Source organism: Pezoporus wallicus, unplaced genomic scaffold, assembly GCF_028554395.1.
Source record: "Pezoporus wallicus isolate ANWC-B61680 ecotype Strahan unplaced genomic scaffold, APGP_CSIRO_Pwel_v1 contig_3820, whole genome shotgun sequence".
NCBI lineage: Eukaryota > Metazoa > Chordata > Aves > Psittaciformes > Psittacidae > Pezoporus > Pezoporus wallicus.
The window spans coordinates 1,114,335-1,258,513 of NW_026643060.1; the positions used below are offsets into that span (position 1 = coordinate 1,114,335).

General features: G+C 36.8%; 1 protein-coding gene across 4 annotated transcripts; it reads left to right on the plus strand.

Annotated features, from left to right (window-relative positions):
- The first annotated feature begins 6,258 nt into the window (after positions 1–6,258).
- CDH11 (cadherin 11) lies at positions 6,259–87,577 on the plus strand. Of its 4 annotated transcripts, XM_057396592.1 has the most exons (14): positions 6,265–6,880; positions 19,154–19,245; positions 45,739–45,869; positions 62,818–63,213; positions 64,423–64,717; positions 65,497–65,616; positions 69,315–69,482; positions 72,445–72,632; positions 74,140–74,393; positions 75,375–75,511; positions 75,692–75,831; positions 76,645–76,762; positions 83,446–83,697; positions 84,671–87,577. In XM_057396592.1, the coding sequence occupies exons 4-14, from the start codon at positions 62,986–62,988 to the stop codon at positions 85,165–85,167; spliced, it is 2,397 nt and encodes a 798-aa protein (XP_057252575.1). In that variant the 5' UTR covers positions 6,265–6,880; positions 19,154–19,245; positions 45,739–45,869; positions 62,818–62,985; the 3' UTR covers positions 85,168–87,577. The 4 variants fall into 4 exon arrangements, with proteins under 4 accessions (XP_057252573.1, XP_057252575.1, XP_057252576.1 ...); XM_057396590.1 differs by lacking the exon at positions 19,154–19,245 and having other exon boundaries at positions 6,259–6,880; XM_057396594.1 differs by lacking the exon at positions 19,154–19,245 and having other exon boundaries at positions 6,266–6,880; positions 75,710–75,831.
- Positions 87,578–144,179: the final 56,602 nt, after the last annotated feature.

Below are 144,179 nucleotides of genomic sequence, written 5' to 3' on the forward strand. Positions count from 1 at the left end.
TTAGCTATGCTATGTCTTACTGTCAATGATGTGCGTATAAGCTATGCATGCTCTCTAGTAAGAGGCAGTCATTTTTTTCAAACTTGTTTTCTTAAAAAATAAATTATATAAGCTAGAAGTTCAGTACATTAGAGGAATATATTTGGAGCCCTCATCCTGCTTGATAGCCTATGTAGGCAATGACATACACACAAATGTGTGTGCTTGCACACATATGTATAAATGCGTTTCTTTTTCTTTTTTATGTACAGTGTCAGAAATAAATGTTTCATTTTTCCTAACTAAATAATACCTTGTCTAAATGAGAAATTTAATTTTTTTATCTGTATTTCTAAAAACCCATTAGCAAAAGACATTGATACATTACAAACCTCAAGATCTGACTCACCATTGAGGTCTTTTTTCCCTTTGAGTTCTTTTGCGCTTTAATGTTTGGATACTTGGTTGGAACTATAAATAGAGTTTATACATTGGTTAGCAGATCCTCTGCATACAGCATTTTTCAGTTGATGTCCTTCTGAATACTATTCTCTGACAATCTACTTCGGTACTGTGAAAACCACCCAGACAGGGCTTCACACTTGATTGGGTCAAGCCTGTAACCCAAGGCAATCAAAAGGCTGTTTCAGTGCCTCTAAAGGTTTCCCAGCCTTGAGAGAACCCTTCAGAACATAAAAACTGACTGGTCCAGTCCTGCCTGGTCTTCGGTACATCACAGTAGAGCTGAGGAAATGGGATGGTGGCCAGTATGCCGCTGCATCCTTGCTTATCACAACACTTTTTAAAACTGAATAAAATAGTCCCAAAAGATTCTGAGAACTGTAAGATGGTCTCAAAACTCAGTGAAAGAAATGCCTAATTGTCTATACTCAGTACATACCAAACCATCTCCTCAGATTTGTAAAACAATGTAGCACCTCTTATCAAAGTCTTAATGAAAACAGACCTAGCTTTAAAAGATCTCTGAAACCTAGAGAAAAATAGTCTTCTCTTCTACTGCTGCCTAAATGAAATTGGACTCGGTTCTGTTGTCTATTGTGGGTAGGCAGGTGCTTATACTGTGTTCTGAGTCTGGCCACTTGGGTTTGGCTGAAGATGAGGATTTTCATTTTCATCATGAAAACAAGTTAAAATGTGAAATGTCATCAAGGCCAGACTCCATCTGCAGATGAATGAGAAGAGATTTGTCTCAGTCTGCTGTGGGAATGAGACCTTTTTTTGTATTGAACAGGGAAAAGAAAACAAGACCAAAATACCAGTTCCTTCTTGATATACAAGGCATTTCAGTCCTGTATTTGAAAGTGCCACCTTGGGCACCACTTGGAATAGGTGATTCATACTGATGATTTATCGGTGTAGGTAGTGCACTCATAAGAAGCTCCATGTGCATATCTGAAATTTAAAAAAATGCCACTACCTCCAAACCTTGCATAGCATGGTTTATAGAATTGTATTTCTGTAGTTCAGTTTGTTTTTTACTGTATTCTTCTTCCCATTTCAAAATTTCCTTTTGTCTCTGGGTTTCAATGTTTCGAGTATAATGCAGTTGAGAAAAATAAAGCCAAAGAAAGATTTTTGCATTGCTAACTTTGTGGAAATAATTTCTGTATCAGTTGCTTTGTGTAGAATTTTTTTAACCTCAGTGGTTTTGCCTTTTTTTAACCTTTCTCTCAGATAAGCACTTGCTGTTATATTTCTACAGGTAAGACATTTGTTATTGGAAAAACAGCTTTAGATTGTAGCTGCTTTGAGCTGTCCATTCTTCATTGTGTAAAACAAGATACATGCTTCTGTTAAGCTATACTCTTCTTACACACTTGTCTTCTCACTGTGCTGGTATGGTGGCTTAATTAGTTTTCCCTTTTTTTAGAGTAATTAAGAACAATTTTTTTTTTGTCTCCTTCAATCCTGCTTCAATCCTGCTCACCCTCACATTTTCACATAGGAATCAAACTTTATTTCACTAGCAAAATAACACTGAAACTGAAGGGCATTTTGGACAAAAGCCTTGTTCAGACTATGTGGAATACTCTTTATAATAAACCTCTTCTCTTTCACTGTCTCTCTTGCTTCTTACTGAACTCCCAGCTCCTGCAGATAGCACTATGCTGTTCATGAGCCTTTTAAGTCCCTAATACTTTCCAGGTGAGAAGAAAAGTGAAGGAAATTGCAGGTCTGTTAAAGGTAGCAGAGAAGGAGGAGAGTCTGCTGGAAGCCATGTGTCTTTAGGGCCTGGAGAAAACAGGGTCAAAAGATGGAAATAAGTTTATTCTTTCATACTTATGCGTAGATATGTCCAAGCTATTGAGTAAATGAAACATTGATAAATTCTTTTAAATTGTGAAAGGCTTTTTGGAGTTCAGTTTCTGAAATGCACAGTTCAAGTTTTTTCATCCACTCTAATACAAATGTCTGGCTTAAACTTATACCTGATGATGCTTATTTCATGAACTCAGTTGCAATGTTTGCTAGAACAATGATTCAATTAGAAGTGCATGTACCCCTTCAAATGCTTAGAAAACAAATAAGCCAGCTTATTTGCAAATGATAAATGGGTTAACTTACCAAGCAATGAGCAGAATTTTAACAAACTTCAGATTCTGTAAGCCCACAGTAGATAAAGAAGCCTTTTCTTAGGTTCTTCAGATTTGTTATCACAGATGTTCTTAACCTAAATATATGGATATGCAAAACCAAATAATGTTTAAAATACGTATAAACTTCCTTTGTTTATGTCTGACACTGATTTCATTCTGACACCAGGTTTTAAACAGCTGTAAATGCTAACTCTAGACCTTGAGGTACTCCCCTGCTGTTCTGCCATGACTTCCATGCCAGCAGGATAGCTAAGGCCTGCTTTTTTGGTTTGCATCTAACATTTTGTGAAGAGATGTGGCAACTATATTTAGAAAGATTTCCCACTAGTTAATCTGATACTGTCCACATTGAATTTACATTGGTTTCAACATGCCATTCATCTAGCCTAAGGTTTCATAGATGAAGAATCACCAACCAGTAAAAAGTCTGCAAAGCAGAAATTTGCAGTAGGTTATCCTCTTTTCCTTGCTGGGACACAATGCTCCTGAGCTTGGAGCAGGTGATCCTTGAATATCAACCTGTATTCTTGGCCTCCCTATCCTCTAAGTCTTTATTCCACAGAACCTTACTAAGCAGGTTCCTGAAGAGGCCGAAGTCTGCTTTCTTGAAGTCCAGGGCAGTGAGCATGCTGCACGCTCTTCTCACTGCCTTTAGGACCTCGACCTCGACCATCTTATGATCACTGCACCCAAGGCTGCCCTGGAGCACCACATTCCCCACCAGCCTCTCTCTGTTGGTGAGCACGAGGTCAAGCATAGCACCTCTCCTTGTCAGCTGCTCTATTACTTGCCAGAGGAAGTTGTCTTCCACACAATAGAGGAACCTCCTGGATTGCTTGTGCGGGGCCGTACATACTCCATTTTAAATGGCTTAAGGTAGGTGAAATTAATTTCCCAGTGGTTATTCATGTAATCAGACTTGGGAGTTAGCCAGAGGTGCAAACACATAGGTTTCAGCAGGAGATTTGCTGTAATTTTGTTTGCAGATAAGGACTATTTGTCTATAGAACCTATAGGAAGATGAACAAATGAGAGAAAATTAATAGCAGAATCTGATTTGTTTACACCAAGATTTCAATACAGAAAGAAGGGATGAAACGAGCCACTCACCAGATCAGACGTTACTACACTCATTTGTTAATGTGCCTCCTTGAATGGAACTAATGAAACCTTTCATTATAGATCAATACTCTCTTTGACTAGAGAATATTATGGGTACTTATTGTATATGCTTAATTAGATTGAAATTGCTTTTGCATTTCCTTTATATTCAAAAAAATCTGATCTCAGCAGTTTAAAAAGGGAATTAAAAAAGTCATCCCCTCCATTGTGCTGCTAAAGCCAGCAAGAGAAGGGAAAATGGAAAAAAAATCCTCAGCCAGCTGCCCAGCCCTGGCCCTTCAGCTTGGTGGCAATTTTGGCAGAGATGCACTAAGCAGTACTCACTGCAGTGTATCCATAAAGAAAACAAATGGTAATTCTCATGCTATCATCACAGGAGATTGATGGTGTCCATTAAAGACAATAGGCTTGGACTGGGACTCTATGGAACTATTTTGAGATATATTTCCCTTCCTCTCACGTTTTCTGTCCAAACCCAATTTCTTGACAAAACTGTTCCAAATTAATGTACATCACCTTCCTTCCTCAGCTACGTCTTCCCCTAAACATTCTGGAGTGATCTTTTACATGTTTTATTTCTCAATGGCAATTTATTACTCCTTGAATTTTCTATAAAAAAAAGAATCCTAAAACTAGTTTTCTTAGCACCACATCCTTACTCCTATCAAAGTGAAGCACTTCGTATTTCAAAACCAATTAATTAGTGGTCTTGTTACCTCATGCTTTTAGCTCAGCCCAGCATGTTTCTGAGTTTGCTTATTGTTTTCCCATGTCTGTTCCAAACTCTAAGTCCACGCCAGGGCTGCTCTGCTGGTTACTTGCCTGTCTTATGCTCAGCTCACTGGGTCCTGGTGAGGAACTGGGTGCTGCTCAGTGTTCTGGGTTACTTTGCCCTGCATTCACCTTGAAGCCCTTCCACCCTGAGCCCTTTCACTTCATGGTACATGCACACCATTCCCTGCTACATCTGTGAGTCAAATTGTGAGCCCTCAACTGCTTTCTGAAGCGTATTTTAGCCTTAAATTCTTCAAGGTCCCCAGCTCTGCAGCTAGAACACTCCTGCTTTTTCCCTAGGGCTGACATCAGACAGGACTGGGGTGGTTTAGCTGGAGAAAAGGAAGCCCAGGGGAGACCTTATTGTGCTCTACAACTGCCTGAAAGGAGATTGTAGCAAGCTGGGAGTGGGTCACTTTTCTCACATAACAAATGATAGGACAAGAGGAAATGGCCTCAAGTTGTGCCAGGGGAGGTTTAGGCTGGATGTTAGGAAAAATTTCTTCACCTAAAGGGGTGCCAAGTACTGGAACCACTGCCCAGGGAAGTGGTTGAGTCACCATCCCTGGAGGTGTTTAAAAGATGTGTAGTATTTAGGGACATGGTTTAGTGGTAGATGTGGCAGTGCTATGTTAATGGTTGGACTTGATGCGCTTGAAGGTATTTTCCAACCTGAACTATTCTATGATTCTATGACTTGCTACCATGCTATGCTAAGTTCAGTGTCCCTTGGCCTGCAAGAATGCACTGTTTATCGGTTTTCCTCCTCCTAGATTCTTTGTTTGTACAGTGGCAGCTTTTGTGCCAATTATTTTTTTTCTTTGCCTGGAGTTATTGGCAGAGCTAATTAACCACAGAATATAAAAGCCTTGTTCTTTGGGGCTGAGTTATGTGGTCACAGAGCAGTGTGAGTGCTGCCTTGTGGAGTGGGACATGAGCAGTCAGGTGGGTTGCCTGAGGATGGGCAGATTATCTCTACAAAGGGTTACCTAGTTATTTCCAACAGCAAATGCAATCCATATTTTTGAGGGGCTGCACACTGCCTCCTTCTTTTCTCTCTCCGCAGTGCTCCACAGCTCGGCAGATGGCACTGACTATGCAGACAGCCACCTTAGAGCATGCAGGTCTTGGCCACTGTGGGGAAAGCTGGTGGGTGAGAGGGGACTTAGCAAGCTCAGGTGTGCCTGTGTGGGCATGACATGAGGGCACTGCATGGTACTTCTTGGTTTGGATAGGTACATTGACTCAGGGCACTTCTCCCTGGGCTCATAGAGATGAACCCTGCGTGAGAATTAATTTTTGCTGGAGGTTTCACTTTAGGTAATGAAAACACAGAGAGTGAGAATGGCAGCCCCTAGCCCATGTGTGTTTTGGAAAGAAAAGCATCACCCCGTCCACCCAAGTGGTAGGGCAACCTGCGGAGGCAGAAGACTGGCCTCTGTGCTGCACCCGACCAGGATTTTCCACATCCAGAAATGCCTGGGGAACTTATTCTGTTTTCTTTTCTTTTCTTTTCTTTTCTTTTTCCTTTTTTTTTTTTTTTTTTCCCCTCTGTACAAATGTCTGCTTATGACAGGACACAGGAGCGGATTCGGTATAAAACGCTCCTGCTGTTTGCGCAGCTCAGACGGTTTCCCTGGCGGTGCTCCGCGGTGGGGGTAGCCCCGCGCAGGAGCCCTCCTGCAGCGGCGGTGGTACGGCTGCCCGTGCCCGGGGCTTTCGTCGGGGTTCCAGCCTCTCCCCTCGCCGCCGCCGTCGTGGGGTGGTCCTGAGCTGCCCGCAGAGAAGCGGCGCCAGGGAAGGGACTGGGCATTGCTGCCGGCAGCCCGCGGGCAGCAGGACGCGTTTCCCCGTGTCCCCGCAGACGTGTGTGTGGGTGCCCGGGAGCGGTGGTGCAGGACCGGCTCGTGGGGCGGGGACGCCGAACGCTTCTCATCGCCGGGACTTGGGGGTGCAGAGAGAGCCCCGGGCTCCTCAACCCCTCGGTTTGTCCTCCCAAACGCAGCTTCTTCCCCGCAGGCATCAGAGGTCACTCGGGACTCTGGCCCCTGCGGGAGGGCAGGCTCTGGGGTCTGCTTTCCTTTGGGGTGGGGGGAAGGGAGAAGAAAATAGAGAAGCAACAGCCTCCAGCTTTTCCCTTCCTCTAATCTTGCTTCACTCCCCCTTGCTCCCTCTCCCTCCCTCTCTCCTTTCCTTTCCCCTTTCCCCTCCCTCCCTCTTTCTAATTCCTGCCACTAGCTCAGAGCCTCATTCAGCAGCCGCTGCCCGTGGAGTGTAATAGGCTGAAGATGCTGCCGTGTCTGCTCAGTGTCTAGTTCTGAATGGGACTTGCCTCCTCTCCTCCGGAGGTGGCTAAGGGAAGCAGCCAGCCCCCTCTGGACCGGCAGGTAAGCAGCAGCAGCAGCCGGCAGCCTCGGGGAGCAGCGGGATACGGTGGCCCCAGACTCATTTGGGGGGAGCGGGGCGCGCTGCTGCCGGGCGAGGCAGCAGCGAAGGGAAAGACAAGGAGCAGGAGCGGGGCTGCTGGGGAATGGTCCTTCGCTGCAGCTCAGAGCAAGAGGACCGAGCGGAGAATACGTGTGTGCACAGCCGAAACTTGACAGCAGCCGCGGGGCTGGGGCTGGGTAAGGGGTGCCGACCCGGGGGTGCGGGCTCGGCTGTGTCTGGGAGCAGAGCAGCGAGGTGGTCTCCGCACAGGCTGAAAGGGAACACTGTGGAAAACGGTAGCATTGTTTTTAAAAATTCCGTTCGTGCTCGGGGAAGGGGGCGGACCAGCATTTGTCCGTTTTAAAATGTTCCTCCGGATAAAGCAGATACTGAAACCCCCCAGCTGAAAATCTTTTACTCGCACTGTAGCTCCCAGGCATGAAATGGATATTGAGAAATTATGAGTGCGTGAAATGAAGGATGCTCTATCCGGAATAAAAAAGGGGAAAGACTTTGATTTATATGTTATGGAGGTTTTTCGTGTTGTTTTTTTTGTTTGTTTGTGTTTTTTTTTTTTTTTTTTTGGGGGGGTGTGGTGTGGTGTGTGTGTTTTTTGTTGTTGTTGTTGTTTGTTTTTGTTTGTTTGTTTTTTTCTTTAATTTTATTTTGCTTGCTGTCTTTCAAGTGCATTACTATTCACAAGGTACCAAAATGGTATCTGTCTCTAATATGGGCTAGTCCAAAAAACATTAGACTCTTGGGTGATACATGCATAAGCACATCTCCAAGAAAGGTAAAATAGATCAGGCTGCAGGTCTCCATAAATACCATTAACTTTTAGAATAAAAGTGCTTCCTGTGCAGTCCTTCGGGAGCACATATAGCAGTCTGACATCATGATACAAATGCCTGTACCTTTTACAGAAGTCCCCCTTGATTGTCTACTCTTTTAAATATTCATTTAGTGAGGAGAGAACCAGTGTATGCTAGGAGATCTTTGTACCATTGCTACAAAGGACAGTGTGGCTGTGTAACACAGTATTTACCTACCGAGATATCTGTGACAAAGGAACCTCTTTAGCAAATGAGGTCACTAATTCAGAAACTGGCTCTTTATGAGGAGAATGCTCATTTCTTTTTCACATTCCAGTGACTAGTAACTCACTGGGAAAGACTTTCTTCCTGTTGATTTGTGATGGTGATACAAAAAGAATTTCACAGACTCCGCACCCCTCTATTAAGATATTAAATATTATTAATTATTTAATAATGAAACTATTGAATGAGAAAATCAGTAACAGATTCAGAAGCAGGGAAGCACACACTCAGACATTACTGAATGTCCATCTCTTTTCCCCTCATTGCTTTTATGCTTGCTTCAGTGTTTCCAAAGTCTCTGTGATTCTCCAGGTACTTTGTTCTTTTTCTGTAGTTGCTGGTGTATGCCAATAAATAAATTTGCTTTCAGTGTAGGAATTCTGTAATAATTAATTTGACATCTGCCTCAGTCAGGTCTGTCCACTGAGATTTAGAACACAAATCGATGACTGTACTTAGCCCTTTGGATGATTTTATATGGAGAGATATATAGAAGTATATGGAAATGGAATTGCAGATGTTGCTTATGAACAGCATTTTCATAGCTGAGTGGTGCAATTCGTGTTGTTGGGTGAGAGCAGTAAGGACTGTAAAGAGACTGAGAGCAGAAGGTCTGATTTGAGCTTCATACCTTAGCATGCAAAACATTCTTCTAGCATATTTCTTAGTCCACTACACTCTAGAAAACAGAAGTTTCTGGGTGTCTCTCCTCTTGGAGAAGAATTAAGAACAACATCTTCAATAAAAGAATTGGAAATTCTTCAGGAAAATTGCCTACAAAGCATCTTTCTTCTGTAGGCTTTGTTCTTAGGCCCTGGAATAAGATACGGTTTTGGGTTCTTTTTTTCACCTCAGCCTTGCACTGGAGCATCAGAGAGTGAGCATGGACAGAGAATGCTATTTATAGACTTCTCTACATCAGCTTTAGTTTTGCTAAAATTTTAAGTGTTGCCTGTCCAAAAAAAATCACTAGGGAGTAGATTACTTCGAAATTCTGCTACAATAGGGTATGTCAAGAGATGGGACAAGTCATTGCGATTTTATCATCAGCAGTTTCAGAAGGAAATATGTGTGAAAATGTTTGATTGAGAGACTGGACAACTAAATGCATTTTTCTTTTGCATAACAGTGAGGGGAAACTACAAAGATTAGGATGACTTGTGTAATTTATTTGATCAAATGCTTTAAAATACATAATGTGATTTCAGCTTCAATTAATATGCTATTCTGACACCATTATTTGATGTATTTAATGTAATGTAATAAACATGTAAAGTTTGGAGTTCCCGTAGACTAACAATTGTTTTCTGCAGATGCTGTAACTGAACAAAGCTTAACTTGAGAAACAAATATTTTATTGCTATGATTTCCACAGTAGAAGTTATTTCTAGCTCAGATATTATAGAAATTAAAAGTGAATTCCAACTTGAGACTAGTGTCTCCCCTTTTTGGTGATCATCCTTAATCGTTTCTGAATCCATTTTGTGAGCTGCATGCTTAGCGAAATATCTTCAGTGTGTGAGAAGCAGAGGTCTCATCTGGAATCAATTAATTTGAAGCAGTTTAGCAACATACTTTCTAGACTTGTTTGCCTGAGTTTTCCTATGAACATTTTAAGCTAAAAATCTGTGTATAATTTCCTATGCTATACTTCTCTTTTTGTCTAATAACACTTCAGTTGTCCCTTTGTTGGGACCAAGCCAAAGCTTTGGGAAAACAGTTGAAAAATGGCCACAAATTTAAACGTAGTTTGGATGAAGCACTTTGTCCATGTGAATTAAGAGGTTTTACTTTACACTTACGTATTATCTTTTCATGTTATATCCTTATATTTTACTTTATCTCTTACCAGAAAAGGAGCAATGTGGTCATGTACTCTACAACTCTTTTACAGTATTTCAGGGGAAAATATAGTCCTGTTTTTGGGTTCTGATGCTGAAGACTCTGATACTCCTAGGTTGGGAAATTATTGACTCATTTAAGTGCAAGCCTGCCTATGCCAGATTAGTAAACCCATTCATTCTCTTTTCCTGTGTAAGGATGGACTTTCGAATCATTTAAATACCACCGAAAGGTGGCAAATTTGCTCACGACGCTCCCAGAGGAGAGGTTTTTACTCAGGAGTCGGGATTGGTGAAAGCCGTTCTGCCGGTGTTGAGTTTACTGCTATGGCTCCGCTTTGCCCAATGGGTCTGTTGAAGGCGGCCTGAGGAATGGCCGGCAGCGGAGCGGCCGCGGACTGGAGGGGTGCTCTGCGGCGCTCGGCGAGGTGGCGGCCGGTCGGTCACTAGAGGGCACTGACGCTCTTCGCCGCCGGCCCCGCCACTTCGGTCCCTGTGAAAAACCGTTTTGTTACCACCAGCGTCGCAGGCCCTCTCAGGGGAGACAGGATTCAATCTCTCTGTGGTGCGGGCTAATGCTCGGGCAGTTTGTCAGGATTAGCATCGTTCTAGTCGGTGGATCGCGCTACCTTCGGCGTCGTGTTACCGCCTTGTGGAGTTTTGGAATCCTGTAACTTCAGGTTAGCTGAAGAGTGCCACAGCCATAGTCTAGCTGTAAACTAAACACCACTCAGTCCTCTCAGTGGCAGGGGTTTGTATGGAGTTTACTATCTCTTTCTTCCTTTTTCAAAGGCAGTGTCAGCTCCTGCTATGCTAAGAGAAAGAATTTAAAGACAGAAACAGTATGTCAAAGCAAAAAATACGTCTTCCAAAATATTGTCATGCTTGATAGGTGTTATAAAGACATCCTTGAAAGAAAAAGATCCCAAACATATTAAGCCAAATTGGTCTAATTTTGCCCATACACTGACATCTAGGTCAATGGAACTTAGAACTGAAGAACTGAGAAAAGTAGACTGGTCCAAATCATTTCTGTATATCCTGTAGCACTTTGGAATAGAAAAGATGTTGTTACAACCTATCCTTGGAAATGCTGACCAAAAAGGACGTACGTGACACTTATAAATGTTAAATGGTTGCAGGCTTGGAAGGAGTCTCATTTCCACCTGCCCTCTTCTGATGTTCTTCCCTAGACATCTGTTTTGGGGTACTGCTAATGGCAGGATGCTGGACTGCACAGGTTTTTGATTTAACTCATAGACTAGTTGAATTCCTGTGTATAAGAAATATATACTATAAATAACAGAGTGCAGATTGTTATAATATTGTCCTGTATCTCTGGCAGATACGCAGCCAGAGAAACTAATGCGTCTAATAGACATTGTTGTCAATGGCAGTGCCCCAAAGATGGGCAACACAGTGCTGTAATAGCTGTATAAGTTTCTGTCAATCACAGGATTTAGGATAGTAATTAAGAACTATCATAAAGTAACAGCTCTTGCTGAGAAATCAACTACTGAAGTGGAAAATGAGTGCTGCTATGCTGCGGAGCACTGTGTTGCAAAGAGCAGTCCAAGACCCCTTAACTGCATCCTCTGTGCTCCAGGGCAGGGAAAAATCCCTTAAACTGTTAGATGTGCCCAAGGTGGATGCAGAAGTTGGAGCTGGCAGTCATGTTCAAGGTCCCCCAGAGAACATTACACATGGCTGGGACATTAGCAGTGCCTTGCAAACCAGCAGGAATTCAGAGGCAAATATCTGGAGCAGCCAGGCCTGCTGCTGAGCAGTGTCCGTGGGGAAGGTGACATTATGGTTAATTTTGCCTGACAAAGACATGAGGCTTTCTTCCATAACTGCTTGGGTGGTGCAGTGGTTTTCTGGCATCCCAGTCCTGCTGAGTTCTGTGCACATCATGAGCCATAATTTATCTCTGAAATTTTAAAGTGCTGGCTTAAGCAAATTCTAAGGGGCTTTGTGTGTTCTCTCCAAAGTTTGGCAATGAATAGAAACCCTTCCCCTTCTGAATCAGCAAGAGCTCATCAGAACTCCTAATTGTAACGCAATGGCAGGCAGAGTTGGAGTAGTAGAAATCAATATAAACGGATTATAAGAAAAAGACCAAGGAACAGAATATAAATGAGTAGCCAGGATTTTCCAGAGTGATTGGTGAACAATGAAGCAATAGGTTCAAATGGTCATTTAATTGTTCATCTACAGACTGTAGCCACATTGTAGATAAATTAACATAAAATGCAGTTGTGGATCATCAAGTATTATAAAGTGGGCAAGATTGAACAGAACTTTGATACATGAATGTATGATGTAGGGAGTACCCATCTACTCAGTAATTACACTTAATCTTTCCTTTAATTTTGTTAGCATGGTTTGACACTGTTCCAGAGTTCCCAAAGATGGTGTGGACACACTGGCCCACACAAGCAAAGACTGGAGTCATAAGTAGAAGAACTTCTATTCAGTAACCCTTTAAAACACAATTCACAGAATTTCCATGTTTCTGAGCTTCATAGCACCACATTTAGGTCCTTTATGTTTGAATCGTGCAACAGGTTTTCCTGCCCTACCAGCACACATCAGCAGTACTTCATAGCTTGAAAACAGCCTGGCTTACATGGCTGTGTGCAGGGTTATTCTTTTCACATAAGCTCCTAATCACACAGGGTTTGTGCTAGCTTGATATACCAAAAAGTTCCTTAACTTGATGTCAGTCCCATTGCAGAGCTGCTTCTTCTACACTGCATTTCAGCACTCTTTCTTTTATGAAGTGCAATCATCAGATATTCCATATGGAAACATTACGTTTAAGAATAAGCCAGTGCTGTATAAACCCTGGTTCTACATAATTTTATCCCAGTGAGGCTTCTGATATATATATTTAAGTAAAATAAAACTTCAGAAACATATTAATTGGTCTCAGTGGTTAAGTTAAATAGTTAAATACATGCATACATATCATTCTGCCAAGGATAAGTCATTAGTTCAGTATAAACCAGAAATGATAGCTCTATTTGAATCAGGAGACTAAACCCTATTTCCATTAATGCTAACTGTTTCATTAATATATGCATGTGTCGGCATTAAGTCACAAATTTAAATGGTCTGTCCCTTCTTGATTTAAAGTAATTACCTCAAAGATCTTGGCTGCTGAATGAATAACTGAATTAATGCTTTCATCTTTTACCAAATTCTGTCTTCTTTTTATGTACGGAGACATTGTAAGGCAAACAAAAGAAATACAGTTTGTGCAAAGTTAGATGGCATTTGATCCAAAAATAAATGTATTTTAATTACCAGAGCAGAACACCTGTAAGTACACCAGCCCAAGACAAGGATTCTCAGTTAAGAGTTATATAACATTACGGATCTGCCTGTACCTTATGTGCACTTCATGCACATTTATCTATATTTTCATTTATATAGCTAAAATTAATTTTTGTGTGTTAGTGGAAATTTTTAATTGAAGCCACAGGTTAAAAAAATGCAAATTCGAATTCTTTGACAAAATTGACATTCAAAAGGTTTGTACCTAAGTCTTGGAAATAATTTTATCTGCAAGAAATCCTGAGGTAAATACAAGACTTTGAATAGTATTTTCAAAATAAAAACCTAGTCTTGTTAGCACTAGGAAACATACATGAAATTTTTGGATTAAATCTTATCCTTTCAGAACAGGTCTTCTGACAGGCAGACATCCCTTTCAGCTGACTTGACCACATATTGATATAGTTAGGTGTTTTGAAGTATCATTCAGTTCATTTTAGATCACTGTTCAAGGCAAGGTTTTAATGCATTTCTTCATCACAGGGTACGTTCTGGTCAATGCAGAAATGATTGTAAGCTTTCTCAGAGGAATGACCAGTATTAAAGCCATTGAATGCTGCCAGGTTAATTCAGAGTGTACAGCACAGTGATCAAAACCTCAGGTCTCATACTGCATGAACCACAGAGATTACCAAACTGATGTAACTGAGGAAATACTCAAACATTTATCCAGTGCACAAAGTGAACAGAAATTCTTAAAGATAACATCTTCTTCCCATTCTCTTTCAGCATATTTTTCTTGCAATTAAAATTCCAGTGAAAATCTTCAATATTTCACATTAGTGAAAGCTACTGCTCATTCACAGTTTCAAACCTAATTTCTCCAGACACAAGAGGTTTCAAAATTTTGAAAAGCCATTGAATAATTTTATTTGGGGTTCTGATTCAAATAGAAAAAATAGTCCACCACTGATTGTTTCCGTTTTATTTGTTACATATTTAGTTATAGCTGGTATAGCTGAGAGGATATGTCTGATTAGTATGCATTTCAATTCTTTTTAGCACAGTAGCAATTTCCATAGCTTTTTTTTTTTTCTTTTTCTAAAGCAAGAAGAAAACATAGCAGGCATTGACATTTACATACAAACAATTTATCATTTACATACAAAAAGGCTGATTATGTAGCAATACCAAGTGACTGTAGGTCAGATTTAGGATGGGCGTTATAGTTCTTTCTGTCCTTAAAATTGTGAAATTTGCAATATTTATGTGGAAAAAAAATGTGTTCATAAAGTATGAATATGTAGTCATGGTTCAAGTACTAAATTTAACAATCCTCTTAGAGATCTCTAGTATGTGGTTTTCTGTGGTCTTTGGCTATACCCCTGTAGTGAAGCTAGTTTAAGACTATCCCTTCCCCAGTGATGCCCAGCCCTGTGCTGCAGTTCACAGTCCACTGATCTATACAAAGTGGATTTGGAGACTTCAGAGCTAATTGGGATACCTCCATGATCAAAAACATGTACAGTAGTCAAGGTTACTGTCTATATGACCTTGGTAACATAGAGCCTGTGCTCCTAGGCATAGTTCTTGGCTTCTTAGGTTTCTGCATCATCATCCTGAGGTCACTGAAACTGCTTATGCTTAGACGATATTTCTTGTGCCTTACTTTATTAGCATCTGCTCTCCTCTACCATGAAAATCTAATATTAAGCGAACTTTTCACCTTCACAGTTTCCCGCTTTTCAAGGCAGACTTTGCTCTGCCCTCCATAACCTCCATTTTATCAGTTATAGTGGACTTTTCTAGCCTTTCTTTTTATTTTCATAATTTTTTTCTTTACTCAGCCATTGCTACTTATCCTCAAATGTGGAGACATTCTTCAATGACTGGGTGAGCCTAACACAGCACATGGCTTTTCCTTTAACAATTACTTCTACCTGAATTAAACAAGGACTTCTCATTCCTAGGCTGCAGTGTAATCACTGCAATCTTGTAATGTCCAGTTACCCTCTGTGAATGTTACTTAGTTTTTTGGATCCATAAGCAGAAGTCTTACTTTCTTTGTATTTGGCTAGGTATGCTAAACTACTGGGATATGATAAAAACTTATTCTTGGTATGTTCAATGACTTCCTATATATTCTAAACAAAGAAAACTCCACATTTAAATAAGGTGACATTAGTGTGATGTGAGAAACACTCAAGCAATATCATGAAAAAAGAAATGGAAACTAGCCTTACTGCCTCTCTAGACCATTCATATACAATATGCAGATGTCACATGTAACTAGGACACGATGAACCCCATTGAAAAAGGTAATGAAATGCAAAGATTTACTCCATGCTGCAGTGCTGAAGTGCTGTGACTCTATAGCATCACAAATTAGTAAGTGGCTGCTGGCCTTGGGTTTTAAAGAAGCAGTCAAAAAACATTATGAAAATCAAAAGTCACATTATAAAAGTCTATTTTCTTTCGAGTGGCACTGAGTTGACATTGAATCGTAGAATCACAGAATTATTAGGGTCGAAAGGGACCTCAAAGGTCATCTACTTCAAACTCACCTCCCATGGGCAGGGACACCTTCCACTAGACCAGGTTGCTCAAGGCCCCATCCATCTTATTGCAACCTTCAGTGTGTATTTGTAGATTTCAGAGGCTAGCTAAATGTCACCTTATTTAATATGCTCAGAATTTTGTTATTGTTGTTAGCAGACTTTTTACAATGACTTCTGTGAGCTGAGAAATTTAAACTATTTAACTGTTGTTTTCACTTTACTGTTCAAAATTCTGTCTAGTCAGTCTGATACAAACCAGAGGAACTGGAGTCCGTGGGGTTACTAATAGACATTGGTGTTGCTAAACAATATCCTTGATATGTAAATTTAAAGTATTTTTGGTAATTATATTAACTCATGTTTTTAAACAGAGTTTACATGGAGGTGCGCACTTCAGGGCTAAGCCAGCTTTTAGTCCTACTAGCATTAAGAACGCTCTCAATCCACCACCATATGTAGGAAATTGCACTAATATTTGTTTAATTATCCAATCAGATTGAACAAGAAATGAGTTTGGCTGAAATAATCAAGTCTATGGAGAAAGTGCCAGCTCTGATACTTACCAAGATTTGACAGTTGCTCGTTGTCATGACCTTGGCTTTTTTTATGATGAGTTAGAGGTCAGAAAGTGTGCTAGCTGTAATTACTGCCTTCATGAGATTCTGTAGTCTATCCTCTGCAGCAGACTTGAACCAGATTGTCTACATGTATCTCATTACTGATGGGACTGAGTGAAAATCTGTATTTTGTTCTTACAGCTGTTAAATCCTGTTTCTATCACCATATACAGCCTGTGGAACAGCTTAGCCCTTATATTTTCCTCAAAAATGAATGACTAGCAAGTTATTTTTTGAAAGCTGTACATAATGTGAGAAACACCAAAAACTGAACTTTTGCTTATTTTTTTTTGCAAAAAAATTAAAGGAGGTCATTGATATTTTATCAAGAAAAGAAAGTGATGTAAATGAAATTAATAATAGGTACAAAAGACTTTTCCATTGGTGTTAAATCAGTTTGCCTACTGGAGGATAGAAGAATTTTTCTGCCCAGAGGTATACCCCATCTGGAAACTAAATCCATTTTTAGTTGAAAAGAAATAATTCAAAATAAACTGCACAAATGCTTGTGTTTTAACTGTTTCCATGTGCTTAAATGTAGACTTTATTTAACCCATAAATGCTTTGAGCATTTTATTACTTTCAGTTAACAAATGCTAATTGCTTCTTGAATTTAAGATCAGCAGCTCCTCCTTTCAGGCTCTTCAATGTCACAAGGAGTGTTTTGAGTCAGATATGACAGTTTCCTGTTTCCCGTGTTAGTTATATATGCAGCTCCTGTAACTTAATGGAAAAAACATTCAATTATATACATATTAACTTCCTTTTTCGTTCTTACCAATTGATTATACGCTTTTCCCCTTTGGGCTTTATAAAAAGCCCCAGGATTTATTTTCCAACAAGTTAGAAGCATACCAACTTTTTAATAACATATCAAGTGTTTTAAACGTAAAGTCATGATTTCTGTCTACATCCTTACGCACTAAAATAATTTGTCTGTTATCTAAAGAAAGCCAGGCATATTCATTATGCTTTCCTAAGCTTGTATCCTTTGAATTGAGATGTCAGTCTGAACAACATGAATCCCTTTCCACAGCTGTGCCTTGAAAGACAGATGCCTTTCTACCATGAATGATGCCAGAAGATGTCCTGTTGTGAAACTGTTTTTCCCACTTCTCAGTAGTCTGGTGAGGTCATTTCCATAATCCATGGAACTGTTGCTAAAATTAGGGGTGTATATATATATATATATATATATATATATATGGCAATGTTGTTGAAGCTGTATAGGGAACTGAGTAAACGATCCCTATACATTAATTATGCCTTCTAATTATGCTGCTTGTTTTAGTAACCTCCTCACTTACTGAAAGGATCCTAGAATGAATGAAGAAGAGCCTAATTCTTCATTTATGGAAAGGAATTCTTTCAGTAGTCATATTCAAAATTACAGATCAGCTGAGAGGACAGCACCTGTACTGACTTCTGGTTTCTGTTGGCTTGGACTTTGACTTCTTAATGACTTCATCCAGGTGCTTGCATTTGAAGAGGGAGAAGAATGAAAGACTTAAATCTATCAGTTTGTTTTCCCTATTTTAAAAGTGTCCTTTCACCTGACTAGAAGAGTGTGTGCCCACTCTGGTTTCTTTTAGGGGAAATAGTTGGAAAGTATGGAACATGATGAAAACTTGTATTGCAAAGGCAAACCTCCTTGCTCCTCAGAAATATTTTTATGTGCCTCAGTGACATGCCATCTAAAGAGCAGCTTCCAAAGCATAATATTAATTCAAGTTAACTTGACTGAAAAATAAGTTCAGCTTGTTTAGGGAGAGAGTTTTAATCTTTCAATGAACTTTGCATCTAGCCTGTGGTTTTAGGATTCTATTGGACCTAGTATACCTATTGTACTCCTATTGGAGCAGCATCCCCAAATGACATTGAGGTGCTCACTTTGAAATGCCAGAATGTTGCATAAAATCTGCTGCTAGTGGCAAAGGATTAAAAACCACATGGGCTAGTTATCTGTTTGGAGCTTCAAACAGCCACATTCTACATCAAAAAGGGCTGCAGCAACTCGTTGATCAAAGCTCAGGTAATTTAATTATTTGCCTTCATGAATCAAGGGGTCCTTGAACAAGCTCAGGATGTCTGGATATTAGAATATAGGAAATTTATTGTTTCACTCCTTCTAATATTCCAACATCAAAGAGAGCTTTTCCCTATAAACAAAGCTGTCTGAAGTCAAAGAATTCAAGCAAAAGCTAGCATGGAGAGATTCAGTTTTCTAGGATCTTTGTGAGCTGGAAATTAAGCTGATTCCTGTAAGGTGAGATATTTACCACTGTGATTCTTTGTGTTTATTTTCTATAACCAAATCTTGCAAACTGAAATGCTTCGCTCCTACTCCTGTAAATTCACTTGCTGACATCGGTTTTCCTGTTTCTCAGTTTTACCTGAGTTTTTGTGCTCTGTTTTGCAAATATCTGTTTGCCAGACTCTGTCTATTTGACCATGTCATGCTTTGAGATTCAAATTAGCAGTGTGATGTGGACTGTGCACCCTAATTTGGAGGAGAGCTTTCATAGCAAATTCTTCCAGCAACCCCAGCCAGAAGTCAGTGTAAATTCAGGGTGGTGAGGAAAGCCTATGGTCTGAAAGAACAGTACTCAGTCCCAAGGGCTCTCTGTGCTTCTCACCATTGGTGGCAGTTGCATTAGTTGAGGATTAATGAAGTAAAAATTGGTTGGCAAATTTAAAACCCTAAGCATAGCAGAGATGTGCATGCTGATACAAGAATGGATTCTCAGCCTGCAAAACTAAATGACACTTTATTTCAGAGAAAGATTAATTCTTTTGTATCTTTCCCTTTTATTTTTATATTTTCTTCATTCGGTCTGCCAGACTTCTGTTCACAGCTGGGACCTGACTCCTCTTTTTAACATGTTCATGGAACAAACATAAACTAAACATAACATGTACTAAAATTTCTTATGGTAAGTGCCACACTCTGTGTGTTGTATGTTTATCCGTTATGTCATTTCCATGTAAAAGCTCTTAACATTGCCTGTGTTATCCTGGTTTTGTATCTGTTATGACCTGCAACAATACTGTATGTCAAAAAGCTATTGAAGCCAGGGGGCTGTCTTTGTGTAGACTGCTTCCTTACATATTAGCAGGAACAGAAATAAATTAGTAGGAGACAGTCAGAAGAGACAGGAAACAAATGCAGTCACTACATGTGGTGACAAATGTTTCTGAGAATAATATGGAAGTTACATACATAGAAAGAAATTAAAAGAGGTTGGCTCTTCCCACCTTCTCCTATTTACCTGTGAAATGATAAGTGCCACAAATTTCTAATACTGAAAATCCTTTTGCAAATGACAAATTTTCTTTAAAAATGACATGGAAATTTTATAGAAAAAAAGGACTGCAAAATTGTGATTAATACAATTAATTATTTCATATAACACAATAAATAATTAAGACAAGATTAAGAATGCATAATTCAGTATCATACTGGTGAGGAGCTCTACAGAGTATTTTGTTTTAAATGGTGACATGATACGTGGTGAGACATGCTCCTCTGCTTTGTGTGGAGAAGGTACAGCCCATTTCACATGTCAGCTACCTGCAAAACTGTTCTATTAGCTGCGTGCACTGCAGTTCCTTACAAGAAGGTTACAGAATGAAATCAACTATACCTATTTTTGTAAAGACATTGCAAATTTCTATCATAATTCCTAGGTAACTCTGTTGTTGGAAGAAAACATTGTTTTTGTCAAACTTTTGAAACCACTGAGTGTGATTTTTCAGTTTCTTCAATACGGACAGAAAACTGTGTTTTAAGCTTGATAGACCTAGCTTTTAATTTCAATTAACATGTTCAGATGTGATAATCTCATTCCATATTTTCCACGAGATCAGACAGCAGAAGGGTGATTATTTCATTCCAGGTGAAGTTATTTGACTGGTATCACACCAAATGTACAGTAGCATTCATGACTCCAGTATTATACTTGGCCAGGCAGTATTGCCAAAAAGGTGGTTTTATTTGTGTGTGTGTTTATGTACACATACATGCACACACAACATTATGTGTGTGTATATATACGCACATATGAGAACACTCACCTTACTCAACGTCTACCACAGTTCTACTGTGAAATTGCTGGTGACAAACAGGATCATATATATGAGTTTATAGAAGTATTAATTTCTGCCATATAAACTATGTGGTGATGTGAGTGGCTACATTTGCCGTGAATGATGTAGTGACTGTGCACATGCCTGTGCCATTACCAGAGGAGGAGGAATTGATTAGCAATAACACACTTCATTAACACTGCACTTTCTCAATCATTGTAATTGTGGCTCTTCCCCTGAAACATCAAGTGGAACAGGTTTCATTTCAACCAAATCAATCCAATGTGTTAAAATTTACATAATTTTCTCTCATTGCATTTATAGAGCAGCAGGAATTTTAATTTGCATTGTCTGCATAGTCTATAATCAAAGTGTTAAGAGCACAAGGTTTATTTATTATGTATGGCATATGGTGACAAATTTACACAATAGGCGGCATCTTGCTGAAATATCCCTTCTCTCCCCACACCCACCTCTGCAATTTTGGTTATAACTTATTTTCTATAAACCTGTTAAACCAATTGCACAAGCCTTTGAGTTCCAGAAGACATTTATTAGAGAGAGAGATCCTTAGAAAAATAAGTTAATAAAATGTCATACAGAAAGATGAGAGGTTCTAAGCTAAGGGAAAGCATTGGAAACTGGACTGTTTCCTGATTTTGGGAGAAGGCTGTTAAAAAAACCACTGTGGTATGGATTATCATTGTATACCAAAGACAGACATTTACAGATTGAATAGAAAGGTACCTTTTTTTCTTGTTCAGTGGCAATTACTGTAGGGAATCTATTCTATGATTTTTTTCCACCTGTTAAGGACTAAAAAGTAGCTAGGAAGTTAAATGCTCTAAATGTAAATTCCAACACTGCTATGGGCAACCTTTGCTTTATGAAAAAAAATGCTTAACGAGATATTTTTGATATAACATTGTTTTAGTAAACAGATAAACAGAGGATTTTGATAACATTTGTAGAATTTCAAAATACTTTCTAAATAAGGAACGCAAGTCATCCAGTAATTTATATATATAGGTCTTCTATGGAGTGTCACAGAACTACCATAGTGTGAGATTTATCATTTAGATCTTTGAATGACTGAGTTTTATGAGACATGCATCAGGTAGTACCTGTCTTCTTTTACTGCCCAAAGAAGGATATTAGGACTAAAACGTAGGAGTATACTTTTATTTTTATTATATCGTACTGTCTCGTAGTGCAACAGGATAAATAAATATCTTCCATGCACTAGCACGTACAGAAATTCAGGTCATACAAGATTTATCTATCTTTGATCAAAGAAAAAGTGTGTAGAACCTCTTAACAGTACTGCAGAATGTAGCTAGATGTTGAGAATCATGTATTTAGAAAGAGGTTACATGGGCACATGTTTGTCCTCTATCAAAACCTTCATACACATAATTTTATTAATACATAATTAAATCACTGATCTGATGGTAAGAGTTTAAAGCTGTCAGTGTATTGTATTTGAACTATATTTTAGTCCATGCTAAGAAAAGGACATGTGGGTGTATTACATGCCTGATGACTTGTATTTTCATGTTATATAAGTATTGAAGCAGACACAAATCTGACATTTGTGAATTTTTCGATCTTTGTATGAAGTTGGAATGAAACTTCAGTTTATACAGCAACTGTTAACATCCAGCATTTGCCAAAATGCTTCTAAACAGAGTTATGTCAGTGTAGCTGCAACAACTGCATACATAGACGCGACAATGAACACTATAAATTCACTTTACTGAAGTTCTAAGATTAATACATAGACAGTAAGGTAATGCTTAGTAGGTTTATAGAGGTGCAAAAGAGAAATGTAAAGCCAGTTAAACTTTGAGGGAGAGATTCAGGGTAAGAGGAGACTAATTCTGTAGCTGAGCTCACCAATAAAAAGGCCTGTTAAAGTGATTATGAAGCTGTAAGACTGTCCACTTTTTGGTTTGGTTTGGTTTGGTTTTGGTTTTCTTTGTTCTTTTTTTCATCTTTTCACAGAAGTTACTGTATGGGCTGCAGAGTCCTTGAGTGCCATCTCATTCTGCCATCAAAGCTCCTCTGAGAAGGGATTCTTTTGCCACCTTCCATCTTTTTACTTTCTTCCCTGTTTTCCCATGATTTCTCCACATCTATTGAGTATTGTTTAAAATCTGCAACTGAGCTGTCAAGAGGAGAAGGTTTACAGATAGATGGATGTAGCAAAGGCAAGTAAAGTAATAATTGTTACCTGTTTGCCCAGTTGTATTCTCGGAGATAAATGATGCTGATGCTCAGTATTCATATTGTTCTAGTGGAACCTTTCTGTATGACTGTAGAATAGGGGGTGAGGGAATGTGCTACAGCTTTTAAATGACTTCCTTTCAGCGAACAGTGTGTGACAATTGTACGAAACCCAAACTGACTCTGTGAGCTTTGCAGAGTATTCTTGTCAAATTGAAATCTTGCTTGACCCACACCTGGTTTTGGACTCTGATGTTTCCAAGCATCAGCACGTCTTGCTGTTGATTAAGCATCAGCTGAAAAAAATGCCAGTTGGAAATGTTACCAAAGCTGTTCTTTGTTAGAGCTCCTCCTGGCCACCTGAGGGGAGCCTGCCAGCCTGTTACGGGTGAGAACATATGCTCCTGAAAGAAGAAAAGGTGGAAGGTGGAAATAGTTAAAGAGCTAGATGCAATGCCAGTTCATGCTTCTCTGGGGAGTTGCACAGGGAGGTTAATTGAACCAAGTGAAGTTCTATGTTTCCATCTAACGCAGATTAAATAAACTCCTGAGTTCAATTGGGGAAATTTTACTTTATTCAGTAGCACCTCAGAGTTGGCTCAGTCCTGCTGCTTTGGGCTTTCTAGGAGAGTAAGACCTGCTGAAGTCTAAACAGAAGTACAGTCAATCTGCTGTTGCCATGAGAGTAAAATACAGTAGTCAAAGCCATATATCTTAACCAGCTCTGCTGATGTGATGGTTAGCAATGCACCTATTACTGAGGTACTATTGTTTATATCCTGCTTCATTCAATTTGATAGTTTTTCTTGTCTGTGGCTTCAGCAGCTGTCATGTAGATCAGACTTCAGCTGAAATCTGTGTTTGTGCCACACTTAATGAATAAGAAAAATGTGGTTTACAGCTCAGTATGAGAGATGAAAGAGAAATCAGATAAAGTTAAAATGATTTAGAAGTTTAGGAAGCTGTGTCTTCATCGGGCTAGAATAGAATAAAAAAAATAATAATCATTGCTCAGTTGAAATATCAGATAAAGATATTTATTATAAATATTATGGTACTACAAATAAACAGGAACACTATTTTTCTGCAAACCAAAATGCAGTTTCGCTATCAACTCAATAACTTAGCTTTGTTTGAAAAGGCTATAGCTAATCTGATTAGAGAAATGTGTTAAATTACAGTAACTAAAACACCAGCGGTGCTTCCTTTCTTATTCCATGAGGGATAGTTTGGCATCCAGGCAGGAGAAGGGAATGGTTCACCTTTCTCTTAGATTTTGTGGTTTAGGCAGGACTTAGGGAGGTTCAGATCAGACTCCCTCTGATTCTTTTTTGATTTGTACTTTTTTTTCTTCTGTAACATGGCATAAGTTTCGGAGGTTTTTTTATAGTATGATCTGGGGCTTTTATATAACAAACATGCTCTCCTTCCAGGACCTATGACAGTGGTGAAACCTTTCGATTTCTCAAGCTCTGCTATTACGTCGCATTATACTTTCAGGTTTTTGATCTTGTATTGTGTGTCTTCGGTTTACTATAGCATGTGCTGAAACCTGTATGCTGCAATACATGATCATGCTTGTAAGTGGATGCACCTTTCGAAAGTGCTTCTGCTTTGCCCACCTGAGGTGGCTGGAGTCAGAGACTAAAAATATCTGGTGCTCCTCTCTTTTTTTTTATGTGTGTATAGAAGCAATTTCTTTGCTTATTTGCATGATAATACAGGAGTGAGAGCAGACATCCCTTGTTTTAAGTGCTAATATTTACACCGTTCTTTAGACAAAAGTAAAAATATTAATTTTCACAGCTTTCAAAGGAAATAGATCAGCTTCAAATAGACAAAATATTTCACTAATTTAGTGTTTCTTTACCTCCTTGATCCTGTTTCAATTCAGGGGCTATACAAAACTTCAGTATTTAATAGGTTTTCGGAAACTTAGTTTTAAATCAGGGAAAAATCAGCAATATGACATTGCCAGCTCTAGAGGAAAAATGAAATGTCATGTAACTGAAATAAGCCCTATAACTCTTTGTGAGGCAATTTCATTTTTTTTTTTTTTCCCCTGGCTGATTAGATTTTATAAATATCCTGCTGTGTACAGGTATGTTCTCATCTCCACATCTACCAGTACAGGCTGATGTGTTGTCCTCCACTCTCAGATGACAAACAGCCAGCAGAAGTTAATGACAGCACTGGAATTTTTGGCATCGTTTTTACACTGCACTGACTCCATGCTCACAGGATAATTATCTCTCAGTTTTTCTTTATGTCACTGAATACAGGACATGCATTGGTGCTTCTTCAAGAAATTTCCAAAGAATTTTTCCATGAAACATCTGATATCTTGCTTGTGAGGAAATGGACCCTTGACTTCAAATATAGCTAACTCAGGGGTATCACCGACATCAGTTTATTGATTCCTCTTTTCTGAAGTGAATTTTGGGCAGGGTATAGCATTGTGATAAGGGATGAAAAACAACTATATATATTCCTGGTTATCTAAGTAATCTCAGCACATATTTGTATGGAAGTTGTCCGTGGTTTTGAGGATGGATTAACATCCTCAATTATAGACAAAGGAAAAGATCATGGAAGTGTTGTACTTAACATTTCTGTTTCATGTTAAGTTTTATTCTGCAGTGTGCTACGTTCATGTGCTCCATTGTGAGAGCTGAGATAAAAAATAGACTAAGCAGTGCCAGAGCCAGGAAGAACGTGGATCTTCTTTGCTCCATATGCACTCCATCAAATGAAATTTCTTTTTATTCCTCTTGCATTAAAGAAGACAGAGATAAAATTAATTCTTATTCTTGACTTTCCCCCCTATATTGCTTAGGTTTTCATCTTAAAAATGCCTGGATCCTTCTTTTAATGCATGTCTATTGCCCATTCTTAAACTTATTAATATCATAGATTCTCTTTCCCTATTCTCATACTTCTTGCAATGAGATTTTACTGCTTACCTTCAATGGGTCAGATAAGTGACCCGCTGTGTTCAGTTCAAATTTTCTAGCATACAGGGATTCTCCTTATTTCATTTTCTTTTCTTTTTTTTTTTTTTTTTAACTGTAATTTTAATTATTTCAAGCACAGTTATGTACTTCAAAATTCTGGAAGTACTAAATGATATGCAAAACGCTAAAACAGGGAGGTCCTATGCATCTTATCCTTAGAAGCAAACAGTATTAGAAATCTCTTGAAGAAGCCATAGATTGCTGCAAGGAAGTTGAGTGAAGAGTATTGTATTACTTATGCCAGAATATTCACATGGCACTGAGCCTAAATGGTTGTCAGAAGAGTCTCTCCTGTTCAGTGATCAAGACAAAGCTGCTACAGTCCTTCCAACTCATTCAGCTGTACAAGCTTTAATTACCTAAACCTGGCCTAAACCCACTAAATCAGTCTGGCTCTTCTTAACTGCAGTCATTAAATAATTTATCCCTAGTAACACCCTGTTGTGAGTTGTTGCTTCTAAGTCAGTTGGAAGAAACACTATTGGAAAAGGCATCTTTGAGCAAAAGAACACCAACACTTTTCTCAAAATTATATGATAACAAGAAAATTAAGGATGAATTTGTTACAGTTATCCTTTTCTGATTTATTTGACATCTTTCAGCTTGGAGAAGATAACCTTTATTTTTCAGTGTGTTTTCCTGTATGAAATAGCTCTTGTGTTATTTCAAATCAAATATTATATATTTGTTATATTCTTAGAGCCTGAGAAAACCATGGGGCATATATTTGAATAATAGGCCTATGTTGAAATCCAGTCTTGTCCTTACCATTGAAAAATAGGTTTTGTGAATATTCGTGGTGGTGTACGAGATCATAGGATGCTCCCTGTATTTCCTTTATTTTTTGCAAGTTGTTTTTTTTGTTGTTGTTTTTTGCTTTTTTTTCCCAAGAAGTTCAATACTACTAATTCAGTTCTGACTCTTTCTTTAGATTTAAGATAGAGGAAATGTAAATATTTTATTTCTTCAGTAAACTGTTCTTCAGGGAGGTGTGAGGGTAACACAGAATAAGAAATAAGAAAAAATTCAGGTAAATCTTAACTGTGATAGTCTCCCATGGAACTGTTATGGTTTCCAAAAGAGAGAGCATTAAATCAATAAGGCTAATAATTTCTTTCAAGTATTTTTCCAGATACTATTCTATAGAATTTCAGTACATTTTTTCTGCATTCTTGAACTGTTATTATTTTCTCTATTTTTTTTCTTACAAGTAATGTTGCCAAGTATCCATTTCACTCATAGACCAAATAGTTGCAGTTCTCAGATGTTAAACCAGGAAAAATTATAAAGTGACAGACTTGCTGTGATTTTAGATAATATTTTCCTGGGGGGGGAAATAAAAAATTTAATTGAGAGGAAAACGAAAACTATCCCCTACTGTTCTTACCAAATGACTCATGTAAGAGTTTTCAAGATAATTAACAAATCCTTCTTTTGATAATATGGAAGATTGAACTTAAGAGGAATTGCTAGCTCCCACATCATGTGAGTTGGATTTAGCTGAATCTAGTTTCCAATTTTTTGTCTTTGTCAGCCTCTTGTTTCTGTATAAGACAGAATATATGAATATATTGGAAGCCATGTGAATGCATTGAAATGTATGTATAGTTAATGGGAGAGCCTTCTGTTTTGTGTACTCTCATTACTAGCTGTTTCTGTTCAGCATGATGAAAATAGGAAAAATCCACTAGATTAAACTTCTGGAGCTACCAAATCTAGAGGTGGCCTTTACAGGCAAAATATCTGAAATTACCTTTTTTTTTTAATTATTTTTTTATTAGTGTTTGTAATTAGTTTTAGGTAGAAAAAAGCATGAATTGCTTCAAAAGTAGAAGATGGTACCTTTTAAGGGAATTATCTCTCTCCAGATCTTCTGCTCTACATTTAAAGTATTTTTTTGTTCAAGATTTAAAAAAAAAAAAAATCTAGTAGAAATTATTTTGGTCTTCTTCTGCACTAGAAAGTGTTTGCTGATATAGTTGTGCCAGGATATCCATATCAATAACAGTCCTTATTGTCGCCACAGTGTGTGTTGGCAAAGGAATGCTTTCATCCATTCATAGATAAAATTCATATAGCAGAAATGGTTCATTTTCACCAGCTGAAATATTTCTATTCTCAGGTTTTTGTCTTACATGGTTATCAGTGAGAAGAGACTGAAACTGCATCTCTGGCTGATGTAGGCTGCACTCATATTTTCAGGATGCCAGAGAAAGTAAAACATTGCTAATTTAGACATCTCTAAAATTTCTGCTATTTAAAAAAATGTATTTCTGGAGTAATGGAAAAAGGTGTCAGTGAAAAGGGATTTTTGGTCCTGTAAAAACTGACAAAACAGATTTGTAGATAGAGTATATGTGTTAACGTCACATTTGCTAATCTAGAGGGATCTTAGTTAAAGATGTGGATAGTTCTCCTACCATTGTGGATTCCTTATATGGCATGTTTTATGGCATTTATCCTGGTCATTTGTCTCTTTACACTTTACAAGATGTCTGTGCCTACCTCTTATGATACATTTGCACATGGTTTTAGAAATCAAGAGCCTTTAGGGAAATATGCCCTACTGTCAAACCAGGAATAATTTCCATTCTAAGTAATCTAAATGCCTGAAGAGTTTTCTTGCATAAAAGCCTTGTGCAGGAGAGTAAAAACACATGGATATGAGTAGCAGTCTAACTACAACCGAGTATGGCCAACAGTGACCTTCAATTCAGAACCTGCAGAAAGACTTATAGTTAACTATATGCATCAACATAAAGTTAGTAAAATAGATGGCTTCTTATCTTGAAAATGTCACTAGTAGATTGCTAGTGGAACATATACATCATTCATACACAGTGCGATACAATCTGTAGTGCTTACAGTTGAGCACCATGCTCCATACTTGTGAGTATAGACTGTTAAGTGCAAAACATATTTAGTCCAAACTTGGGGTGTTTTTCACTGTGTCTGAAGGTATGATTCTTTAAGGAAAGGTAGGAAAAAAACATAAGTAAAAAAAGACATTTGTTACAGATCAGTCTATAGTTGTGTCAATAGCAGTTGCATGAGGACAAAAGTGCTAAATTGGTACAGCTCTTTTGCTGCTTGCCCACTAAGAAAGCTAATGTTACTGCATCACACATGGCTTTTTAGCATTTTTCTGTTGTGCAAAATGCACCTTATTGTTGCTGATAACTGAGAAATTGTCAATGCCAAGTTCTTGTTCTTCCAAAATCAGAGAGCTGATTCTTTAGGTCAGAGCCATCATGGGTTACCTTTCTCTTAGGTTAAGATATGCTAGAGCTGTTAAGCAGAAGTCAGACACTAAGGAAGATGTGCAAGTAGAGAAAATATGCAAGTGATGAGCTACAAACATGAAGAGCATACCTTCCTATGGAGTTGTTTGTGGGTTTATTTCCTCATCACTGTTATTGGTTTATATAATGTATCTGTGAATGTATAATATGGAGATTCAGCACAAATCAAAATAAATACAGAGTGAGAATTGGCTGACACTAGATCTTTGCTGTTAGGTTGAGAAAAGTGCTTGACAAATATATCCTTTTCGGTAGCATTGTCCTTTAGCATGAATTCCTGGTTGTGGGATTTTTTTGTTCTTCTTTCTCAAAAAAATTAGATTTACTGAAAATGGGGTACAGATTTGGTTTCTTCTTTGTGTATGAGAGTGAGTTCTGACTGAATTTTGTATGTTACATATATTTGTTTCTGCTCTATATTTGAAAGAATGCTTTGAATTTTATTATTTTTGTCACCTTTTTACACAGAAAAATAACATGAATTAAGAAAAACATATCCTTTGCTTTGGGGATTTAGGAATAAGAAAGATGAGGTAAGCCTAAACTGGAAAAGGATGACCAATGCAGATGCTATAAAGATACCTAAGGTTGTGAAAATGATAAATTAAAAAAAACATATATTTTAAAGCACATAAAACTATCTTAGCTTGGGATGAAAGAAGGGTGCCATATTGGCATAATGGCTGTGCTGAAGAGAGCCTAGCAATGACATTTTGGACATCTAGAAAAAGTTGTGGTCTTCTTAGAGATACAGTCAAATTCATCTTGCCTTCCAGCCGAAGCTGGTTAATCCTTAGCTCTTCTTAAACAGATAGCAATTGCAAGATGCTTTATCTCCAGCTGAAAACTACCAGAGAAAAATGTGAACAGAAATTATTACTGAAAACATGCTAGTGTTTAATCTAAGACAGTAAAAATATTAATATCAATTTACTAAATTGGAGTTTTTCCTTCCCAAGAGCAGAAAGAATTTACTCGTGAAGCATATGCAGTTTATTTGGGATTGTACTAAATGGTAATGAAGGAGGATGAAGTGCTTACTAGATATCGCAGAGGTGCTCCAAATCAAACTGAGCTTCTGCTAGTATCTTGCCAGGATCACAGAGTAGTACTGGTGGTACATCAGAATGGCTTGATCTCTCAAAAACTCCAGTGGTGAGTTGAACTTGTGCTTGGCTTGCTTACTTTTTCCTAATTTTGGGGGCCTAAATTTTGAATATAAATTAAATGTCTGAATAGCTGTTATTATATTTGTTGTTTCAGTACAGCAAAGCCATTTATATTGGATAATAAAAATAATTGTTGCTTGAGCTGATATATTTTATTAGGCTTTGTTTCAATTAAAATTACCTTGACCAAATCTGCATTTCAGCCCAAGTGATGGGAATTTCAGAACCTCACTTGTGATGTTTTTCATTGAGGCCACCAAGTTTTCTAACTGTAGCTAATTGTTGCTAAAAATTGGACTGCAGTTTGTTCAGGTTTGACAGCAGAAATGTTGGGCATTCGACTGGACATAGATAATGAGAAATTCTAACTGTGATTATTACAGTTTATCCTACCAGATGCTCCTAACTTGCTATAAAATCATGGTTATGTATTCTCCTTTTATCAGAATTTATAAATTAAACAAATGGACGAAACACATAACGTCACATGGAACCGAGCTTTATGTTTTTTTTTATTATGATGTATCTAAATATCTATATATTGCTACAGTTCCTGGCTCACAACGCGTATCAGCCATGGTATGAGAAGTTCAAACAGAAGTTAGCACATATTGTGCCACCCAGGGTCTGTCTTAAAAAAATCTTGAGATATTTATTACAAATCGTTGAAATGAACACAGACAGGTAAAGAAGCTTTGCAACTATCTAATATTAATTAGGCCTTTTGATGTTACATAACCCTTCATATAAATGAAAGAGGTAGCTAGATACAGTAGAAATCTTTCTGAGGTTTTGGATTTGTCATGGTTGTATTGCTGATGGTGATGCATGGAAGCATGTTTATATGGATGCGTTGTATTAAGAAAACTAAGCAATAACAGCAAACACTGCCTCAGAGGTAGCTTTGTTGGATGAAAGTCTCTACAGATAACTGTATCCTCACATCAAGCAGGCAAAGGAATACAAATATTGACCAAAGAATAATGTAGGAGTGTAGCAGTTGAAAATGTGTTGTAATTATGAACTTGGTAGTCAATATTTTTTGTTTACATGTTTGTATGTACTGCAGAAGACAGTATACATTTGGAGACTTTCAAAAACATTTGCAGTTTTTTAAAAATGAAATAAAAAAATCATTAATAAATATTGATTTCATGAAAAGAATGGCTAATATGTTAAGGCACAAAAAAGTAGCTGACAAGGGCGTTTGTTTAACTGGCTTGCATTGATTTCATCTGGAGGTACTTTAGGTCTACAAAGAACAATATTAAACCACACTGGCTTAATTTTCAGTTGTGCATTCCAGAATTGTATCTTTTAATAAAGCATTATGAATCCATTAATATAGCAACATTTTGCATATATACATATATAGTTGAGATTAAGTATTTTTTATAGGAGGGTAGTTAATTTGTAACAAATTAACTCATTAATTGATGGTAATCTTGCTTTACCATTGGCAATATGTTAATGCAATAGTTACTAATATATTATTTGAAAATTAATTTCAGCAAAATATTAAGCAAACAGTTGCGTGTCATCAGCTTTTGTCACCTCAGTAGACCAATTGCACAATCACTAATGTGTTGTTAAGATAATCATATTTTATTTTGGTCATTTTTGCTAGGCATTTGATGCATTTTGAGTTGTGTTGATGGTATGTACAAGTAATGTGATACCCTTCAGTTTCCTAAATGGATGTGTATTTCTTTGAGTTAGGTTTCTGACATTAATATTAGCAATTACAGTTGAAAGTCTGTGTGAATGGTTAAGTAAAATATGCTGTTTCAGCAAACATGCTTGATAATCTGAATTCAGGGAAATATTTGCAGAAAAGGAATCTGAAAGTGTGTGAATCTGATGAAAGCAAGTAATATTATATTTATATTTATAGATGCAATGGCAATGTTTGCATAACTTTTATAATTGCTTATGGCTGTATCAGAATATCTTCGATCATGTAAAAGAGGAAGGAACTAAATAAGGGTAAGTAGCTAAATATGAAACAAACTCTTCTCTGCTTTCAGATAATTTGAATTAGGTTCTCCTCAATAAAACTGACAGCTAAACTGGTTCCAAGGGTCCAAAGCACGGCTGCTCATCTGTGTAAGACAAAGACTTGTAATAGTGAACCCCATGATAAATCACGCTAGTTCTGCAGCACAGCACAAGACAAACTGTTGTGCCTAGGCAGAACAGTTTAACTGGCTCCCTGTAGCAGCCTGCCTGGACATTGCCCCTTGTCCTGCACGCTGTTCTGAACTTAAGTGTTTGGGAAAATCTTTAGCATGTCAACAGCAACCTACAGAAAACTGGCACTCCTGTAGGATGTCCCCACTCAATACTGCCTTGCAGCTATTCCAAGCTGCATACTTTATTTTTGCATTTGTTTATATTCTGTCCAGACTGAAAACTGGATCCATCTTGCCCCTCTTTGAAAAATTTTGTCAATTTGTAGGCTCAAGAATTTAAGACACCTTTTTTCCTCACACAGAAGTACTTAAAATATTGTCACTGTTTGCGTTACTCAAAGGTAAAAATGGACTTGTGTGTCTTGCCTTCTGTCATATTAGCAAGAATGTGAATCTCACATCAAGTGCTTGTATAAATATTTCATTATAAAAATTTCTTTAAAATTTACAGCTTTAACTGCTTTACAGCCTTGGTTTGAAAGCAATGAAAAGTTTGCAGTTAAGACTTCCTGCAACTCTTTGGATACATAAAACTTATTTTTAACCTTTTACTTACAACCTAATGGCTTCAGCTCTCTGATGGCATTTTCTTACTGATGTTGGAGTGAGTCAGGCAGTCTCTTTTATTCATTGTTTTGTTCTCTTTCCCATGCTGCTGATCTTTTGATCTGTCTGGCTCACGTACCCTTAGTTCAGCAGCAAGGTTGGGCATTACTGTGTTAGTTTGTTTTCAACTACTAGTTTTTATTTAGTGCATCAAATGTGCATTTGACTAAAATCTTTGCAGCCAGTTTCCATCAAGGACACTAGTTTCTTCATACGATGAAATGTGTTTTCCATGCAGTTAGGACCTTTGGCCTTCAGCTTTTGAGCACAAATCATTCCATCCCTAGGTCACCATATTTTGTGGTGACTAACAATAATTGTTTGATTTACCATTTTCTCTGAAATTACTGATTCTTATTCATAACAATCTTTGTTTTTCCGGTTGTGATCACTGCTGGTTACTGGATTCTGAAACTCATTTTTTACCTTCCCTTAGTATCAGAATACCTCATGCAGTTTTATTACTGAAAGGTTTAGAATGAAAGGTAATTTTGGATAAAGGTTAAATGTCAGTAACAACTTTCAGGAAATGTCAAATTAATTTTAGCAAGATTAGAAAAACTTTTCTTTTTTTTTCCAAAGCTTTATGAAATGTAATATGCTTTGTTGTTTAAGAACAGCAAAGTCCACAGGAGTTTGGATCGCTATATCTCTAAGCAAATTTTGTTATAGTTTTGTTATGAGTATGAAAGTTAGGTGAAAGTAACTTGACATTGAATTTTTAATGACATAATTTATACATCCACAAAATTTTTGACTCATTTCAAATTCCAGAAGATTTAGTTTTCTAGTCCATAATTGGGTTAAAATAACACATATAAGCAACTTTCATTTGTCTGGTTAACAATGCAGATAGTGCACCTAGCCCTGCCTGCTGCCAGCTATGGGCTCCTGTGGAAGCCCATACATATACTACATGTATCTTTTAAACTTCCTCTTCCATATGTTTTATTTATCTGTGCACTATACTTGTTAAAATTAGACAGCCTTGCTTTTCGCTTATAATGTCTATAAAATTTCTTTACCCATCTCAGTAATTTATAAATTAATTTCTTACGCTTTTTTTCATCAAAATAATGTTAGGTTCCTTTTTAGGCTTCAAAAAGTTGTCCAAAACCAGAGGGAGCATTGTTTTAAAATTCTGCAGCATGCCTGCTTGCACAGAAATCCTACCAAAACCCATGGTCTCTCAGTCTTTATGTTAGCTTTTCCTGAGGTATGTGCTGGGGCAAACACTTGAAAACCCCAGCCAGCCCACCCTGCCGTCCAGTCCCTTCTTGGTGCAGGGCATGACTCTGCCTCTGCCCAGCAGGAAAGGATGGGTGTAAGGATGCACACAAGTACTCCTAACACCTGTGGATGCTTCCAAGTACTCGTAGCTTGTTTGACAATCTCTGATTCATGTTAGTCAATATGTTATATTAGATACTAGCTAACAGAACAGTTTAGGAAAAGCATAATTTCTGGATTAGAGCTGCCTTTTAAAAATTATGTCTGCTGTATAGTTTGGGAAAAAATAAAAATGTTTTTTAACAGAGAATGGCCCTTGCATCTCTGTTTTCCATGCATGACCTTTCAGTTCAGCTGCTTAAATGACTAATTTTAAATACTGTGCCATAAAATTAACAAACAAGATTGTGGCTTATTTAATAGCATGCAGGTGAAAAGGGTGGTGAAGACTCATTCCTTAGTGTGCTGTAATATCGAAGGAAATAAACATTGAACCAAAAACAGTCTGCACAGGGCTGTTACCTTTACTTGTGATGTAGGTTACTATGATCCACACCTGACGCTGCAGCCCAGTTGGTATACATGTGTCAGGTGTGCTCCCTTTGTGGTTTTGAGTAAGTTTAACATCCTGCTGCCCTTTACTCATTGCTTCAGACAAACCTCAGCTCTGATGACTCTGCAGAATGTAATTTTTTTTAACAGCAAGGTATAAAGAATGCCAGCAAGTGAGCTATTGTACTTTTGTTAGCAACTGACTTGGAACAGTGTTATCTGAGTACAAGATAAAGCTTTAGAAATCCTATTTTTCTGTTTTGCAAATATATACATAGGCCTCCTGAAACGTGTTGAGAATCCAATTCAAATAATCTTGTGGTTCAAAATGGCAAAGGTTCTGTGTCCTTTGACAAGGTTGAGAAGTAGCTTTTATTTCAGTAGTCAATCTAAATCTAAATGTGCATCAAATCCATTTGATCTGGAACCCCAGATCAAGATATTATTTGTGTGGAGGACAGTAGAAAATATTGTGAAATATTTCATAATAGTAGCTCCACTGATAAGCTCCTGTTGCTTTAAAAAGTATAATGTGAAAATATAATGAGATAAGTTTGGACTTTGGCAAAAAGAAAAATAACATTAAAACCTTTATGGTAGATGAAACTGTTTTGGAGCTAAATGCTGCTTTTCTCTGAAACAACCCATTCCCTCATGCAACTAAATACTGCCATATGTTTAAATTCTTGCAGCCCTCCTAAGGCTGACCCAGAAGAAATGTCAACAAATGTTTGTGAGTCCTTGTGGCCTTGCAACGTTTTCTTTAAAATGTGAAGAATGGAACAGCAGGAGCTCTAGCACTCCCACTGAACAGACATATGAAGGCATATGGCTAACATAGGAGCCTGCCGGCTTTTCAGAGCTTTCTGGCTTAATTTTTAAGTCTTTCTTTTGTTTCTCCTTTTTCCCCAAGACAGCTAAACTTTTCTATTTCACAAGTGCTCTGTTCTACTCAGAGCTGAGTTTGGCAAGTCTAGGTTCCTCTACAGCCCCTGACCTGCCATGGGAGAGCGGGTACATCTGTTACCAGAGGTATGGTGCAATGTGCTGTTTCTTGACTGGGTCCCTAAGGTAATTATTCAGTCATTCAACCCTGTATATATGAGATCTCAGACAGCAATCTCCTCCCTACCTGTGTAAGTGTACAGTTTAAAGTATAAATATTCTGCTGGCTCTGATTTTGGAAATTAAAATAAATGACTTTTTTTTTTGAAAAGTAGTGGAAAGTTCCACTTAAGTTTTATTGCACATGTGGGTTTATTACACTTTCAGTTCACCATTTTGGGGGAAGATGCATAGGATCACAAGTTTTTTTCAAAGTCTGTGTGATTTAATCATGTAAGAGCTTAAGACTTCCAAAAGAACTTATGCTCCCAAAGCTCTTTGATGCTTTGGATTATTTTTTTCTTCCCTGTAAGTATCCTTTCCTGCAATTACTATTTTTAATTAATTTAAATATTTCTCTGCTGGAATGAGGTAACTTTATTACTGGAAACTATAGGGAAAAAGTACAGCTCAACAGCTCCACTTCGAACTGCCTGTCTTTCTTATTTCTGATAATATGCAATCTTACTTCATGTTTCTAAGGTGATTATTAACATCTGCGTAGCATAAAGTACAGCTTTGCAGGTTTATGTGTTTCCAGAGGCCATGCCTGCACCATGCAAGCATGGGTAAATGGGTGGATTATTGTATGCAACAGGAGAGCAGTGCGTGACTGTGTCTTGCCTTAGTTACACAGTGCTCCAGTACAAGCATGTGTGTGGGAATCTTACAGTGCATTTTGAAAGGTTTTTTTGCTCTGATGATATACAGATGTATGGGCTTCCCTGTTGTCATCTAAATTTATCTGCAGCACAGGATTTTGCCATGAAACGTGAAACTTTTGGTCATTTTTGTTTGTCTATTGTACCATATTTATGGATGTGAGATGTTTTAAATCATAAAATCTTGACCTTTTGAGTTACAACACTGTGTATTTCTCAATACCACAAGATATTTCTTCACAAAGTATTTTAGAAGATAATTTATGTATCCACTCATAAAATTATGCTGTCTTGACGTGGGAGATTGTTGAGGTTTATTTTCTCAAAAGTAGTTGGGAAAATTCTTGTGCCCTGAAGAATAAAATGCAAAATATAAAAGGAAAAATTTTACAATTCAACATTTAATGGAGTTTCTGTGGTTTATTTCTCATCCTCTGTCTTTGTGCACTACAGTTACAGTAATAAGTAAATAGTAATGTAAAAAAATGAACATTTTGTGTGAGATTGACAGTATGAATAATTAGATTTCTTTTTTAAAAACGGAGTATGGAAGCATATTATTGTCATTTGAAACTTCTCAAGTGAATTTTCTGAAGTGTTCAACCATAATTTACCATGTAGAATGCTGTCTGTTAAAAAGGACTACATTATAATTTACAATTGCTGTGAGTACTGACTGGAGAATGAGCAAGGTATTGAAGCAAAGTTGTCCACACTCTTAGGTAAAATTATTAGGTGACTTGTTTCCATATAACTCACTTAGGTCAATACTTTCTGAAAATAAGAGGTATGTTTAGATGAGTTGTCAAAACTCATAAGTCTTATGAACCTGAAGATAATACCAAAGATGCGAACATCTATTTATATTATGCAAATGGAGAGCTCACCAAATTGATTATAAAGTATGCACAGAACCTTATTTTGGCTCAGTTCCACAGCATAAATACGCAAAAAGGTTTACTCCCTTAAGTAGTAATTATACAGCTATATGAGTCTAGTTTTAGAACATCTTAACATTCATTGTTAGACTAAATTAACTTACCTTCACAATATCATTTTCAGATACAGGTGTTAATTATTATCTCCATTTTAGTGATGGAGCTGAGGAGCAGAGGGCATGTCAGCAAAGTCTATTGTTGGCAGATGGAATCTCAGCCCACCAGAGCTACGCAAACATGTTTATCACAGTGCCAAATCTGAATTAACAGGTCTGATCACAAGCTCATATGCCTTGGCTCACAGTAGGATTTGGTGGGTTGGGCACAGTGTGCTGTGCTAACCACATTTATTCAGCTTCAACTCAGCTTGGAACTTGGGAAGGAAAAGCTCACATCTGCCAGCAATATACTGTGTAGATACTCCCAGCAAATCTGCCCAAAGGCACCAAGGAGTCTTAAGTTATGGCCTGGAATATTCCGTCCCTGTCCAGTTCAGATGAAAAAGAAGAGAGTTACTGCCGTATAAAAATGATTACATTTAAGTAGGTTTAGATAAGCTTTAAGCAAATAGACCTTTCCATTCATTTGCCAGAAAGTCACGTGTCTGCACAGATGGCAAAGAGACTTCTTTCATTATTATGAAGTTATCTTTGATTTTTATTAGGCATTAGGCTATTTCCATATGCAGTCGTCCTTTTTGTCTATATATGTTAACATTGGGCACTCCTGGCTGAGACCCAAAAGAAAGTAACTGAAACTTAGAGAGTAGCTGCATTTCTGAAATAATTTACAATCGTGCATAAAGGTCCTCAAGTTTCAACCAACAGGGGGAGGGTTGTTTGTTTATTTGTTGTTGTTGGTTTGGTTTTTTTTTAGCACTCTGGAGCTCATTTATTATTGTTTAAATAAATGACTTAATTACACCTAGGACTATCTACATGAGGCAAAACTCCCATTGATGTCAGTAGGAATTCTTTCCTAATTATGCAATTTCTCCTGAATATGCAGAGCACTTGCTCTGTTATTATTTGGTTATGCATATTTCTATTTCACAATCATTGTTTTGAAGAAACTTCATAATGCACTTGCTCGTGGCTTACACTAATTACACTACAGAAAATTAACGTCTCGTTGGTATTTGGGAGGCATAATGAATAGCAGACAAATGTTAAATATTAAAAACTGTCATATATTCTGTTTAATTTTGGCTGTGAACTTCACTGTTACAAGCACTTCATTATGTGATGCAGCTGAAATACAGATCTGTGTTTATGTTTCAGCTCTCAAGAAAAGATAGGTGGGCATGTTACCAAATAGCAAAATAACTCCATAAAAAGTACAAGTATATTATAATTTCTGGAGTGGAATACCCTAAAGTTATAGGTGGTGGGAAATTATATCATCCTTGCTATAAACATTGCTGAAATTTTGGAAAGTTGTCTTAGTTATGAGTAGAAACCGCACACCAGGCACCATGAAATACTCTTAGTTCTTGCACATCTTCCAAGTTCTATCACAACTTCCAAGTTCTATCAGCCACTGACATTTTTCTGTATCTTTAATTACCATTTCTTAAAAATTATATAGTTGAGGATAGTTTCAGAACACCAGTTAGTCAGTATTGTTGAGTCCTCAAAACCAAAATATATCTTTGAAAGAGGCTTAGATTTGGAATCAGTAATGTTTAGTTTGTCTGCCTTCAATTTTTAAGCTTCCTTCTGTCAACACTTGAAGACTGTTTAATGGACAAACAAATGTGTGTGACATTGCCTTGTCCTTGATTGAGAAGCCAACTGTGTAATGTTGTTTGAGAAAACACAAAAGGAAATAAGGAAAAGACAGAGACTGAATCCTTTTTCGTTGATATAATATGAGCTTACTACCTATTTTCCCTTCCTTTCACCCTCCCTAAATCTTGACAAGCTAGGACCTATGGGAGTTTGGGAGGAGGATGGGGTGAAATAGAGATAAAGGTATAGTCAGTCTAGAAATAAGACTGAATTAAACTTTTTAAAAAAACTTTAAAAATGTTTGAAGGTACTTTGCTGGGTTTGCAATAGGTTTCCCAGAATGAATCATGTATCTTTCCCAGCCTGACAGAGATATTCAGTGCGTTGTATGAGGCACACAGAAATTCAGAAATGTCAGATCTCTGTGGTGACTCTTAACACATCCTCTTTTCTTTATTTATTAATAAAAGGGAGAAGGTGTAGGAAAAAAATGTCTGGAAGACCAAAGAACTCTGTCTCCCTTGAGTCTCTTGGACGAATTCTATGCTATTCTCCTTAATGGTATCTCTGATGTCGCAGAATTATTCTTTCTTGGGTGTATCCAGTGGACCTGAAACCAGCAGGATGATTTTGTAGAACATTATATAAAGACTTTTTTGAAAGGCTAGCTGATTTTTTTTTTTTTCACTTCTGTGTGTCCCCTACAGCTTGACTAATGGGGGCATTCAGCATATACTTCAGTGGCTCTCAATTTTTAGTTTTTTTTTTCAGGTCACTGGAAGAGATTGATAAAAGAGAGCAGAAGAAAGCCAGAGGAAAGAAATAGAGAGCAACCTACTGAAATTGGCAGAAGAGAAAAATAAGATAGATAAAGCTCCAAATGCTAGTGAAGACAGTCTTTGTTATAGTTTTCCTCCAGAGGAAGGATCTGTCCATTTGTGTTTAATGGAAGAAAATCAGGCAAGAATATAAATATGAAAATGGCAAGGGGAGGAAACAAGCAGGAAAAAAAAATCTTCTAGATCCCACTCTAGTAGTCTCTGTCATCTGCTGCCAGTGGAAATTGAGTCACAGGATGACTTAGATGGCTTTGAAGTAATTCTGTGTGCCTCTTGCAATGGCAGTTGATTTTAAATGCTTTGTATGTATACGTTTTCCCAAGAGAGAATATATACGCACATTTTGCTGGTGGTGGCTCAAGAACATAAGTTTATGTGTTAAACATCAAATATAAAAAGTCAAGTTTTTAGAGGACGAATGAAGACATTTTCCAGATGCAGGGAATTCAAATTATGTGCAGTGAAGTACACAGGAATATTTTCTTTTTAAAGCATGAAAAAGTTATATAAAGTGTTTAAAATTTATTTACATGCATATGTATGTAGAAAAAGTATGTGTCTACTTGCTGTGGATCCTCTTCTTCCAAATTTACTTTTTAGAAGAAACTCAAGGAAGTTGGAAACATTGGAAGGCTTGATTTATGATATTTAAAATGACAGAACATACCTGCCTTCAGGCCACCCAATCCACTTGTATTCTAAGTACCTGGGTAGGATGGGACTGAAGCAGCATGAAGCTAATTAATACAGACTTTATCCTCAAGGGTCTATCATTTACCTCCAGGCACTTGTGACCCAAAAGCAAAAAAAAAACCTGATAAAGTCATATTATATTGAGTGTGTGCAGAGCCTGGGCGCTCATGTGATCTGTAAATAGCTTTTTTAAGTGGAGCTAATTTGATCCTTGTGAATTCACATGAACCTTTTCTCTTACTGCTATTTAATTTGGCCTTGAACAGATGAGATTTGGTCATCAGTCTGCAGTCTTTTAATATTCTGAGAAGCCTTAAAATGTATTTCTGTCCCTTGTGATAACATACAGCTAATCTGGTTTTCAGTTTGTTGATTTTTGCCATCATTCATGTCTTCCCATGTCCAGCAGCTTAGTACTCAGGACAGTCAACTACTTTTCGATACAAAGGATTTATAAGAAGTCAGTCTCACCAATTCCCTGCTTGTGCCATTTGCAACCTGCTGAATGTTAGTCAGCACTCAACAGCATTGTGAAGGTATGGGAATACCAAGAGAAAATATTTTTGTAGAAAGTATAATGTAAAATCAGAATAGTTCATAAGAAAGAGAAAGAGGCTGTTTACCTGCTTTGAAAAGAACCTTATTTGTGTGAAACTTCTGCAGCTCTTAGGTGTTATCCTAGTGTGTTCTGACTTTCTTACATGTCCTGCCTTCCACAAGCCACTCCCCTGTGTGGCAAGGTCCTTCTTTCCTTCTGCAGGAAGGTACAGGATGGTACAACTGCGTGGTTCAAAATTTGGTTTCAAGCTTCATTTTATGAAGGCCTTATGCAAACCATAGGTTGAAAACTTAGCTCCTCCAGGACTGAACTCTGCTGTAGGACACTATTTAACACTTTCCTACCTCAGAACCAGGAGATAATAAAAACAAGCTAAACTATCATGGTGGTGGAAGCCAGTAACAGAGAAAATGTGTGCTCCATCACTGCTGCTCAAATAAAGGTGCACCTTAAGTATGCTGAAGGTGTTCTAGGTGCTCAGGAGCACAGACAGAGCTTTTCAAATGTCTTCTGACTCAGAAATCTGGTCAGGTATCAAAGTATCACAGTATCACAGTATCACAGTATGCAAGTCACTGGCCCTGACCTGCCAACAGTCCCTGTAATTCACACATATGTATTTATAAGGCAGGTATAATTGCATTCTTTCTAATGCAATTCTTACTCTTTGTTTTGTTGTATTTCTTTTCATATGAACATCTTTCACCGTAGGATGGTAAGCCCTTGAAGTGTTCATGTCTACACAGTGACCTTTGTCATGCTGTTAATTTCAGCTATTAACATTAATGAAGTGACGGCCTTAATAACCTAAAGTAACTTATATTGGTGCTGCTTTAGGTGGTGAAGTTGGACCAGATGTCCTCCAGAGGTCCCTTCCCACCTGCATTATTCTAGGATGGATACTGGTTACTGCATGTATGGATTTGTGTTACTTGACTTGAACAGTTAATTATTCACCAAGGAGAGATGGTGAGAGAAAAAATGTTGAAGCTTTGCATCCAAACAGTAGAGATACTCAGCTGGCCTGTGAGAGGTTGAATTGAGCTCTCTCTCCTCTGATTTTTATACTGGCTAGTACTTTTTTCGTAGGTGAAATGTTTTATAGTGTGCTTTTTTTCTTTTAGAAATGGTTCCAAGGTTAAGTGGTGTGTGGCAGGGTCAAACTACAAATTCATGGTAGAAACCATGGAAAGCTCACATATTCCTATATCTCGGATTCTGTCTTGTGATTATAAGCTCAAACCTCGTTATGTTATTTTTATTTTAAATGCTGTTAGACTCTTTTTGTTTTTTACATTTTAACAGTATTCTTATTGGTTATTATGTACATTCTGAATATTTAATTTTCCCACTTGAATATCTGTTCAATATGCAGGTTAGAAATACCTCTATGTTTTATAGGCTTGTAGTGATTAAACACAGGGAAAAAAGAGATTCAGCCACTCAGCCTATTTGCCAGGGCCGTGTAAAAACATTGTTTCCATATTGGATTTGAGTAATTAATGATCAATAATTCAGTCAAGCAGTTTCAACTACTTCAGATTTTAATTCAGCCATACATATTACTCTGGCACTTTGAATATGGTCAGTACAGTTTGTTTGAGCCATACTTTAGATTAATAACGTTTGTCCTTAGTAATTGTGCATGGTGTAAATTGTCTTTCCATAAGCACTTTTCTAATAAATTGTAAGCAAATAGCTGTTTATGTGGAAACCTTATGAAATGGAATTCTGGCTATGTTAGAAATGCTTTTTGAAGTTGCATATATATATATTTGGAATATTTTGGTCTCTTTCATTTTTGTGATAGCTGCTAGAATTTTTATTGGGATTGAAAAAGTTGCAATAATCTGGCAGCAACTCAGAAACTGATCCCTAATGCCTCTCACTAACAGGGAGCTAAATGTGTAGCTATAAATCCACAGTTTAAATCCTTTTATGAGTGTAAGTATTCTGTCTCTATTTCATTAAACTCTCAGATATGTTCCCAAGTTTATTTCTGTAATTGCTCTTCTGGAAATACTTAACTTTAAAAAGACACTGGGTACAATTTTGCTCAGATATGAGATCTTTGAAGTTTTCTAATACTTTGAATCTTTTTTTAGTGATGCAATGTACCTTCGTCTTTTTTATAGACACAAATGTGTATTCAGTGTAATTCCATGCAATAAGGAAGGGGAAATATAGAGAGGAAAAGAAAAGAGCGGTTTGGGGTTATTTTGGGTGTCCTTGATTTATATCTCATATTTTACATGCTTCTTGATTATATTTGTTCATTCATTTTGCCAAATGGACCACAAAGCTGTGAATATTTATTTAGTGCTGTTCCTAATAGTTTTTCTAATAGGGAATTATTTTGGTACAATGAAAGACATTTGTAAATGAAGCAGATAAACCCTTTGGCAGACAAGGAGTGTTTTGTTCAACACAAGAATTCTATTGTCCACTGCTTTAGTTGTCAAGTGCTTGGGGAGCCCAGGATTTATGATGATGTTACAATGGCTCTTTCAGAACGAAGTCTAAGAAGCTGTGAGATTCCGTTCCTCTGCTTTTCAGACTTTCAAATCTTTTTATCATGCAAGGACAATGCAGGATTCAGCTGCTTCTTAGGCCACAGGACTGCCCATTTAACATCAGGCATTGTGAAATAATTACCATAGTGACAATAGGTTTGCGTTGTGTTTTTTTTCCCCTCTAACTAGCAACATTTCAAAATTGTTCTAGTTGTCACTTTGTATAAACTGGCTCTGAAGCCACAGCTTATTTAAAAATAAAAATCTTGCTAGGAGATTTGATGTAAAATGCCACTGTGTCAAATCTATTTGGAACATTGGAAAACTGTTTAATGTATTTTATTTTGTTGTATTTTATTTTATTTAGTTTTCTTGTGATTATAATTGGACTTTGAAACAGCCCTCTGTAAATGCAGCAGATGTCTTTCTTTTGGCTTTTCTGCTTTTTGTAAAGGCTATAGAGTAAATAAATCCTTACTATTGAAGCCATGTTTAGCTGCAGCAGAAAATAAGAAAATAAAAAAGGTAATATGTGTAAAACTAATGTCTGATACCCCCAAATCAATTCATCATCTGAACTATTTCTTGTGCTACAATGATGGAAATCATTCAGCAGTTTTGGATTATGTTTTTCTTGAAAATTTATATCTGGAGGAGTTTCTCCTTGCTTCATGTTAATATGATTTATTTGTTTCAAATAGTGATTAGTGCTGAAAAAAATATTGATTTGTAATCTCTGATGTCTGTTTAAATGCAGTGTAACCGGAAAACGGAGCCTTGACAGTTAAATTTTTATGTGCATGGGCACTTCACTGCTAGTAGGTATATGCACAGGAAAAAGCTTAAAAGTGACGCAGGTTAGATTGAGGAATGGTAGTATCAGTTAACTATTCGCTGCTCTTAAAAGCAAAAAAGATCTCAAAAAAAATAGGCAACAAGGATATGTAGGAGGAGATTTTGAGAAATATTTAAGCAACTTCAAATGTCTTGGGCAGAAATTAATCATCTACAAAGTCATCTGTAAAGACGTTATCTCCAAAGATACTGAACAAATTGTCAAAATGAGAAAGTTTATTTAGTTTTAGTCTTTCTTTTCATTCATTCATATTAATTATGAATTAGCTCAAAAGAGTCCTCTGGGACAGAAGACTGTATGGAAAATGAGAATATTTTAAAAAGCCATATGTATTTCATAGCACATTGCATAAATACATTGAATGTATAGAGTATTTTTATAAAACAAATGCTTTATATGTTACTGACTGGGTCATCACACAAAAAGTACCTCGAGAGAGCTCACCTTAGCAAAATTTGCTTTCTATGAATGTGGTTTTTATTGAACATTTATCACAGATTTTTAAAAAACCATATATTTGCAGTCACAACTGGCAATAGAAGCCATGTGACATTATTTCTTCCTTTGATGGAGTGTGAAATATATTTGTGTAATACTGCAATATTGGATATGTAATATTCAGTGAATGTCTATTAATTTCTCCTCAATGCTTTTGCTAGCAACTTTGAAATTTGGGCTGTGCTGCTGAAATATTTTTTTGCAATTTGGTTGCTCTAATGGAGGTGAAAAGTGAGTATAAAATGGAGGATTGGTATAAATGAAATAGTTTTAACAATTAAATACTAAAAAAAAAACTTATTTGCATGTATCAACCTAAATTACAGAAGCTATTTTGCAATAATTATTTCTGTAAATTCTCAATTAAAAAAAAAAAAGTAAAGTACTGGGTAATCTAGCCTGATTTCATTGGCTAGAATGAATCCTAGTCCTAAAATTCATTTAGTACCCATTTAAGACTTTATCAATGTATCAAATTAACATCAGAAATATAGTGTCTACATCAGTACATAATAATAGATCACACTGAGTATTTGTTTTGCTAGTCTTCAAATGTTTTTTAGGCTACTGTGATAGTTTATAGGCTAGACTTTAGTTTTCTTTTGTTCTGGTACCAATGTTGTGCTGGATTTCAATGCGCTTTTTCATTTATTGTAGCCAGAACTGAACTACTGGATGAGTGGCAGCAGAAAACTTACATCTGCATTGTCATCACAGTCTCATTAAGTGGCATTTCAAATGTGCGGAATATGCTACATAAATTGGCAACAAGTTTCCAGTGGGTGAAGGTAAGTAGTACATCAAAGTGTGTGATCTTCTGAGTGATGTCAGATATGCACAGCTAGGCTTTTGTTTCTAAGGTGTCTACAATATTTGTACAATATATGGAATATTTCTTCATTGACTAATCATTCACCTGTTGAGTGCTGTCTGCCGCTTTTTCTCATGCAAGGTAGAGTTTATCCATTGGTCTTGATTGTCACTCAGAACTGATGCTGGAGGTCACTGACCATCCTGCTATGTTCGTAAAGCACAGTTTGACACAGTACATATTTTTGGATCACATTTGTTTAATTTCTTGCTTAAAACATCATAGGACCTCTTGAAAACTACAGCAGTATAGTACTGAGGAAGAGAAATTTAAGGAATTTCCTAATATTTAGTTTTCCAACTTAGTTTTAGCAAGTCAAATGGATTCATACTTTCCTTATTCTAGGCCTACATGAATAAGTGATTAATTCCATATTTGGTTTATTTCTCTGGTATTTTGTACGATACCACCAAGCTTAATCTAACTACTCAGATTTGGGTTAGAAAAATAAGTTAGTGGTGACCCTTATGCTTTAGAGAAGGTGGCTGCGGAAAGTTTGGAAAAAGAAAAGTATAGGAGACTCTAGACCTAAAAATAGTTGTATCTGCTGCTATGATGACTTTAATTTTTCATATCATCTGTAGCTTGCAGTTGTGCTATCACTGAAACCAGTGATTCCACAGAGGTAAGAATTGTACACTTAAAGGTGTTTCCATGCTTTAAAAAAAAAAAATAATAGAGAAACAGATTAAATGTAATAGATAATAAATATGTAAATACTATCATTTTTACAGACTCAAAGGCATGATCCCACCTGAATTATCTGGATAAAGAGTACAAAGCCAGGATATTAAAACTCTTTATCTAGCTGACTCATCAACAATTTTTTCATTCAGTGCAGTCAAGTTCTGTTTGGCAGATGCTTCATTTCTTTGTAAATGTCCTTGAATGATGATGATCTTATTTCTGGCAACCAAATGGCCTGTATACTTTAAACATCCTTGTGAGCAGCTATATAGGATATATGTTTATGGTATTCACTGACTTGTTAAGGTAGACTGCAGCTATTAGTACTCAAGCTGAAACAGAGTGTATTTGACAGTGACACAAATAGCATTCAATTTAACTTAGGTGGAAATGCGCAAGTTCCTTTCCTTCTGAGGAATAGCTGTAGCTCAGCATGTGAGATTCTTATCCTGTCAAAAAACAAGCGCCAAATTTTGCAAACAATGCTCAATTCTTGCTCAGATACAGCTTTTCAAGTGAATGAAATTAGAGTTTGATCTGACCGAAGACTTCCTGACTAGGTTTCAAATTCATATATGGGTCTCAGGAAGACATAGCAAAAACATCTTAAATTAGTTACACATTCAGTTTCTCTGAGTCTCCACTCCATGTACTGGTATGTGAATTTTCTCACCGCAGTTTCAGTTTGCCTCTTCTGGCATTTTCTTATATCTCACTTCAAGGTTTAGTTCAGGCCTCTTTCTAGTCATCTTATTCTTGGCTTCAAAGCTGCACTTCAGAGTAGATTTAAGTTTTACAAATTAAAGAACTGTGAAGAATAATATTAAAGGAAAACTTAAAGGTCCATTGCTCTCACTAGTATATAAGATAAGTGAATTTACAAACTGGGTCCCTGTTGAAGTTTTCTTCATGTCTTATCTGAGAAACTGTTGTGTCTATTTTCAGAGACTTTTTTACATTTCCGAGTTCAAGCAAATAATTTCTGAAAGAAAGCTTCCTGCAGAGTGACTGTGAGAGACTGCTTGGCTTGTGAAGTACCTCCCTGTAAAAGAGGAGGAACAAGAACCACTGTTCTCAATTACCATGTAAACCTGGGCATCCTGCTTCTATATGCTTTACATGTGCTTCTTAAATTATCTTCTCTTCTTTTGAAGGATTTTTTCTTAAATTGCTCTTAGCTGCGCCTGTGCAGGAATGCAAATTTTGTGTTATAATATCTAGATTATTAAACAGTTGAGAAGGTAAAATACTCATGTTTAACTATTGTTAATGGAACAAAGAACAGGGCAGACAGAAAGGTACTACTGAGCTCATCTGGAGCTGTAACATGGGTTTGGCTACCCAGTCACTGGAGAATGGCCAGTAGATTCAGTGGTTATATTTTACAGTCCTAGCACATTTAATGAGGCCTACATATCTAAATAGAAAAGTGTTACAACTTCAATGTCCTGCTTTATCCTGTGTTACACTTCTCACTTTGCTTCTATGCAAGCATATGTTTATACAGGTTTTAAGACCAGAATTAGAAATAATTTTATGTTAAAACATAATCCATTGTGTGTTTTGAACATATATATTGTATATAAAAAGATTATGATGAACTCAGCCATTCAAGGTTTCATATGCAACAAAAGTTCAGAAGCTTGTTTGCCATCTCATACATTTTCTATGTTATAAAATAAAGAAAAATTTAGTGTATTTAGTACTTTAAAGGTATTTAACCAAACCAATTATATAATTGAAAATTACCTTTGAAGAAAAACTTCTCAAAAATGTCTTCAGTATCTTTCAGGAATACTTGCTAATACAAGCATGCTAACATATGCAATTTATGTGGCTTTACTAATCTTTATAAACAGCAATAAAGTCACACAAGGTACGACTGGTAAAATCTAATGTAATGCAAAGGATATTCCCATTTTATTCCTGACAAGCTGCATTTGCAACCATTTAGTTACTTTATTTTAAAATGGTTTTTCAATTACATTCTAGTGCTGCAGGGAAAAGCCTTTTGACAAAGGCATGACATAAACCATTTATATTGTAGCTCCATCATAGTTCCCATAGCTAAACTAGGCTGGACAGTTCATTAAAAAGAAAAATTAATAATACAAGGTTGCAGGGAAACAATAACAGATTATGACTGGACTATGGCAGCCCACTGAATTCATGTAGTGGAATAAAAATGATTCCCTTGTCTTGTAAATGAAGGTTTGTTCCAAGCTTTTAGGCAAAGTCTGTACTTCTATTCCTTTACAGGAAAAAGCTTTACAGTTTCTAGCTGTAAAAGCAATACTTTATAATTCCTGCAGAAGATTAATATGTACTCTTTTGGATGGAAATCACATATTTAATAATCTTTGAATGCATAATAACAAGCCAAATATAAAAGAATAGTATGGCACACAGTGAACCACTACATCAGAGCAAAAAAATAACCTTCTCTGAGCTGGGCAGAGGCATGGAGTGCCAAAGAGAGGGCAGAGTCAGGACTCAACTCCATCTTTTCTTATCTAAGGTAGTAACTACTCTAGACCAGTGTAAAATCACTATATTTCAGTGTGCAAAAAAATAGAACATTTGCGATTCAGTGTCATTTATTTTAGGTCCATTGCTGCTACCTGTCTGACATCATATGCGATTTCTCTACTGCTTAAGGTTGTTCTTAAAGGTACAAGCAAGTCCTAATGGCCTCTTGCTAGATGTTACTGCATATTTTCCCAGTTTCCTCAGGGTTTCATGGTTCAAATTTTCTGTATAATTCTGGTATGTATGGCAAGTACACAGACTTTAATGTTGAAATCTGAGTTTTATTATAGCAACAGTATAAATTCCTGTCTCAGAAGATATTTCAAAGAATATGTGCTCTGGGATGCATTAACCATTATTTTTGGCTGATGGCCACAACCTTCTAATGAATACAAGGGGATAACAGGAGAGGCCAGAAAAGGGGAAGTCTGAGCCAATATGATGTTTGGAATCAAATACAGGACTGACCCTCTAGGGTATTCTCTGGTTCTGTTTATGAATACAACCTTCTTTTAGAAACACCAGCCTAAAATACTGAAAAGTCATGTTTCTGTACTTTTACAGATTTATGCCTACTTTTATGAGAAGCTTGGATACTTGGCCTCTCATTCTCTCTTCTCTCCCCCCAAAATAGAAAAACAGATTATGTAACCTCAAAAGTCTGGTCTCAGAGAGGCCTCCTGGATATCTTGGCTTAGTTTCATGCTATGAGCTATATTTTGTGAATCTAGGCTGCACTGAAGCAAAAAATAACCAACCAGCCAAAAGACTCTCTCGACCTTCTGAGCTGTTTTCATGTTTTCACTGCAGGCAACATGTATGAGTTGCAGTATGTTGGAGAGAGGAAAATTTCTTTTAATTTTTAAAGGAAATGTGTTTGCACAAACCTTTAGCGCTCACTAATGAGCTGTTCATTTCAACACTGGGTACTAACTGCAGACTTCATTGCTCTGTTCTATTTACATGTCCTAAGGCACTTCCATCTTCTCTCCTTCTCTGCCCTGTGTCAGACACAAGAGAGAACAGCCCTCTCACAGGGAACAGTTTCAGTGAATCACAATGACTTACTGCAAGGAAAGCTCAGCAAAGACTATGTTGTGCTGTTTCACAATAAAGCTAGTGACCCAGTGGCTTCTACTACTGTGCTGCTTGCAGGATAAACAGAATAATACAGTAGTTGTGTATTCAAGAAACCTCATAATCAAATGGAATGACCTTTTTTCTTGTAGGTCTGTAGTGATTTGATTTGCTCCCCACATGCTGTTACCTCCTTTAAGCTGAAACTATGAGCTCACACGTGGTTGACAACATTGTCTTCTATTTGAACAGTCGCTTTGCCTGTGACTGGATAGAGGTGTGTTGCATCCAGGTTTCAACTTAGGTTGCTTGAAGTCTCCATCAGTTTATTATGCTACAGCTTGTGGAACTGATTTAGGCAAAAAGAACAAGTCAAAAATGTAGTTAATGTAAAGTCTTAACGCTCTGACCAAAAATCATTTGTTCGCCTGTGCTGAGCTCTCATACAAGCTGGGCTCTTATCCAAGTTATGTACAGTTAAACATGAGCTTTCTAGTATCTACCCTTTCCCTGGTGCTACACTCACCATCAGCTGCCCCTTAGGCAGATATCTCTTGCAGGGATGGGAATGGAGGGTGCTTGCACCCATAGCTATAGACAGATGGTTCCTTCTTCCTTCTTCCTCTACAATCCACCTAGAATAATTTTTGACTACGTTTCACATCTCCACACCTTGCACATTCTTCATTGGTCTGTAGTTCCACATTACATCCAGTTTTACTGTGAATGGTGTCTTCTACGTATATTCAATATTGTCCTTTGTTCTCTGTTACCTCTAAAACTGGTTTTATGCAGCTTCCAAGGTTGCATTTGTTCAGTGGCTGGTAGCTCACTCTGGTGAGCAGTTTACAGCCCTGGGGTCTACAATATCATCTTGTACCTGGACTTTCAAATTGTTTCATATTGTCTCCTGCCTGTCTCTATGCTGTATTTTGTTTGGAGTCATAGATAGTTTGTTCTATATGGTATAGCGAGTTGTTGTTATCCATTACAAATGTATGCATAAACATAACGTATTACAACACACAGTCATCCAAAGCTAAGCAAAAAGCCAGAATGAATTAGGCAGTAGTCGCCTGGTCTGTAGATAACCTGTTACAGCCAAAAAAGCTAACCAAAACCAAACCTCAGGCAGGCCAGAACAAGTCCTGATGAACCCTAACATAGGCACTTAGTAAATGTTCATAGTAGCAATCTTATTCTCATATAATCGTTTGTGTCATATTATAGTTGGGTTTAGATACATTTGGGTTTACAAATAACATAATAGCATAAGTGGCTGCTTATGACCTTCATAATGAGTTCTTTGTGCTTATGTTTATCATTCTTTGAGTCTGATTCTAAGCTCCCTTACTGAAGTTTAAACCAGAAAGGGTCCACAGATTTGTACAGATTAAAAAAAAAAAAAAGTTTTTTTTAAGGCAATGTTTACTCTGACAGCCATTACATTTGAACAAGTAGTATGTCTGTCTGTTCAGAAAGATGTTCCCAGTCTTGGATGAATCCCCAGATCCAGTTTCTCCAGCTGGTGCCTGTCTGGTGCTTTATTCTCTCTGTCCACTGGATTTCGAGGAAGCTATTTTTGATTGTAGGTATAGTACAAGTGGTACCAAGTAATTTATTTTTCTTTTGCTAACTCTTCTGAGTTTTTGAGTTGGAAACACTTGCTTTTGGCCTTCAAAGTGGCCATAAAACAACGTCCTTGGGTGTGATATTGTAAAAACATCATCATAAAGTTCAAATACTAATCCATGTGGGTTAGTCTTATGCAATTTTATATTATTTACCAAAGAGATTTAGAGGAAAAAGGAAGATGGGACTGTTCAGCATTATACACAAAGAAAAACATACTCACTGGAGTTTTGCATAGACTTTTAAATTAAAAGTTCCAGGTTCTTTGTAATGTGAGCAAACCAAACAAACATCAGTATTGAATTAAAATCTGTGAAGTCTCAGATACCAAACTAGACTAGAGAACAATATAGAGGGTTATGTCAGCCTGTTCTGATGGTTACATCAGTGGATGATGCATGTTGCTTAGCAGCTATATGATAAATTTCCACAAATAATAGGGGAATCATTAGAAAAGTTGGAACTTAATCTGAGAAAAAACATAAACAAAACTCATGATACACTTAAACCACTGCAACTGACAATTTTAGCCTAACTTGTAAGCAAGAGGAGAAGTACAGGTGAAACACATATTTCTCTCTATCAAGGATAGTAAAATTCATGGAGATGAGAGGTATTTGATCTGATGAATTGCCATACACAGAACCTTCTTAATTGAACTGTAGTAACCTGGTCTCCAAAGCCTCATGCTCTTGCAGACATGATGTATTTGTGCCTGCATGGGAGATGCCATTTGATACAATACACTTGCTCATTAGTCTTGGGCTTTTAGTCACCTTCATCTTGTTCACCAGCTACTTGCTTCTAACATGGTAACTTGGGCTTCTAGTTCACACTAGCTCTCTTGGGCTTGACACATATGGTCTCTAAAAGCTTTCTATTGACACAACTTCCATTTTTTCTCTCTGTGCTCTCACAGAACTGTCAGTAGTCATTTTAGTTTGTTTCTTGCTTCAGCTATGAAGTCAACATTTCTTTCAGAAAACCAAAAAAGGTCCAAAGTTTCTAAGTATTCCATCCTTCTTCCTATAAATGTAACATGTACCAGCGTATTTAGAAAGATTATATTTGGTGACAGACTCTCTCATCGCTCTTAACTCTAATAGTTCCTTTTCCAGAAAAAAAAACATAATTACTCCAAGAGCAATTTATTTAATTATCATTATGGGAGACTTCAAAGGAAATTGATTGGATTGAAATAGTGATAACACCCAGGTAACTTTTTGGAAAGAACATTTTGATAGAAAATGTGCTGTATGTAAGGGTATATTTAAGGGTTTGTTTTTTTCTTTATGTGTGTGTATATATATATATATATATATACACACATGTTAATTCTTTTTATTGATTTTATCAGACTTTATTTTTCTTCTATGAATATAAATACTTCCTCCTGTACTTGTCTCATGTTAAAGTCATTTTATTGAAATATTTTACTGTTCTCAGTCCAGCAGTTCTATCAGCTTGTTTTCCTCTTTCACAAGCTCATTTTCAAGTTACACTTCACTGGTCTTCATTAGGGACAAAATGGTTGTTACTGATTTGGAAGATAAAGCTTTACATGACTGGACACACCTTCATTCGCACTCAAGTACTTTTACTGTCCTGTTGGTTAAAAAGCACATTGGTGATCTAGGATGCAGATATATGCTACAAGCCCTGATATTGCACCTTTAAGGTCAAGACTTGCCCTTAGCTTCAGAGAAATGGTGGCAAATGGAATTTCTGTCTCCAAAACATATAATGCACTTCTAGAATACATCTAATTTTATCTGATGTACATGCTTCAGCTATGAATAACACTAATCTAATTAAACAAATGCCCGTATTTGCCCATTTCCCATGACCAGCTTTCATGTGGAACATCAGTTTCTTATAGTACAGCTTTTATGCAAGAGCAGCCAAAGGTTCAAGTTATTTAAATTTTGCCTCATGTGCATGATATCATGGTTTCAACTACAGCAAGGAACTGCCGTAAAACTACTGTTGTTAATGACTTCTGTGAGAAGAATAGAAATGTTTTGTCGCAATCGTCTATAATTAAAGGTCAGAATTAGTGCCGATCCATAATATCTGGGATGTATTAGTGTTTCATATGATCAGTTAGAGATACGTAATGAACAGGTTTAACTCAAAATGAATGATGCTCATGCAAAATATACTGAATCGTTTGCCTTTTTTTGCAAATGTATCATTTACATGAAAACCAAATTTTAATTGCAAGTTTTCAAGCCTGTCCTTTATGTGCTATTTATATGCTTAGCATCTGATTGAATCACCTTTGCACTTCTTGTTGCATTTTTGATTTTGGATCATAATGTTGGGCATTATATCTTAACCTTATAGCTTTGGAACACTGAAAATACAGATAGGTCCTCTGATTTGTGCTCAGAGTGGGACACGCTGCACAGGAAGATAAAGGGAAGGTTGTATATAATGAAGGTGGTGTTTTCTTTGTGAGTGTTTGCATGGTTTTTAAGGTAAATGGAAATATTTTATGGTGACTATTTACCACAATACATCTCATAAGATACTTATGCAAATATTGTTTGAATTATAATCTTTTGATTTAATAGATTGTAAATAATAATTTAAATTTGAAGTCTCAGTCCTTTCAGCTGTAACTTGCCATTAGGTACTTAAATAGCAATGATCTCCTTTATTAGAGCTTTTGATGCTGTATTAGAAATGTGTTTGAATATTCTGATGTTATTTCATTATATTGAGCCAAAATAGGTCTCTTCACAGACAGTCTCTGCCTATGCAAAAATTAATTATTGATTCAGTTTTTCACTCAGAATATCTCAAAATGGCTTTTCTGCTCTTTATGGAAGAAATTTGCACTACGCTGGAACAGTTAAGCAAACTATCAAAAAGACCCTTACATGTGCATGCATGGCTGAAAGATATGAACTCTTCCCTGTGCAGCTTCAAGAAAACAGAAAAGGAGAAGGTTCTTTGATTAGAAATTTACCTCTCACTTTTCTTTCTCTAGCAAATGTATTTGAAAAAGATGCTCTTAGTAATTCTCTAACTTGTCAAGTTTCATAAAGATAAGTGTTACAGAGGACCTAATTATGTGAACCTCTCTAAATGAGAGTCACAATGGCCTCCAGACTTAAACAAACTGCTGTCAGGGTGCATTGCATGGGCTTCTGAAGTGGCAATGTTTTATCAGAAAATTTCCTACTCGGGGGAGACCAAATTGAAGGGGCCAGGGAATCGAGCAGTCTAGTAGAATTATATTCAAAGTGGAAAAATGCTCTGTAGAGAAGCATATTGGTTCTATAAAGACCACACATGATGCTGTAATAGTTGGCATTTTAGCAGCACTGCTGAAGAGGCCTCTAGAAATGAAGTTGTAAGTACAATACCACAGACTGAGTTTAGATTTCTGATTGCATAGAGGCTGTCAGCCCTTCAGCAAGAGATTATAGATCAGAACAGAAATGGATTGCTCACTGGAATTCTTTCTGGTTTGGTTTGGTAGCAGAATAGACTTGCCTGTAGTCATTAGTTTTTAACAGGTTTTCAGTACCACTCTATAATCCTGTATTTCTGATTCATTTTTGGCATAAACTAAGAAGACCATCAGTAACAACTCAAGTGTTATTTAGCCATTCATAAATATAAGTTCTTAGAGGAAAAAAAATATTCAGGGTTGGCTTAGCATGTAAGTACAGCATTAGTAGTTGGATGTAAGCTGACTTCAGCTGTCATTTGTATCCTCCTTGGGATATCATTTATGGACACTTACATAAGAGCAAACTATTTTGAAACTAGCATGGACATAGGCTGCAGCTATATTTGCTCTTGAGTATATAGGAAATTATGAGAATCCCAGTTTGCCTGAGATGCACAAGAACACAATTGCTATTTCAAATAAACTCTATCAAGAGCCTAGTCATTACTTCAATTGACTCTATCAATCACCATGTTCTTTAATAAGACTACCTTTCTTATGCTAGTTGTTTTCCTGTAGAGTTTATACTTAAAAACAGACATCCTCTGTCACATTTATCTTAAGTGGATCTCCCCAGGGCAGCAAGTAAATGTAAAACTGTTTACAGCCATTTTTCACTTCCCAAGCCTTTTAATATCCCTCTCTCAGGCTTATTTCTGTCATTCACTTCATAATGTACTAAGTTTTCTTCCTACTTTCTATTGCTTTGCATGTGGTACACCAAGTGGCAATTTCATTCTTCTTGGATGAGTACAAATTAAATCAAAGACTGATGAAAATACTTTCTTTCCATGATGATTTCAAAGTTGGATACTGAAGGATATGTTACATCATATTAGTCAGGAGGTTATTTCTCCTCCTCTTTTGTGAAGAAGACTTCTATTTTCAAAAAGCTGTCATTTCATGGTCTCGTGTATGGTTTCCTAATGCTGAGTCTCAAAGCTGCTATAGCAAAATATGGCTTCATTTCAAGAAATATTCTTTAGAGCAGCTGGGGATTATTGGCTTTAAACCTCTCAGTAATCCAATACAGTGCTATAAAACATAATTTTAAAAGGCAAAAGATTAAGACTTCCTTTCATAGGATTTCTACAGAACTCAGAATAGGATTCTACAAAACTTAGCATTTTTAAGGAAACTGTTGCTAAAGATGAAAATTGCCAGTTCTGTAATGACTTTATGTATGTATTTAGTACATACAAATCTTGCCATGACCTAGAATGCCTCTGTAGTAGAATACCCCTAGAATCTTGGCTGTTTGCACACCATATACAAAGTTATATAGCTTAGCTCTGCAGAACTGCAACCTCAGATTCTAACCTTTGTAATTGCATTGTGCTCCCATGCAAAACAGCAGAATATGAACTGGGGGAGTGTTAGGTTCTCAATATTTAGTGGAGTAACTGTGAGACTTTTTTTCCCCAAGTATCTTTAAATATGAAAAACTTCCTTTTCTGGACTAAATAGTTTGTCTTATAAGAGCAATTATGTTTTGTGAATGACACAAAAGTCTTTGTATCAATTTGCATTCAGATTCAGATGAGGGTTATTTGCCATTCATTCCAGTGAGAACTGAAATATGCTTCACTGAGAGATTCAGTGTTTCAGAAGGGCTCACAGGGAGTTAATTGCTGGCGGTCTGCTTTAGAATTGGGAAAAATGAGATTTAGCAGTTACATATGCATAGTGAAAATGTTTTCCTGTATCAGAGATCAGAGCTCTTGTCATTGAAACAAAATGGTTTACATTAGACTACTGCTTATTGGCCTTTAATGCTTGGTTCCCAGTAGATATATATGACTAGTCTCATAGGGCTAGTCATATTCATAAAATCAGTTTGCTGGGTATGGAGTTCTTAATTTTTGAATTTTGCTATTTTGTATGTAATGAGTAAGGGCCATGGACCTGGCAATTTGACAGCAAACTCTGCTGATGTGTGAATAGAGCTTTATGTCCTAATGCTGCCCTTGGAAAAGGGGTTCATTTGAGGGAGCAAAACTCCATCTCCTAATGGGGTGATTTCCTACTGGAAAGACATGCATAAAGCCCTTGACTGCTGAGGTGCAGCTGAAAGTTAAAAAAGCTGGTGTCTCATTCTCCAGTTCAGTTTGTTCCTTTTAAAGTACATCTTGCAAATGATGATGCACCAATGTTGATTCTTTCTTAGTTCTTCATATCATATAAGTATCTCTAGCAAGGAAAAATAAGGCATACTCTAGTTTCAGTGAAAAAAAAAACACAATCCTAATTATAGTCTTGTCCAGACTTAGGGTACCTCAAATCTCACAGAAAGTTTGTCATTCCTCAAGACTGAAGGATTTATTTTAAGAATTAGCTTTGCTATATGTGTCATGTACACTGGATATGCTGTATAGCAGATCTTGATGCATTGCATAATATTATTTCTTGTAAACAAAATGAGATGTATTCTTTTTCACAAGTGGGTTGTACAGTGAGTCTAAGATAAAATTTATTCAAAGATTGGTCTGATAATACAGAATATCTTAAAATCAGCAAGTAATTGGGAAAATTTATATGTGGAAGCTACTGATTCTTGGTATTGCATCTTTTTTTCATAAACAAAAGGGACCAGACTATTCATTTACTTTCATGTACCATTTCCTTGAAATGGGTCAAGGAAGAGAACAAAGTTTTCTTAAACAAGGAAAAAATAAAAATTAAAAACCCCAACTAATTTAAATTTTTAATTGCAAACTAAACCCAAATGTTAAGTTACCCAAATGTTAAGTTATGAAGATGTGTGAAACTTACTGGCTAGGGCTGAATAGCTTTCTGCAGCAAGAGCTAGTATCTTCCAAAATATTTTCATATTAATTTATAGAAATTTCTTGAAAATACTTAGGCATCAGATATTTGAATACAGCAGTCTACAAGGGGATAAAAATACATGCCAGACTGAACTTAGGCAATCTCACTACTATGCATACATTCATACATACTCAATGCACATGAGTAATGAAACATGGAACTATTCCACATTCCTCAATTCATGTATTTTATTAAAAACTCCTAAAGTAGTTAAATTCATGATATGCCTTAAAGATTAACCAGTGTGGGCTCAGTAGGATTCGACTGATTATTTGATCTGGAAATCTTTTTCCTACCTTCTTTCCATGTGAACTACTCATTTTTCATGACCCTGATTATAGTATCCTAGGAAGAGAGTGTTAGCTATCCACTGAAGTTAAACCATGGAGTCTGAACCCTGAGGCTGCTCAGAACAGCCCTTCCCAAAAGCAGAAAACGCCCGAGTTCTTGTTAGCTTTACTGTGCTGGATCACACAGAGGAGAAGCCTCTGCAAAGCTGGGTGTATTACCTAGCCACAGTAGGTCCCTCCCTGCCTCCCTGGGGATCAGCCATCTGTACCCACCATTCCATCCTTATGCCTGAAATTCAGACATCTTTAACTTCAGAACTAATATGATCCAATATTTATTCTGTTGTTAAAAAACTATTCATGTCCTTGTCTGACAATAAAATTATTGTCAAATAAATCATTCATCTTTTCAGCTAATTCTAATTACAGCTAAAGTCTCAATTGGAATGGGAGTTTGCTGTATTTACTTGATACTTTTGCAAAATATTTCAGAACATAATTATCCATTATTATATTTCTACAATGTGTTCTTGACTGCTCTCTGCCAAGTGTATTCCTCAGAACAATTGCTATTTCAATGTATCATCCAGAAGTTATGGCCTACACAAATCAGCAAAATTGTTTAGTCTATTACAATTTGGCATATGGTCATTTAATAGCCCACAGGAAGTCATCATGAATGTCTGGGATTATCTTTTCTATAAATATAATGAAAGAAATTTAAAATTGGCTAGACTTCACTTCCGCAACTGATCTTGTCATTAAAATAATCTTTTCTGGCTCTTTGTTTTTGTCTATTAGTCATATACGAACAGTCATTCAAAATTGTGTGTGAAGTTTTGTGGAGCAGACTGACTTTAGAATAGCCCATTAGAGCTGGGATAACTCCACAATGCCACCTCTCCCCTGTGCTATGCTGCGGGTTGGGTTTCTGTGTTCGGCCATCTCAGTGCAAGATTGCACAAAGAGGATGGAGCTGATGCGCTGTGGAGCAGTCAAGACCCTGATTTTACTCTGTGGCGAGCACCTTGACTGATCAACTTACACAGGCAGTATTGGGAATCTCATTGCATTCGTGTGCCACTCTGATGTGATTTGCTCTTGTGTGGTGGCTGCTTAACTCTAATTTTCCCTTTACCCCGATAGAGCTATTATTTAGTCCCAAAATTCGCCAATATTTTTTTTATTCAGTTCAAATATGTTAATGAAATTCTTCCTTTTGAGAAGTCCATCTTAGTTCATGCACTATGTTTAAGGAAGTGGGAAAAGTAGGAAGCAGATTTTTTTACAGATTTCTTGGGAAAACTTAGGATTTCAAAATTACATGTTGTGCAATTCTAAATGACAATGGAAAAAAACCAGGATGTTGCAGTTTGGTCAACTTCCCACTGAGATCGGTTTTGCTGTAGTTGAGGATTATAATCTATGTGCAGAAATCACAATAATATTGTGGGTATATCCAGGGTCATGATTTTTTAAATAAACTAGAAACATTCACAGCAAATGATTCTGGCAATTTGCTATCTGCGTAGTGTTGTGCAATGCCTGAATAAAAATGCTGCACTCAAAGAACCAGAGCACCAGTCGAGTCAGTTGTGGCAATTGCCATTGTCAGGTCTGTTTTCCATGCTTACAGGATTAAGAAGTATTTTTCCAAGAGAAAAGGAACTACTTTATAAATTATTTACCCGCTTTTCCATATTTCCTGCTTCAAGAAGTAGGAAACTGTAGAATTTCAGCAGCTGAGTTGAGGTTGAAATGTTCAAAAGGTTTTAAGTAGATTGTTTTGGGAAAAAAAAAAAAAAAAGGATAGAAAAAGGTGTCTTCTTTCTTGTTAATAAATACTGCTTTGTTTTTTAATGAAGTCTATTTTAGCTTTAACTTAAGAGCCTCTTGTGTACCTTGCCTTTAAGGACGAAACTGGTTTATGAAAAGCCAAACTGTAGCTGTTTTGAATGTAAGTAATTTCACAAACTTCAGTGGAACCCTGTTGGTTTATTCCATTAGCTTTTCTTACACCAGTAGGAATTGGAGGGCTTACTCCTGTGGCAGCCACTATGTAACTGAACAGTGTATGAACCTTAGGAAGAGAGAACATGAGAGAGGCATGAGAGGCCAGAGGGACCGTACTGGCTGCAGCTCTAGCTTTAATTTCAGCCTATCTACAAGTAAGTCAGTTATTAAAGAGCCAACTTGGCATTACTGGTGAGGAATCCTTTCACATTATAACTCAAACCAGAAGCAATTACCATAAAGAATCTTAGTGATTTTTTTTTATCCCAAGTAGTGGATAAGAGATAACATTAAAGCTCTCTTTATCTTGAAGACATGTGGTCTTATTGCTTCCTCTCTATACATGTGTATGCAGAAGATAAAAAAAAGGGTTAGCAAACAATTATTGCTTTAAATTCTTATTAGTAAATTAAGCATGGATATGTGATTAATATTTCATTTCCAGCTCTTCACACTAGAATAGCTGATAATAAGCAGCATATGTATCATCCTAGTTCTTCCATTATTGTTAAGCATCTTTATAAAATGTTTACTGATTCACATAACAGTATTGGGAAGTTTGGGAATAATGTTCATATTTGTTTACTTATTATCATTATTGAGATAATTATGTGGTATGATAAATAATTATCAGTGAGTTTAATTTTCAAACACTTCCAAAATCTGTTAATCTAAGTAGTTTACTTACTTTTTTTTTTTTCACAGCAGGTTTGAAAATGCGCAGCTGTCTAGGCGTTACCTTCCCATTACATTCTGTTTGGAATATGTAGGCTTCATTTAATAACATTCCAAGCTCCAAATGCAACAGGAGTAACATGCTGTAGATCCCTATAGCAGGAATACTTGCCCAGCATAATTAACTATGCTGGGCATGGCATTGAAGACTGTTGAGCTCAAAGGACACTCCATAGCAAACTACATCTGAAACAGCAGTATCATTGATTAACTGCATGCAATTATGAAGCAGATTGAACTGGCCTTAATATGTATGTGAATTTCTGTAGACAGAAGTAACCTCAGAGCCTGCTTGTTGTGGAAATAATTCTACACCTGCCACAGGGCTGTAAATCTAGGAGTGTTTACTAAGCAGGACAGAATAAATCATTTTACATCTGTAGGATGAGTAGAAAATATAGCGAATTGTCTTTAAAAAGAATTATTATGGTTTAATAAAGTTAAATGATAGGGAATCTTCATAAGTACTGCATATTATGGGCTTCTTTTTTTTTTTTTCTGTGCAAAACTGGGGGGAAAAGAAGTGTCCTTTCCTTTTAGAATTAACTATTATTTTTCACATGCCTGTATGAATACAACATTGAGGTTTCATTAGTACCTTGCAGAAGTATGAAGTGAATTACACTGAAAGCTGAAACAGTGTAGAGACCTTGTAGAAATTGGCTTTTCTTTAAAGACTGAAGGAGCATATATTGGAAACCCCAGGGATAAGTCAAAGTGGCCTTTATGATGGATTGCTAGCTACTGGAGGTATAGAGCTCTATTCAGATTTCACTGTATTATGCAATTTCTGCTTCAAAAATTAATTCTGACCTTTAATAATTATTAGAAAGTAAGAAATCTGTATAATTCTGGTTATTAAAATCACAGGAAAAGTAAGAATAAATACCCAAATCAAATGTTATATCATCAAAAGTATCTGAATATGTTTTTATTGGTTTGTGGCATTTACTGTCATCAGCCCAAAGATGGCAGATTTGGCAATCAGCGCTGCTTCTCTGTGTTGATGACTTGAACCTCAGAGGGAGGTCGAAGAGCTACTTCAAAAGTCTAAATCCAAAATGTAGGTACTCTGAGTTCTGTCAGCCACTGCTCTTGCCTAGTAAAACACCAGTAGTTATTTTCAGCATGAAAATCTGTTGGTCATCAAAAAACATTTCTCCAGGCATGTGTAGGAGTTTTCCATTATTGATGAGCAAATATCTTGCTATCTATCTTATATCTAAACCTATGGCTTAACAGCTTATATCTAAGCCTTGTATCTAAGCTCCAAAGAGGGCTTAGATATAGAGTAGGTATTTCTACACTTAACTTGCATCTTGGGCTAAATCCGTTTGGAAGGATCATAGGAGAATATGGTTCTCTATCTTTCAAATGAGTCAGGAGCAGCAAGTCAGTAGATTTTACAAGGTGGCAGTTACACGTAACATGTACATGTAACAAAACTACAAATATGTTCATTATTCAGTATAATTATTAATATATTTTACTCTTCTTATTATCTCAATATTTCCTAAAGTAGTTCTAGTTTTATTTTGCTTAATGAAAAAATTACTGCACTTCAAAGACATAAAAGAACTGACAATCTTCTCTATTTTACTTTCTTTCAGGAATTAAGTTGGGAAGCTTCAGAGCATTAAAGTGATGCGCTTAATGTGTGGTGGCATCCTATGTGCACAACATTTTATCTGAAACTTTTCAGTAGCCCCAGACTTTTTGACTTCAAAGGTGGAAGGGGTAGATTCTTGGATACTCCCGTGCCTACAAAATAACCAAAAATGAAGGAGGACAATTGTTTACACGCTGCTCTTATCTGCTTGGGCATGTTGTATTACAGCCATGCCATAACTACAGAAAAACTAAACCACACAAGGCCATCACTTCATGGTCACCACGAGAAAGGAAAAGAAGGACAAGTTCTGCATCGGTCTAAAAGAGGCTGGGTGTGGAATCAGTTCTTTGTTATAGAAGAGTATACAGGACCAGATCCTGTACTAGTAGGAAGGGTAAGAATGGATTTCTTTTTTCATTCATCAGTTAATATTCTTAATTTATATTATTTTGTGAGTTGCTTTTTTTCTTGCTGTTCCTTTCTGTTGTATTAGTTGCTTCTTCAGCAGCTACTTATTCACCTAGAATTCAGGTGATAAACAAAATACTACTGAAGCAAATACAAATTTTTTTCCATTGACCTCAGCAGTCTTCAAATGAAGGTGTACAAGCTCTTATTTAACAGAACAGCAAGAGCCACAGCAACCACTAGAGCAACAATATGTCTCAAGAATACATGGTATCACTTTTTGTTCTTTAAAAATAGTAATGTCTAACCCAGCATCTCTGTGAAAGTGTACTCAACAGGTATCTCGTCATCTTTTCATTTTCAAGTTATCAGTAAAATTAAATATATAAGGAGTAGATATAGAGGGAGGTATATCTGTGTGCACACATCCTGGAGTGATTTTTTTATTCTGTTACTGTCTAACACCAACAGAATATAAATACATGAATAAAAGAGTGTGTTTGCTAGTTTATAAATAGTCAGCATAACTGTGTTAACCCCAGCACAAAAGGAGTGAAGAACAGGATCAGTGGCAGAAAATACTATTCTGGGTATTCTGGTTTAAAAGATTATTAGTGTTGTGCAATTGGTAGATGTCAATATAAAATCAATAAGTGTATAATTTGACCCAATGTTTCCCCAGTTCATCAAACTGAATTGTGCATTGGTTGTGAAACTAAGAATATTTAGTAAGTATGTATTACTTTTTTTATATTAAAGAGGTGGTTATTAAAAACTTGTTGGTAATCACTGATTGGATCATTCTTTACGTCCCATTTGTCACTTAAAACCTTTTACTTGCAACCTAGTAGAATACGACTAGTACAAAGTGTAAAAATTACTCTTCCTTCCAACACCGTTTGAATAAATAACCTTTTATAACTATCTTCTTATGTATTCTCTTCCTGAAATCTTCAAGCTTGGGTCTCAGTAGCACCCTAAGTGTGATAGCAGCATGCAGGTCTCTGCAGGCAGCTTCTCTGAATGCAAGGCGGATGTGTTCACAACATGTGCCCGAATATGGATTATTGCTTGATGGAAGGGAAGATTTTTGAAAGATGTGAAATTACAGTAATATCATAAACTCTTTTTTTCATGAACAGGTACACAAAATGTATACCATCCTGTTAAGGTATATCTGTTTCTCATTTTGTAGCTGCATTCAGATATTGATTCTGGGGATGGAAATATTAAATACATTCTCTCAGGTGAAGGAGCGGGAATCATTTTCGTTATTGATGACAAATCAGGGAACATCCACGCAACAAAGACACTGGACCGGGAGGAGAGAGCTCAGTACACTCTCACGGCACAGGCTGTAGACAGGAACACTAACAGACCTTTAGAACCACCTTCTGAATTCATTGTTAAAGTTCAAGATATAAATGACAACCCGCCTGAGTTTCTTCATGAAAATTACCATGCAAATGTGCCAGAGAGATCAAATGTAGGTAAGTACTCCTAAATGCACTTCAATTCCTGGCCTTATGGAAAATGTTACATTGTCAGTATGTATTGACTTTAATTCTTGTCTAGAATTTGGAGAAGTAAAATTCACTTCATGCTCCCCCAGTGACTCAGTCAATTTATCTTGTTTGCTGACCAAATCAAGCCCTGCCCAGCACTAACCTTCATGGCTGAGGTGTCTCAAGGTGGTTCCTAGTATAGGACTTTTTCTTCCTAGGAAGGACCACTAGGATCCCATGGAATTTATGGAGTATGAATCCTCTGTGGGGTAAACATCATCATTATTCCTTTGGGAGAGATGTGTAATGAAAAAAGGGAGTTACTGCCACACTGTCTAATGCATCTTCATCTCCTGTTTGAGTTTGAGTCTATATCAGAGATTTCTACAGGAATTGTTTCTCTGAAACTTACTGAGGAAAATATAAAAAGAAATCTCCATTGTTTGGCTGTCTAATGACAAAAGCAATATAATGCTTAAACAACTGAGGAAGAAACATAATGGTGCAGAGTGACTGCTGACTTTTATATCTACCTCACTGCTTAGAACACTAATCCACATCACAGCTAGTGACAAATCTTGTTGGGTCATATAAGTTTATTTTGTCATATATAAATTGCCAAGTGGATTTTTTCCATTTACCAAACCTGGAAATAAAAGTGTTAAGAAATAGTTATGCTGTATTACTGAAAGCATCTCTGCATGGTTCTTACAGACATGTTTGATTTTGACTGTATTGCATCTGTGTTTGCTCTCCATTTTCAGGTACATCAGTTATTCAGGTAACAGCTTCAGATGCTGATGATCCTACCTATGGGAACAGTGCCAAATTGGTTTACAGTATTCTTGAAGGTCAGCCGTACTTCTCGGTGGAAGCTCAAACAGGTATTATTGAGCAGTTTATTTGTGTAGGACCTCATAAATGGAATACATTAAATGTAGAAATAAATGTATTCATTGAGGCAGTACAGTTGGATATATCTACTGATGTGTTTGAGCAAAACTTTCTTCATTCTCTTCTGATTCTAGCTAAGCGCTTTCACAGGTTGGTTCCCTGCATTTGGTAGAGCTCCTGGGTACACTACCAGTACCCATGACCTGCGTCATGAAGTGACCTCCTTGGGACCAACGACCAAGTTCATGATACCCTTGTACTGAATTAAGGTGAAAAGACACCAACCAGCCAGTTTTATGATTTATTAATACAAAATATAAGGCATGTGGTTAGATATAATAGCTCAACAATGATTGCTTTAACTGGATAAATAAGTCCCATGCCATGCGTTTTTACTTAGATCTAGTCACTAATCAGTAAAAAAGAGAGGAGAGGAGAAATCAGAGAGAAAAAAAAGGGAAAGAAAGAGATAGAAAAGTATCACCACCCATGGATACAGTGATGTCTCATTGGTCCTCTTTATCCATGGTGTCTTTGGTGGTGCGAGCTCTCCCTCTGACCTGAGCCTGGCACTTTTATGCTCATATTCTTTTGGGGTGTTGTCCATAATTTGCATGTGAAGCATAGAGATTCATTACTATGATAATGTTGGGTACAATTTAGTGGGCACTTGTGAAGTTCCGAAGCTGGGGTTCCCTTAAGAGTTCTCCATGTGGTCGTTGTCTCTCATGTCTTGGTGTCTGCTTTGCAAATCCATCCTCTGAGTGATCCTTGAGTCATCCTTTCACATTCCTGTGGAAGCTTAGCAGCTTTGAAGAAAAGGGTCAGAACAATCCTATCTAAGCAGTATTGATAGCCGTTGATAACATCCTTGTTATTTGCTTTGTTTAGGCTCAAAGCTTCCCATGGTCAAATGCAAATGGTGCCTGAGACAAACTCAATATCCAGGTTCTCAGAATAGACTGTGGCTCAATCACTGCTGGGCTCGGTATCCGGTGTCTTCATTCACAGTGGTTATAGGCACATAAGATCAGAAGGAAATATAGAAGTGACAATACGTGTAATCATACATCGCAGGATAGCTGTGCCAGTCATGAACAATATCTTCATTTAACAATAACATGTCTAAAGGTAACTGTTTCTACAAAACCAGAAAGGGTCCCAGTGCAAGTTTGAGAATTATGGCTCTGGGAGATCAGAGGATGGTGATTATCCAGAATGGCAATCACAAGGCAAAAACCCACATATCAAGATCATATTGTCTCCAGTTAGAGCAATTTTACATTTTGGCAAGACCACAATGATGACTTGTTTGATACTGAGGCAAAAGTGAATCCTGGTTTGAATGGTGTGAAACCCTGACTGTCTAATTCAAACCAGGCGCTATTATTATTGGGTGGTTATTATGGGGGGGGGGGGGGGGAAGCCAGGGAGGGTGTTAGCTTTTCTTGTTGGACAATCTGTCCTCTGTATGCACTAGGTTGTGTTTATTGGTTGATTAGACTATAGTATGCTAGTTTCCCATCCCCAGAGTTGTAAATATATTGTTCCTCATAAAATCTGATCACAGATAGAAGTTATGTTTAAACCTTCTTCATAATATGTGCAGGTTGTGCTACTGATCCTGGAAAAATTGAATGTCTGATTAATTTGTACAGAAACTTGCTTTCTATCTGAGGAGTAAGAATTGGCTACTTCAAAGATACCCCGGGTATTCCACAGTCATAGCAAACTTCTAGATATATCTATGGGAAGAATACCCATGGAAAGAGAGTCTTCTACAGATTTAGGCAGAGGCAAGCAAGCAGTAATACTAGATTCATTGAGGGCAGTTGCAAACCCCTTTATCAATGTTAGGACTAAGTTGTCCTCCAAACCATGGAAATATGAGTGGATAAAGTATTTTTATGTTGGTTATGTTCCTGATTCTGGCAGTAGATTTGCCAAAACACATATAAATACATTATCCAAGACATATCTTTCTAGCACAGGTTAAAAATGCTATTTGACTTGACTTCAAACTGGTTAAATTGGTGGGGCAATAAAACTGCAGTTAGCTTACTTAGGGGACAAGCATAGATGAAAAACAATTCTCTGATGCTTGTCACACTAGTTATGCAACTTGATTACTGTTGGGTCTGTCACCCAGATGTGGTGGGTAAAAGTGCAAAAAATACCCTATAAAACACTTAGAAATTCCCCAAACCATTGGAGGTATCTGGTAGAGAAAAGTTAATGGAGATGGACCCAGTAGGGGAGCATCAGCAAGTGGACACATGGATCTTCACCTGATTTGCTTTTTGGCCAGTCACTCCTGCAAAGGACATTGTTTGGACTTCATAGTCCAACCACACTTGTACATACCTGATCTAAAAGGAAGGGATGATCCACCTGGTATGGATTTGATGATCTTTACCATGGGCATCAGTAGCTACCCAGGTATACAGATTTTTTTGAGCTTTCAGTACTAGAGGTACTTGTCCCACAGTGCGTAAAGCCACTAGAACTGGTTGTCCTGGGTAGGACATTGGATTCCTTGGATTCCTATTCTCTGTGGTTCTGGGTAAGAGGGATGGAGGATTACAGCAAAAAGCTGTGAGTCTGGGGCAACCATATACTCCCCATCATCCACTGACTTTAGTTACTGCATCAGATATTTGTCCTGCCTGTCCAGGGTCGTGTGGTCTCAGGTTCATGTTAGGAGTCCATTAGTTCGTTTTACAGTACCATTTGCCTGGAGATAATATGGGGTATGGAAAAACCCACTGTATCCCTTCATCTCATGCCCATTCTTGAACCACACTAGCAGTAAAGTGGGTACCATTATCTGATTAGGTAAGTCTGGGTTTAGAAAAAAACTAAACCATGACTTCAGACTGTCCACTATATATTTCCCTGTTGCTCACAGGGCAGCTTCATCTTGAGTTAGTCCAGAAATTACGTCGACCGCTACCAACCCGCATCTTTTTCCTTCTGAGAGACAAAAAGGACTGATGTAATCTATTTGCCAAATATCCCACAACCCCTTGTTGTCCCTTAAGTGTAGGGTTTGGTCCTTGAGAGGGTTACATTCCTGTAGTCCTGTACAGTATAGGCCATTTGCTGAGATATTGGTGTTACATCACAGACCATCCCCTATTGACTGCCTCTTTATAAAGGTCTTTACTTCCAGAATGACCTCATTTAACATTCTAACAGCTGTCCCCATATTTCTCTCTCCACTTCCACTGCTAATGTGGCTGGATGGGTTAGTGGATCTACTTGATTGTTCAAAAGGTGAGCAGGGTGATCTCCTGTTTGCTGTGCAGCTCCTCATCCTACTAGGAAGGATTTCTGTTTAGCAGTGCAGGGGATTTCTTCCCATTTTTCTCGCTGCCACACCACTACTTGATTAATTTCCCATTGCTTTTGTTCCCAAAATGGGAGCCATTCAGTACATCCCTAAAATGCAGCATATGAATTAGTGTAAATGAACACTGGTTCTTTGCTTTCTGCTTCTTGTTCTATCACATTCCAAACTGCTATCAACTCTCCTACCTGAGCACATGCACAGCGAAGGGAAAACAGAATCTGCACCATCACTGCTAGTATTGCTCTATTTTAATGCAAGATATAAATGCAGTAACCATTTTTTTGTGATGTGAGCTTGTAAAAATTTTTATGCACTGTATTTTCTTTGTATTCATAGGAATTATACGAACTGCCCTTCCGAATATGGACAGAGAAGCTAAGGAAGAGTATCACGTTGTAATACAGGCAAAAGATATGGGAGGACACATGGGAGGCCTCTCAGGGACAACCAAAGTGACAATTACACTTACAGATGTCAATGACAACCCACCAAAGTTCCCACAGAGTAAGTAACAACAAAACCCTTTATCACATTTACTATTGGCATCTATATATGTATAGTTACAGACATACTCTAAACGTAAAAAAGCAGTAAGTGTTGGATTTTCACAGTCTGTATGTGAATAGATGAGTATTATGTACACATTTTTGCTTGCAACATACACAGCTTTAATACCTGAATTATTTGCTTTCTATTGCAAAGTAAGACTTTTTTAAGATTAAGATTACATTGTAAAGATTTCTAACCCTACACTTCATTTTTGAAACTACTGGACCATGTCATATTAGAAATACACCTATGATATGATCAGGGACACATAGTTTGGTCTTCTCTGTTAACAGAGAAAGAAGCCACATTTCTTGAGATCTGTTTTGTGTGTTAAATCAAACCAGTAAAAAATACTGGAAACCGTGCCTGCAGCAGTGCTGGGATAAGCTGGTTTACTTCATTTCCTGTTTTCCTAATTATACTGTGGTTGTAAGAGATACCTTAAAAAAGCAAGCAGCATTTACTACTCTGCACGGGCCACAAGAACTTTAAGAAATCATTGCAGGGAAATTGGAGGAGTTTAAAACAAAAATTCATACACGTATTGTGAAGGAACAGATTCTTCTGTGTTGGGAGAGTTGCAGTGTGCACACATAGCATGTATGCATCAGTAAGCTTGCCAGTTAGACTTACAGTGTTTGAAAGAATTTCCCAAGTAGTCTCATCACGCTTTTCAGTACTCCCAAGTTCATAGCTATTTGCCAGTATAGTTATGATAGTAATTTTCAATGAAAAAAATCCACTTTGTTTTTTGATGAAGATGGACAAAGGAAAGGAGATCTACTTTATGTTCTTACAGATGCATTTCTCAGGTTTGAAGTCTCTTACTTTTCTTGGCCCTTGATGGAAGTGTTACACAATACATTATCAGCTCCTGATTATGCCCTTTCAGGTCTTTGACAGACCTTCAAGTGAGTGAGCATCATTTTTTATTTGAGATAGCCTTCCCTGTTAAATGTTGGTGCTTCATCCTTCACTCCTATAAACACTTCAAGTGAGTGATAAATGTCCATAAAGATAAAGATTAAGACTGGACTCTCAAGAGTTATATTTGTCATGGCAATGCAAACTAAATTTAGTACAATTGCATTTTTAAATTGGTGTTTGAAGTGTATTGCTGGTGGTCAAATAAAGCTATTTTTTATACCTGTGCTATTTATTTTTCATATATAAAATTAATCAGGGCTGGCATTAACAGGCTCAGTCTCTGCAGTTGGGTGGAAGTACATTAATAGACCCACACATCTGTTCTGTATCTCATCTCCTCATGTGTTCATGTTTTTTTTTTTTTTTCCTTTGGGTGCAGTGTGTGCATCATCCTAGCCCACCACGGTTCTCCTCTGAGAAACATTATGACATTGATATTTTCTGGACATGACTGTGTCTCCTGACAACAGCTCCTCTTCCAGTGCTGCCGACTAGGGTCTCATACAAGTGCTTAAATGACAAAGCCAATACCTACATGTAAAATCTATGTCAGTATTTTCTACCATTCTAATAAGAATGTATTAAAATGTCAGGTTTTACATACCTTACAAACATACCTCTTCACTCCAAATCATAGTCTGGGATCCTAGTACATGGTATTTTATTGAGTAACTCCACCAAATTATGGATTTTTCTCTACAAATTCAAGCTACTTTACTGAGTGTTTTGGGAGAATATTCAAAATTATCAGAAGTGATCGCAGTTACTGTACTTAATCATGTACTCCCAACTTAAAAACTTAATTTGGAATTTTGTACCTTAAAACCAGGATTTGATCTGTTTATATGAACATCCAAGTGACTGACTTTTTATTCTTTTTATTTTTTTTTTTCTTCTTGTTCATTGCTCAAACTCTTAATGAGTTATGTCTTGAATTTATAGTTCTTTGTGACTGGAGTTAATGACCTATTTCTATAACATGTGCCAACTGTTTTTGTGGGTAATGAGCCAAGTTTCTGCCTGGTGTAAGTTTCCTGATATTCCTAGGGTGCTCATGTAGCAACAAAGAAAAATTATGAAGGGGGAAATAAATTAGGTTATTTTATTTTCTCATGCTCCTTTTTTTCCAATGTGTTAATACTGTTGAAGCAACAGAAAATGATAACATAGATCTGTACATTTAGGATCAGGTTGTGTTATCTGAACTGTAGAATGAGTTGGGAAGGTTCTAGAATTTATGCTGCCTAAAAGACAACTTTAGGAGAGCAAATTTATCCAGGGTCACCATCGCTTTCCTCTAGTATGCCCAAATACTCAAGAAACCTCTATGGCACCACATCTGTGGGATGTTTGGAGATGGTTTTCCTATTAGAGTTTGATGAGGGAAACCCATTTTTTGTTTGGTATGGAATTCCATACAAATTGGTATGTATTCTCTGTTGTGTTAAATTCTAATAATCATTGCTACTGTATGTTCACACTCCGAATTAAAGCCATAGAAAGCAGCAGATTTATTTTCCAGCTAACACAGCAGCGAGCTCTTATCCAATTCATTGTATATAATTTGTGGCTCCTGAATGAACGAGCAGAAAAGTTCCTGGACTCTACAGAATATGAGGTCATACCATGAGTCATATGTAAGAGAATTTTCCTTCCATTTTTCTAATAACGTTTCTAATACGAATGATAACCTTGATGTCACAACAGTTTCTGCATTCTGAATGATTGGCTGTCTTTTTAACTCCACCCTGAACAGAGATACACAGATATTGTTTAAAACATCAGTGAGAAGGTAATATTATATAGATTACCAATGAATTTTAAGATTTCACTGATAACTTCTTTCTCAGAGCTCTCTATAACATAGAATTCCCTCAGAGGATGTAAGAAATACTGTGTTTATTTGGAAGTCACAAGTTAAATAAGTAAATATACAACTGGAGAGCAGATTGAATACTTAAAGGCAAATGCCTTTTTTTTCTTCCACCAGGTGTGTACCAGATGTCAGTGTCAGAAGCAGCTGTTCCAGGAGAGGAAGTAGGAAGAGTGAAGGCCAAAGATCCAGATATTGGGGAAAATGGCTTAGTAGCTTACAGCATTATTGATGGGGATGGCATGGATATGTTTGAAATTACAACAGATTATGAGACTCAGGAAGGTGTTGTAAAGCTCAAGAAGGTGAGCAATGCCTACTAATGTGTGGTATTCTTCAGTGCCAACAGAATATTTGGTAATAATGGATTGCCACCTAAGCTAAAATATCAGTAAATACAATTTCACTTAATTTGTTTCTAAAGCTGTGATTAACTCTTAATATTCCATTTCCCCATTAGCTGAATTGGAATGGAAGAAAATAACCCAGAAGAATTACATAAATACTGTACAGTGGATTAATTGCACAAACTAAATGAATTCATAATAAAAAGTCACGGTAAAATACAATGCCATCAGCTTCATTGTTAATGAAGTTTTGCCTAGTGCTGATAAGTAGCAGACATTCACTGTTGCTTTATGTTCAGTCTGAATAGCCTCATGCCCTGTAGTTTGAATTCTTCAGCTGTGCATTGTCCACAATATTGTTCTGAAGGAGTCACAGGCTATGCGAAAAGCAGCAAGAATATTAAGGTGATTTCACATACAATACAACAGTGTGATCTTTAAAACTGTTATTAAATGAATTTTCAATTACAAATTATAAATCATAAATCTTATTCATTATTTAAGCATTATTATTTTGCCCTTTGTATCTTTATAGCTGTTAATCTCTCTTGGAGATAATCAAAACTCAAAGAAGAAGGCCTGGACAACTTAACTTCAAAGTTAGCCCTGCCCTGCGCATCGGGGCATTCTCTCAGGAAGAGACCCAGAGGTCTCCTCTGGTCAAAACTATGCTGTAGTTCAATTACTGTGTCTGTTCTAGAGGTGGGAGTGTATTGTATTTTTTGTGTATATTTTAACATGTGAGCGAACTGTCACACCATTCAGTCTATGGATTAGCATACTTTGTGAATTGTGGTTGGTACCTGCATGACCATTTTGAGGCTACCAATACTGCAACACTGCAGCCATTTCATGTCAATGACAATGCAGATATGCTGTCACTTTGATCAGGGTTCCAAAAGAACTTAGATCATGGGATGTTTTTTACCTCCCCTTCGTAAAGTTCTATGAGATATATGGATAGAAAGAATTACAGAATTAAAAGCGCTGCAAACCGTCTTGTTTCCTCTACTACTTAACTTGTCTGTGTCCTATCTCATGGTGCACCTAGTAGCAATTCAAGACACATCCATATCTCTAAAGAAATGCCTGCCAGTTTGGGATAGACCAAGCATGGCATTTTATGGAAAACCCTTTCCTATCCATCACCCTTGTACTACCTGAAAGTTTTCATGTAGAAAAGGTTAATTTTCCCAGCAAAGATGATTTCCTGAGTTATACAGCAGTCAGAGAGCAAGACAAGGACACTGTCATGATATTTTGAGTGCCGTCCTATGCTGCTCCATACATAGAATGTAGCTCCTTCCATTTGAGTCTTTATGCTTTTAAATACACACATTTCAGTCCAAGCTTGTTGACAGATGCTTACATTTGTTTTATGTCATTGAATACGAGGGGACTGCTTACTGCTTTTGCACTCTAGTTTTCCTGACTGTGCAATGCATTATTGTCTTGCTTCTTGCAGGTCTTGGATTTTGAAACCAAAAAGTCCTACAGTCTGAAGGTAGAGGCAGCCAATGTACATATTGATCCTAAATTCATCAGCAATGGACCATTTAAAGACACAGTAACAGTGAAGATATCAGTAGAAGATGCTGATGAGCCACCTGTGTTTTTAAAGCCAAGTTATATTTTTGAAGTACAAGAAAATGCAGCATCTGGTACTGTGGTTGGAAAAGTACATGCCAAAGACCCTGATGCTGCAAACAGTGCTATAAGGTATGCTTCCTTAGGGTAGGCTGTTTCTTTCTAAGCATTAGCTTTTAGAATTGTTACACAAGTTATTAAGATAGTGTGATAGATCTACCATAGTAATATTCTAAATTCAACCAGAATAATAACTTTAACCATACAGCATTGTTTTTATGTCTTGTTCCGTAAGCTACTAGTTTCTCAAAGCCTGTATCACTAAGAAAGCATACCATAGCTATGTCTAAAATATACATGACATCTGTGCTAAACTCTGTTCTAAATTATATTTTCCATAAATATCCTATGCTGTTATCACAGCATGTTTTTTCTCAAAATTTAGAAGTCTACACAGTAGATTCTAGATTATGTTGGCTAATTGCTAAGCATAATGATGAGCACATACACACTCTCTCTGCAGTTACATTGAGTAGTCTTCTATTCATTTATTTTTGTTTGTCATGTTTTCAGTGTAAATTTAAGTATGAAACTCTTTTGTGGTTATAGTTAACATTTCAAAGAATTTCAACGTAAAGATACATAAAGCAGAGCTGTGTAAAGCCAGACAAATGTGTAGATAATGGATAATATTTAGTAATCTGGTATGATTAATTAACATTCTGAGTAATCCAGTTACCAGAAGAGTTAAAAGATCTTCATGATTAATATGAAACAGAAGAAAATATAAATATTTCAGTAGATATGTTTATCATGTTTTATAAGAGAAGAAAATACATGCTATTTGGGGGGTTGCTCCCACATAATCACTTTAAAAAACAATAGTTTTCACTCACTACAAACATTCTGATGCAATATTTTTTTCTAAATGTAATAACCAACCAGGTGAATCTCTTTTAAAGAGTGCGTATCATCCCTTTGACAATGATATTAAGGGTAACAATAAGTGCATTACTTACGGTTTAAAAAAAAAAAAAAAAAATTAACAAATTTGGATTCATGAAAATAGTATACCTTTCTTTTATCTAATTACTGGCTTGCAATCTTCTTTAGATATTCAATTGATCGTCACACTGACCTTGAAAGATACTTTATTATTAATGCAGAAGATGGCAATATCAAGACAATAAAAGCTTTGGATAGGGAAGAAATTGCTTGGCATAATATCTCTGTCTTTGCAGTTGAAGTCCGTAAGTATTTTACTGAGGTATTTTATAATCAGTGGTATAAATTCTGTAGACTTCTAATTGTCTCAGTTTGATAAGCTGAAATAAATCTCAATAGAAATACTTTAGCCTATTCAGTTTTTACCTGGATGCAGCTGGGTTTTGTTTGCTTTGAGGGGATTTCCTGCTTTGTTTTCATTTCAGTTTTGCTTGCTCCTGTAGACAAACAACACCAGGAAGCCAAAGTTCCAGTTGCAATTAAGGTTGTTGATGTCAATGACAATGCTCCAAAATTTGCGGCAGCTTATGAAGCATTTGTCTGTGAGAATGCTCGAAGCAATCAGGTATGCCTGTGCCCACCACCTTCCTTTCCGCAGGGTGTTTGCCCAGTTTTGTGTTGGCAGCTCAAATGAGTGCTAATAAACAAACATTTATTTTGAAATGTTGGCCAAAATGCTTAGAGCATTTTGGAAAGGGCACTTTCTGCACATTTGCAGAAGGGCCCTTTCCTGTGATTTTATTTTTAACAGCTATTAACAGTTATAGATCCAATGCTAAATGCATTTAATATCATTGGTGTTGACTGTGAGTATCCACCATCACATGGGCAATGAAGCTGATTGGGAGCAGCTTTCCCACTTGTGAGCCTGTTTTGTATATTACAGAAATACCATCTTATGGGAAGAATCATGGTACAGTGCTTGTAGAGTTTAGCCTACAGATTTATCCTTGATCAATCTGTGAGAAAGAGGTGTTAGTATCACACAGAAATACCATTCTACTCATTGTCTGCACTTCTGCAGTTAGTGTAGCAGTTTGAAAAGGACATTGTGTTTAACTCCCTCTGAGCTGCTGATTTTTCTGCAGAATTTTATTTAGTCTATTAAGTTATCACTAGCACATATTTGTATATAAGAATTCGTATATGTGCATACTTTTACATCTATAATTGTGTTGTTTAAAAGTAATAGCAAACAAAAATTGCCTGTTAGTTTTGAGTCTGATCTGTGTTTATAATTGTATATGTTTGTTAAGATATTTCAGGGGTTTCTGCTATTTCAAATTTGTTTGTATTCAAGAGATTTCTCAGAATGCTCTCTATATGTGATGTATCCAGAGGAGGAGCTGTTTGTTTACAGAGTCCTTTTCTTTTACAGCAATTTATTACAATTAGTGCTGATGACAAGGATGACTCAGCCAATGGACCAAGATTTATCTTCAGTTTACCACCTGAAATTATTCATAACCCAAATTTTACACTCAGAGACAACAGAGGTTTGTGTGAAGATTCCCTTTATACTGAGTCCAAAGAAATGACAAAGTAAAACTAATAGCCAATGTAATGTCATGCAACAGCATTTTCATTAGCTTTGACATTGTCTCTTTTCCATAGATTTAGTGGAGGAAGGCAGAAAACATACAGCTGAAATACAAGGATGTTCTTGAAGTAATGTAATGCTTTTTAACTCACTCTCATTTTCTTGAGTACGTATTTTAATTACATAATAATGCCTTACATGAAAAATCATTTTATATCCCAGGAAGCAGGTTAAAAACATAGACAGAAACATTCACTAAATGTAATTTGCATATCACCACAATTCAGGAAAAACTTCCTTGTTAAGCTAAAATTAGCTGAGTCAGGATAAATTGTTAGGTTGCTTGCATTTGTTCACCTTAGTCTGCGTGCTAGTTTTTGTAAATTATGCATCACAAAAGACATGAACAAAGTTCCAAATGGAATATTATCATTGCCACGCGTCCTTGGTTCAGTAGTAGCAGTCATTTTTTAGTCCTTAGTAGCTGGTGCAGTGCTGTGGTTTTGACTTTCAGCCTGGGAACGGAGCTGATAACACCAACGTTTTTAGTTACTGCTCAAATGTTTAATCTGACCAAAGACTTTGTGAGTCTCATGCTGTGCCAGGGAGGAGGGGAAGTTGGGAGGAAGCAGAGACAGAACACCTGACCCAAATTAGCCAAAGAGGTATTCCATACCACAACACGTCATGCCCGGGATGTAACTGGGACTTACCTGGAAAGGCTGTCTTACTGCTCTTTCTGGCTTGATATCTGCAGGTGGTATTGTATTCTTTTCCCTTATTATTTCCATTATCATTATTATTATTGGTGGCAGCAGTAGTGATTTGTTTTACACCTTAGTTACTGGACTGTTCTTATCTCAACCCTTGGGAGTTACATTCTTTTGATTCTCCCCTCTGTCCCTCTGGGAGCCGGGGTGGGGCAGGGAGGGAAGAAAGGGGGGTGGCAAGCCTGGGCTTAAACCACAACACCACGCTAACCTTTTGTAGGACATACAAATGTGTATGTCTGGTCCGAAACCTACCCAGGTATGGGTATCATGATCTCTTTGCCAGTTTTCTGCTCATGAACTATAGTAATTGCATTCAGATTGTTGTTAAGATATTAGAAATTTGTAAGCAAAAATGTCCAGGCATAGGTGAACATCAAAACCTGATCATCTAGCGTAAGAGCATCAGTGAACCAAACTTGCTAGAGGTTGAGGAAGCCAGAGAAGGGTAAACAAAACAAACAAACAAACAAACAAAAAAAAAGACAGGTTCAGCAATTATACGTATTTATTATTTTATGGTAATCAGTTGGATATTCTCATTCAATGTTAATTTGTCATCTTCCTGTACAGGGAAAAATCTGCTTCACCTTCCAAGAAATTGGTTTTAATTACCAAGTTTTAATGTTTGAAGGAAATCTGATCTTTTCCTGAAAAGTAAAACTCAGTTAAACTGGTGTAAATAATGAATCCAAATGATTTTTTCTAGATCGCCAGAAGCACAAAAGGCAACATAATCCAGATAGGTGACTCCAATAAAAACTTGTCTCTCTTATGTTGTGGCATACTTTATATCTCTGTCAGCCTCTGAAGTGAGGGCAACTGTCAACAGAGTTCCCAAACAAAATTCATGTTACTCTTAAAGGATCAAAGTAATGCTGTTGCCTGGTGCTTGACACTTGTACATATGTCAGCAATTCATAATGAATGCAGTGGAGGGGATACATTTATTCTCTTTATAGTAGTAAACTACAAATTTAAAAAAAAAATGATGACTTTATTTTTAAACATAAGTAAATTAAAATGCATCCTTTGCTTGAGATCCTGAGGCCAAGTTTCTCTTTAAAAGAAAATTGGAGTCACCTTCTCAAACTTTTAGATTTTAGAATCTAACAAAAAAAGGATAGGTCAGAATTGAGATGCTCTGATGGAGACACAGACAAATGGTATTATGGTTACTTGCTCCAGCCAATTCCACTAATCCTTCATTTCCTTATGCAGCAAATTAATTCTTTTTTTAATGACAAAAGAATAAAACATAAAAATGTTCAATTAAAAAGCATAAAAATGTTCTATTACAAAACATAAAAATGTTTTGTAATTGAAATTATGATGATGTTTGTAATTGAAATTATGATACAGTTAAGTGTAGTGACTGTACCTGACAATAGTGCAAAAGTTTATTTCAACAAGACCATATTTAAGTACTGAATATTCCTGTATAATTTTGTGTTTGGGAAATGACTAGTGTAATGAAATCCATCAATTTCCATCTTGTCTTTCCCTCATTTTCGTACAGTCCTCAGTGCAATTATATTGTTAGTATAAATATTTCTGAGGGGAGGGGGGAGTTAGGTAAGTTATGGTAGAGAGAGAATTAAAAAATTAAAATTCTATGTAGTTCCATATATAAAAAAAAACATTATCTTAGACTGTGTTACCATTTGCAAATCAAATAACTTACATGACCATTTCAACTTTGGAGTTTCCTTTAGTTGTAAATCTGAGTATTCTGTATACACCATGCCATTGCTTTCAGAGGGAATTGCTAGTTTCAAAGAAAAATGGCTTTATTAACTGTGGAGAACAGTTAATGAAAACTCCAATGTTTGGGTCTATTACAGAACTTTAACATGAATACAGTCCTATAATTATCATTTAATAGTTTTTTTCTACCAGCTCCTAAAAGTAATCACATATTGCAGTAATCCACATTCTACATCCTATTAATAACCTACTGTGTTACCAAGTTTTTCAGCTGAGGCTATCTTCCATAGAAAACATGAGATAATGGCTTATCACATGCTGTGATAAAACACTGAATTACTTTTGTGCTGTTTACTTACATTATACCGCATAAATAAACAGCATTGTATTTGCCTAGGCTCTGTTCAATTTTACTTCCATTGAAGCCAGGGCTTCAAAAGAGCTGTAGAGGCTCCAGACACTTCTCAGCAGAGAGATGGACTTTTAGCAAATAAGTCTCCTGCTTTTAATCCTGCTCTGTCCTAAACTGAAATGCCCTTTACTTGGGCTTGCTCACCTTGCATGAAGGCCTGGCACAAAGCCAGTGCTGCCGGAAGGATTGCAGCCACCTTGCTTTGCCATGCTGCACAAGGACACTGCAGTGGCAAAAGCAAGGTGTAGTGGTGTTCTCAAATACACAGGATAGTGTTTTACAAAGACTGGAATTGAGTCCACTAAATCAGAAACTAAAATCTGCTTTCTTAACAGAAACTTTGCCTCTCAATTCCAGACCTTTTAATCAAGACATTTTGAAATGCATTAACAACACTATTACAGGAGTTTGCCATGGATTATTCGCAGAAATTGCTAGTGCCTGGTAATGATTTTAGACAGTTGGACCTCTCTAACAGTTTAGGTTTCTTGCTGAATCAGTATTCACGCTCTGATATAGGTGAATAATGTTCACACTGTAGTCAGCACCTTTAATCCAGAAGCCTACTTACACAATATGCATTTGTTAACAAATATATTGTTAACAAATGCAGATAAAAAAGACAAACTAAATTTGCCTGTGTATGAAGGCAAAATTGGAAAACCATCAATAAGATCACCAGAGAAAAAAGATAAAAATCAAAGGTCAGGAAGATCACTATAGAGGTCACCATTAAGTAATGCAATTTTAACCTCTAATTATGAAGATTTTATGGAGAGCATAGGTAATCTACACTTGCAACACTTCTGGATATTGGATATCCCAGACAACAAAAGCTGGAAAAAACAGAGCATGTATATTTCTCTGGATTGTGTTGAGAAGGCTATTTTCATCCTTCTGTCTTGTGTTAACCCCCATTGTGTTTGTTAAGGCTGTCAGTCAAGTAGCTCCCTTATGTGTTAAGTAATAGTTATAAGCTGGTATTGACATTTAACTTGTTTCTTTGTTTAAAAATATGCCATTATACCTGGATTATAGTTATACTCCTGGGACCTGAAAATAATGAAAAAGGAAGGATGAGAATATTAGCTAGGATTATATGTTATCTTTTATTTACGTAAAAGATGTTTTTTTCTCCTTATGGATATTATGTTTCTTTTGAATATGAGAAGCGAACGTAAACAGAAAAAAAAGTTTAAAAAAATGACCTTTTAGATTTGATATATTGTAGCAATTTCAAACTTTAGCCAGGCATATTGATTGGCTTTTCTTTAAAAAAAAATATATATATTAAACTAGAAATCGTTTAAAGTTAAACCAGATAAATCCACCATTGGATCAAATTCAGCCTTAGTATAATGTAGTTGACTGCAATGGAATTGGCCAGTCTGTATAATAACTGAGTAAGTTGTCACCCTTTCCTTATTTTTAGTTAGGAATACTATTTAAGCTGCCAACATTTCAGAAAAATAGAATATGTTATAATAAAAATGCATAGCCAACAGACTAAGTATACTAATATATGATATCACCTGTGTTTCCATCCATATCACTTTTGCACACTCTAGGCAGTTGTAGCTTAACCCACTGCTGTTTTTTTTCCACAAGAATAATCTATCCTATTGTGATCTTTCATTTAATAGAGTAGGTCTTTGTTCTTATATTGAGGAAATGAAGTATTAAATACATTTTAGAGAATTCTGTGGAACAGTTTTATTTTACATCAATATATATTAATCCAAGTGCTAGTTGATAGGTTAATGATATTAGATGTTATATTTCTTGTTTATACCAAATTGTTGTGAGCCCCTTAATTTAAAGTCCTAAAATAAAACTCCCATCGCACAGATACTGCTATTACAGAGGTCCTTTAAAAAATTGTGCCACAAAGCCTAGCTGGGCAAATGTTGCCTGTAAGTATTTAGGAGGTTAGAAAGATTCTGAAAAGAGATAAAGGGTACCTCCAAAACTCAGAAGTAATAAATAATTAAGTCTTTATCAGCTTCTCTGTCCTCAGCAAATATAAATATTATGTAATGGAGAAGTTAGCAAGCTGTTTGCTATCCATATGTTATTTTTGTGAGACTTCAGTATGAGAAAGACTGCAGTTGTCATGCGGAGGTAATAACCACACTGGGCATCCAGTGTGGTGATCCTGGCAGGAGACGTGTAGATATGGGGACATTAATTTACTTGGCATATAACAAGCAGATCCTATCTGGGGTAGTCCTAAATGAATTCCATTGTTTCTGGTGTGATCTGCAGAATTTACTAGTAAAAGTGTCAGACAAGCAGGACCCTAGTGCAAACATCCTCCTCATCCCATAAATTGACCTGGGTCCACCAAATCGGGACGCTTTCAGACCTCATCCTACATCAGGATACCACCTGAAAGGGTAGTTAGTATAAAGACAGAGTACTTCTCTTTTGGTGTAATTTATTCATAAACTTTCATGGAAATCGCAGTGATTAGATCATTAAGAGAGGTTTTATGATTTGCATTATTAAATTCTGGAATTTATGCTGACTCTTCAACAGGAAAATTATTAATCTTCTGCAGTACCCCAAGGCAATAGTAAAATTATACCACAGGAGGTGAACAGCCCTCCCTTAGTAGATAAAAGGACCTTTCTTTTTTTTTTTCTTTTGCATTCTATAGTGAAAAATAAAGAACACGACAAAACAGAAAAGGTTGTGTGAAGTAAATGCTCATCCAAAACTAGTTTTTGAAGGTCTGAAAGCCACGGATATTACTGTTTCATTTTATTTACTTCAGGATGTTTACAATTGTATAAACTGTGGTTCAGTTTGAGAACTGAAAAACAAGGAGCACAAAGAAAAGCTGTCCATGTTTCCTAGTCTTTGTCTGGCGTGGCTGGGAGCAGGAAGCACTCCTGGCCATCTCATCCTAATGTTTCATCTCACACACTTCCCTTTCAAACACTTTTGCCCCAGGAAATGTGCAGGACCATCCAAAATGACCTTCTGTGCTAAGGTGGCAGCTCAGTTTCCATCCCCTGTGATGGGAGACCCATGACAGGCAACCAGTCCTTGAGAAAAACTGGAAATAGTGTTACGACAATACTTTATCTCTTTGTTATATCCACACAATACGTGTATGTGTGATCAAGCTCTCTGAATTCTGACTTTGTGAGTTAGGGTAAAAAACAGGTTCTGATAACATACTGCGTGCTCTAGTATTTCTTACTGAAACAGGCCAACATTGAGGCACAAATCTGCTAATACTCAGCAAACGTGGACTTTCATTTTAGTGGGAGTCTCATTTACACAGGCCATTTTGGTGAAGATTTCTGCCTTCCATTCCTGTAGGTCTGATATTGAGAACAATAAATCAGGGAGTTTTCTTTTTTCCTTAACTGGAGGCTTAATTCTGGAAAGAGAGTAAAACCATCTCAAACAGTAGTAACAAGGCTCAGTAATTGGTAGTTGATGAGGTATTGCATTTCCCAGAAAGTTAGTGGGGTGCTAAAACAAGGTACTAGCAGATATTTTGTGTTCCTTATGTTACCTTCATCACCTTAAAATAATTATAATTAAGTGTGGTATGGAATCAATGAAATGCAGTACTGTAATTGCTCTTGGGTTGTTAAGAAGGGGATACTGTGTGCTGGTTTATTGTACAAATAATACTAAGGCATCTGAAAATTCATAGCCATCGTATCAAGATTTTTTTTGCAATATTACTATGAGAATGACTGTGGAAAAATGATGACTTTCTTCTTTAAACAGATAACACAGCAAGTGTTCTTGTTAGACGTGAAGGATTTAGTCGCCAAAAACAAGATTTATATCTTCTTCCTATTGTAATAAGTGATGGTGGACTCCCCCCTATGAGCAGCACCAATACTCTCACCATTCGTGTCTGCGGTTGTGACAGCAATGGCTCCTTGCTTTCCTGTAATGCTGAAGCCTACATCCTCAATGCTGGATTAAGCACTGGAGCTTTAATTGCCATTCTTGCGTGCATTGTGATTTTGTTAGGTAAAAAAAGTTCTTTACTTATTGCTCTTCTATATTTGTTTGCATTAAAGAAATTAGCTTTGCCTTCACCTTCAAGATGAGTAAATGAATCTTAATTTCTTAGCTTTTATTTTTATAGGAGGTACTAATCTCACTGGCTGAAATGCAATATTTGATAACTGCAATAGCAAACATCAGTGAATTTGTCTAGGTGTGCTCAGAGAATGTCCTTTTGTCACCTGGTATCATATTGGGGACACTGTTTAAAGGAGGTCATGCCATACAGTTTTAAGTTTTGTGACCTTTCCTGGATGGTAAGTTCCTTTTTTAGGTCAGCCAGGATTAATGACTCCTGCCAGCTATTTCCTACTGACTCCTCTTGAGTTTAAGACAAATGAGAAGACCTGCTTTTAAGAAAGTGCTGTAAAGCATTTCCCGATGATTTGAAAATATTTATATAAGATGTTTTAATTTACCTATAGCAATTTATAGTCTTTTTTCTTATGTATTTTAAGTTATAGTCATTTGAAGTGAGAAGGAACACAACAACAGAGGCATGTGTTTTGAGGTTTTGCTTAAGAAAAATTCTATTTTAATGGAAATGAAACATGGAATTAGTTAAGCTTTGGGCATACAGGAGTGAGTAAATATTCATCTTTGTTTTGTTGCAGATGTACACCTGATTGGGCTGCTCCAAGGCAGTGTCACTATTCATGTAACACTGGTAGCCCACTTTTTTTGAATTAGCTTTGCAGTAATGAGCAATTAGTAAAAGCAATAGCATTCAGCCCAAACAAAAAGCCTCAAATCAGCATGTTCAATTTTGTATACAAACACAAATGCTTTTACCTAGCTAGGTATGCTGAAAATGCAGATGTTAACAAAAACACGTGATGAACTGCAGCACAAAAGCTGAGGTTTCAATGAATGCATTAATATATTTATAAATGAGCTACAGTTTTAGAGTGCAGTCTAACTTTTTTTTTTTTCCTAGTCATTGTAGTGTTGTTTGTAACACTGAAAAGGCAGAAAAAAGAACCTCTAATTGTTTTTGAAGAAGAAGATGTGCGAGAGAATATTATTACTTATGATGATGAAGGTGGAGGAGAGGAAGATACTGAAGCTTTTGACATAGCTACTTTGCAGAACCCTGATGGCATCAATGGATTTATTCCTCGTAAAGACATAAAACCTGAGTATCAGTATATGCCAAGACCAGGGCTTCGGCCAGCTCCCAATAGCGTTGATGTGGATGATTTCATCAACACAAGAATACAAGAGGCTGATAATGATCCAACTGCTCCTCCTTATGACTCTATTCAGATCTATGGCTATGAAGGAAGAGGCTCAGTGGCTGGTTCACTTAGCTCCTTAGAGTCAGCGACAACAGATTCAGATTTGGACTACGACTATCTACAAAACTGGGGACCTCGATTTAAGAAACTTGCAGACTTGTATGGCTCCAAAGACACTTTTGATGATGATTCTTAACAAGAAAGTTTAAGATTTGGCCTTAAGAACTGTGTCCAATGATGTGATGAATCCAGAAGAAATGTAAGCAGGTATTTTTTTAAAAATCAAGAAAAGTCTCATTTAAACATTTAAGTCTGACAGAGAGGATTGCTTTGATAAAGGACATAGAAGTGGTAAATACTGTGAAGTACCTTTTCCTACAAAAGGCAAATGTAGAAGTTGGCTGCCAACTTCACTAGTGGAAAAAAATCCACTTACAAACCACAAAATATTTAAATGAAGGAAAATGCTAAATGCAAACTTACAAATATGGGGAATATTTTATGTATTATGAACAGCTAATTCTTTCATGTCAAAGAAGCTTCCACACATTAGAAAAGATAACAGTTGTGAGCTGTAATTTCGCCTTAAACTATGGACACTCTATATGGTAGTGCATTTTTAAACTTGAAATATATAATATTCAGCCAGCTTAAACTCGTATGATGTATGTACAGTACAATGTACAATTATTATGTCTCTTGAGCATCAAACTTGTTACTGCTGATTCTTGTAAATCTTTTTGCTTATACTTTCATCTTGAACTAATATGTGCCAGATAAAAAAATTCTTGTCTTGTTGCAGTGGGAGGCGCCCTATTTCTATGTCATTTTTAATGTATCTATTTGTACAATTTAAAAATTCTTATTTTAGTATACATACAAATATCAGTATTCTGACATGTAAGAAATGTTAAAGCATCACACTTATATTTTATGAACATTGTACTGTTGCTTTAATATGTGCTTCAATATAAGAAGCAGACTTTGAAATAAATGGATTCTTTTTTAATTCTTGTTCTGGTTATTAAGCATATAAGAAAAAACATAGTGTTTCTAATGTCCCATTTATAGTTCTGACTAATTTACTACAATTGTGACCTTTTAATAGCCTTATTTATTATGTGTTTGTAGTTGGTTTGTTGCCTTGTTAAGTGATTATTTAAAAATCAAGTACATTTTAAAAATGTTTTTTAGATTTAAAAAAAATGTAATGTCTGGTGAACATTTTGTACCCTCTCTATCTACAGCTTTGTGGCTGCTCCCAGAACACAGTAATAATCTTCATGTAATATGACTGTGTTTTCTGGATTAAATTAAGTGTAATACTTTTCAGTATTTCCCATGTAATATGCATTTATCTTATATCTTAGAAATTCCAGAGGTTTAAGAAATGACTTTGTAAGTGGACAGGAGTACTCTGTACTTACAATTTACTCCACGCTTGTGAATTTCCGTATCTGTGCTAAGCTTCTGTGGGTTCTAGAGACTTAAATCTGACCCAGTTTAGCTGTAAGTTCCCTAAAGACTGTTCTACCTGACAATTACCTTGCTTGAGTAGTAATTAAGATTCTGGCACTTTTTTTCATCTTTTGATTCTTTTTTTTTTTTTTCACTTACTGCAGTAGAATAGCATTGTCTACTGATAGGAAGACATTTTAATTTGTGATGGCAGAAATACAGAGTGCTTTCAGAGTTGTTCTTCGTAATGTATGTTTTTAATCAGAAAATGATCTATAACTTTTTTATATTAGTTCAGAATGAGCAGGGGATATGTTCTGTGCACCAACATTTCAGCATCTGTGTACAGCTGTACTTTTGCTAAACTTAATGAAGTTTGCTATACAGTCAGAGATCAGCAGCTGCAATATGGGAAGAGACAACAAATGGAAATGATATACATTTTTCTATTGTTCATTTTACAGACTCTCTCCTTCATTTGCAGTCAGATACCAAACTGCTTGATCTCAGAGGAAACCTGATTTGTTGGTGTATTGCTCTTCTGAAGACCTCCGTATATGTAGTTAGATAAAAATTTAACTTGTTAAAATTATGAATGTTGTTTCAGCTCTATATTCATAACATATTCACTTGTCCCATTATATCCCTATGTTTTATAAGGCAGGGTTTGCTAAATCAAAAGATTTGCTCTACAATGTTTATTGTAATATTTCACTTTACTATAGCTGTATGCATTCTATATAGTTCTATAGTTTATTATTAACTTGATTCAAATTTCTTTGGTTGTTGATTTTTCTCTGTTTATAATCCAAAGAATATTTTGCTAGATTTGCACATTTCTCCATTATAAATTTAAATAAACCTTAAAAAATTAAATTAGTATCAATTTACAAATTAACAAATTGAAATAAAGCAAAAAAAAAACCCAAAATTTGTAGGACTCCATTGTCATTGATGCTGTCTGGGTTTATTTCACTTTTGAGCACGTTTTAGAATTAATAACTGCATTTTCTACATTTTTATGTTTAATTTTTATGAAGGACATTGTCAACTACATTTTTTAATAGTTTTAAATGCCTTGAGTTTTAGTCTCTATTGTTTGTAGCACTCTCATAGATGCTTGGAAATAAATTTTCTTTCCCTGCTGATTTTGTCTTTTTTCATTTGATTATTTTTCCTCCTCCCAGTGAATATGCATTATCATAGTGCTTTATTAAGTTGGTCTTGCTAATCTCAGCCAACACTACCTCTGAAATGCTGGGAATTATACTAATTATGTATCATCTGCAGCACCCCAAATGAACAGCGTGTTTTGGCACAACAACAGGATATTTATTTGTGTTAAACTTCACAGCAGTGGTCGCTGGAGTCTCAGGCTTATAATCTGAAGATGTAAAAACCAACCCAGTGCAGCAGTACTGGGTTAGTCCCTGACACAGATCAGAGAAGCCTGTGGGCTGGTGTTGTAATTTGTCGGGCTGGTGGTGTAATTTGTCACACTGGTCCCAAGGATCTGAGCAACCTGGGAAGGGATTTACTTGCGTGAGTTACTTTAGCGTAGTGTCTTTCTCTTCCCTACTGAGCTCAGGAAAGAACTGAACCTCATATGCAGAAAAAGCAACTGAAAGTTTAATTACAACTTCAGTGGGTTTGAAGACAAACCCTAATTAAAAGGAGAATCACCATGACTGAGCCAGGTAACATAAGGGACAGTAACAAGTGCAGGTGATGCTTCTTCCCTTAAGTCCTGCCTGAGACATCATTGGGAGGCGGACGGTAGGTGATGCAGGGCCCAAAAAACCCCCTCCAAATACCCGCAGTAACAGATGGTATGATGTTACCAGGAGTGATAGTTCTTTTGTGAGCTAAGTTTATTCATGTGCTCCTGTTGGCAAAAATACACAGCTCCTTGTCTAGCTGCTTATCACCAGGAATCTTGCATACGAGTGATGTTGACATGCCCCTCATCTTACATATATCCAAAGTGCATTTGTACACTATTTTTCTCATCAAGTGTAAGAAACGATTAGGCATGCAAGTTCAGTTGTGGTTGCTAAGGCAACTCTCAAAATTTACACCAATATGGAAAGGAAGGGTTTGTTTGGGATTTTTCAGATTGCGTTTGTCATGTCCTCGCCATTATGTTCAGCAGGTTTTGATACCCTGTCAAGCTTGCCATCTTGCCACCAGCATTTACATGATCTTGTGTAAGATCATGCCTCAGAAACTGATACAACCAGAGATAAGAAAAGCTTTTAAATAATTTGCATGTTTTCTTGGCCACATACTGTTGACTCACTGACAAAATAAGATGTTGAATTTTACTATGTTGATGCTGATAAGCTTACAGAAAATGTGAAGAATAGAAGTTTAAATCAGGCTCACAAAGAGGCAGCCTTAGTTTTCTGGGATGTGAAAGCCTGGAATGCGTTTATGTCTTTCCCTTCCAGCAGAATTGTCAGAATTATGCATTTTTATTGAAGACTCAGAAAACAAAAAGCTAGGTAGACCCTATGCATGTTTCCAATTTGACTGATCAAAATACTGAGCTTCTGTAAATCAAAGCTGAACAATCAGCACCAGAATCATATTCTGTATTAAAATAGTAATAATAATTATGATGATAATAATAGGGAGAGAGAGAAGAAAAAGGAATGGCTTCTGAAAGAGAATGAGTGAGCTTGTCAATTAGATGCAGGTCTCTAGTGCTTTGCTACTGTTTTCATTAATTTGGGCTTGGGCTGAGACTAGGGATCAATCAGTTTGACCCAGGCATGCTAGTGAACAAATTTTCCATTATTTAATGTCACTAATTTCAGCATTTGATAAGAAAGGCTTATCAAATCCTCCAAATCCTTCAATGATTGACCTGGGTTGGCTATGACTACGCAAGTCACAAGAAGAACAATTGGTTGGTTAAAATTAATATAAATTACATTATAGATATTTATATAATATATATTTATAATAATATATAATATTATAGATACTTTATATTGCATATGATATATATTTGTATATAAATATAAACATATTTATGTACTAGATATTAAAAATATAATTAATATGTCAGAATCTATAATCAGATAAGAATCAAATCAACTCCTATAGGACTCTTTCTGCAGATTTCAAGAAATGCTGCAAAGAGCGGCTGATCTCCTACCTACCTTCTGTTGCTTTGAGGCAAGTATACAGCATGAGGAGGAGTATATTTTAATTTTACTGGAGTAGATTTAAAATATATAACACAAGACTATTCTACAATATAGTAGAAGTTCAACTCTGATTTACAGATTTTTAGTAGTTTGAAAAATATGCTTCTTCTGCACAAAATCCTGGGCCTTGCCTGCTCACTGCTCAGTATTTGTTACTCCCTCTCTTAGTATTTGCAAACCTTGCATTTTTTAGGTCTTCTGTCAGCAAAGAAAGCGCAGAAGCAACGACCTCATGCACAGATAGCAGCTTTGCCACGTACAACACAGTAACTTCATGTGTGCATACACACAATAAACTTTGCTTCTGTCTCCTGGACAGAGGTGGTGGGTTGTACATAACAGAGGCAAGTGTTTACCCATGTTGGGGTTTCTGCATTTCAGTTTCTTCACAGAAAGAAAAATAGCATAGACGCACAAAGAGAGGAGACTTGCTTTGGACTGTGTGGGGCTCTAACAGACCTCTTTTCAGGTCAGAGAAGTATACATTTCAGGAGTCTTTAAGGCATTCTGTTGAAGCAAATTCATGTTCTATAAATAATTAAATATTAATTGGGGCAGGAAATTTACCCTGAGATCATCTAAGTCCTGGTGAGTTCTCTGTCAAACTCAGAACCTGATTCATTTTTTTTTTTCCTTTTTCATGCTTGTTTAGTTCATTTGCTTATAACTGCATCAGCTGAAATACCAGCCTGACTCATGGGCAAAGCACTCTGTAGCTGGGGAGGAAATCTGCTTTGGCATGGCAACTTGGGAGTGGCAAATTCATAGCTGGTAACGATGGGGAATAAAGCATGATATTTACCCCCTACTGCCAGAAGGTAAGAAGGAATAGACACATCTTGTGTTTACTGAATTTCTTTTCCTTTTATGTTTGTAAAATCAGGACCAATACCTAAATACTTACGTAAATCTGGGAGAAGACTTTTGGTTTGTCTTAAATTCTTCTGTGTAGGGCAATATGTTACACTTTTGATTACAGGGGTGCTCTTTTAAAACAAGTAAAATAAAAGCTTAATAGTTTTAATTTTAGTAGGTTTAAAAACTAGAAAGAGAAAAAAAAAACAACAAAACCAACCTTACTCTGTAGTTTTTTTTCAATCAATTCCCTAATTTTAAGAAATGCCTAGCGTTTTTGATGGTTAGTGTGGTTAGTGAAAGAGACTCAGGCTTTGTGCCTGCTCTGGATTGATGTTAAGAATTGCTTTCATTTTTTTTTCTTTTTCTAAACATGTGAAAAACATGTTTGTTTTAATTGACCAAATCCGTATGCTGTTCTCCAGGCCTTTCTGCAAGTGAAGGTTTTATTTTGTTGGTTTTTGTTTATTTTGTTTTGTTGTCTTCTTTTCTAACCTAAATCATTCCATGAGTCCGTGACTCACTACTTTAGCTGCCAAGGCAAATTTCCTTTAGCTCTATCACCAGCAGGCCTTGCAGAAATACCTCTCCTCTCACAGATCTGCTTTATAAATATGAAGCACTTCTGTATTGTTCTTTGTGATAAATGGAGGTCTTAATGAGGACAGGGGTGGATATTTTTTGGTTTGTTTTGGAGCCGTGGTGCTTTAACTTCCGCAGCTACAAACCTGGCTTTCCATGTTTGCATGCTGTGTTCAGTGCCCCATCTCTGGGTGGTAAAGGAGCAATTTTTCAGGGAGTAATAAACTCCCTCATAGTTGGCAGGGTGTCTTTAGAAAGCCCTATTGTTCCCTGCTTCCAAAGATGGCTTTCCTTCTGGGAGACGATTCTCCCTGCTGCAGCCTGAGTTCATATTTTCCTTCTTATTAGCACACTGAAGAAAGTCATCATTAATCAAATGCAAGCACATTTAGCAAAGTTCAATGTGTATGAAAAATTTATGTCAACCTTTAGGCTCTATGACAGCCCCAAGGCTTCACTTAATAAGTTCTATAATGACTTACTGTTAATGGCCGATTCACATTATCTCTCTAAGGTCTATTGGGCCTTTCAGTAACATTTTCTATTATTGATTATGGAGCTGTTGTATGATACCCAGACATATAAGCAAAACTTGTTTACATTCTTTGCTTTCTAAAATAGAAAGTTGAATGCACTAAACTATAAAACCTCAGAGAACAGGCTTCTCCCTGTAATATGTGTTAATTTGTGTAGCTCTAGCATAGTGCGATAGTGACTGAAAGAGTAGCTATTTGTGGGGGGCTGACAGAAGCTCTTGGAAATTACTGGAAATTTGACATGTCTTGTCCATAGATTTAGCAGAAATCTACACTTCAAAACCCAACTATCTATCACTCTAGCTAAAAGTCTCAGAGGAGGTCAAAGACAGAATGACTGACTGCCCTAGGTTCTGCAGTTTTGGTTGCTAATGAATCATATTTAATCTCAGACATTTAATTTCTTTGAGAATTTTATCTGGGGGGAAAAAGATTCAAAGGGAAAGGCTCCTGACCACTGAGCACTGCCTATTTCTGTGGCTTTACACCATGCTTTAGCAAATGCTTTCTACCAAACACAATCTCTCAAGATCATTCAGTACTAGTAATTGTATTATTTCCTAAAGCCCTAGATCCTTTATACACTTACTATTTAGAACTTACTATTTGCTGTGAATAAATGATAGCAGTCATAGTAAGTAAGTATAATGAGGTAACACTACTGTAATCTAGATGCTCTGACACTACTGGAAGCTGATATTTCTCCCTGTGTTGAAACATTGTTAAATGAAAGAATATGAACACTTCATGTGCCTGCGCATGCCGCTACTGCACTGCAGACTACTCTGAAGTGCCCAGTGTCATGTAAAAATTCCTTTCATGGAGAAAAATTCCTCCAATAACACCTAAACGTCTCACTAAGAACTACTGAAATGAAATATTATTTTGCCATGACCACCCAAAGAGAACTGATTGTATGTTTCATTCATGTAAGTAACAATATGCAACTGTAGTAAATGGGGGGAAAAAATAGAAGAGGAAAATAAATAAAGCCACAGTACTTGCCTTAAAAAGTTTTGAAAAAGAAAGAAAACTGCATGTAATCTTTGTATTAAGAAATACTGTAAATCAACAGTGAGGTCAGCACCTACTATCGACCCACTGTGACATGTAGATCAAAAGTCTTTCTTTCTTGCTGCCCCCTCCTCCCCTTTCCCATCATAATTGAAAAACTAAACTTCTCCAAGTGTAGAGATTCGAGGCCAGAAGCCATCCTACTGAACACACAATGACACCAGCACCTGGAACATAGATAAGAGGCTTTTTTTGTATGTGCCCTAAGGCACAATGTAAAACCACCTAATATTAACTGGATAGATTTGTAAATACATGGCATAGCTTTCGCATTATCAGCTTCACATTTCTGATGCTGCACCAGTGGCTTTGTAGTGGAAGAAATGGACAAGCACATGCAGTAATCTGCTGGCTGCTTTTCAAACGAAATCACAGTGTAAACAAGCTATTTATTACCAAACTCTTTAAAGAATTAAAAGCTGTACATATCCCTGTATATTCCAAGGAGGCTGTTGCTAGTAAACTGCTCTTAGCCATAGCGGATAATCAGAAACTTTAGCAAAAAAAGCTGTGTTATTAACTCTGCTTCAAATAAAAAGTGCATCTGTACCTGACTGTAATAAATAAAACTAGTGCAAAATGTCTTCATGATAATAACAAAGACTACAATTTTAATGAGAGTTGAGAAAAAATAGAGACTAGAATTTCTGAATGTTTATTTGTCCTTGGTGGATTATGAGAAAATATAATCCCTGCTTTTTTTAGCATGGAGGTCAGTATAGAGCTGTGTTAATAAAAGAGCATTAGACTCCCACTGCACCTATAAAATTCAGAACATAAACTAACTTCCAGTGCAGTGCATGAAACCTCATGCCAGCAATTCATTGCAGAAATGGCTCCTTCCCATCACACGTGCAAGAGGTGAGTCAAATTTCAGTAACAGTCAGCTGTTCTGTCTATTTGGCACTGTGGAGGTTACTGTAATAACCTGTCTCCAAGAACATAGACTATGTCCTTTCTTGTGACCTCCCTCACAAGCCTTGGGTGTTACCATTCTTTGTTACCAATATGTGTTGGCTGCAGAGTCTAAGGGCAAAATTTATGACACATTCCTGGGAGTCACAAGCTGGAATAGTCATAGATGGGCAAGAGATTCAGGATGCCCTGCCTGGTAGAAGGGACATGGGCTCTCTTGGGAACAGTGTAGGTGTATGAACTGCAGAGCTGCATCTGCCAAAAGAATGAAGTGCCATGACCAAATCACCATCCTACAGACAGAAAAACACTTCTCAGCTAGTAGAGTCAGGAAACTAATGAAGAGAAGCATTTCTAGGTAGGCTGCCTGCATATAAAGGCTAGGTAACAGACAAAGTGCTGAAGAAAAGGCATCAGGGAAAGGAGAAGGAGATCAGCTTAAAAAATCTTAGCCTCCCTATGTTTACTTTACTGTTTGTCTTGAAAGTTGCTTCACGGAAGAGTGAGAGAAGATTGAGGCAAACTACTTTGTGGTTGATTGGTACAATGTCATGCAGGACTAGAAATCAAATTCCACAAGACAAGCAAGATAATATGAGCACGTACAGAGGTGTAAAAGGGACTTGGTTCTCAAAGCTCGCATCAGACCTGTTCTCCAGCTGCTGCTTTGTTTGTATTGCCATGATGAAGACCTGACATCAAAGCACAGTCAGGGAGACAAATCAATGTGGGGAAAAAGTCTGCTCCTCTGCTAGAAGGTGGCTGTTCTGAGGCCATGGCAGATGGAGGCCTTGCAGATCTGTTGAGGGTGAGACATCTTAAAGAATCTAGACCAACACTGACTTGAAATGTAACCTTAGAGCTCTTAAAAATCCCTTTCTTTCATAACCCTATTGATCTTTAAGAATAATGACACACCCCTAGAAAACTTTCATCTGTTCTCTACTGGATTCCTTTCCAACCATGTTGTGCTCCAGGAGTCTCCTGTTGGTTTAGTACATCTCTGCCGTCATAGCAGTGAGGGAGTCATGTCAGACCATTGTAAAACATGAAATATCCTTTAAGTGCTTTGCTTACAAAAGCTTCCTTGTTCACAGCTGAATGGCATTAAAGTGGGGTGTCCAGCAGGTGAAAGACTGTTGAGCTTAATGGGCATAATTAAGAGTTATTTATTTGTGAAGAGTTTCCATCTCTAGAAATGTCAGATTTAGTCATTGTCTGTCATTTTGAATCCCATCATTATTTAAACTCAGAGAACTTTATTGTTGTGTTGCTTTATTAGACCTGATGTCTGACACAATTTTTTTTCAGGTTCCCCAAGCAGAGTTCAGCATGCTTTTTTTACTCTGTTACTCACAAGAAAGGTTGCATGCTCAATGTGGTCTCTGTTTTCAGTTGTTTTCCCTGAAAGATGGTATTTTCTTTCTTGATCTCTTTTAGATTGCAGTTAAAATGTGTTCTGCTTGCCACCTGAGTACTCCACTAATATAGCATGCCATAAACATCCAGAACTCAGTGGATTACACTCTGCTAAGAAAATTTACAGTAAGTGTTTATTTTTTTCAGTTAAAGATCAGTGTTTTCACGGAAGAATAGTGTCACTCTCATCAGTTTAATGAATAAATACTAAATGAATGGACAAATGAATAAATGAATGAATAAGTGAGTAAATGATAAATCATTGCTCAGTTCTGCAGGTCCTTGTGTTTCACTTCCAGAACCTATAAGTTATATTGTCTATGAGGGCAAAGTTTGGGCCCCATATTAATCAGAAATAAGGTCAGAGGACTCACTAAATTTATGCTAGGGAGAAAGGTGGCCATATGCAAATTTCATGCAGAATAGTCTCCCCCTGCCAAAGAAAAGAGAAAGAAAAACACAGAGGATTTTAGGGGCTGCCAGTGCATATTATTCAACTTTCATTAACTCTCCTAAGAACAAGCCAGAGAACTGAATTTGGATTCTTGCTGCAGTGCTAAACTGCAGCCCATCTGTTTTCCATCCCCAACAATGGTGGGCCTAAACGTACAGAAAAAAAAAAAAACAAACCAAAAAATTGCTCCCGGATTTGAAAGTTTAAATAACAGTTACCTCAAAACCTGGTGCAGCTCCCCTCTTTCAGAGATGCATTTTAGAAGGGTGTTTTGTGTTCGGGCTTCTTACAACTGTGTTTGAACGCTGCTTGAAATGATTCAGAAGTTTTGCTTGACAAACGATTGCTGTGATCCAAGGCCCATATGGCTTGTTTTGGAGTGTGTAAAGGTCATTGCTTCTGTTAATACAACTAGTACAAATACTTCCCTGCCATCTGACGATGTTCCTCCTTATCCCGATTGGCAGCCATTTCCCCCCCACAATCTGGAATTTCCTTTCAACGTGGGTTGTTGAAGTGGAGATGATAACAGTTTTAAAATCAAAGGTTGAATGCTTCTGTTGAGTTGTACTTGGAACCAGCCGTGTTCTGTACAGTGAGAACATTCCATATGGAATGGACATATGTGTTGGATACAATAATACATAAATAGTGGATACAATTTTAGATAACCCTTATATTTTTTCTAGCTGTTACATATCCTTCTGTAATGAGACAGGTGAAATAGATGACTTTGATACTGATATTTAAGTACATACGTTGAAAGCTTACATAAGAAATAGGGAATTTTAAAAGCAGATGGAGTAGTTCACTTATTATCACCATTAGCATTGACATAAGATACCCTTGAAAATCTTATTGAAGTGTCCTTAGACAGCAATATAAACCACATTGTAACTTCACATTAACAAGAATTACCCTGGACGGACATGCACACACACACAGATTCATATTGACACTAAATTCTTCTTTTCTGGATTATTTTTTTTTTTAATAAAAATTTGTTTTTCAGGAACAGAATAGGTGAAAAGTTTCAGTGAAAATGCTGGAGGTAAGGTTAAAAGGATCCTGATGACTGGTTTTGTTATGAAATTTCAGCACTACTGAGATTTGGAGCTGGGATGTAGAAACTGGCAGGAGGATAACCATGTCATCACTGATTTACACTTAGCTCTCCCTAAGAAAACCCATTCAAATGTAGAAAACGTATGAACTTCTTGGGGGGAGGAGAGGAAATAAATCTCAGTTACTGGTCAGTGAAGACCGGTTAGTACCTGGCAGCAAAATTCTTTAAAGAGTCTAGGCAGAAAATTTTCCAGTCCTCTCCTTGTCCTCCCCAGGCTCAGTGCCTCATGGACAAGCTTGAGCATTGAGCTGCCAATAAGGACAATTAAAACAGAATGTGGGAGGGGTCACCATAATGACATTCCTGTTTATTTTAAAGGAGTTTAAATAAGTTTTCTTAAGAAGTTATGGTCATTTTATGAACTTGCATTACTCAGTTCCAGAAGTGAGGAAATAGTAGCAATACATTTCATGCTTATAGTAAGATAGTTGCAATCGTTTTTTCCTCATGACTACTTAATGGAACTTTCCAGAAATTGTAGCAATATTTGTTTCCTGCTAGTGACCAAATCACTGGAACTAGTTTTGCTGGAATAATTTTTTAAATCTTATTCTTTTATTTTTTCATCTCTACTTTTTATTTTTCTATCAAAAGATGCAAAGCACTGACATTGAGAGCCTTTGGAGTAAAAGATTTAGGGAAATATGTTATTCTCTTAACATATGTTCTCTGGAAATTAATCATCTATCAATCAGATGAAGAACCTTATGGTTTGTGGCCATGCAGTTATGACAGTCACACTAACTACTGAAATGTAACTACTATTTTTTCAATGATACTGTGATAGCCAACAAGCCTTACAGAAGAAACCCACACACTTATTCTATGCTTTTTCATATATCTGATTAAAAAGTATCTGAGTGTTTAAACTGAGCTGTGCTCCAATTGAATGTAAAAGAGGCATTTTAAAAGACTTTAAAGTTCTGTTGCTGCCTAGTGTGGGCTTCAAAAGAACCCTAAATCTGAAATGTCCTTTTTTCAAAGCATTTCCTAAGATCCTCCTTGTAAAAGGATCTGTGCTGCATAAACCTATTTGAAAGTTTCCATCTTCTTGTGGGACTAAGTAATTTTTTGTTTGCTTGTTTCTTTGTTTTCCATCTAAATAATTGAAAATGCTGTGAATCAAATTGGGTGGGAAAAAATCCTACAGTGAATTTCAGTGGCCATAGCCAGGCTGCTAAAGAATAGATTAACACTGCAGAATCGGAATATATTAACTGGCATGACCACTGCAAAATGGGCAGAGAGCTTGTTGCACTCTACATAGGAACAAGATTGTTTCTTCTTACCCAGCAAATGATTCCTTAACAGTTTTACAGCTTTACAGCCCTAAGAAACAAAAAAAAACTGACTACTTCATAAGCACTTTCAAGCCAAGTTACCTAGAAAAAACTTAATTGATTTTTCTATAATACCCTTATTATAACCATTATTGACATACTTCGGTCTCCACACTAGGTTGGTAGGGATTTTCACACCCACCAAAAATGAAAGAGCAAACTTCCCTAAGTTTCCTCTACATACTATTACAAAAGTTATGAGGGGAGCTGTAAAGAGCCTTCTTGCACCCTTCTGCTGCCTCTCACACATTCTCAGTGTACCAGCTCTGGTGCTCATCCAACTTTCTTCTGCAACATTTAACTGGCAGAAATATATATATATTTTAAATGGATTTAATTTCTGGCTGGTTTAATGAGCTGAAATGACAAAGCAATAATAAAACTGGCTAAATAACAAAATTTCCTGGAAGCCACCCAAGTTGGACGCAATGTTTTACTCACTGTGATGATGACCATTCTTACGTGTCTTCTGATCACTGCAGAAAGGTGCCATCATTTAGTGATGTAAAAAAAGACTGTAGCCCTTTGAATTGTACAGTTGATCCTGCAAGTCATCCTGTGTGTAACCTTTTATGTCTTTCCCTTTAAAAATAATCACAGATACTGTAAAGCTTGTTCCACAAGTCATTTCCAAGTGAAAATATGTTTTTACTCTTTTGATTTTTTAGTGCATATATCATTTGTTGAGTCACACTAACACACGTGTGTGTAACTTCCAACAGACTGCTGTATATTTTGGCAGCTTTCAGTTATATGCTATTAAATTACTTGTGTTTTTATAGAACTATTGTATTCATAGCCCTTAAACAGTGCTCCTATAGCAACTGCTGAATTTTGAGGTGGCAGGGAGAGAAGGAGGAAAGGAAGGGGAAAAGAAAGGAAAAGGAAAACAGAAAGGAAAAAGAAAACAAAAAGAAAAAGGAAGAGGAAAGCTTACCAGAAAACTTCACACCTTTTCTTATCATGACTGTGCTACACAGAGTCTTCAAATCACTGTTTCTCTAGCCCAGGTGAGCAGCACACCAATTTGGTGTATCAGCTGCTCCTCCCAGTTTTACATCATCTGCTAACTTGCTGAGGCTGTACTCTGTTACATCATCTAGATCATTAATGAAGACCTCAATCACACCAGAGCTGCCCAAGTTAAAAGCTGTGTAGGTGGTTGGAGACACAGGCTCCCATACTGATGAAATCAGAGCTAGCTCCTGAGTTACTGGGCCACTGTGTAGCTGCTGTCTTCCCTTCTGGTCCATGTGTTGCTCTTTACTAATTTTTCTTAAGAAATGGGTTTGTCTGCACACTGGAGTACTGTTAATGCAGCCAGGCTGAACTCATATCCTCACCCACTGCAACGCAGTAATAGCACTACCAGCCTAAGCCTGGTCTCCTTGGCTCTTGCACTCAGAAGCATGACTCCTGGCTCTGGACATCTGTGGTACACCACTAGACTGAACATTTCTGTGAATATCTCTGTATATTTCTATTATTTCTATACAACTGTGTTTCGATTTCTATGTATCTCTATTTTCTCTGTGGATATATATTCTTTGGTGGTTGGTCCACCCCCCCCCCCCCCCCCCCGTTACTTTCCTTGAGACTACAGAGGAATGGAAATCTGACTCTAAAGGCTCAAAAGACCTCAGGAAAAAAAAAAAAAACAACAAACCTTACATTTATTGCTTTTTAAATCTCAGGTTTTTTTAAATCTCAGGGTTTTGAGTAAGCCTGACTCACTGCTTTTGATCTCTTGGAGTTGGCAGTTTGGGAAGCAGATTTCATTACAGTAAAAGAACAGGTGTCATTCATATTCTTAGCTTTGTCTCTTTTTTCCTTTTTTCTTTTTTTTTTTTTTTTTTTAATCACTGCATAACATATATCTATCTTACTGTTAAAACACAAAACAGAAACCCTGAGCAATATTTATTCCATGCCATTTTTCTTAAGGACTGTTCCCCTGTTCTGGTCAAATTCTAATTAACAAAGCAATAGCATCACTGTAAAGTTGTGCAATTCCTATTTTAAATGCTTAGTGCATACTGCTGCCCTTTTCTGTCAAAGTATTACTGTATGTTTTGGCACAAAAATATCTGCATTTCTATATATTCTACCAATTTTGCAAAGGTTTTATAAAGCTTAATGAATGGAAAATGCTTTGAAAAGCTGTAGATAAAAGGCAATTTTGAAGGCAGTCATTAGTAGTAAATACCCTCATCAAAATTTCTCTTGCTAATCCTTTATGCTCTAGCTGCGAAGGCTGTGCTGACAGCACAAAACTACCATTCTTCCAAGGTTATTCTAATGCTAACTTACAGACGACAGCTATAAGAGTCACTTATAAATACAATTTCACTGGCATGAATGTCACCCTCTTACCAAATTTGATCAGTTTAAAGTGTGCCACCTTAACATTACAAATCAATAACAAAAAGAAATTCATAGACTTTCAAATAGCACACCATTAAAACTAATATTGTGTAACTAGAAATCAACTCCTTCAATTAATGGGAATATATGGCTTCATTTTGTAGGCACGACCTTTACATTTGAAAGTTCGGTGACATATGTGCTCCCACTGGTGCTATAATTACACCATGCTTAAAAGTTATCATTAGTTTAAAATGCAGAGATACTTCTTTTTATAATGAACAATCTTGTGCTGGTTAAGAGTGCCTGAGTCTTTTTTTCTAGTACCAGTTTCAATGGAACTCATTCATTTAGTTCACAGTTCCTCCAATGGCTGCTGCATACCCCTGGGTGTCAGCGTGGGATTTCCAGGCTGACAGCCGTACCTGTAAATTGCAGGCTTACAATGGTCCTCTTTAAAATGGCCTGTAATTGCAAGACAATGATGTATTGTTTTTCATTGGGTCAAGGATAATGTCCTTTGCAATATAGTAATTAAAACTGCACCCCAATAGTCTTCCCCTGCAAGAAGGTGACAGGAGCAGGAACATTTAACGCAGGTGGGAGGCAGAATGAGTAGGATTGAGACAGGTCCTAAATGACTTCAAAAAATGTACGAGTGACACACTGATGGTAACCTGCGGAGAGCAACCTTCGGAAAAGCAAGACATAAAAAGGCCCACTGAGTGCCTAACTGCAGTTGTTGATTACCAAAATTTGCAATATGAAGGCAATATGCAAAGTCCTACACCCGGGTCGGAGTAATTCCAGACACAGCTAAAGTTTGGGCAGAGAAGAGATTCAGAGCAGCCCTGAGGAGAAGGATTTGGGGCTGTTGGTCAATGAGAAACTTAACATGAGCTGGCTTCAGTGTGGGCTCCAGCCCAGAAAGCCAACCGTATCCTGGGCTGCATCAAAAGTAGCATGACCAGCAGGTCGAAGGAGGGGATCCTGCCCCTCTACTCTGCTCTTGTGAGACCTCACTTGGAGCATTGTGTGCAGTTCCGGTGTCCTCAACATAAAAAGGACATGGAACTGTTGGAACAAGTCCGGAGGAGGCCACAAGGATGATCAGGGGACTGGAGCACCTCCTGTATGAAGACAGGCTGAGGAAGTTGGGGCTGCTCAGCCTGGAGAGGAGAAGGCTGAGTGAAGCCCTCATACCAGCCTTCCAGTGTCTGAATGGGGCTATAGGGATGCTGGGGATGGACTCTTCATTAGGGACTGTAGTGACAGGAGAAGGGGTAACGGGTTAAAACTTAAAGAGAGGAAGTTTAGATTGGATATAAGGAGAAAGTTCTTTCCTGTTCAGGTGGTGAGGCACTGGAATGGGTTGCCCAAGGAAGTTGTGAACGCTCCATACCAGTCAGTGTTCCAGGCCAGGTTGGACAGAGCCTTGGGTGACATGGTTTAGTGGGAGGTGTGCCTGCCCATGGCAAAGGGGTTTGGAACTAGATGATCTTAAGGTCCTTTCCAACCCTAACTATTCTATGGTTCTCTGATTCTGTAATTTTTAATGGTCATCTATGAACACCCAGGTGGAAAGCTGCATGAAGGCCATCTCAGGATTTTTGCTCATGATATCAATCTTTCAAGGTGTGTATGGTCCTCTTCCTAAGCGGGCTTGAAGTTACTCAGTCTCCTGTTCTTTTCTATCCTCTTTGCTATTAATTATTTCTTGAGTCCACTTGGCAATCATTCAGCTTCATTTTATGTGTGTCATAGAGAGGATTAAAGCAATGAGACTGAAGGAAGAAAATGTTCCTACGGTGAGACAAAGGAAGGTAAGAAAATGCTGTGCTGTAGGAGAATGTTATGCAGTCAGTTACAACCACTAGCACAGACTCAATATGGATCCTGCAGAATCTTATCTGAGCTTATCCTGCCAGAAGCTAAAGGAATGAAAATGTTCATGACTTATTATTACTGTATGAAATATTTACATTTGCAGTCTGTGTACCTCTGGTTAGCTCAGTCTGTAAGAAGTCCCCCTAGCTTTTCTATACTTTTCTATTTTCTAGACATTCCTTTTCAGTTAAGAAATGTTGCAGTCTGCTTCAATGCACAGATCTCTTAACTCCTTATAAGCTTCACGAAGCTCCCTCATTGCTAACTCAGGAGCGTTTCCTCAGCCCACACATATTTCCCTCCTGAGAGCACTTGCGTTAACCCAGTCCACTCAGCCCCCCCAGCACACTAACCTACATTTTCCTGAAGCTCTCCAACCTGCGCCCGTACTGCTTCCAGCCTCCCACCCACATCCCTGCTCACATGTCTGCTTTAGTTGGGAGCGGTAAATGCTCTCACACCAGTCGAGCAGAATAGATACCCACTTTTACCTGATTTCACCTGGTGTTTCCAAGTAAAATCCCTGAGGACAGTCATTAGCCAATGTTAATTATGGCAATCAGCCTACCCAGTCTGACCTAGTTATAAATAATTAGCTTATCCCTTTATTTCCAAACCTCTCTCCCTAGTGAGACTGTACTTTTAGGATTTTTAAACTAGCAAAACTCCCCTCACAGATTTCCTTTTCAGTTGCAGCAATCTTGACTTTAAAGTCAAGGCCTAAGTTAAAGGCCTAAGCCCATAAGAAAAACATGGTCAACATCTTGCAGACCTAGGGAAGAAGAATGGGCCATTCAAAATTTAAGGAATTACAAAAGTAATTTCTTAAGCTGTTTCACTGGTGCAGGGTATTTAGTGGGATTTTTTCTAACTAGTTATAGACAACAAAATTCCACTAGCTGCTCACTTGCCTAAAAAAAATCTATTGGACGCCTCTTTTAAAATCTTGTGCTTTTGGATTGCAGTAATGCTTATCAGAGATTTTGTAGCAAAGAAAGTAATTATGGCACAGACTCTCATAGTTTGCAGCTATGCCTAGCATATAGCAAACAATACCTTTGCCTACAGTACCCTCTGGCCATTCTGTTCTATATAGTAATGACAATAATATGAAATTATTTTCTTTCAGTGAAACAATGCAATATTTTAATTTCTGCTGCTTCAAGCAGCAAAGATTTGTCTCTAGAATGGTATTTACTAATCCTCAACTGTTGTTGAAAGGCTGAGTCCGTATGAAATTATATTGTTTTCCAAGTTTATGTTTTGTTGCTCTCTTACTGCATTTTGACAATGAGCCTTGCAAATGTGGGTGGTGTGTGATATCTTATGAGTAATACACTTCCTGTAATTTGTATGATTGTAGTCTCAAAATATGTCTCTGGTAAAAGCTTTTTGTGGAGTTTTCTAGATCCTCCTTTTTGGCCCAAAGAAACACTTTTGCTTGAGTTCCTCTAGGTGGTTTTCACTTATGTACATTCTTCCATGACAAGCACTGACATTCCCCCATTTTTCACTTGCAGCTGTTTCCAAGGCCAGTGGATAATACAGTTTACTGTGTAACAGAACACTTCTGGGATTAGGAGCTTCTATCTTTTCTGGGCTTTGCCCACCCACACCTGGGAGATGTTGGCGATGTTTGTCCTTATCAGAATCTATGTCAAGCACAAGTTTATATAGTCATCCATTGATGGACCTTTCCCTCTTACCTTTCCCAGAAAAAAAGGATGCAATTAAACCCAGCCAGTGGTGTCACTCTACAATAATTTTGAAATAATTCTCATTCTAAGGATTTGCGTTTCTTTCTCATTTGTGCTAGTGCAAAGTATGACCAAAAGTGCCCAAATTTCCTATTTTGAATACTAATTAAAGCCAAATTACTTTTTCCCTCCTATGATTCCCAGGTTCTCTGAATCAAATCCCATTTAGAGTATTCTCCCAAGGCTGTTGTGTGCCTTTCTATGCAAGAGACATTTGCAGAGTTTAAAGCCACTTTTATTTCTATGCAAGGCATTGACTAAAAGTTAGATCTGTAAATTACGAAGCTCCCTGCTTGGTCAGAATTTCAACCTGTGTGATGACATTTTACTTAAGAAAAATATTCCAATGACTTCAAGTGGAAACTGATTGTGAGAAGATGACTTCTTTTGTATCATGAAGTCTAAGCACAGTTTGGGGAGAAGATAAAGTTAACTCAAAATACATTTTTTCTATTTTCTTGTAAAACATGTGATTCTAGACACTTCCTAAGGCAAGGTGCTAGGATAAATGGATGACTAAGAATTTCCAATTCCTGCATTCTGTTTTAGATGGAAGAAAAGCTTCCAAGCAAAATTCCTGGGTCATGGAAACTGCCTCACTACAACAGATATTTTGTGACAAATATCACAAATAAAACACATTTGCAGAACAAACTACTCTAACCAATCTAGCTGAATTTTCCTTGTGCCACTATATTGTGACCACTGTTTTGACTAAATAAGGACTGTACTGCTAGGTGTATTGGTGATACTCTTTCCTCAATGGAGAAGCACATTTTTTTTTTTAACATGGCAAATTATGATGTAAAAGAATAAATATACAAAACTCTCATGACAAGAGCCCTCTGTTATGGATGATAAATTAAACTAAACTTAAAAAAACAACAACAAAACCTGACATACTTTAAGATTCATTTCTCCATGGATTCTTGTTCTTGCTTTTATTCTAGCCCTTTAACATCATCTGTCTTGTCTTTTGTTTTTGCTTGAGTACTACAAAATGATTGTTCACTCTGTTACTCCCCTTTGCAGACGTCTGCACCTCTGCCCTAGAGGAAGCCGTGTATCTCACGTTTCTTTTGCAGGAATTTCTCTATGCTGCTAACCTTTGCCTCACTTGGATAAAGCACTGCTCTCTGGCAGATGTCGGCTATCTCTTATTTATTTCCCTGATCCTGGGGGAGGTGTCAGAGTGTCCCAGGGAGCCATTAATCAATCCCCCCCTCTGCCATCACCTCCTTAGAAGGTCTCTGAACCTGGAGTGTTTTTGGAGATTTACAGCAAACAGCACAAGAAGCTTTTACCACCAATGTTCGTCATAGATCATCTAGCCTGATTGATGATAATATTGAGAATTAAATATTTATGCTTTAGAAGCATGGGGAAAATTTGAAATACGTATTTTAAATTTATATGAGAGGAGTAATGTCAATGCAATGCATACAAGACGCTTTACATAGTGCGCTGGAAAGAGTTCTGTTCTGCTGTAAATACCACCTTCTTCCTTCCATCATATTATTTCACATAAAGCATGCATTCATGAATTTAAAAAAATAAAAGGAAACAAAAAACCAAAAAAGTGTAACAGAGGAAAAAAGTTGTCTCAGGTTTTTTATCTGTTTAATCATTAGAAATAAAGAAACAAGTTGTCACGCTTCATGTTCCTGAAGTACCACTTAAGGCAGATGTTATATATATATATCACACTAATGAATAATTTACTATGACTGTATCATCTAGAGCTATGAACTCATGCTCTCCTCTTCCCTCAAGAAATATAAGTATTCACCATGTCTGATAGCTTGTGGCTGGAAGACCCATAGATACAGAGGCAGAAGAAATGGAGAAACTTCTATTAGGAAATCACTCCTGCTCTCATTCATCAAAAGGCATCCTCTACTCACACAGATGTTGAACAGGCTGGAAGAAGCTTTATCCTCATATGTTTTAAAAAAATCACATTATCTCATAGCATTTGGAATACTAATATACTTGAAGGATTTTTAACTAGGTAGGCCAATTTCTTTTTTATGAACTCCATTTTGGTACAAATACCATCTTCCATCCTAAACAGGCCAAATACTACTATTATCAGTCATTCTATTTACTTTAATGATAGTAAAATAAAACCTGTGCAAGATTAAAGTATGTTTCATTATCCCAGAAGAGTAGTGAAATTTCTACAAACTCAAATATGAAGTCCTACGTATGTTAGACATGAAACCTGACAGCATAATCTTTTATTCCCTGTCTAAGCAAGAATTTGCGTGAGTGAGTGTTCTCAGGATTAGTTGCATAGTTCAAAAATGTTCAGGACTTGTTTAGGATTAACAGACTGAACAAGACATTTTTAAACTAAACATCTGGGTTTTAAAGAATGTTTCCTTAATGGATCATCACAACCTTTTTTCCTGACAATGGATTTTTCTAAACCTCACTGTACCGAGAAAGTCTTTTCATGTCAGCTAAAATACAAAGTATTTGGCTACCTGATCTACATAAACCAAAAAAAGAAACATTAGAAGATATATGAATTTTCTTCTGTGTAGGCCAGTCTATGATATCCTACATAAATGTTCTGGGCAGATGTTCAGAAAGGCTGATTTCACCCAGTATTATGAGTTTTGACAAGAAATATGAGTTTTGACAAGAAATATGAAATGTTTTAATTGCTTCCATAGGTACACTTAATTTGCTCACTCACCCCTTTCTTGATATGTCATTAGACTTCTGAAAGAGAGTGCAGGAAACAAAACACCAGAGTCTGAACTGAGGTCTGAAGGTATCAGATGGCTTTCTGGGATCTCTGAAAATGAAAGAGATGTATAACACATCCATAAAATAAGGCACGAGTAGCTGAGAGCATCAGTGTTTTGAACACAGCACATTCCCTTCTGGTTTGGTTCAAATTGCATTTCCCTTCACAACATTTGATCTTAGAAAAGAAATTTGAACATACTTTCTGCATAACCAGGAATCAATTTTATAGTTCTTAATAAGTTCTCCAGCTCCAAGGGCACTGCAGCAGCTAGAGTCTGATTCCCAGTCAATGAAGAGTTCTTCTTTTTCAGCATTCCAGAGGTTATTTTGGCAGAAGGCTTCAGGCACCCACTTATCTACAGAGAAAGATCTGCCCATCTGTCATCAACAGCAGCTTGTTTTGAGATCCATATCTTTTAAGGAATGGCAAATAGTAGGATCAGCTTAGGCTGTGACAAGCTGAGCATTATCTGTGTTTTTCTTGACTTTGGTGAGCTCATTTTTTAACTTCAACATTCCACACAGAAGACTGTTTTTAATATAGACAGAGAGACAACATGATAAGCTTAACAATGTTCTAACAAGGACAACAAGCCCAGTTTTATCTTCATGTGAACATTGTTAGGTTCCATACAGTCTTTCAGCAAAGCATTTAAAATTGGATTTTGAGTAAGCATCACACCCAGCTGTTTTATGGGACCGGGTCTTGGGTGACTAGAAATCACTGAAAACCAAACTCCAGGAGCTGGGCAACCCTCTTTGTGTCTGGTTGAGGGATAAATCAGATCAACAAAGGAACTGATTTTTCGAGCTAATGAGACCAAAGCAAAATGAAGACAAGATGGAATTCAGGACTTTGACAGGCTTAGGAATACTGAGGTCCAAAGAGATGTACATAAGATCACATATCACCAGGTGACAAGGACAGGACCAAAAACTGGGTCACCTACATCCCACTATTCCAGCTCTGCACAGAATTTCTATCATAATATTAATGCAGGCTGCATATGTCTATAATGCTCCTGCCTATCCAGTCATGTTAATGTCTGCGCTGAGGTCTATAATCCTAATTTGGTTAAAAACTCATGTGGGTTAAAAGCTTGCATTAGAAATATATGGTTTAAAAAGAAATCATATGGGAAAAGCTCACATTGGCAAAACTTGTGTGGGAAAGACTTTGGAAGATTTGTACAATTTTGGCCAACATAGAAAATATCATTGCTTCATATTTGTTGCTATTATATAAAACCAGATTATTATGGTTTTAGGTTCAGAGGACATAAGAATGCTTTTTGGAAAAGAACAATGTGCACTTTTTCCCTATATATTCTGGGTCTTCTACTTACCAAAGAATCCAAGACAAAAAATACAGTAACATTGTGGCTGTTACAGCTATGTACGTAGTTGTAACATTTGCTATGACTTAAGGTTAACTGTCTGAGTTTGTAGATCTGCTTTAAAAAGAACAGTTTGTTTATATATGCTGTAACATTATTGGGCTTTCTATTTTTATGAGAGAAGTGCCTAAGCAATCCTCACTGGATGTACAAAGCTGATAAATATTTTCCACAAATTATACTCCCTCAGCATTTCCCTTTCTTTTAATTGCACTATTTCTTTTTATTACACTGATATTTTCCATTAGTTTTTAAACAGAGCAGATGTTTTTCCATCAGTTTGGCGTTTTTCCTACAAAAATGTTAACTTGTCTTTTCAGTCTTGTATATAATGCCATGGCTGGCAAAACTTTATGAAATAGCTATTCCTTCCTCATGGCGCCAGTGTTCTTCCAGCCTGATATTATGTTTCATTCCCAGAAAAAAAAAATCTGATACTTTAGAATTCCAATGTAAATTGATAGTTAAAGAAAGTATAAACTGGTATTCTTAAAAAAAAAAAAAAAAGTATTGTTTTTGTATTTTAGACCTTAAGTAATATAAACTAGTATAGACTGACTGATTTTAAGAGAGAAATGTTAACTCTTGCTAAGCCTTTAGCTTCTTTAAGTTTTTCTTGTAAATGCTTTTGTTGCAATCAGCAGAAGATGAATATTCATGCTACTGACATTTAAAATTGGTTAAAATTATACAAAGTGTTTTTATGGACAAATATCAGAAATGCATCCAAACAACAGATCTTTTTACCTCCCTAAAATCCAACCTCAAACCAAACCTCATATTTTTCTGTCATTGCTCTTGCCTCTATTTACGTAAAGAAACTGTACTAGGCATATGCTTCATCAGTTATTGATAGATGAAAAAAAAAGAAACAAAATTCTGATAAATTACTCCATGATAAATTCTTTTGCTTGATTCACACAGAGTTAAGCCTGAAATTTGCAGTAGAAAAGTAGAAAATGTAGTGTACTCAAAAACACTCAGACTCATTTAAAATCAAGCATGCATTCTCTTCTTAAAGGATTTCTTTCAAAAGGACCACTCTGAATCTACTACTAGTTGCTTTGAGGACCTATTTTTCCTTTAAAATTCATGAGTAACTTTAAAATAAAATATTAAAAATATGCCATTTAAAAAATGTATCTACAAAATAAAGACTATTACAATAGAGCAAGACTAGATTTAAATGATATTATTTAGATAGTTTTCTCTACGAAAGATGATGAGGAGATGATTTTGCAAATGTTCTCCACATTCCCCCAAATCAAATGTTATTAATGGCTTATATTCTGGATGGAGACACTTAAAACTTCAGAGGCTTGAGATACTTTATTTGCTTTCTTGAGTCTTCAACATTCCTCTTACATGCCTCTATGTTATGTTAATCAGAATTGCTTCTACATATTATAATTTTCAATTACACTTCAATTTTCTAAATGCATAAATTGTTATGGCATAATGTAAAACTCCAAAGTTGTGTGAAAATGCCGGGTCAGAAAATTGTATCATAATTAATTGTTTTATAAAATACCTTCTTTTTCATTATAGGTATTATGTGTCTAAATACTTGAGGTGAACAGTAGGTCAGGTCATGAAAAACTGCTGAAAACAGTCTTTTTAAAAGTTAATGCATTCTAATAAGTGATGATGAGAATAGGAGAGTATTCTAAGCTGCTATTCACAGTTGTTAACAAGAGAGATAAAGTTCCTATTTAATATTTTATCTCCTGTTGCCAACTATTCATTAGCCATACAAAGAAAAAATTCAAAGGCAGAGATGGGAAAAGGCACAACAGTTTACTTAAGATTTTTAGTGCTCTAAATATATTATCAACAGGAACAAAGATGAATAGTATTTCCATTTTCCTAGAAAAATGAACTTAATTTCTTCCAAATGCATAAAGTTTTCTGTATTGAACCTTTTGTGAATTTCTGTTCCTGTGATCTCCATTTTATCAACTGTCTACCTGGCTTATTTTGATTTTTGTGTACTAAACTTTAACCTTTGACAACTCCTCAGAGTAAACTACTTAATACACTCTGAGGAAAGTTAATGGGAGTATAATTTTAAATATTGGCTGCATGGAGACCTCATAGCAGCCTTCCAGTATCCGAAGGGGGCCTATAAGAATGCCAAAGAGGGACTCTTCATCAGGGATGGTAATAATAGCACAAGGGGTAAGGGGTTCAAACTGAGACAGGAGAAGTTCAAGTTAGATATAAGGAAGAAGTTCTTTACTGTGAGGGTGCTGAGGCACTGGAATGGGTTGTCCAAGAAAGTGGTACGACAAAAGCTTTATATACTGTTATGTCTTTTTAATCCTTAGATTAAAGATGTCTTCCCTCAAGAAGGTAATGATGAAGAAGACAAAGTAAAAAAAAAAAAAAAAAAAGATTGGCTAGGCACTGAAAATCAAATGACACTAACAAAATAAGAAAAAAAAATAAAGTGGAAAATGCAGTCAGTCTTTTTGTACCTGCCACAGATCAACACATCTCAATAAATCTCTGGTACATAGCAAGTCACCCGAAAAAGTATTCAGGAAAAGATAGCTGGCAGAAGTATTTTCTTTCTTTTGCCACATATTTCAAAATTTTTCAATTTATTTTGCATTTGTATTGCTTTAAATATGCACCCTGCTATAAAGTTGATGCTATTTGTATTAAGAAAGAGGTAAATTTTCAAGATGTTCCTTAGTTAGATTTCTCCAAGATGTAACATACTTATTGGTGTTCTCAAGTGAGCCTACAGCAGATCTGAATCATTTAAGGGTTCACCCTCATCTAGTTAAAAATCTGTGTTTGAATATCTATCAGTATGCAAAACATTCATTTGCTACTAGAATTAGAGATCCTTATTATACCAGGAAGAATTTAAGTTTTAATTAGCATTTCCTCTGGGGTACTAAACCCACTGAGATTATTGCACTTAGTAAAATTTAATTAACTTGACAAAAGATCCTAATTGTTTTCATGCCACTAGTCCTTAGTGGGGCTAAAAATAATACCCTTCAAATTAAGCATCTACAACCAGCCTTACTTTTGGTTGTCCTATATACATAAAATTGGTTGGCCTACATATAATTATAGTCGGTAGAAAACATTGACCACCATGGAATCAAGACTTTTTTTTCAAAAATGGAGATTTTTATGGCAATGCATAATGCTACAAACTTATTAGTCAAAATTTATTGATTCTTCGCAGCATCTTATTAAGTTTTGCAATAGGAGGTTTATTGATTCATATAGCTGCACAAACTAATCACCAAGACATAGTATTCATTTAAATCAATATAGTAACATAATATTGACAAAAAGAAATTCAGATAAATGTATCAATAATAAACAGTTACAGGACAGAAACACTGGAGTCCAGTGAATCTTTTAGCTCTGGTCTAAATAAGAGATTTTAAGGAGAAAAGATCAAGAAAAAAGCACCTGAGCTCTTCTGCCAATGTTGGGATTTCATCACACACATCTTCACGTTACAGGTATCAGATATGTTTGTCTAATTATTATCTCAAAAACTTTAGAAGTTAACAGATTATCATTCTAGGAAATCAAATCAATCACTTGTTATTCCTGTACTGAGTTTTGTTGGAGCTGAATATTCCCCGTGTGCTTCGAAACTACTGCTAATACAAATATGTTTTGGGAAACACAATCCATTATGTGAATGCTCTTTTTTGAAGAAATCAGGTTTTAGTAAGGTTTAAGTTGCATCCTATTCTGAAATAACATATTTCAGACTGAGATCTTACTATTGAGAATGCAAGAGTATGGTAACTGTATGCATTTTTAAGTCCTTATAAAACTGGAAGGAAAAAATATAAAACAACTGTAAATCTGTCTTCATCTGAAGTCTTCAACTTCTTTTTCTGCCCCAACATCTGGCTGCTCTATAACTTTTGAATACTAAGAAGATTATCTTGGCTGATGATCCATCCAGATTGGCGATTAAACACCTCTTTTCTGCTTTCCTTGCTAAGTTCCTCCTTTGTTTTCTTCCCTCTCAATTTAAACCACAAGTTGCTCTTACAGGCTTCACAAGATTTCTTTATGTGATATCTATCTATGAAGATATCTATCTATTTCACTTAAATTATTGGAATTTTCTGAATACACATAAATTTTTAAATGATTCAGATCTCCTGTAGGCTCACTTGAGAGCACCAATAAGTATGTTACATCTTGGAGAAATCTTCTGCGTGCTTCTTTTACCTTTTAATTTACAGAGCAAATTCAGACATGTGTAAGACATTCCTTCAGAATGACAATCACCAATCTGGACCAACCTAGAAAATCCTTTGGCTTGAAATTTTATCACCATTTGAAAAGGTAAGCAAAGAGAAGTATGGCCTTTCCGCCTCCTGTTGTGAATAGTATTTAATAACTGTTTACACCCTTACCATGCTTAGGCTGTATATCAGCACACCATATCCTTACCCTGAGACAGAAACCATGGTTGGTGTGAAGAGTTGTCTCTTCTAAAAGTGTTTATGCATATCTTTTCCAGAATAAGATCAGTATCACATTCCATATCTGCTCTGTTGCACACTAAGTACTGTGAATATTGCTGAAAATCTCTTTGCCGGATGGCTGACTGTTTAAATTCATCTCATGTTCTTAGCTTGTAGTCATTTGTGCAATTAATGTTCATCTTGCAACCATTCAAAGAAAGGGTCAAACTTAGGACAGAAGGATCAGTAAATTACAAGAGATCTGCCTGACTGGGACACAGAACTGCTCTCTAGGAAAAAGAGCAGCTGTGAGAAACAGTGTGCACATTTCTATGCCCTTGCCACCATATCTACGGGCTGATGCTGCCTCTTTCATGCCTTGCGTCTCTTATCCTTACGCCCTTGGGACAATGAGATAAAGGTTGGTTGTTTTTCTGTGAGCAATCACTGCACATCCCAGTTGTGGGTTACCCTGTGAGCCTTGTGAGGTAAAAGCAGACTACTCAGATTTGGGGGAGAGTGGGGTGGAGATGGAAAGAGAATTTATGCACTTTGTGGTGCTCATCTGCTGAATAATAAAACAGAATGTTTTATATAGCCTGGAAATACATGGAGCATGATTGAAGTGTGAGAGACAGAAAGAAACTGAGACTACTTTTGTAGCTGTTTATGCAGCTAATGCTCAGTAGTTACTAAGCTTCTGCTAAACCATTGCTGGGTCAAGTGCGTAAGTCAAAGAGTGACCTTTTGTACAACCTACTTTTTCCCTCTTTGCCTATGTACAGAAGAACTGCAACACATCCCTTTTGAAATTTCCTTAAAAATTTTGGAATTCACTCAGAAAAGTTGCAGAGCTCAAACACAGCCTGCAGAGAACTTTTTCTGGAAGCATTCTCCAATATCAGACAGAATGAACAGTACAGAGAGAGCACTCACTTGAACAGATTCAATTTTGTCTGTTCCCAAGTGCTTCCAGCCACCAGGAAAACATCAATGGAGCCTATTATAGTCCCTAAAAAATAATGAACATTCTAGTCTCTCTATTAGTGTGCTATTCAACATAAGTTAACACCGACAAATTCACAAAATCTTTGATCTTGAAAGTTTGAGGCAGTTTTCTTTCAGGAATGAAAGAAAACTTTTAAATCAGTTTGGCAGACTGGTGGTGGGTTAGCAAATGCAATACATAAGGAAAATGCACCACAACATATATATCCATCTTCTATTTTGACAAGTGAAGTGTAAATTATTGATAACAAACTTGTAAACATACTCTTGCATCTTGCAAACCCAACTTATATTTTGAGGTTTTTTGATGGCTCTGTTACTGGGTCTTTTCTTCTCAAAAGCTGAAAAAGGCAACATATATTTTTTCAGTATCAAAGTGTAATATCAGTTATGTTTATCTGTGATGAACTATCAATAATGAAAGAAAAGGTTTTATAAGACTGGAATTCTGTTCTCAGCACACAGTGCACAGTATTCTCTGCTTCAGAGCAAATTATTCCTATCCAAGCAATAAAACAATAACGAAATCAATAAAAGAAATATTTTTGCTATTGAAAGTCATTTTAAAAAGCCAAATCAACAGCAAACCTAAAGTGTTAAATTAATCAAAAGCAAATTACAGTGCAAATAATGAACCAAAGAATATATCACCTTGAACTTTTTAGAAAGCCTTCTACTGTACATATGTATTCTAGAATATTCAAGCACATTAAAAGAGAAAAGGAGACAGATACCATTTTTTATCCACACAAGCTGTGGCAGGACATCCCATGTAATTACTTTCCTAGCACGAGGTAATTACATTGCATGTCTGACAAGGAATAACTAGCACCAAAGCTTAATGTTAATTTGTGGAGGATGGTTTAGTTTTGGTTCTACTTCAATACAGTCATGTATTTTATAAGTAAGGCTGCTATTATTTGTGTGCTTAGCGTTAAATAAAAATTTCAATGTTTTGCTGATTTGACATATCAGGCATGCTGTATGTGTTGTGATAATTATGTCAATTTAGTAACATCGAATGCAGCCCAGTCAGTTACCATGACAGTGTAAAATTGTCCTGTGGAAGAAGAAAATTTTTCTTCCTGTGTCCCTAGCCTGTACTTAACTCCTGAGAAAACACGGAAGATAACAATGATCTGCACAAAGAGTACGTTCATTTAAACTACACATATGCTATCTGCTGTGATGCAGCCATGACTCGGCTCTCAGCTCTGAGTTCAGAACAGGCTGAAAGGAATGTGTCATTAAGACAGCTCATTGCAGATTACAGTTAGTGGCTTCCAATGTACTTTAATTTTCAGGCAAGTAATAGAGATAGTATGGCACTGACTAGTGCAAATAAGAGCTTGATACAAACAGTTCCTTAGTCAGCCACCGCCTATACTTGGTTCACCTCTAGCTTATATTTGCTGAGAAGTGTAGTCTTGTTTCTTTCTTAGAATTGTCATTGCAGAATATAAATCTGAAAGGGTATTTTTGTGGTGGATGACATTTTCTTTATTTTTCTGTTGTTTCCAAGATATATGCAACACTTTACTATTTTTAATAGTATTTTTTCAGACTCCAGGTTCAGTTTTATGCCCTTCAGATCTCTCTTCCTCCATTCTTAATTTTCCAATTTTTATTATTATCATTATTATTATTATTATTTCCAGTTTATTATAGTTTTTTAAACATTTATGATGGTTTTGCTGTGCTTCAGATGACTGTAGACTAAGAAGGTCTTTCCTTCAGCTTCTAAAAATGAAGCTGTGGAGGAAAGAAAACAACTGATGGCTCAATCTTTTCTTATATTCTAGGGCATATATGATTTTATTGCAACAAGTGGTATGAACCTTGAAATTTCAACAACAAAACAGAAGTTTCCAGTTTACTCTCCTGTCTGGAAAACTTTAGTAAGTGTAAAACCTACCTGAGAGGTATCAGATCAATTTTAACTAGAGCTTCTGAATTTTCTGATGTGTCTTGTTATTCTAACACTTTGTTGTTTTCTTTTTGCTGTTTTCTGGGATTGGTATATTTGGAAATCAAATAACAATAGCAGTGTTCAGTGGACAATATTGAAAGGCACAGGAACTGGTACATGCCTAAGAAGTTTCTCTACTGTGTTTTGGCACCAGAATCAAGTTACAATACCTGGAAATTTACCAGGAGATACTATTTTAAGAGAGGATATGCCCTGCTGTCTTACCATTTGATCATAAACAAGATTTTCATTCTTCCTGACAGGTACAGAAAAATTGTTTTGTGTCTGCAGCTGACAGTTATCTAATTTTAGAACTGGAGATTCCATATTTCCCTGTTATTTTTTACAGGTTTCTGTGTCACACAGATTAACAAAAGGCACATAAACTCCTCATTATTCATTATTACATAACCACCAAATCAGTGGAGAAATCAAGCAATAGTTGTCTTGGCATAACTGCACTGAAATTCCCCCTTTTTTGTTTTTGCTTCTTAACTTTCCCTACCTCGATAGAACTCAAGAGCTCATTTTTTATAAAAGTGATTCATAATAACAGCAAGATGAAGAGACCTGTGTTGGTGACTGATCATCTTAATATATTCAGTTTGCAAGGATACTGAACTGTCTAATGTACTTAGTTATAATCAGACAATAACTACTGCATTAAATACTTTAGTTTACCTTGGACTACATTTCATGCGTCATTCTAGTTCCACGCTTTTCTGTAAAGAAATTTCAATAATAAATCAACAGGACCACATCTATAAATTCAACAGAGCAGAGAGATTAGAAAACCTTGGTATCAGTTCAGTTTTCCAGTCATATTCAACTAAAGGTTTTCTACCAGTAATTGTGGAAGGAGTATAGAGAATGGCTTCATTAACAGTCCATTTATGTATTTAAATAGTACAGTTTTCCTGAAGCTACAGTCCAGCAGTGGAATTTAGTCAGTAATCATTTGTTAAAACTATTCAAGGGTTTGAGAGAAGCAATCATATATCTGAGTGAAGACTGTAAAATGTATTTATGTACTTCTTCAGGCTCCTAATGGTGTGGAAATTGAAATTTTCACTTTTGCTCCAGCAAAAGTATATAATATTGTTAGTGATCACCTTCATTGCCTTGTTACATCTGATTCTACAGCACTTAACTAATACCTCCTGGCCAAGAATCATCAATCCCAGTTCAAAGCAAATTTACTAAGATGTTTGCACTCTCAAATTCACATGGAAGACATATTTCAGCTGCATTTACAAAATATTCAGAAACAAACCCACAGTATCTGCTAAAGTCTTAGCAAGATAGTGCCTAGAAACATTTGCATGATAACATGAAGAAAAGGCTCATGACTGAGAGGATGCTTACAGGGATAGATGCTGCCAGATGTAAATGAACTGTATAATAAAGGAATGTGATTCCTCAGCTAATAAAGCCATTTATGTTATAAGGTCTCAGAGCACAGAGGAAATTACCAAACCGGAAGTCTGTTAAAGACATATGCTTGGATACAAAAATAAAAAAGATTTTTAAACTACTAAGGGTTCTTCTTTAGGACAAATACTGCATTCTTAAAATCTAAAACATAAACATCCTCTATTTATATACACATGGATAAAACTTTTATATATATTTATCTAAGGGCTGTGCAAGTAACTTACATAAATTACACAGCCAAGCAGTTGTGCTATTAATTAATATACACTTTGAACAACAAACTAAATAGATCCATTTTTTTAGCGATTTGAATGAAAAACAATGTTACATGACGTTTCTATAAGAAGGGGGAGATAAAATTGTGGTCTCTTGAAAAGAGCTACTGATCTATGCTAGCAGTGAGCAATGTAGATATGTGGCAACTTGGGCGAAAATAGAAATCTCTGCTTCCATGGTTAGATATATACAACTAACACTTTCTGAAGCAGATAAAATTCAGCTTTACCATACATCATAAACCCTATTCTCGTAATTCCTACATCTGTGATATCTCATCTATTTTTGGGAAGACTTAACTGAGTGCATTTAAAGGTCAAGGAATTTTCACCTCTAAGTGAGATATGGATTCTTGCGTGGTAAATGAGAAAAACAGTCTAATGAGAAAAGAAAACGGGCTAAGTGAGTTAAAATGAAAACCTCATTCTCTTCTGAATTAGATTAATTGATGAGATTATATTTGCAAAGGTAAGTACTGAGGCTAGGGCCTGTTCTTTAATCTTCTAGAAGAATGTGATGAGTGGGTGTTAATTACCATTCTACATGCTCTCTTTCTGCTTGTAAGAGCTCGATAAGTAGAATGTTAACATTTGTTTTCCACTTATATTTTATTGTCCGCCTAGTTTCTGTATTATTCATTTTCTGTGTTATATTTTTGGAAGAGACACATTAGAAAAGAGAAATATGAATACATTTTTCTTGTGGTTGGACACCAGCTTAGGTAAAGGGCAATATTTATTTCAACAGCGTTTTATGTTATGTAATTAAATGTAACTATAATGATAAATCTGTTTATAATGTAAATATTTCAACTTCCAGAATTAATGTTCCTCCTTTAGTTTATATATAATGTCAGGTTTTGTCACAAATAAAATCAGACTGAATAAGACAGTGTATATATACGTATATAATATAGTTTACAGCTAAACAGGGGGCAAACCTCAGCTTCATAGTTTGGACTTGTCCCTAATCATCAGTGAAGAAATAGGAAAAAAGCTGTTTCCCCAAGGCAGTGGTATTTTACTAATATAAGAATATGGTGCCAACACACATGCACATGTGTGCACACACAAATGCATGCAAAATTAGTTACTGTTTTTAAACTTTCAAACATGGATAAAATATTTAACTGAAAAGTTCGTTAACAGTTCCAACAGTTTTTTGCCATCTTTTAACTAACTTAATTTCCAAACACTTATAATTAGCTAAACGCAGGGACAAAATAATAAAATACAATTACGTGCAAAATAGATTTAGCATCCAGCTGTTTTACTGGTGCACAAAATTATTTTACATAATAATCTCTTTGATTTTTATGTTGCTCAGAAGGAACAAATAAAGCCAGGGTTCATAGTGAGAATTAATTTTACTCAAGGAGAAGTGATTTCAACAGACAAAGTTGGAAGCAGAAAGCATTACGGACAATATAGCTTAAGGATTTCAATAGTAGAATTTTAAAGGTAAATAGACACCTAATGATACGTGCTTGCAGTTTTTGAATTGCTCACTCTCAATGACGTAAAAAAACAAACAAACAAACAAACAAACATTTAAATGAGCATCAGATGTATAAGATCTGATTCACAGAACAATTTATGCATCACCAAAACAGAATAGGACCCAGTTACACATTATGAGTAGCTGAGAGTAAGGAAGGACTCCGTGACAGGGATGTTCTGTTCTTCACTTCCCTTATCTCCATTTTGCAATCCAGAGTCCTCTCCTACGTCCACCCTAGAGAGAGTAAAATCATGTTGTTGATATGAACTAGTTAATTTTACTCACTCCCCACAATGTCAAATATAAAGAAAATGTTGGGATTTTCTATCTGTACAGACTGATAGATACAGTTCACAGAAGGAAGGGAGGGAAATATAGCTGAGATTAAATGGAATAGGGAAGGAAGGGAATAAACCTCTTGAAATTTTATTCTAGTTTCCCCTTCAGGGCACCTGTAAGTGTGGCCTTCTCAATCTCTTCCCACTGACTGCTCACACTGGCCTTTCTCAGCATTGCAGGCAGGATGATAGCTCATACAGTGGTGTAGCACAGAGTCATCTGAGCTGACTTGAATTGCTCTGGGAGTGTAGCTGCCGTACCATTGGGCCAAACACCTGCAAAGTCATTCCACAGTCAGCGGATCAAGCAGAGGGTTAGCTATAATTCACTTTCCATTTAATACTTCTAGGATATAGCTTACCCCATGCATACACCTTCCAGGGCTTCTATGGTATAGTGTCTTGGGCAGTTGAGGTATGAACTGTATTCCAAGTTTTTGACTGCACCATTCCCATAGTGCTTCTGTTTGATGGTGGGGGCCTTGTGCCTTTTCTGAAAAGGGCTGGAATGGAATAAAAATGAATAATAACTTGTGTAGCCTCAGAGCACTGCAGGAGCCACGAAGTATTAACAAACAGAAATAACGTTTACAGGTTAAAGATCCTTTTGGCTGGTGGTTATTTTTCAGCATTAAATATAATTTACAGCTGGTTGATTTATGCACATTGAGTCATTTAAAATATTAAACAGCACCTAGTAGCTGTTTCATAGCTGCTGAACAGCTTCAGGTCTTCCTCTCATCTCCCTGTCTCATCCCTTTTAAACAAAGGGAGCATTAATAAAGTGCTCTATGTAGAAAAAGAAAGGACTGAGTATTTGCAGCCTCATTTCAGAGGTAATAGACTTAATAATGAACAAGTGACACTGGAATAGTTTCAGGCTATTATTTTTAGTAATGTATGTGCCTTGCTATAGCTCTGTAAATGGTAAGCCCAGCTCAAGAAAAACATTCCATGGTTATTCACATCACAGTCTATTTTGTGATACTTTTCTGTAAAGAGATCCAGATGAAAGCTTCCAAAGGACTAAATGCCAAGGTCAGAGCCAGTTGTTACTTAAGAAAATATTGTTGAAATTGATGAGAAGTGGTGTAGGAGTGGGAGGACGAACTGCAGCAGTAATCTCTCAGGGTTTTGTTCCACATCTGTCTTTAAAAGGAAGATGCAACTCACACTCACTCTTAGCATTTTGTCTATTCCAGGGGAGTGGAGAGAGACATATGGGGGGGGGGGAGGTGTTATATCAAGTTTTCTTATAAACCTAAAATTTTGGTTGACTGTATAGAAAACTTAATAATTATCAAATATTTCAAAGGAACCTGGGGGAAGTATTGAGTGAATTTTAAAACACATCCTGGGATCTGCATAAGGATTTAAGACACCTGTTTGAAACCAAACTAAATATAGAGATTTTTCATAGTTGCAATGCCAAGTCAGACTATGCTGGCAGTTCAGTCTGGGTTCTCTTTGAGCTTTCAATTTTCTTTGAAGCTGAAACCCTAAGCAAAACTCAGGAGATGCAAACACATGCAGACAGTTTTCCCCTGAAGTGCTAACTGACCTGTGAACCAAAAAGCAATTGAACTCCAATCTATTTAAAATCCACCAGGCAAACACGTAGCTCAGAACAATTTTGTATGCATTTACTTACATAAAGAAACGATAAAATGGTAGTACAGCATCCAACTACACAAAAGCATATTCTGAGAGCAATGAGAAAGTCTCTGTGCTCTATACAATACACTTTGATAGAAGGTGTCACATAATCTCCTTGAACATCTCTACAAGCTGTGATTTCACCTGCAAACTGCCTCTGAAAACCAGGACATGCCCAAGTCACTGCGCTGTCCACCTCTGTTCCTTGTACTTTTCTAAGGTGACTCAATTTTAAAGAAATCTTGGGAAAGGAGCATGATGACTATATTCCTCCTGCTCTTGGCTGCCAGATCCCTGACTTCTATGGTGATACCTCAGCCATATGCATGACCAAAAATGCTGTAATGCTGGCAAACATTGGAAAACAAAAATAATGAAAGCCAGCTATAGATAGCTTGATTATTAGCCACATGCATGCCGAAGCTAACAGCACTAACTCATAGACAGCAGAGTACTAAAACTATACAAGGCAGTAGTCCTGTTGGGAAGAGGGGGAGGACCCTCAGTGGAGAACCTGTGTCTCACACCAAAGAGGACATCTGGCTAGTGACTGTTCAATTCAGGCAAATAAAAGGTGGGTGTGAAAATCATCAATGTAATTAACCACTTAAAGATTGTTCTTTGTTGTATCTGTATAGAATATCCATTTATTAGCAACAATTCCTAGTGTTCTTTGCTACTTGGTCCTCCATGGTCCATGTAGCAGCTCTTGTAGCAAAGGTTACACATCACTGAGAAGTATTCAGATGCATTAAACAGCTAAAGAAAAGCTCATTTTGTGATGTAAACAGCTGCAGCTATGGAAACAGGCAACCTTCAGAAATACCTGGAAAGTGGGGAAAGGCTAGAGCCAAAAATAAAGGTAACTATGCTCTCTGCAAGAGAAATTCCAGCTCCTGAGCTGGGAAGCAAAAGGAATACTGTGTGTCCAGAGTGAAGCAGCAGAACAATCACCATGGCAAGAGAGAGAGAGCAGAGATGCCCAGTGTAGGACTTCTGAAAAATGAGCTAAGCCTTAAGGTTACTATATTCCTGTCACTACTTAGCAATCGGTGCAATGGAAAGGATCACACTGTGGAAACCACCTTGTCCTCCGTTACCAGTACTCAGATGGAATCTGTCTTCAGAGCTACGGTTAGAACTACACTTTTGATGAAGGGTCTGCAACCTTAAGTACTGCTACAAAGTGAAATTCATTACCATCATAATTACCATTCCTGTGTTAACAGATGGGCAGCTGAGATTACGAGACTGTTATTTGTTCAAGGTCACACAGGAAATCTATGGCAGAACCGTGGTTCAAGCACATGCCTCCTGAGCCTAAACCAAATGCTTTAACCACAAAGCTGTTCTTTTCTCCTTGACTAGCCCAGCTGGCACTTCTCTTGCTGAGTGCAGCAGGTAGGGGCTGACATTCCAAGTCCTTTCAATTGATATTATTAGCATATAGCAACAAAGACATGTGCAGTGGAGTATTGGCAGCCAAAGGGATAAGTGATGGTTGTAAGATAAAGCGTTTGTGTTTCTAGCCATCTGTTTGCAAATAATCCAAATTATTATTTTTAGGAGTGCTGATTCTCTCATAGCTATATTTCTGGTGTAGGGTAGCTCTCTTCTGGTAGTGGATGGCTGAGAAAAAGCATTTGTATCTGGTAGAAAACAGAAACAGAAAACCTTATATAGTCCTAATGTGTTCTGCTGATAAAATATGAGAGCTTTACATTCATAAGTTTCTTATTAAACATAGCCATAAAATCTGGATAAAAAAAAATTACACATTACATTAGGAGGGCACAGGTGCAGCTGACATATACAGGATCTTAGTATGCAGAAGCTTTTGCTTTCTAAGTTTTAAATAAGTCCTACTGGAGTTACTGCAAAAGAAAAATGGCTTTCATAAGCAGTATCCTTTTCCCTCCACATGCAAGGTACCTTGCACTGCTTTGCTTTCTTGAATGCTTACATAAACAATAGCTTAATTCCTACCAAAACTAAATGCTTGAGTGTCCAAGCAGCGTTAACAGATACTAGTCATGTATCCTCATACGCTATGGGAAAATAACAATAGCTGCAAGAGAATGCCAGACTATAGCAAGGAGGGATCGGCTACTCAGAAGAAAGTACTAGGCATGTGATGAAGTCTCTCTTTTTCAGACACAGAACATCTTTCTTACTTACAGGTAAAAAAAAAAGCAGAAGGCAGTTTCTCTCTACCCAGAGGAGCAGGTCAGTCAATGAGGATAGTCTGTGGCCAAGGATAGTCTGTGGCCAAGGACCAAATCAGCAGTAAGAAGGCATGTCCTTAGCCACTGACTTTTGTTAGGAACTTTTTGTAAAACAAAACTCAAAAAGACCAACATTTTCTTTGAATAGCATGGGTGTCCTCTGTGGAAGTTATTTAGCATTCCTTCGCAGTTACATAAACTTCGGTCAACTATTTCCTTCAATTAGGCTAAGGTACTCTCTGCATGTTATAAGTCTATACAGTTTTTGGCAAAACAAGTTACATGTTCTGATTTATTGTCTGCTTTGGCTCAAACCAACAGGACTATACATTAAGGGTGAAAAAAAATCCATGCTGTCTCTATATTTATAACTTTGTCATTTAAACATTTGGCAGCATTTCAGCTGCTCCATATGTTCACTGTATTAAGTTTTACCATATAAGGAACTAAGAAGAGAAGTCCAAAGAAAGCTGATATTGTATGGTTTAAAAGTCTGCAGTAAAAATAATAATCAAGGAAAATTTTCAATAACAGTCATAGTACCTCTGTTACTTCAAAGGCCTTGTAACGAAACACTGACATCCTTAAACATTGCTGGCAGACTGCCTTCAGACAGGATGACATAGAACATACACATCAAAGCTACTGTTAACCTTGTGTTTAACATAAATAGAAAAACTATTTTTCAGAAGGTGACACTGGAAGGAGACAGAATTTAGAAACTATGAGAGTTATACACCATTTGAGGGGTAGTATAAAACACAAAGAACTTTTGGAAGAAAGTTTGGAAATGGGTAGCAATGGGTCTTCCACAGTCATAATGTGATCATTTTTACTTACTGGAATATTATAATATGTGTAGACATATGTTAAATTGAGCAAATTCGCGTTATAAGTACACAGTTAAGCATACTTCCGTACACATTTCTCTAATAGATACATCAACTCTTGTCTGCAAATAGGATACTTTTTCTCCCTAAACTGTTTTCTTTAAGCAGAATTCATAGCAAATGCCCTGATAGGACAAATAATATGAAGAAACTACTCAGGCTGAAGTTTAATCTTCCATCCTTCAGATTTGGTAAGCTTTGCAGGTTTAGAAGTTTGTGGTTGCTACTTAGGAGTTGAATCTTTGTTACTCTGTTACTTTGAGTTGCATCTCAATGCCTTGAGATGCAAAGTATTTCTCTACCCTTATCTAATTCTGCTGTTTCAGTATCATAAGTATTCCTTTTGAAATATACCCCAACTACAGACAAGAAGCACCTGAGCAACTCCCATTTCTACAGTAGCATCTCCCCAAAGCCCCATAGAACTTCCTGAGAAGCAGGACGTTCATCTGTGGAGAATAAAATAGAATTGTTTACTTTATGAACATTTCTCCTTTAAGACTAGAATCAAAAGTGATTCCAGAATCAAGAGTGAAAACTCAAAACTTAGTTACTGTTAAACATCATCAGTGACTGCATGCAATATCAATAATCATTAGCAAGCAAGGTTGCTAATCTTGTGCTGAGTGGTGAATGGAAAGGAGGGATAATTTAAAAAAAGGAAAATCTATAACTCTTTTGAACTCAGTATTTTTTACTCACTCTGAACTCTTTGAATTGTTTCCCATTATTTTCTATTATTACTACAGTGTGACAAGTTGAAATACTGACTTGACCTACCATCCTAGACTAGAGCTATCCACATTTTTATATTTAATATCTGACCATTTCTCATGTCACTGTCCCCATTCTTGTGCCAATTGATGTGTCATTTCTCTGCACATATTATCTCACGTTGCCAACCCATGTAAGGTAACTGAAGAGTTTTCTCAAAAAAGACATGTTATTGTCATATTTAGATAATATAACCAAGAAACAGAGGCAATCAACCACCACTCACTGTCAAAAGAAAAATCATATTTTACATTAACAATAATAAATTCCTGAAGTTAAATACTGATAACAATGGATGGTGAATCAATAAAACTTCTGGCATATTGCAAAATTCTGCAGTCTAAGACATCCAGAAATAGCTATCCAGCTCTAACAAGCAACTGACTCAAACAATTCCAGGTGCCTTGTCATCTACTACTTTCTTTGCTTTTGAATATCATTTTTCTGTGCAAAATGTTTAATTATCCTTCAGTATAATCTAACTATCCCTTTTGCTCAGTCAGCAGCTTGTTGAGTGATCTTTTGTGAGTTTTCTGGATTACAGTCTTAAGTGATTTATGTGCAAAAAAGTTAAAAAAAAAAAAAGCCTTATTTGCAACTTTTTAACTGGAATTCATCTAGCTTCTATGAATCAAAGAATTCTTTTTTTTGTTGAATTTACACATTTTTTAGTGTGATTTTGGATAGTATTTAATGAATAAACTGTATTTGTTTTGAAAATCATCACCATCATCTCCTAATCGTGAAATACATCAGGCAGAAGTATGGAACAGGAAAACAGTACTGATTTATAACCTACATTCAAACAGCACAGCACATTTTCAGCTTTTTCTGTTAAAGGATATGAAAAGGAAAACCTATCCTTCTTTATTCAGGCATCCTAGGCAAATATCACTGCAAAAGTTTATTATGTGGTATGCTATAGGATCATAGAATAGTTTGGGTTGGAAGGGACCTCCAAAGATCATCTAGCCTAACCCCCTTGCAATGAGCAGAGATATCTTTACCTACATCAGGTTGCTCAATGAATCACATTTGATCTCAGCATGTGAACAGATATTAGTACATAAGGATGCGATTCATTACTTAAAAGGAAATATTTAAAAATTTAAACAAATCAAATCTATTCTAACTTAAATCACTGGAGCAGCAGATAAAGCAGAGATGACAGATCAGAAACATTATTAATACTTATGTGCAATTCATTTTTCCTTGGCATGCCAAAAATGCTTTGGAGTAAATTGTTGTTTTAAATACTTGTATATTTTGAAATTCAAAGCAATTTGTCAATGAAACGTGAAATTTGTTGGTGCTCTGATTACCTCTGTGCTCAATAAATAAATACATTAATACACCTCCTTGATGTTAATCAGTCTTGCTTTTTTTGAGAGAATGATTTGTTAGTGCAGTAGAGATAAAAGGGGGAAAATGATAAAAACTCTAAGCAAAAATGTTTAATTCATGAAATAAATGCACAAAACAGTTTTAGTAACTAGTAGAAATTCAGTGTTTTACCATATTATTACTGTGAGTCAGAGTCTTTCTCAGCTGGATCTAGGAAATTTTTAAAAGAGGTAACAAAATAATTCTTGAGCTTGTACTTGGAGCATGAGAATATGTCTGCATTTTCAAACTGCCTGCCATTTGTTTTGTGTAGTTATATGAATACTTTCCAAAAGTTGCTGGTTTTCAAACAAATGCCCTATTGTTCATTTAAAAAAGTAACACTAAGCTGCATCAGGAACGACTCGTATATACATTCCTTTGTTCAGCTTGTATGTTGACACATTTGTGTTTCATTTATAAATTCATCTGTATTTCATTTAACTGTTGCCTAAACTTTGTTTAAGGACTTTTTGTGTGTGGACAACTGCTGGTTGTGTATTTGAAAAAACTGAATAGGAATATTGTTACTGTGAAAGAACAAACTACATATCATTAAGAAAGAACTGTAAAAGAAACATAAAATTTATTATTGATGTAAGATGTAAAACATGATTTCCTGAAATTATTTCCTTAAAATATGAGGGAAATGGCATCTACATACTAGTATTTGTATTTCCAAAGAGCAGGAGTAATCCTTAAAATAATATAACAAATTGTACCAGCCAGGCCAAGTTCTACACTCAGAAAAGTGCAAACTCTTACTACTTCTCACGTACATTATGGTTTTGTGGTGGGACAACTCAAAGTAACTAAATAAGCTTATTATGTCTACAAAGATGGCATTGCTGGCATAAAAGCTTCCTTTTAATATGATTAATAGTCAAAACGATGCTACAATATAATAACATGCATATAGTAGAAGTGGCTTATGTGCATGAATGTGACATATCTGGGGAGTTTCAGATCGTCTGTGTGTTTCCATAGGCTGTCTGAACACATACTGTGCTCACATACTGTTCTTTCCATTCAGGCAACCCTATATTTCACCTCTATGATGGTTTGTTTGTTAAACAAATTCTAAACAGTAATTACTCTAATACTTTCATACTGTACTTGTGAAATACCATAAAGTTCTAAAACAGAAAGATTGTGACAGAGCTTGCTTTCAAAAATGGTAATAGACTGTTTGATTCTTAATGGAAGTAAACATTGAAAAATGCACACCTTCATTAAAAGGCAATTAATTATGAGATTAACATGATATAAACAACCATTCAGAAACAGCAGATCTCCCTATGTTGACAGAACAGCAGAAGATTTCAGATGGCTCTGAAAACACAAGTAAATGTTAAGAGTACATGACTTTCCCCCTATGCAATCTGGACAAAATTTTTCCCTTGAGATATATACTTACTAGCATGGGACTGTAAATATAGATTATTAGAACAGGGAGGCAATATTTCACCACTGTTTTAACAGCACAGCTTTGCTTTCTGTAAACAAATATCCAGGGTCTCCCTACTCAATTATACTATGCAATATTTGCTAGGCATATGCGAAACTTACTTACACAAAGAAACCCTTAAATTTGGAATCGATAGTTAAATGAGTAATACAACAGTTCATGAGTACAGATTGTTATCGTATATCAGCTTCAGAGCAATAAATTACTACTACCATGAATAAAACACAAGTGAATGATATATTGCCTAAAAGAACTTGAAAAAGCATCTGATAGGGTGGCGTATTCTGTTTTTTTCCCACAGTACTTCAATCAAAAGTATTATTTGTTCAGATGTCAAAAGCTGAGGACCACACTGTGATTTGAATTTGTGTGATAAAATGGAAAAATGCTGGATAGCCACACTACTGTAATTGATACCATGGGCAGAGTAGATCCGAAGGTAGGCAACTACTGCCTTCATGATACCTTCACTAGTACTTACAATCCGTTTTTACAAAATGGGTCATTCTCTTCTATCTCCCCTTCTTCAAACTGAATTCACAACAATAGCACCTGTTAGTATGTACTTTGAAATGAACCTTATTTCTTGGGGTTTTTTATATGGTTGCTTGAAGATAATCTAAATTGCCTCTTACCCACAGGCTCCTAAATGTAATCAATATCCACTAATATCATGGACTATTAATCAAAGAGGGGTGACATATTCTTATTTGACCTTTAAGAGCAAATCCTCTTAGTGATGACACTTTACTGCTTAACATCACCATTTTGTTCCAACATTATTTGTCTTTGGAGAAACAGCAAGACCATGGAAATCAGTGGCATAAAGGACAGAATTTCATCCTTGAAGTATGGGTTTGAGATTATGCAATAGAAGGCTGCAACAACTGCAGGTTCATAAACAGTGAAAATACATGTATGTTTTAACCCAACAAATACATTAATATCTGGGCAGCTATTTCTCATCATCCATTTTTGACTGACCCTTACACTTATGAATTAAGTGTATTTCCTGGAGGGTCTCATGACATTTATGTATTTTCTGCACTATTTTCACCAACAGAAAGGAAAAATGTTTAGACATGCAAGTCAAACAGAATTCGACAATGTTTTATACAGTCTTTATATATGTAAAAATTAGCTGTGCCTTTTATAAGCACAAGAACATAATTTCAAAGTGCCTAATTTTATAATTGAAATAGAAGAATTTCTTTAAGGATACAATATTTGCATAACTTAAAATAATAAAAATTCAGCATATAATTATCTTGTAGATTTAGGGCCCATATAGTTCTGAAACTGTGCATTTGAGTAGTTGGGGCATATTGCTCTGCAAATACATAGAATAAAGAAGATATGTTTTCTTCCCTGTGTATAAAAGCCATAATAGCTAGTCTTTTACTTTACTTGATTTAAGTAGTAATTATACAAGCTGTTAAGCCAATATACACTGGTTGACAGAGCTCCTGTTTTATTTGTTATAACAAGTCTAAACAACCTCTTAAAGCTAAAGATATGTCACCTTGAATTATACTTACCAGCTAAGTATAATGAAATATACCTCACCCTATATTATGGGCAATGTTTATATTCCATTAAATTCTGTTCTTTAATTTTCATAGTGTTACAAGATATTAACTTCTGAACTGCAGTACTTTTGGTGTTTGCTGCTCCTGATGCAGACAGGAATATGACCATGCAGGGTAAACTTTTTTTCTTTCACCTGAAGTACATGACTGAAATCTGAGCAATCAGATTGCCACTTTGCTATGTTCTGCTGGAGAAATATGAGCTGAAAAAGAGTAAAATAAGACAAGTCATGAAAGAATCATACTGTTTACAACGAATAGTGCCTTAATCATACAAATTTCTAACTACATTATACCGAATTTTACAGTGGTTCATATACTATGCAAGCTTGCTAGGGTACAAATATAATGTATTTCACTCCCAGAGTATAAATGGAATTACTCCTTCTGTGCATCAGTTTGACTCAAGCATCTGTTATTTAAGAAAATTTGACCTCATTGGGAGCTTTTCTTTGGAAAAGCAAAAAAGTCAATAGCATTGTATTTGTCCCACAACAGAGGCATTAATATTCACGTGATAATGACATGCCCTGTTTAAACAAAACCTTTTGCAGAACATGCAACACCTGATGGATTTTAACAGTAAACACGATGACGTGGGAGACTCTGCATTACAGCATATGAGAGAGAAAAGGATAAGCTGAGGAAATTAAAATCTCCATTGATTCCTTCTGTAAGACTGCTGTGGCAAGGAGGGAAGAGTGATCTGCTGAATCCGCTCCAGGTCCTGCTCACTCTGCTTAGGGATACGTCTGTAGCAGTTATTCATTTGTTACTATCCCGTGGATCGAAGAACAGACTGCGTTAAAAACATTGGTGCGCAGCTCAAATACTCATCACTTGCCTGAGATAAAATTTATTAAAACATTTCAATTAAATTATCTGATGGTCAATATGGTGTGGATTTTGCAGCAGTATCTCATATTATGTTATGAGTTTTCTTTATTTCCACATTGAAATTCTCAAGGTAGTCAAGAAAGAAAAATAACCAACCATATAAACAAATATTATCTTTTATAACTGCAAATAAATTGCATCCCTAAAGCTGAATTACTGTGCATCTTATTCTAAACTATTTTGTACAATTACTTCTTTGATTACCAGTGTGATAATGTTGAGATGAGTTTTCAACCTTTCAAAATTAAACCTTTATACACAAATACGTTTTGCAGAACAGTAAATGATTTAATAGTTCATACATAATAGTAGCAGTAAAAATTGTAGCAGTCCTATAACTGAGCTAATGGAGAATCTGATGGAAAGACAAGATAACAAAGGAGAAATGATGCAGGAAAAATTGCTTTGCTTTGAGTCCAAATGGTAAAAGTAGCTTGAGAAGCCTAGGATTTCATGTGCAGTTAGTTTCAAAAATGAAAGATTCAAATATAATAAAAAGACATTATATAACACATGGCTAAAAAGTAATGAAAAAAGACAGGAATGTTCCACCTATACTGTCATTCTTTATAATTACTGCTATCAGGAGGCTTTCACAATTCCGGAAAACTTGCTTGAGAAGTTGTTCTTCTCCATAGAAGAAAAGTATCTTAAAGGGCATGATATTCTTCACCTAGTGAGAATAATTTGAAAGGTTATTGAGCATGCAAAAAATATAAAATAAAGATGTCTGGTTAGAGATGAGAAATCGGATGTATGATAGGAGTAATGAAAGTTACTGTAGACAATATTCAGCAGAATAAAATGTCTCCTGTATGATTTTCATATTAAAATGTAAAAACTCCTCCTTTCATAAAGTCTCTTAAAATTTGCCATTTTCTTCATCATTATATCTTTTTTATACAGTGGATCAAAGTTTTTTGGCACTGGGGGTCAGATCTTTCATTTTATAAAAATGCCATTATTTTGAAGAGACTTTAAAAAGCAAATATACCACTGATTAGCCAATACATAAGCTGGCTTTGAATATTGCTTCATTCATTATATCTTTCCTGAAGAGTCTGAAGCAATTTTTTGCTGTCACCAAACCTTTCAGAGGTTTGACTTCAATTTGCAAACTGTGTAAATGTTGCTGAATAAATAACCGTCTGTGTGCTTGCTTGAAAGGGCAGAGGCCAATGGAGGAAATGAGGGGCATTTGCCAGAGATGGTGTCAATATTAATGATGTGTAGTCAAACCATTCATCTACATACTTAATAACATTAACTTCCTTTAAATAATAATAAAAAAAAATTGCATACATATAAAATGAAGATTATATTTGAGCTATAGTTTCTAGTACCACTTCCTAAGCATACAGATGAGATGCTCTTCTGATCCCACTGCCACAATGTTCTCACCACAGTTAACCGCAGACTACTTAGCTGTGCATTTGCTGTCATAGTAACTCTGGTTGGAACTTCTGTAATTAAATATGTTGCTCCTCAGACTTTTTCAAAATGTACATGCCCTGTTCACTTGACATCTTTACACAGAGATGTGCTGCTCTTGCTGGTTTGGACAGGTAACATAGGCTTCTATGCCACTGATATGTTTCATAGAATTATAGAATCATAGAATAGTCAGGGTTGGAAAGGACCTTAATATCATCTAGTTACAACCCCAATGCCATTGGCAGGGACATCACACACTAAATCATGTCACCCAAGACTTCAACCAAGCTGGCATTGAACATTGCCAGGGATGGAGCATTTAGAACTTCCTTGGGCAACTTGTTTCAGTGCCTCATCATCCTCACAGTAAGGAACTTCTTCCTTATATCTAACCTGAACTTCTCCTGTTTAAGTTTAAACTCATTTCTCCTTGTCCTGTAGCTACAGTGCCCGATGTTGAATTCCTCCCCAGCATCCTTCTAGGCTCCCTTTGGATACTGGAAGGTTGCTCTAAGGTCTCCACACAGCCTTCTCTTCTCCAGGTTGAGCAGTTGGGCAGAGAAGAGATTCAGAGCAGCCCTGAGGAGAAGGACTTGGGGCAGTTAGTTGATGAGAAACTGAACATGAGCTGGCTTCAGTGCGCTCACAGGCCATAAAACAACCATATCCTGGGCTGCATCAAAAGGAGCGTGACCAGCAGGCCAAAGGAGATGATCCTGCTCTTCTACTGTGTTCTCATGTGACCCTGCTTGAAGTACCGTGTGCAATTCTGGGGTCCTCAACTTAAGAAGGACATGGAACTGTTGGAGCAAATCCACAGGAGGGCCATGACAAAGAGGCTCAAGCACCTCCTCCCACTTTCAGGAACAATGTGCAGTTATTAGTATGTGTAATGACAGCAAAAAGTGCTTTGAGGCTAATACTCTTCTAACCTTATATAACAAGAATTAACATATGATGCGAGTTGCTCCATGGCCTTGAGGTCTCATATGGCATGAAAATGTCAGAAGCCACTTCCTTGGCAGTAAAAGTTATGCAATAATATTACTGTCACCTGCTTCAGCTTGGAAAATGTGCTGTTTTTTCAGAACTGCTGTCTGTACTCACCTACAGGTAGTAGAGACATCATCTTTTGAGCAGTTTCACATGTGGTTAGAAATGAAGTGTGGGGCTCTTTTCATTACAGCATGGCTGTCATATTCCAGTGGGTGACTTGTCACTGAATGCGATAAAATAACGGACTATGAACACAATACCATCTGATGAGTGTGAACAAAATACCAGCTTCAGTTTTAAAGAAATGGATCATCTTGATAACAGCAGGTGGAAGTGAAAAATTATCCATAAAACCACTGCTACTGCTATCTGCTGCTACCTGAAGGTTGAAGTTCTATAAGCAACAGGTCTTAGTTTGTCAGAAGCATTCCTAGTTAAACACTACAGAAATTATTGGACTACATTATTGAAATTATTGAAACTACACTGAGGATCTAAACAAATGAAAGCATTTCCACCTTCATAATTTAATGCAAATATTTGACTTTTCTATAGGTATTTATCTAAACAGAAAAGCAAAAAATACACATCTCCACTCTAATACCACTAAAAATAAATGCATTGTCTGAATTTTTAAAGAACTAATTGTGCATTTAAGTTAATCCTATCAAATAGTTATGCTCTTTAGCTAATACACCAGGATGTATTACATTTGAAGTCATTTTGAGGACATTTGTTATCATTGAGGTGAAATTTTACCATCCAAAATTTCTAAGGTTATAATGTTGACTATTTTTTTGTAAATGAATTCAAGTGAAGACTTGCACACATAAGCTTTACATGCTGGTGCATGTTATAATTTAGATCATGTACATGGTAACTTTATTCTGCTATTCGTGGACTAAAAAGGTTACTGAAGTGCTTGATGGGGGTGATACTATTCATTATCTATCTCACTCATTTTTAGTAGAATGGGAGCAAAATAATGAAAAGCAAGCAGGTAAAAACTATACAACATGTAAAAAAACCCAAACCTCAGACAGTTATCTTTTCCTTTATTGTAACCCTCCTCTAATAAAATGATGACATAAGGTACACTGTGCACCACGCGCAGCACTTCAGTCCACCTTGACCACAGCTGCAGAGATCTGGCACACAGATGTATGTATCTGCTGGGTGAGCAATCACATATCTTTTGTGGAGATTATACACATCTGCTTCATACTGAAGTGTTTTTGTGCCCACTGGCACCAATGACCAAAATAAATCCTTTTGAAAATGACTGACAGCGACAGAGGCAACACTGGCATGTCCATCCCCCAAATGAAGCAATAAGAAAGTTTGTGTTCCCTGTAGGAATCAGAGGCAGGTTGTTTGGACTGGAACTACATGAGCAATTGAAGCACAATATCTCCTAATACAGCAGGTGAGTGATTCCCAGAGCTTTTGGTGCAGAGGAGAGTCTTAGGAAACAAAGGCGTTTAAAAATTTTTTGTTACAACTGTTCTTTTCACCAAATCATGTCAAACTGTACCAAAATATTGCCTTCATTCAGGTATATGACAAGATGTTAATTAGAAACAAAGTACTTAGACAATTTTGAAAATTGCCGTGTAAAGCTGCCAAGAGATGCAGTGATCACAATAGCCATAACAATAAAATGCTTGCATTGTTCAAGCACTTTTGGAGCATATTTTAAAGCAGTTAAAAATGTAGGACTCTCCTTTACTGATTTATAGGTAAAGCTTAAGCATCTGAAAAGTCCCCTGATCCCCCCATAAGGGTTTCAAATTTCCACTACCAATGATGGACAGGGAAACAACACTAATACTGCTAACGGAATTTCACTACATATTCAGGTTGTTTTCTAAACCGTATCAAGCAAGTAAACCTGTGTAAAAGTCTCTTAAGTCTATAACAGGGCTAAATGGCTTTCGTAAAAAAAATTATAGTAAGATTGTTTGCTTTAATTACATTATTTCAAAATGCATCAACAAAGTGGATGGTGTTCTGCATGCGAGCATCATACAGTCATATAGTATAAAATACTTCTCTGCCTTTTTTATTTACTTATGCAGAATTCAGAAGAACGTAAATATCCACAGTCTCATTTTGATTTAATGCCTTGAAACTAGGAAACTGGCTAATAGCGTTCAATAATTTAAATGGCTGTGAGTCACCAAGACACCAGCTGGAAATTTTCTGGTCTAGAACACACAATGAAAAAAAACCAAATAAGCCAATGAATATGATAAAGAGCCTTTACTGCTTTGTTTGTTTGTTTGTTGTTGTTGGAGGGGTTCCTTGTTTTGTTTTTCTGCTTGTTTTCTTTTTTCTCAGATAAATTAAATACTTCTAAAATTTGGATTTTACTCAATTTAGTTTGTCTTTTGTTTTGTTGTTTTCATTGGTGGTAGTGTTGTGGGGTTTTTTTTTGTCTAGTTTATGAAACTCTTCATGAAAAAGGTAGCTAATCACTATGAGGAGCATTAAGTAGTCATAGAATTATAGAATAGTTAGGGTTGGAAAGGACCTTAAGATCATCAAGTTCCACCCCCCCTGCCATGGGCAGGGACACCTCCCACTAAACCATGTCACCCAAGGCTCTGTCCAACCTGGCCTGGAACACTGCCAGGGATGGAGCATTCACAACTTCCTTGAGTAACTCATTCCAGTGCCTCACCACCCTCACAGTAAAAAAATTCTTACTTATATCTAACCTAAACTTCCCCTGTTTAAGTTTGAACCCGTTACCCCTTCTCCTGTCACTACAGTCCCTAATGAAGAGTCCATCCCCAGCATCCCTATAGTCCCCCTTCAGATACTGGAAGGCTGCTATGAGGTCTCCATGCAGCCTTCTCTTCTCCAGGCTGAACAGCCCCAACTTCCTCAGCCTGTCTTCATACGGGGGGTGCTCCAGTCCCCTGATCATCCTCGTGGCCTCCTCCAGACTTGTTCCAACAGTTCCATGTCCTTTTGATGTTGAGGACACCAGAACTGCACACAATGCTCCAGGTGAGGTCTCACAAGTGCAGAGTAGAGGGGCAGGATCACCTCCTTCGACCTGCTGGTCACGCTCCTTTTGATGCAGCCCAGGATACGGTTGGCTTTCTGGGCTGCTAGCACACACTGAAGCTGGCTCATGTTAAGTTTCTCATTGACCAACACCCCCAAGTCCTTCTCCACAGGGCTGCTCTGAATCTCTTCTCTGCCCAATCTGTAGCTGTGCCTGGGATTGCTCTGACCCAGGTGAAGGACCTTGCACTTGGCATGGTTAAACTTCATGAGGTTGGCATCAGCCCACCTCACAAGTGTGTCAAGGTCCCTCTGGATGGCATTCCTTCCCTCCAGCGTATCAACCGAACCACACAGCTTGGTGTCATCGGCAAACTTGCTGAGGGTGCACTCAATCCCACTGTCCATGTCAGCGACAAAGATGTGAAACAAGACTGGTCCCAACACCAATCCCTGAGGGACACCACTCGTTACTGGTCTCCAGCTGGACATTGAACCATTGACCACAACTCTTTGTGTGCAGCCATCCAGGCAGTTCTTTATCCACTGAGTGTTCCATGCATCAAATTGATGTCTCTCCAATTTAGAGGCAAGAATGTCGTGTGGGACAGCGTGGAATGCTTTGCACAAGTCCAGGTAGCTGACATCAACTGCTCTACCCCTGTCCATCAGTTCTGTAGCCCCATCATAGAAGGCCACCAAATTGGTCAGGCAGGATTTCCCCTTAGTGAAGCCATGCTGGCTGTCACCAAGCACCTTGTTGATTTTCATGTGCCTTAGCATGCCTTCCAGGAGAATCTGCTCCAAGATTTAGCCAGGCACAGAGGTGAGACTGACTGGTCTGTAATTTCCCAGGTCATCCAAGGAAGCTGGATACCTACATCCATAAGAAATTTTTATAATTAACATTTCCGTGTACAGACCATTTACACTGGTTGCCTAAATATAGATCTGGCCACAAAATTCAGTGACACATCCAAAGTTTTGAAAAGGTACTTATGTTTTCTCTGAACTGGAAACCCACAAGGAAAATACTGGCATCATACTGTGAAGCCATTTATAAACATTGTTTCAACAGCTGCAGAATATTGAGCTTAATTTTACTAACTTGGTAACCAATAGAATACATGCAAAGTGCATCCTGAACACAGCAAGCAGTTAAAGTTGCTAGTTTTGCAACGTATCATGATGGGTTTTAAAACAGATTTTTCAGATGTTAAGAAGGAAGAGCTCATAAATGTGTACATTATTCTAACTTGAAATAAAAATAAAATTTCCTTTTAAAATTTAATTATTAATAATTGATCATAATTAATCTGCAGATAGATATAATAATTTTCTTTTCTGCAAAATAACTAGTTAAGAAAAGCAAGCAGTTATTCTACATGCTACTGCCATAGAATATAAACTTACAAACTTTATTTCAGCTTCAATGATGGCTGTATTTTAAATATAGTTAATTCAGGTAAACAATATTGTCTACTTTGGTTTATGTCTTTGACATCTGTCTTCTCCTTCAGAAATAAATACTACATAATCACAAAAATTAAATTATTTTTACAGTTAATATTTCCTCTCTGTGGGATACTGTAATAGAAGAATGTTTACCAATCCAGGTCCCTCTGAACTGCTGTGACTTATTGTTTTTGAATAAAAATTGTTTGAATGTCCATGGTACCAAGATGATGCACCTACAATTTCTCACAAAGATATCAGGAGGACAAGTTCCTCTAGAAATGAAAGAGCCTACAGGGAAATAAAAGGGAAATGAACTGATTTTTACACTAAGCTATTCTTGCTTTTTCTGGTTTTACCCTTCATATTTAGAGGTGACCACACAATCTTGCTATTAGATTGATCTCTGTTGTATGTTTAAAATCTTTAGAATTCTGATACAGAATTACTGCACAGATGCTGGGCTGTGATGGAGGTTAATAAAAAAGGAAAACACTGCCTGAAAACAGATGTCTGGATTTTGAAGCACAAATATAGTTGATACTCGGCTGATAAACCCAGATTTCACCAAGTCAAAGGGATAAGAAACAAACATTCCTCATTAATCTGATTTGGTTTACTCACTAGTATTCAGAAAAGATAAAAGCATAAAAGATCAAGGCCCTATCTTTTGAATGATTAATCAGTGACTTTTTATTTTCTTCTACAATACTTGGATCATCTGTGTATCCAACAGAAGTCAAAGCTCACATATGATAGGGATCTAGGATTTAACACCAATTGTTTGTTTGAAAAATAAGGTGGCTGGAAACAGTTACGTGCAGTTTGAGATTGTAGTCGAGACTTAATGCCATTTCATGGTAATCATACCAACTAATTAAGCCCACTAGTGTGTGTATACATGTATATATATATGTACACATCTTGTCTCTAATAGACAGGAATGGGCTACAGCTATCAAAATGAAGTCTTGTTTCAAGTAGTCTCTACATTTTCAGGATACAAGAGAAAAGTAATGTGAAAAAGTGAATAATTACCAATTATAATTAATAAACTTTGTGCCAATGTTCTTATGAGTTCCTTTCACTTACAACATTTTGTCACTAGCTAAAGCAAAAAAAAATGTTGTAAGTGTTGGGATGTGCAAGTGAAAATATTATGGTGTCAATACTAACAAATTTTCAAGATTATCAACACTGACCTTGAAAATAAGCAAACAGAAATTATGACACCATCCACAATTCACACAACTCTGTCCAAACGAATTAAGATTTAGGCAATGTACTGGAAGACCAGCTCACTGAAAGGGCATTAGCAGTGATTTGCTCATTGTGTGCAGGATGACTGAACCAAAAGTAAGTTTCTAAACCATTCACATATTAAACCAGGTTTCAGGTAACAAGGGGGGAGGAGCTGATTTCTCTCTTGCCTGCTTTCAAGTAGCACCTTCACAGATTTATGTTAAATTTGTGAACAATTGTAATAAAATTTGCAAAATTATTATCCAGAAAACTACATAATATGAAATTCGTACCTTATACATTGATAAATATGAAGACTGTTAGCTGTCTAGGCAATAAGTGAATGCTTAGGAAATGTGTTTTTAGCAAAGTGCAAAAAGTAGAACTGAAATAAGCAAACATGAAATCAAGTGCTATGTAACTAATGTTGTTATGCAGTTTGCCATTGCTACAAAAAAACAAAGCAAAACAAAACCAACAAGGAAATAAGGGTAATAAATCACTCAAGGTAGTATAGGAATGTAACACCAGTTCCACCACTTCATGCACAGGTACACAGTTGTCGTGGTTTAAACCCAGTCAGGTAACTCGTTCACTCACCCCCCCCCCCTTCTTTCCCTCCCCCTACTCCCAGAGGGATGGAGAGGAGAATCGAAAAGAATGCAACTCCCACAGGTTGAGATAAGAACAGTTTAGTAACTAAGGTATAACACAAATCACTGCTGCTACCACCAATGATAATAATGATAAAGGAAATAACAAGGGAAGAGAATACAACACCTCACCACCAGCTGACCGATAACTCGCCCCCCCCCCAGCCCGACCAAGCTCCGACCGATACCTCCTCCAACCCTGCAGTCTCCCAGCCCTTCCGGCTAACTCCCAGTTACATCCTGGGCATGACGTGCTGTGGTATGGAATAGCTCTTTGGTCAGTTTGGGTCAGGTGTCCTGTCTCTGCTTCCTCCTGGCTTCCCCTCCCCCCTGGCAGAGCATGAGGCTCACAAAGTCCTTGGCCAAACCAAAACATCACTATCAGCTCTGTTCCCGAGCTGAAAGTCAAAACCCTGCACTGCACCAGCTACCAAGGAGGAGAAAAATGACTGCTACTGCTGAACCCAGGACAACAGTACAGAATAACAACTGTAAGAGTGGATATTCTTCAAAGTCTACAGATTGTAGCAGATCAATGAAAGAGAATACTGCAGTCTTGTCAGTATTCTCTACACTACAGTGGAGTTTTACGGGAAGCAAACCAGAGGATTTTATGGGTCATGAATGTAACTATTTCTTACTAATACATTCCATAAATAATAAGTAAAATAAGGAAGAGTGGAAGTTCAGTCAAGAGTGAATCTGGTCAGTTTATTACAATAATTACAGTTTCCCAGGCTTTGTACCATCTGTGCACACTACACAGGAAAACTAACAAGCAGCTGCTGGGTGGGAGGCTGCAATGGTTTTTAGCTGATGGGGCTCCACTCCCAGTGAGGGGTACTGGGCAGATATAGTGCTTGCTTTTCCTTGGGTTGTGGTGCCGACTACTTTCTTGTGAGAGTCTATGAAAAGATACATCGTGAAATCATAATATATTTTGCGAAATAAATGAAAAGCAAATCCACTGCCATTGGTATGGAGCAAATAACAGTCAACCAGAACTCTACATTGAATAACTGCAGTGTTTTTGAATGGAACAGAGTCCTGGTTTTCTCAAGCGTCAATTCAAAAGATTTTCTTCCCCATATCTGCTTCTAAGGAGGTGAGAAGTATGAAATCAATGTAAAATCCTAATCATTCTCTGTCTGTGGTCTGACCCAAAACCAACCATAATATCTAGTTGGTGTTGAGTGAACTGCTGTGCTTTAATGAGTAGCTGCTTCTCAGCAGGTTTTGCAGCACAAAGAAGGTGCAAAAGCTGGAGTATCCACTCTCATCCATTTTATGCTCTGCCTGAGACCACCAACCTGAAGGCCAACATCAGGCTTGTAAATGAAGATTTCACTATTTCACTGATGTCATGATTTGTTTTGTATCCACTTTAGGTGGATATTTAGGTGCCTCTTGCTAGGATTTCTTGTGTCTATCAAGAGCAGATTACTGCCCGCAAAGGTCAGTTTTTTATACGAAACTGCAAATACCAAAGAAAATAATCTTCTAAAAACCTCAGGGTTTCAGGAGCTCACAAAGGCTTTTTAGTTACTTAATGTCCTATAAAAAATGTAAAGATAATGTTCAGTCCATTAAAAAAAAAAAAAAGTAGTACAGACAAAACCAGCAAAAGAGCTGATGTAACAAAAGCAGGAGCATGCTAACAGCTCCTCTAGTACTGCCCTACTTCAAAGCTGCTGCAAGCATAGACCTCAGGCAACCCCAACAATATATGTAGTTATTTAGCTTGGCCATTTCTGTAGCTAGCCTGCTTGTAATTAGGTACTTTTTGTGGATATCACATTTCCATGTTCTTGGCCTTTTTCTTCCTTCACTTTTTCTTTCACATGTTCCATACGATTTAATGAGTCAGCACCTTTCTCTTTTTTTAAAAAAACAAACTAGGTGTTAGAAACTAATCATCCACAATAGGCCTCACAGTTGTCAATACTTTGACAAGAAACCTTCAGTCCTTACAAAGAGTGACATAAAGCTTAGTAAGAATTTTCAGTATGTGCAGTTCGCTCTTAGTCTGAATTTTATTCTCGTTTGTATTCCTCTAAAGAAGTCTTATGACATAGTTATTGAGAATAAGCAGAAGTGTGTGGCTGAGCAACCTCGTGCACACTCTCTGGTGGTCCCTCAGGATGGTCACTATGTCTGCACAGATGTTCAAGCTCAGCCCAGGGGAGTGGGACAGCCCAGCAGCATGGGAATCAGATGCACAGTACTGGCACCCTTGATGCCTGGATGGCCACCTGTTCCCAGCAAGGCAGGAAGGGTCGACTCAAGCATTGACAGAACACCACCTATAAGACATCTGGCCACCCACCCAGCAAACACCAAGCCCCAACAGAAAATGAATGGTGCTAGTTATTCAATATACTTTGCACAAGGAAAGTATTCTGTTATTTAGAGTTATGCTCACATATCATCAGAAGGGATAACAAATACTATCATTCACATACTAACAATGTATCTAAACCTGTAATTTTTAAACCAAGCAAGATTCAATATATATTTCACCAATCCCCAGTATGTGTATATATGATCCACAGAGATTTTGTAAACAGAATTAATTACATATTTTAATGGAAATTTCAAATGCAAGCCATATATTAATATGCAAGATATTGCATTAAGGTTCTAATTCAAAGAAAGACCTAAAAAAACCCCCAAAAAACTAAGAAGTAATTCTTTCCTTATATGGATTTTCTGCATTAATTCTCCATTTTCATGTCTCTGTTTTTAGAAGAAGCTTAATGAGGCATATTACCTAAATGGAGCTTTTGATGCTGTGTTTCCTTCAAAATGTGATTCATCAAAGAATGTGCAAATCTATTTATTTTTCCCGTAGTATATTAAGAACAAGCTCTTGAACTGAGTATTTTTCACTGAAGTAGTGACACTAAAATAGAAATATTATTTATTTTAGAAATAAACCAGATTTTTTTTTTAATTATATTTCAGTATCTGTGTTTTGCAAACAGTGGGCAACCTAAAGGCCATATAGAGAAAACGGGTTTAAATCACAAATGGAACATCCTAGGCAGCCAAGACCAAAACTTTCTTGGCCAGTGCTTAGAATAATGCAAATAATGACAGGCAGGTTAGCCAGGTTCAGCCTAAAGTATTACATAAAACACATGTATATTAAAAATTAACTGCATGCATATATTAAGGGTGTTCTGGTTTTGCTTTTCCTTGTCATTTCATGTCCAGATGCAAACTTTACTGTATATTAATACATTCCATGATAACATTACTGATTTTGACTTCCACTTTGAACCTTATATGAGACAAACCATAATAGAAACTGAAGTCAGCCTCAGGTTCACAAAAATAAATTAATAAACCTTCACTTAACTGTCAAAGTTAGTCCTAGTTTAGCCTTTCCTATTGTAATCCCTGTCTGACACTAATCTAAATATTTTAATTACTTGTTCTGTTAATAGCAGCTTACAGGCTCAGAGAAGTGGACTATACCCTCCAGTATGCAATACTTCCTAAATTAGAAAGCAATCCTCTGATCTGCATGAAATTAAATTTATTTTAAATGAAATTTTAACTGAAATATTTCATCAGGGATCTCATACATTGAATGCTCTAACTTCCTTTTCTCTAGCTTTTCCAGCATACTTGCATTTATCTTTGTCTCACAGAAAAAACATGGCTGCTAAATTAAACATACCTGACTGCATCACCTGAGATGTTACATATCTCCTTTCTACCTCATCAAAGCCAAAATTACAGTTCTTTCCTTACCAGTCTTCATATATTTGGACCCTGCCACTTATGTTTTCTGCCTCTTTTAATTTCAAAATCAGAACTGCTCTCAGCTTCAGCTCCTCTCATTTATTTTTTTCTTTTGTGTAACTTATTGGTACACTGAGTCAGCTTCATGAAACTGGTTAATCTAAGTTTCTCCCTGATACAGCCAACATAAAACCACTGAAATATAGGTGACATTTTATTCTGCTCCTCTCTTTTTTTTCCAGACTGCATACATCAGGATTTATTGGATGTTGCCAAACACATTTTAGGTGCTACTGTAAAACAAAATGATTCATTGGTTCAGCAAACACTTACAGCAAAATGACTTTTCATAGCATTTTCAAATGGTTTTCTCTCAATCATGGTGAAGACATACAAGGAAAAGCTTTGAAAAACCATAAAAAATGCTGTGTATTATATGTGCACACACATATACACAGACATTTCATACTTAGAAAAGCAGAGACAATTGGATATCCTCATATGACAAGCTACTGAGGAGTGTTGCTGTATGACAAGGATAATGGTCCCTGATTCACATTCCTCCAAGATAGGAACCAGCAGGACATGAATTCCTAGTTCAACAGGATTGCTGGTGATAAAGCAACATTGTGATGTAGATAGAATTGACTTGCCCATTAATAAGTGAGCTAGCTGACATTTCTTTGTGGTGAATACATAGACTGAGGAAGCAAAATGCAAAGCAGAAAGCTTAAAGACTTGTGTTTTAAAATAAAGCCTCTTGTTTCTTTAGCAGTGTTTGATACACAGTTTGTGCTTGTGTTAACTTAAGTTACCTAGTAAACGACTTTCATAATTGTCATCATGGTCTAATGATACACGGTGTAAAACAGGACACATGGCAAGGGGAGAGGACAGAGACAGTGAGGAAGATGGGAATGCAAGTGAAAGGTCATACTTCCAGAACACAGGGAGAGCTTTTGTGCGTTCAAGTGCAATGATGTGCAATCATTTAATCACTGGATAAATAGCTAATAATATTTGCTAAACTATTACCATTTTCTCACACAGTGTACTCTCCCTTAGACAAGATTACCAATCCTGTAACAGGGCTGCAAATCAGAATTTGCCAGACCACTTAGCATGTTGCATTTGTCAATCCACTTTTCCTGCAATAGCCAGCAGCTGAATTTCTATTTTTGCTAAAGCTGGGTTCAGCCTTCTTTGCAGTGAAGAAGTGGAGCTGTATGAGCCAGCCTGCAGCCAGCCTTGGAGCAGATCAGGATGAGCACTGGAGAAGCCAAGGAGGGAACTGAAAGTCACTGCTGCTCCATGCCCATCAATGATCAAAGCAGGTTGGAAGTGGTCGTATTTCCTGAAATTCACTCACTCTCAGTGTAACAGAATCCAACATCACAGAAACATTTAGAACACACGGGTAATCTTATTTTGTGCTGCAATAAATGATAGGCTGACTATTTTCAAGAATTTCCGAGGAGACTGAGTGAAAACACCTTTACTCCCAAACCTAGTCTGCACAAGCTGCATTAAGATGTCTAACTCAAAACTCATTCTATTGTAATTCAACTGCACAGTCACAGAGCTGCTAATAAGTAGTTTATTGGTCATAAACCCCTGGCTATTAACATTGCAGTCATAGATGTTATTAAAGTAATAAA

What these genes read in the sequence shown, in the direction of transcription:
- CDH11 (XM_057396590.1), top strand. Translation starts at nt 62,986, where the DNA reads ATGAAGGAGGACAATTGTTTACACGCTGCTCTTATCTGCTTGGGCATG. An exon ending in ATCCTGTACTAGTAGGAAGG is followed by an intron (nt 63,214 to 64,422) that starts GTAAGAATGGAT and finishes CTCATTTTGTAG; the next exon opens with CTGCATTCAGATATTGATTC. An exon ending in CTCGGTGGAAGCTCAAACAG is followed by an intron (nt 65,617 to 69,314) that starts GTATTATTGAGC and finishes TTGTATTCATAG; the next exon opens with GAATTATACGAACTGCCCTT.